Source organism: Pseudophryne corroboree, chromosome 9, assembly GCF_028390025.1.
Source record: "Pseudophryne corroboree isolate aPseCor3 chromosome 9, aPseCor3.hap2, whole genome shotgun sequence".
Classification (NCBI taxonomy): domain Eukaryota; kingdom Metazoa; phylum Chordata; class Amphibia; order Anura; family Myobatrachidae; genus Pseudophryne; species Pseudophryne corroboree.
Window position 1 is genome coordinate 186,484,296 of NC_086452.1, and position 144,179 is coordinate 186,628,474.

The 144,179-nt window shown below is 46.3% G+C and overlaps 1 protein-coding gene across 1 annotated transcript; it reads right to left on the minus strand.

The window, feature by feature from the left end:
- Positions 1 to 22,808: 22,808 nt before the first annotated feature.
- LOC134957832 (flavin-containing monooxygenase 5-like) lies at positions 22,809 to 112,136 on the minus strand. Its single transcript, XM_063940031.1, has 9 exons — positions 112,115 to 112,136; positions 75,197 to 75,348; positions 73,739 to 73,927; positions 59,517 to 59,679; positions 50,165 to 50,307; positions 33,430 to 33,626; positions 26,778 to 27,133; positions 26,600 to 26,672; positions 22,809 to 26,184 (listed from the first exon to the last, which is right to left on the minus strand). The coding sequence occupies exons 2-9, from the start codon at positions 75,326 to 75,328 to the stop codon at positions 25,839 to 25,841; spliced, it is 1,599 nt and encodes a 532-aa protein (XP_063796101.1). The 5' UTR covers positions 75,329 to 75,348; positions 112,115 to 112,136; the 3' UTR covers positions 22,809 to 25,838.
- Between the last annotated feature and the right edge of the window lie 32,043 nt (positions 112,137 to 144,179).

Sequence of the window (144,179 nt, forward strand, 5' to 3'; positions counted from 1 at the left end):
GGGGGGGGGGGGGCGCCCTGGGCAGCAATATAAACACCTCTTATGGCAAAAGACAATATACATGTACAGGTGGGCACTGTACATGTATATAAAAGAGCCCCCCGCCATATTTTTGTAAGTTTGAGCGGGACAGAAGCCCGCCGCCGAGGGGGCGGGGCTTCTCCCTCAGCACTCACCAGCGCCATTTTCTCTCCACAGCACCGCTGAGAGGAAGCTCCCCGGACTCTCCCCTGCTTACACACGGTGAAGGGGTGTTTAAAAGAGATGGGGGGGGCACATGATTGGCGGATAACATATTATACAGCGCTGCTGGGGAAAAACATTTTGTGTTGGTCTCCAGGATCATTGCGCTGGGGTGTGTGCTGGCATACTCTCTCTCTGTCTCTCCAAAGGGCCTTGACAGGGATACTGTCTTCAGAAAGGGGTTCCCTGTGTGTGTAAAGTGTGTCGGTACGCGCGTGTCGACATGTTTGACGAGGAAGGCTCGCTTAATGTGGAGGGGGAGTGCTTGAATGTCATGTCGCCGTCGGCAACGCCGACACCAGAATGGGTGGATATGCTGAATGTCTTGAATGCAAATGTTAATCTATTGCATAAAAGGTTAGACAAGGCAGAAGCTAGGGATCAGTCAGGTAGCCAGTCCATGCCTGTCCCTGTGGTGCCAGGCCCTTCGGGGTCTCTGAAGCGCACCATATCCCAGATCGATGACACAGATACCGACACAGATACTGACTCTAGTGTCGACTATGAAGATGCAAAATTACAGCCGAAGGTGGCAAAAGGTATTCGGTACATGATTATTGCCATTAAAGAGGTTTTGCATATTACTGAAGAACCCCCGGTCCCTGACACGAGGATACATATGTATAAGGGGAAAAAGCCTGAAGTCACCTTTCCATCCTCATTTGAACTAAGTGAATTGTGCGAAAAGGCTTGGGAATCTCCGGATAGGAGACCACAAGTTCCCAAAAGGATTGTTATGGCGTATCCTTTCCCACAAACTGATAGGATACGCTGGGAATCTTCGCCTAAAGTAGACAAGGCGCTGACACGCTTGTCCAAAAAGGTGGCACTGCCTTCTCAGGATACGGCTTCCCTCAAGGAACCTGCTGACCGCAGGCAGGAAATTACCTTGAAGCACATTTACACTCATTCAGGTACTATTGCTAGACCGGCTATGGCGTCGGTCTGGGTTTGTAGTGCGGTTGTGGCATGGGCAGATTCCTTATCTACGGAGATTGACACCTGAGATAGGGATGCCATTCAAATGACCATAGAGCATAACAGAGATGATGCCTTGTATATGAGAGATGCTCAGAGAGACATTTGTTTATTAAGCTCCAGAATAAATGCTGTGGCTACAGTAGCACACCCAGGGGGGGGGTTCCGAGCACCCAGAAACCCCCCTCCACAAAAAAATTATTTATTTATTTATTTATTTTTGCTGCATGAGTATTATTAATGGCTGTCTATCGTCCTCTGCAGCCTGCTGTCTTCCTGGTGGCACTTGTAAGTGCTTAATAAAAGTTTTACTTTATTTTAATTATAGTACATACAGTATATATCCATGCGCATGCATATATATATATATATATATACACATGTATATACATACATACATATAGACACACACACACACACACACACACACGATATATATATACGTGTGTGTGTGTGTGTGTGTGTGTGTGTGTGTGTGTGTGTGTGTATATATATATATATCCATCCAATGAATCCACACTCACTGCTGCAAATTACATCATGGGCGGTGCTCCATAAAGAGCTCTCAAATAGTCCAAAATATATCCAAGAAGAGTACAGGCACTCACCACTTCCTTGATGATAATGAATTTATTATACCTCACAGGTGTATCTCACATAGAGAGGAACGACAGCATGTCAGCAAAAATGTCGACGTTTCGGCTCCATCCGAGCCTTTGTCAAGACAGACAAAATCACATCAGGTTAACACCCAGCAGCCTGATGTGATTTTGTCTGTCTTGACAAAGGCTCGGATGGAGCCGAAACGTCGACATTTTTGCTGACATGCTGTCGTTCCTCTCTATGTGAGATACAACTGTGAGGTATAATAAATTCATTATCATCAAGGAAGTGGTGAGTGCCTGTACTCTTCTTGGATATATATATATATATATATACATATATATGTATATATGTGTGTGTGTGTGTATGCATGTTTAATATGCTATGTGTATGTATGTGTGTGTGTGTGTGTGTGTGTATATATATATATATATATATATATGTGTGTGTGTAGATATGTGTATATATATATATATATATATATATATATATATATATTACGCATACACAGACACACTAGTTTTACGGACGCAGCATATACTGGGTCACCTCAGTCCCCACCCCCGTGATTGGCTCCACCCAGTTCTGGAAACCCCCCCATGCAAATCCTGCGTTTGCCACGGGTCTATTTCTGCTAGGCGGCTCTTGTGGACCCGACAGTGGACGGGAGATGCTGATTCAAATCGGCATATGGAGTCCTTGCCTTACAAAGGGGAGGAGTTGTTTGGAGACGGCCTCTCGGACCTTGTCTCTACGGCTACGGCTGGTAAGTCGAATTTCTTACCTTATGTCCCCCCGCAGCATACAAAAAAGGCACCTCATTATCAAATGCAGTCCTTTCGTTCCAATAAAAACAAAAAGGTACGGGGATCGTCCTTTGTTGCCAGAGGGAAAGGTAGGGGAAAGAAGCTGCACACAGCTAGTTCCCAAGAGCAAAAGTCCTCCCCTGCCTCTGCAAAGTCCACCGAATGACGCTGGGGCTACCCGGGTGGAGGCAGATCTAGTGGGGGCTCGTCTTCGGTTTTTCAGCCATGTCTGGGTTCACTCGCAGGTGGATCCCTGGGCATTAGAGATTGTTTCTCAGGGATACAGGCTGGAATTCGAAGACTTGCCTCCTCGCCGGTTTTTCAAATCGGCTCTGCCGGCTTCCCCGTCAGAGAGGGAGCTAGTGTTGGCGGCAATCCAAAAATTGTATGTTCAACAGGTGATTTTCACAGTTCCTCATCTCCAGCAAGGAGAGTGATACTAGTCGACCCTGTTTGTGGTTCCGAAACCGAATGGTTCGGTCAGACCCATTTTAAACCTAAAATCTCTGAACCTGTACTTGAAGAGGTTCAAGTTCAAGATAGAATGACTCAGGGCGGTCATCGCCAGCCTGGAGGGGGGGGGGGGATTGGATGGTGTCCCTGGACATAAAGGATGCATACCTTCATGTTCCGATATTCCCCCCCCCCTCATCAGGCGTTCCTGAGATTTGCAGTGCAGGACTGTCACTACCAGTTTCAGACGTTGCCGTTTGGGCTTTCCACGGCCCCGAGGATTTTCACCAAGGTAATGGCGGAAATGATGGTGCTCCTGCGCAGGCAGGGGGTCACAATTATCCTATACTTGGACGATCTCCTCATAATGGCGAGATCTCAGGAGAAGTTGCTGGACAGCGTGTCTCTGTCCATGAAGACGTTGCAGATACATGGCTGTATTCTCAATATACTGAAGTCCCAGCTAGTCCCTACAACGTGTCTGACCTTTTTGGGCCTGATTCTAGACACAGACCAGAAAAAGGTTTTTCTTCCGATCGAAAAGGTTCAGGAGCTCATAGCCATGGTCAGGAACCTATTAAAACCAAAAAAGGTTTCAGTGCATCATTGCACGCGGGTCCTGGGGAAGATGGTGGCTTCATACGAGGCCATCCCTTTCGGCAGGTTCCATGCGAGGACCTTTCAATGGGACCTCTTGGACAAGTGGTCCGGGTCCCATTTACGAATGCATCAAAGGATCACCCTGTCTCCCAGGACCAGGGTATCTCTCCTGTGGTGGCTGAACAGTGCTCACCTGCTAGAGGGTCGCAGGTTCGGCATTCAGGACAGGGTCCTGGTGACCACGGACGCAAGCCTCCGAGGCTGGGGAGCAGTGACACTGGGAAGAAATTTCCAAGGTCTCTGGTCAAACCTAGAGACTTGTCTCCACATCAACGTCCTGGAGTTGAGGGCCATATACAACGCCCTGTGTCAAGCGGAGGAATTGCTTCGGAGAAAACCGGTTCTGATTCAGTCGGACAACATCACGGCAGTGGCTCATATAAACCGGCAAGGCGGAACAAGGAGCAGAGTGGCCATGGCAGAAGCGACCAGGATTCTACGCTGGCGGAAAGCCATGTAAGCGCACTATCAGCAGTGTTCATCCCGGGGGTGGACAACTGGGAAGCGGACTTCCTCAGCAGGCACGACCTGCATCCGGGAGAGTGGGGACTTCATCAAGAAGTCTTCGTACAGATCACGGATCGATGGGGACTGCCTCAAATCGACATGATGGCATCCCGTCTCAACAAAAAGCTAAAGCGGTATTGCGCCAGGTCAAGGGATCCTCAGGCGGTAGCGGTAGACGCTCTGGTGACACCTTGGGTGTTCAGATCGTTCTATATGTTTCCTCCTCTTCCTCCCATACCCAAAGTGTTGAGAATAATAAGAATGAGCAGGGTCAGAACAATCCTCATTGTTCCAGATTGGCCACGGAGGACTTGGTATCTGGAGCTGCAAGAGTTGCTCACAGAAGATCCGTGGCCTCTTCCTCTAAGGCAGGACCTGCTGCGGCAGGGGCCCTGTCTGTTCCAAGACTTACCGTGGCTGCGTTTGATGGCATGGCGGTTGAACGCCGGATCCTAGCGGAAAAAGGAATTCCGGAGGAAGTCATTCCTACCCTGATCAAGGCTAGGAAAGACGTGACGTTAAAACATTATCACCGTATATGCCGGAAATATGTTTCTTGGTGTGAGGCCAGAGCTGCTCCTACGGAGGAGTTCCATTTGGGCCGTCTGCTTCACTTCCTTCAAACAGGAGTGACTTTGGGCCTAAAATTAGGGTCCATAAAGGTCCAAATTTCGGCCCTATCCATTTTCTTTCAAAGAGAATTAGCCTCTCTTCCTGAAGTACAGACTTTTGTGAAGGGGGTGCTGCATATTCAGCCTCCCTTTGTGCCTCCGGTGGCGCCTTGGGATCTTAATGTGGTGTTACGTTTCCTCAAGTCACCTTGGTTTGAACCACTCAAAACTGTGGAGTTGAAATACCTCACGTGGAAAGTGGTCATGTTGTTGGCATTAGCTTCGGCTAGACGTGTTTCAGAATTGGCGCTTTTTCACATAAAAGCCCATACTTGGTTTTTCACGTGGATAGAGCAGAGTTGAGGACTCATCCTCAATTTCTGCCAAAGGTGGTCTCATCTTTTCATATGAACCAACCTATTGTCATGCCTGTGGCTACATGGGACTTGGAGGATTCCGAGTCCCTGGATGTGGTCAGGTCTTTGAAGATTTATGTGACCAGAACGGCTAGAATCAGGAAGACTGAAGCTCTGTTTGTTCTGGTTGGCGCTCCTGCTTCAAAGCAGACTATTGCTCGCTGGATCTGTAACACGATTCAGCAGGTGCATTCTACGGCAGGATTGCCGTTACCGAAATCGGTTAAGGTCCATTCCACTAGGAAAGTGGGCTCTTCTTGGGCGGCTGCCCGAGGGGTCTCGGCATTACAGCTTTGCCGAGCAGCTACTTGGTTGGGGTCGAGCACCTTTGCAAAGTTCTATAAGTTTGATACCATGGCTGAGGAGGACCACCTGTTTGCTCAATCGGTGCTGCAGAGTCATCCGCACTCTCCCGCCCGTTTGGGAGCTTTGGTATAATCCCCATGGTCCTTGCGGAGTCCCAGCATCCTCAAGGACGTTAGAGAAAATAAGATTTTACTTACCGGTAAATCTATTTCTCGTAGTCCGTAGAGGATGCTGGGCGCCCGTCCCAAGTGCGGACTTCTTCTGCAAGACTTCTATATAGTTATTGCTTACATAAGGGTTATGTTATAGTTTATCGGTTGAACCGTGGCTATGTTGTTGTTCATACTGTTAACTGGGTAGTTTATCACAAGTTATACGGTGTGATTGGTGTGGCTGGTATGGATCTCGCCCTTAGATTTACAAAAATCCTTCCTCGTACTGTCCATCTCCTCTGGGCACAGTTTCCCTAACTGAGGTCTGGAGGAGGGGCATAGAGGGAGGAGCCAGTGCACACCCAGAGTCCAAAGCTTTCTTAAAGTGCCCTATCTCCTGCGGAGCCCGTCTATTCCCCATAGTCCTTACGGAGTCCCAGCATCCTCTATGGACTACGAGAAATAGATTTACCGGTAAGTAAAATCTTATTTTTGTTGGGAGCCAATTAATCTGCCAGTATATTTTTGATTGTGGCAGGAAACCGGAGTACCCGGAGGAAACCCACGCAAGCATGGGGAGAACTCCCTATGACACTCATGCTGCTCTCTATTCATGCATTCCTACATTGTCATGACATGGCGCTCGGCCTCTATAAACCTGTTGAGCCTTGCATCCTCCTGTGTGGACATAGCAGTGTCCATCTCTCTGAGTTGTTCAACAAGGACATTTGTCATGGCTTTAGCTACTTGCTCCGCTTTGTTCAGTTTCTTCCTTCTAGGCGGAATGTTGAAAACTGTGAAGATTAAAAAAATGAGCGTGCATAAAAATAGCAGCGTTAGCAAACATGTGTTTGTGGCATTAACCCATCTATATATAAAGCAGTGAAAACTATATACCGTGGTTCTCAATGCAGTGTGGAAGCCCTGAACATAATTGATCATTATGGTACCCCCCCCTACCCTGTCACCAAGTACATACGTAAGTACATAACTCTAAGTCCCCCTGGGTGGTGGATAACCCCACAGCCTAACCCTAAGCTTCCCCCCTCCCTACCCTAATCCCCCTTCCCTGGCTGCATACTAAACTCCCGTGGTCAGATGTTCAGGATCCTGACTGCCAGTATCGTCACCACGGGTGGCATTCAGTATGCCACCTGTTGGGATCCCGGCGCTCAGTATACCGGCGCTGGAATCCTGACACCTGGCATACCGACAACATTTCTCCCTCTTGGGGTCCGCGGCCCCCCTGGAGGGAGAATAAATAGCATGGTGCGCGTAGCGCGCAACTGTGCCCGCGGCGTGGCAAGCACAGCGGGCCTGCAAGGGGTTCATTTGCACTCACCATGCTGCCGGCACGTCCGCCACTCATACTACCCCTGTCACCACATGTTGTGAAAAAATTGGGGAAGTGCAGCAGTGGAGAAAATGGCCACCCACCTTTAACACTGCCTCATATTTAACCCTATACTGTGCTAATTGTGTTTAAAATTGAAAAAATATACAGATGTAGCCACCTTTATCTTGACTGGCTGAGGCGTTTGTCCCGATCGAGCATACGCAGCGTACTGGGGCGTAGGGAGGCGCGCCTAGTCACAGAGAGGCGTACCTAATTGCATGGAGGCAGACAGAGCGTTTGGTGTTACCTTTATGTGTAATACCTGCGATCATCCACCAGATGTCGCCTTTTACAATCACCACTGCGCATGCGTGTGGTCTCCCGTAAAATACAATACTGAAATATATAATAAGGACTACTTTACTAAGCGTCTCATTACGCTGCATACAGTAAATACTCATTACGCTGCATTATTTAAAACAGTAAATACTCATTATGCTGCATTATTTAATACAGTATGTACGGTACAGACGCAAATAGTACAGCATACAGTATATGATCCATCTACAGTACTTTATGAATATGTGAGCGTCCAAGTCCCGCAGACAAAACAACATAAAACCAGTAGTGTACACTGTCGCAAATGGACATGTTAGAAGTTCACTATTGCCTCTTGAGATTAGGAATTTTGTACAGTAAATTAGCGTCCTAATCCCGTAGCCATTACAGCATAATCAAAACCAATGGATTTATTCATCTGTCTGCGGCGAAGTGGTGAAGTGTTCCACTTCCTATACTCAGAGTCCCGAGTTCGATTTCTAAAGTACGAATGCATGTTAGTTTTTTCCAGACAATTTATTATTTTTTTATTCACATAAACCAGGGCAAAGCTGCAGGAGCGGTCCTGCTGTTAAGGTTCTATGCACCGTACAGTACACATACAATTCTGTAGCAGGGCAGACTCAATAGAAATGGCTACCACCTATGACTCCTTGCCCCACGGAGGCCCTAGGCTACGGAGCAAGTAACAGTCCAGATTTTGTATGCTATGGGGCAATGCTGAAGGAGTGTCACAATCCCCTAGCTAAAATACACAGGGGCGATAGAAATAAGCGAGGTCTATGCACATTACGGTACACCGGAATCAATCGCACAGCACACTGGCAAAATGGCCGCCGCCCTTGAACCCCCACCACGTGGCAAGCAGCGCACGGATATGGAGTGAGAGAGGGCAAAAGTTTTGCAGGCTACGGGGCAATGCTGAAGGAGCGTCACAATCCCCTAGCCAAAATACACAGGGGTGATAGAGATAAGCGAGTTCTATGCACATTACGTTACACCGGGCTCGATCGCATAGCAAACTGACAAAACACAAGTTTTACATAAAGCAGGGCAAAGATGCAGGAGAGTTTCTACTGTCAAGGTTCTATGCACCGTACAGTACACATACAATTCTATAGCAGGGCAGACTCAATAGAAATGGCTACCGCCTGTGACTCCTAGCTCCATGGAGGCACTTGGCTATGGAGCAAGTAACAGCACAGATTTTGCAGGCTACGGGGCAATGCTGAAGGAGCGTTAGAATCCCCTAGCTAAAATACACTGGGGTGATAGGGATAAGCGAGGTCTATGCACATAACGATACACCGGACCCCATCGCATTGCAAAGTGACAAAATGTCCGAGGCACGTGAACTACTGCCTTGTGGCAGCACTCAGCTTTGGAGCAAGCAATGGCATAGGTTTTGCAGGCTACGGGGTAATGCTGAAGGAGCGTCAGAATCCCCAAGCTAAAATACACAGGGGTGATAGGGATAAGCAGGGTCTATGCACATAAAGATACACCGTAACGTTCCCCATGGTTTTGATTATGCCCTTTCTTTGAACACGGTATTTTCCACTGCCTCACCCTACCCCCATCCCACTTTCCCCTTCCCCCCTGGGAGCCTGCAAAGTACATGCAGTAGACAGGGAGGGAGTTCCGATCAGGTTACAAGACATGTGCAACAGTATACTACTGTATGTAGGAAAATCCCCCACCCACTCTGATTTATGTGAAACCTGTGTGCACCCTTCCATTGAATGTATAACAAAGAAAAAAATAATAATAAAGTGAATGTCACGGGAACATATATATTTTAAAAAAAAAAGGTTGGCACTTTGGGACTCAAACCTGGGACTCTCAGCGTGGGAGCTGGGAGCCTTCATCTCTCAGCGTGGGAGCTGGGAGCCTTCATCGCTAGGTTGGAATAGAAGGGGAGACAATTAGCTGCCGGAGGGTACCAACCCCAAGTTTCTGTGACCCCCACAAGGCTCATGGCAAGCGTCGGAACCCATGGTGGGTCTGAATTAACGGGCCTATTATAGTCTATGGGAAAATGGGTCCACTTTGCGTACTGATATCTCTGGTTCTGAGTGTCCCAGAGATTTAAGACTGGTACCATTTAAAAGAGGAGACTCTTGGCTTTCAGGGCAGACAAACCACTAGTTTATGTGACACTGGAAAGGGAAACGGTAAGCAACTGTGTATCGGGTCCCCTCCAGTTGTCCGCCTAGCTTGCACAGGATGCAGGGTTTCTGGCTAGATAGGAAATACTGTACAGAAATGCTAAGCATGGTAATTTGACATCCAGGAACATAGGGAGGAGTTTTTATCTCTTTCCATTATACTTAGAAAAATTACACTTGCCACTGTACGTTACAAGCTGTTCGTGCTAATTAGTACACTAGTAGAACATACTGTACAGAGATACTAAGTACAGTGATTTGGCATCCACGAACTTAGGGAGGAGCTTTAATCTCTATCCATTGTAATCTTTCTAAGTATAATGGAGAGAGATAAAAGCTCCTCCCTAAATTCCTGGGTGCCAAATTACCGTCCAGAGTATCGCTGTACTCTATGTTCTACTAGTGTACTAATTAGCACGAACAGCTTGTAACGTACAGTGGCAAGTTTAATCTTTCTATGTATAATGGAGAGATAAAAGCTCCTCCCTAAGTTCCTAGATGCCAAATCACCGTCCTTAGTATCTCTGTACAGTATGTTCTACTAGTGCACTAACTAGCACGAACAGCTTTTAACTGGATGCCAAATCACCGTAATTAGTATCTTTGTACAGTATTTTCTATTAGGGTACTAATTAGCACGAACAGCTTGTAACGTACAGTGGCAAGTTTAATCTTTCTATGTATAATGGAGAGAGATAAAAGCTCCTCAGTATGTTCCTGGATGCCAAATCACCGTACTTAGTATCTCTGCACAGTATTTTCTAGTAGGGTACTAATTAGCTGTTCGTGCTAATTAGTACCCTAATAGAAAATACTTTACAGAGATACTAAGGATGGTGATTTGGCAACCAGGACCTTAGGGAGGAGCTTTTATCTCTCTACATTATACATAGAAAGATCAAACCTGCCACTGTATGTTACAAGCTGCTCGTGCTAATTAGTACACTAGTAGAACATACTGTACAGATATACTACGGACAGTGATTTGGCATCCAGGAATTTAGGGAGGAGCTTTTATCTCTCTCCATTATACTTAGAAAGATTACAATGGAGAGAGATTAAATCTACTCCCTAAATTCGTGAATGCCAAATCACTGTACTTAGTATCTCTGTACAGTATGTTCTACTAGTGTACTAATTAGCATGAACAGCTTGTAACATACAGTGGCAAGTTTAATCTTTCTATGTACAATATAGAGAGATAAAAGCTCCTCCCTAAGTTCCTGGTTGCCAAATCACCGTCCTTAGTATCTCTGTTTAGTATTTTCTATTAGGGTACTAATTAGCACGAACAGCTAATTAGTACCCTAATAGAACATACTGTACAGAGATACTAAGTACGGTGATTTGGCATCCGGGGACTTACTGAGGAGCTTTTATCTCTCTACATTATACATAGAAAGATCAAACCTGCCACTGTACGTTACAAGCTGTTTGTGCTAATTAATACACTAGTAGAACACAGTGTACAGAGATACTAAGGACGGCAATTTGGCACCCAGGAATTTAGGGAGGAGCTTTTATCTCTCTCCATTATACTTAGAAAGATTACAATGGAGAGAGATTAAATCTACTCCCTAAATTCGTTGATGCCAAATCACTGTACTTAGTATCTCTGTACAGTATGTTCTACTAGTGTACTAATTAGCACGAACAGCTTGTAACATACAGTGGCAAGTTTAATCTTTCTATGTACAATATAGAGAGATAAAAGCTCCTCCCTAAGTTCCTGGTTGCCAAATCACCGTCCTTAGTATCTCTGTATAGTATTTTCTATTAGGGTACTAATTAGCACGAACAGCTAATTAGTACCCTAATAGAACATACTGTACAGAGGTACTAAGTACGGTAATTTGGCATCCAGGGACTTACTGAGGAGCTTTTATCTCTCTCCATTATACATAGAAAGATTAAACTTGCCACTGTACGTTACAAGCTGTTCGTGCTAATTAGTACACTAGAAGAACATACTGGGGACTCGGACTCATACAGTACTTGCATTTCAAAAGCATGGTATTTTCCACCGACTGCCGCTAGCCCATCGCCCTTCCCCCATGGGAGCCTGCACAGGTCATGCAGTAGACAGGGAGGGAGTTATTCACATAAACCAGGGCAAAGCTGCAGGAGCGGTTGTACTGTTAAGGTTCTATGCACCATACGGTACACATACAATTCTGTAGCAGGGCAGACTCAATTGATATGGCTACCGCCTGTGACTCCTTGCCCCATGGAAGCCCTCGGCTATGGAGCAAGTAACAGCACAGATTTTGTAGGTCACGGGGCAATGCGGAAGGAGCATCAGAATCCCCTAGCTAAAATACACAGGGTCGATAGGGATAAGCGAGGTCTATGCACTTAATGATACACCGCAAAGTTCCCCATGGTTTTGATTATGCCTTTTCTTTGAACACGGTATTTTCCACTGCCTCGCCCTACCCCAATCCCACTTTCCCCTTCCCTCCTGGGAGCCTGCAAAGTACATGCAGTAGACAGGGAGGGAGTTCCGATCAGGTTACAAGACATGTGCAACAGTATACTACTGTATGTAGGAAAATCCCCCGCCCACTCTGATTTATGTGAAACCTGTGTGCACCCTTCCATTGAATGTATAACAAAGAAAAAAATAATAATAAAGTGAATGTTACAGGAACACATTAGAGATAAAAGCTCCTCCCTAAATTCCTGGGTGCCAAATTGCCGTCCTTAGTATCTCTGTACACTATGTTCTACTAGTGTACTAATTAGCACGAACAGCTTGTAACGTACAGTGGCAAGTTTAATCTATGTATAATGGAGAGATAAAAGCTCCTCCCTAAGTTCCTAGATGCCAAATCACCGTCCTTAGTATCTCTGTATAGTATTTTCTATTAGGGTACTAATTAGCACAAACAGCTAATTAGTACCCTAATAGAACATACTGTACAGAGATACGAAGTACGGTGATTTGGTATCCAGGAACTTACTGAGGAGCTTTTATCTCTCTCCATTATACATAGAAAGATTAAACTTGTCGCTGTATGTTACAAGCTGTTCGTGCTAATTAGTACCCTAATAGAACATACTGTACAGAGATACTAAGTACGGTGATTTGGCATACAGTTAAAAGCTGTTCATGCTAATTAGCACACTAGTAGTACATACTGTACAGAGATACTAAGGATGGTGATTTGGCATCTAGGAACTTAGGGAGGTGCTTTTATCTCTCCATTATACATAGAAAGATTAAACTTGCCACTGTACATTACAAGCTGTTCGTGCTAATTAGTACACTAGAAGAACATACTGGGGACTCGGACTCATACAGTACTTGCATTTCAAAAGCACGGTATTTTCCACCGCCTGCCGCTAGCCCATCGCCCTTCCCCCCTGGGAGCCTGCACAGGTCATGCAGTAGACAGGGAGGGAGTTATTCACATAAACCAGGGCAAAGCTGCAGGAGCGGTTGTAATGTTAAGGTTCTATGCACCATACGGTATACATACAATTCTGTAGCAGGGCAGACTCAATTGAAATGGCTACCGCCTGTGACTCCTTGCCCCATGGAGGCCCTCGGCTATGGAGCAAGTAACAGCACAGATTTTGCATGAACTGTGCTGGCTCCCAGGGGGGAAGGGGAAAGTGGGATGGGGAAGGCCAGGCAGTGGAAAATACTGTGTTCAAAGAACGGGACAATGCTGAAGGAGCGTCAGAATCCCCTAGCTAACATACACAGGGTCGATAGGGATAAGCGAGGTCTATGCACTTAATGATACCCCAGACCCCATCGCATCACAAAGTGACAAAATGTCCAAGGCACATGAACATCCACCTTGTGTCAGCACTCAGCTATGGAGCGAGTGACGGCATAGGTTTTGCAGGCTTCGGGGCAGTGCTGAAGGAGCGTCAGAATCCCCTAGCTAAAATACACAGGGGCGATAGGGTTAAGCGAGGTCTATGCACATAATTCTACAAAATGGGGGTTCATGTGCCTCGGACATTTTGTCACTTTGTGATGCGATGGGGTCTGGTGTATCGTTATGTGCATAGACCTCGCTTATCCCTATCGACCCTGTGTATTTTAGCTAGGGGATTCTGACGCTCCTTCAGCATTGTCCCGTTCTTTGAACACAGTATTTTCCACTGCCTGGCCTTCCCCATCCCACTTTCCCCTTCCCCCCTGGGAGCCAGCACAGTTCATGCAGTAGACAGGTAGGGAGTTTCGATCAGGTTACAAGACAAGATTTATGTGAAACCTGTGTGCACCCTTCCATTGAATATATAACAAAGAAAAAAAATTATAATAAAGTGAATGTCACGGGAACTCGGACGCTCATACTGTTCATGTATTTCAAAAGCACGGTGTTTATGCATTGTACATACTTCCTTTTACACAATTACTTGCGTCTCCATACACAATCTTGCATCTGCATACACAAGTGTTTTAACATGTTCGTTTGTGTCTGTATAAACTATTTATGTATATTGAGAACTCTCACCGTCTGACCATTGGTCACCATCTATTAATATTACAGTCGTCACTGACCATTTGCCAGAGCTGTAGATCAATCCGCCGCTATATGATCGAAAGTACTGGATTAGTGGAGCATTAGCCACCCAGTGGTGGAGATGTGTATCTAGAATCGCCTCAACGCGCTTGCCTGTGATTAAACTCAGCAAGCTAAGCTATCACCTTAGCGTGACTAAACGTCCGTCTAGGCGGAGAATCGGTCAAGATAAAGGTGGCTACATCTGTACTTACTGTTTTTCTGCAAAGTTGGTGTGATGGCGACGGCACTTTGCACATTCCCACTGTCACTGGACTGAGCTTCCACAACCTCATCAATGGTGTCAGTAATGCTGTCATCATGGCTACATGTATGCGTGGACAGGTGGGTAGATGTGTCATGTTCAGGTTCGCTGTTCTCAGGTGTGTCCTCAATTAACAGGGGTGATGGCGGACAGACGTCACTGGTTGTCTGTGTATCTTCAGGATCTTGACTGCCTTCTGTAGCAGTGTACTGTGAACTGGAAGACAGACTCACAGGATTGCAGATAGCAGTGTGTCCAAAGACATTTGGGCAGATATCATAGTATTGCCACTCGATCCGGCCAGCCCCACACTTTTTACGGTTGTTGTCATGCACCTTCAAGAACTGCTTTTTCAGTCTTCATTTTATTAACAACTTGCTGTTGTGTACGGATAATTCCTCTGGCTTCAAGCAGCTTTGCAATGTTTTTATAAATAATAGCATCCTTCACTGTGCCTATCATCTGTCTCTTTATTTCCTCCTCCCCTCTTATGCAGAGCAGTTCTCTGACCTCCTGATCTGTCCAGGTCGCCATATTGTCTGTCTCCTCCGCTTCCAGGATGCTTCCCCAGGCTCTGGATGATGACATCATCTTTTCCAAGAAAGCTCCAATGAAAGGCCTTTTAACATTCCCGTGTACTTGAAACCGGGTATGGCCCATTCCCACTACACTGCATCCCAGGACGATCCTGGATTCAAACCTGGTTGAGAACTGGGATGAAATAACGGGACGCTCGTCCCAGGATATTCTTTCAGTACCCTTTCACACTGAGCAAATTCCCGGGTTGATGGGCGTTCATGTGCAATAACCCGGAAAATTGTTGTCAGTCTTAAAGGGGTATTAGTAGCTGAGCTCCCTAAGAGGTAACACTTTTACTTTGGTTCCTGTAAAACACTGCTCTTTTGCTACCCGGTCTGGTTTACAGTTGTGTTACCAGTTATATCCAGTATCAGTCTAGTCTTAAAGCCACAGCCGCAGTATTCATCAGTCTCGTCTTAAAGACACAGTTGCAGTATTCATCAGTCTCATCTTAAAGCCGCAGCCGCAGTATTCTTCAGTCTTGTTCTTAAAGCCACAGCCGCAATATTCATCAGTCTCATCTTAAAGACACAGCCGTAGTATTCTTCAGCCTCATCTTAAAGACACAACCGTAGTATTCTTCAGTCTTGTTTAATGGTGCAAGTAGAAAAATGTCTTATAGGTACTGTGTGTGTGTGTGCCGACAGTGCCAGATACACCCCCACCATGCCAGATATGCCCCACGGTGCCAGATGCACAAATGCCCAACAGTGCCAGATGCACAAATGTCCCACAGTACCAGATGCACAAATGCCCCCCCAGTGCCAGATGCACAAATGCCAGATATGCCCCCACGGTGCCAGATACAAATATGCCACCGCATTGCCAAATATGCCCCCACAGTGCCAGATATGCCCCCACAGTGCCATATTCCCACTAGAGTGCCAGATATGCACCCAGTGCCAGACATTCCCACCAGAGTGCCAGACATTCCCACCAGAGTGCCAGACATTCCCACCAGAGTGCCAGATATGCCCCCAGATTGCCAGATATGCCCCTACTTTGCCAGATACACATGCCCCCAGAGTGCCAGATATGCCCCCACAGTGCCAGATATGCTCCTACTTTGCCAGATGCACATGCCTCCAGAGTGCCAGATATGCTCCTACAGTGCCAAATACGCTCCCACTTTGCCAGATATACATGCCCATAGAGTGCCAGATAGGCCCCTACTTTGCCAGAAACACATGCCCCCAGAGTGCCAGATATGCCCCCACAGTGCCAGATATGCTCCCACTTTGCCAGATACATATGCCCCCAGAGTGCCAGATATGCCCCAGCAGTGCAACTCACCGCACTGTCTTCTGCTGCTGCTGGGGAGAGGAGAGCACAGCACGTGCCCTCCTGCCCTCAGTCCGGTCTCCGCATCCTCCTACGGTGTCGTCCTGTATTTTAGATCTGGCGCCGGTCCACGAGCCAAACAGGGCTTGTGGTCCGGCAGCTCCTGATTGGCTGCCAGTCCGTGAGCTCTGATTTGCTCACGAACCAGCGTTTCAGTGCAAGCCGTGGCCGCCAGACTGTCATTGTGTCAGGCAGGAGAGGAGAGGTGCATGCTGTGCTCTCCCCTCTCCCTAAAGTGGAGTGCTGAAATGTGTGCGGGTGGCGGTACAGCGTACCTGCTGCCAAATTCTTTAGGGTATGCCGTAACTGATCAAACCCGCACACTTGCACCACTGGTCTTGTTTTAAAGACACAGCCACAGTCTTCAGTTCATCTTCAGCATCGTCGTAAAGTCACAGCCACAGTCATTGTTTTACATACAGTTGCTTTTCCAGTTATATCCGGTACCAGCCCAGATTACAGTTGCATTCCAGTTAGACTGGTACCCAGCCCCAGTTCATAGTGCAGTTCTCAGTTTTACCGGAACCAGCCCGGTTCAGCATCTTTAGTTCTCCTCCCACTTCAGTGCAACACCAGAGAACCTATTTCATTGTAACCTTGAGTACACAAACACCTACTCCTGTGACAGTATATCCAGTTTGTTCTCAGGAATACATTCACCATCCTGCTATTAACACCAAGTCCCTGGTAATCCAGTGGTCAGAATATGGCTCCCTCTGCCGAGGCCCGGGTTCGACCCTCGGTCAGGGTTTGCTCCTTACTACTTCATGTCGCTGATTCCCACAGACCAGCCAAATATACAAATAGACCTCCTGTTACCCCCAGGGACTTCACATACACACGAGTTCACAAAAACCACAGTCATGACAGTAGGAACTGGCCACATGGACCCAGCCGAAAGTGTCTGATGCAGGACCTCCTAAGCAATATTGCAGTATGCTTGTAGGGTTTGGAGTCAACTCAGCATCGACTGGCACAGTATCTGCAGTGGAACTCGTTCACCAGAAATTCTCAGACTCCCTGTGCTCGGACTTCTGACCAACTGTTAAAACAGTTACCAGATGTTAAAACAGTTACAAGAACTTTTGACTCAGATTCTTTCTGTAATGCCTGAACTCCTCAGGAATACCACGACGTTGTTGATACTGTTTTGTCCCATCCAATTACTAAAGTCTCTTCCTCTGTGCAGGGAAAAGTTGTTCATCCGAGCTAGCCACGGCCCAAGCTCTCTGAAGCGGAATGTCAGCAGCGTAGGGAGCTACACCTCTGTCTTTACTGTGGAAATTGTGGTCATTTTGTTAAGGATTGTATTCTTCCCAAGCCAGGAAATGGTGACAAATCTCAGTATCATAGCGCTCATGTCTACAGGTTATCTTTAGTGGCTGATCCTGCTACTGCTGATGGGGGTGTCAAGAAGGCTCCTCAAAAAGAGACTCAAATTTATGACTGGGGTCCTGTGATTATAAGACCCTATCCTAAGTTGAGTGTCCATAAAAGAATGTTCAAGCCATTTAAAATCACAGAGGCGTCTGTCCCTTAAGCCCTAGGAGGAGCATCTGTTTCTGCAGCCCAAGGAGGGGCATCCGTCTTTGCAGCCCAAGGAGGGGTGTCTGTCTCTGCAGACCAAGGAGGGGCATCTGTCTCTGCAGCCCAAGGAGGAGCGTCTGTCCCTGCAGCCCAAGGAGGGGCATCTGTGTCCTCAGCCCAAGGAGCTGCATCCAAACTTTCAGCGCCAGAAAGGGCATTAGACTCTGCAGCCTCTGAGGAGGCATTTGCTTTGTTGACTCCAGGAGGGGTATCCAATATTAAATCTCTAGTAGGGGCATATGAGTCTTCTTCTCAAAAAGGAATTTCTGATCTGTCAACCCCAGGAGGGTGCTGGAAATAACAACCCTGAGAGAGGTGTCTGATTTGTCAACCCCAGGAGGGGTCACCAGAGTTTCAGCCCCAAGGGAAGTTTCCAGAGCCAAGTTCCCAGATGGAAATCTTTGTGCTACAGATGCAGTCATGAACCCCTGTTTTCCATCTTCCCTGTTGGCATCGAGCATGGTTCAGGTCCAGGATGGGCCATCTGAACACTTGGATTCTACTCACTCCGGTTCCAGACGAAATCTGCCTCCTTCAGTCCCAACTGATTCTAATTTCTCTGTACTCAATCCGGTTCCGTCCATGGGTCCAGGGATTCCTCCGGTCCCAGCCAGTTCAATTTCGGCCGGACTCCATCTGGTCTCGTCCATATGTCCGGTTCAGTCTCCTCCGGTTCCAGCCGGTCCAGCAATACTCCAGGTCCAGCCTGGTCAATCTGTCCCGGTTCCAGCCAGTCCAGCAATACTCCAGGTCCTGCCTGGTCAGTCTCCTTCGGTTCCAGCAGAATCCAAAACCTCAGGACCTAATCCGGTTCCATCTGTAGGTCTAAAACCTTCTCCAGTTCCAGCCATTTCAAGTTCATCCGGAGATGATCCAGTCACATACATTTTTTTCAATGGATCCACTAGTTTCAGCCACTCCAAGTAAAATTATTCATTCAGTAACTGTTAAGCATTCTAGTGCTACAGAGCTGGACACCAATTTGAGTACAGCTTTCTCAGCTCTGTCCTTAAGCTTTTCTGAGCAACCTATTGTTCCATCTGCTGATTTGGAAAAAGGACTTCAGGCTAATGTTAATGAGAAGGATACTGATGTTGCTTCCTCAATCCACTCACCGGAGTTGTTTGCCTCAGTCGCAGACACGAGTGTCGCAGCTTCAGGGAGAATTACTAGAGTCTCCATCCAGAAGGACATTTCAAGTGATTTCTCAGTTGAGGATTTCAGCCAGACAACTTCAGAAAGGGTATTTTTTCATCAGTCTGATGTCCCTCAAACTAACTCCAATCCAGCTTCTGAGAGTGTCATCAGTTTCAGCCTGTAAACTTTTGTTCAATGCTTTAGCACCTATTTACTTTGATAGAGATTTATTGCAATATGCCGCTCTAGTTGATAGATTTCTCTCTCTGATGGAGTCAGATCCTTCAGGTGCAGTCACTCCTTCCAACGTTACTCGATATCTGTTCCTGGCATTTAGAGGAAGAGTTTTAGAGTGGGCTAACACGCTTTTTGAGAGTATTGATCCTGTGCTCCTTGATTTTAGTAATGTAGTGTTTAAAGAATTTAGTCCTAAACCCTCGGAATCTGACTCAGTTAAAAAATCATGATCCAAAAAGAATTCCAGTTCGTCTTCATTCAAACTACAACAGTCTGATACAAAAGGAAGTTTGTGCTGTCCTTCCAAGTATCTCCTCCCGTAAGAATCTGGTCATTAAAACTGGTCATCTAGCAGTCACTCCTAGCCCGATACCAAGTTCTCTGCTAAAGAATTTAAAACTCCAGTGCACTTCTCTGTCATCTCCAAACTGTGTATCTAAGGGAGATTCATATCTTCCATTAGATTTGGACTCAGACTCTGAATTTAATCCAGTTTATCATGCTACTCCTTTCCTGGGAGGTTCTGTGTTTTCTGAGGAAGTTTTTTCTTTACAGGGAATTCCACTCTCCCTGGTTTAAATCCAGATGTTCCCGTAAGAAGACGAGGCATCGACGAAGGTCTTAAGTGCTTCTGTATGAAATTATCAAGTTTATCTAAGTTTCAAGATGGGTGTTCGGAGTCCACCCTTGAAGAGGGGGGTACAGTCATGATCCTGACTGTAGTTTTCATATTTTGTGGCTTGCCTCTGCCATCTGTCCTGGATCCTGTGTCTTTTCTGCTCACTGGGATAAACAGCTTGCCAGTACCATGAGTTTCCTGAGTGCTGAGTTCTCTGCCTGGAAGGTGAGAGTTAAGGAGCTGTTGATTAACCTTCTGTGTGAATACTGAATTCAGCAAGTCTCTCTATGCTGTGCCTACACAGCAATCATTGTTGTCATTATATTATATGCCTCTCTGACTCCAGTGGTCTCCAGATATATTCTCCACTGTGCTCAGCTCTCTAGTGTTTGGGCCTAAAAGCCAGCATCCTCTGCTCATTTTAGGAGTTTAGACGTCAGTGTTTTTCCAGCCTACTAGGCCTCACATCAGAGCCTAACCCGGAGTATTGACATGAGAGGGTCTGATCACCTGACCTATCTAATCCTGTGCCAGCCTGAGACTCTTTGAATCACCTGACTCTGTTCGCCAATCACCAAGGACCAGGAAGTATAAGTAAAGAGACTTGTGTTACAGAAGCTGCCAGTTCCTTGTGTCACACAGCTCTGTGTGAGCTTAGTAGCTGAGCTCCCTAAGAGGTAACACTTTTACCTCTTCCTGTAAAACTCTGCTCTTTTGCTACCCAGTCTGGTTTACAGTTGTGTTACCAGTTATATCCAGTATCAGTCTAGTCTTAAAGACACAGCCGCAGTATTCTTCAAACTCGTCTTAAAGACACAGACTCAGTATTCTTCAGTCTCATTTTAAAGACACAGCCACAGTCTTCAGTTCATCTTCAGCCTCGTCGTAAAGTCACAGCTAGTCATTGTTCTACATTCAGTTGCGTTTCCAGTTTTATCCAGTACCAGCCTAGATTACAGTTGCATTCCAGTTTTACCAGTACTCAGCTGGTTCACAGTGCGGTTCTCAGTTTCACCGGTAACCAGCCCGGTTCAACGTCTTCAGCTCTCCTCCCAGTTCTGTGCAACGCCAGAGAACCTATTTCATTGTAACCTTGAATACACAAACACCTACTCCTGTGACAGTATATCCAGTGTGTTCTCACCAATACATTCACCATCCTACTATCAACACCAAGTCCCTGGTGATCCAGTGGTCAGGATACAGCTCCCTCTGCTGAGGCCCGGGTTCAACCCATGGTCAGGGATTGCGCCTTACTACTTCATGTCGCTGATTCCTACAGACCAGCCAAATATACACATCTGGCCTAATTCAGACCTGGTCGTTTTTTGCACTGCTGAGACCAGGTAGTCACCACCTACAGGGGGAGGGGGTAATCGCTGTGCAGGGGTGTGAATGCATCTGCAGAGAGCTGCACAAACAAAAGTTTGTGCAGTCCCTGCACAGCTCATGACTTACTCTTCCAGTGTGATGATCCAGCCCAGAGCTGACGTCAGAAAGCCTCCCTTCAAACGGCTGGACACACCTGTGTTTCTCCGGACACTCCTAGGAAACGGTCAGTTGACACCCACAAACGGCCTCTTCCTGTCAATCTTCTTGCGATCGCCATTGCGATCACTTTCTTCGGCCATCCTTCCGCTGTCCTGTACTCCCCGTCGCTGGGGGGACCTCGTGTCTGTGCAATGTGGTGCATACGCATGCGCAGTTCATACCTGATCACTGCTGAGTGAAAATGCACAGCAGCGATCGGGTCTGAATGACCCCCTCAGTCCTTCAGTTACCTGCATGAACTTCACAAAAACCACAGTCATGACAGCCAATACATTTACAAAGCTTAGACACTGTCTTGCTGTGCTGCCTCATGTATCTCTAATATGCATGATACAGAAATTATTTGGATATGATAAAACATGTAGACCTAAGGGTTTCGAAATATGAAATAGGAGGCCCTCCTTGAGAGGCTTGCCAAGGGCCTCAAACATCTAGTAACACCACTGCTAATACCCAGGGGTCCCACACCTGACCAAACATAGTGCATCCTGAGCATCCTCCAATATGTTCCTGCAGAGGAATGTGCACGCCTGCCAGCAGCAGTGGCCAGAGTCTAATAAACTCTTAGTCCCAACTTCTGCTGTCGCTATGACAGGTCCCTGAGCACACTTTGTCCTCTATAGGGTGGCGTCCCTATTCGGTCAATCTGGTCGAACGGCCCTCGAGTCAGCCCTAGCCTAACCCTAAACCCCCCTCACAGCCTAACCCTAACCTTCCTCCTAGTGCCTAATCCTAACCCCATCCCCAGTACTTATCTCTAGGATTTGTCAGGATTTTGGCCGCCGGGATCCCACTATCGGTTTTCTGACTTTCAGGGTCCCAGCTGCTGGTATTTTGACCACATCACCTGTATATTAGATTGACATTTATATGTCAACATTGTCATAATGTCGCTAGTGACCATGTCGGCAATCAGCATGTCAACACTTATGAAATGCCAACATGGACAGAATATAGAAATACAGACAATGTGGTTTTAAGGTATGTCTTTCCCTAATGCTAACCCTAATCCCTAAACATAACCCTAACCACTAACCCCTAATTCTAACCCCAATGTTGATATTTCACATTTTGCCCACGTTTACATTATCCAGGTGCCGACAAATGAGAGGATGCCTTAAATATGACAGAGACATGTCTAGTGTACGCTCTTGTTTTCACCTGTAATAATAACAGCAGAGGGTCGGGACATCTTAGACATTTTTTATCCCCATTCCAAATGTATTTTTCTCCTATGCACAAGATTTCGATTTCTGCTTTACTAAGGCAAATGCAAGTGCCAACAGTGGGGTACTGGGGGCACACTGTCCTGGGTCCCTATTTTGTCAGTCCCAGGTCCCACAATTTCTGATGGCACCCATGAGTGCCACCATTAAAACAAAGAAACCTGCTACTTTGCAACAAAATGTTTTATTCAGGTAAAGAGCATTTATAATCTCAGGTAAAGCAGTAGTACAGTATACTTTATGAACATTGTAGTTACCTTTTAAACAAAGCACACACGTTGTACACTTTGTTTTAAGCATCTGTTAGCACTACAGTATATACCTTATTATATAACCTGCAACCACTACATACAACAAATGAATCAGTCATCAGCAACCTCGAAGCAGAACAATGCAGAATTTAGTTTAACACGACTGTGAAATGATTAAAAGTGGATAATTGTGCAACACTCAGGGGAAGAAATGTGCTTCCAAAAATATAATGTGATGGAATGTGACAGCCAGGCACAAAATGTGACTGCAGTAATGTGAGGTCTCACAAATGTTCAGGTGTCCTTATAAAGTTGAGAGAAAGCTGTGTGCTGTCTGGTGTTCTAGAATTGTCCAGGCAGAGTGGAGTGTAACTACTACTGTAGACAATTACCATATAAAGAGCCAAATTTAAAGCTGGAATTACATCCAGACTGTTGGCGGCATTTCAGAACTTGACTAAACCATGTTGTGCTGCTGGGAAAGAAAAATGTAAAATGTGGGAAGAGATTTACATTAACACACCGGTATCTGTTACTGTGAAACCCGTGTGTTTCATGTCCAAGCTCACCTCTACAATTCAGTGATAAACTGTTCAGCAGCGGCGGCTGCTGCTCATGGGGTACAGTGGTGTCCAAAGTGTGCAGGCGAGGAGCTGGACAAGACATATAAACATACATGTGAAGTTATATGTAACATATGTCCTGGCTCCTTCCCTGGGAATCGGCAGCCACCGCAGCATGGAAAACACTGCTCAGCCTGTCAATCGTCATCTAGCCCGCCCTCAGACGCCTGTGAAATAAGCCAATTGGAGTCCGGAGGCGGGCTAAATGATTGACAGCCTGAGCAATATGTTCCATGCTGTGGTGGCTGCTTCTTCCCAGGGAAAGAAGACTGGACATATGTTACTTACAACTTCACATGTATGTTCATATGTCCTGGCCAGCTCCCCCTGCAGCCCAGGGGCAACAGCTGACGCTGCTAAGTATTTGTGTGCCACACACACCGTATCTACACCACCTGCCCAGAAGTCGACTCTTGCAAGATCTGTCATACCACGTAGGTAGGCCAATCCCGGGCCTTTTTTTCAATCCCGGGTATCGGGATTGAAATATTATCAACCCTGGGGTTCCCGAGATAACCGGGATTTGGTTGAAAATTTTAAAATTTAAATCTTCAGTGACCCCCCCCCCTTCCTTCTTCCCAGACCCGCCCAGCCCACATACTACTCACCATCCTCAGAGTGCGGGCGGGTTCACTTGCTGCAGACTGTGGGTGGCAAGGTGTGGTTCCGGGCAGCTCAGGCAGCTGGCGTCAGACTGCGCAGCGTGACTTCTGACTTCACATCACGCTGCACAATACAAACAGCCAGGGGTAAGGGGAGCTGGGAGAAGGGAGCTGGGCAGTGTCTGAGCCTACTGAGGACACTTAACGCCTCCCGGCATTGAAAAAGCAAGGGGCTTTCTAATCCCGAAATCCCCGGGATTGGAAGCTCCAATCCCGGGACTCAATCCCGGCCAATTTTAGGCCTAAATCTCGGGATCCTGCTGATCCTGATCCCGGGATTGGTCACCCTAATACCATGTCCACCTTCTCTTCTATTTTTACTGCCACAGAAGACAGGGTCATCACACCAACTCTTCCTCTTACCACTCAACTTGCCCCATCAATCTATTGTATGTACATATTTGCACTGTTTAGCTTGCTCATAACTTCCAAGAGGGTCAAATTCCATATTTGCCAAAATAATTTTAATATTAAATGTACAACTCAAGATGCAGCTGTATGCAGTGAACATACAAACTAAACATTGCCAAATAGGTGCATCTTTCATTTTTCTCACATAAACACACATAAAAAATTGTAGATCAGCCTGTACCACCAAACCATACAAATAAATAGAATATTGCCTAATAGAATATATGCCTATTACTGTCCTAATTAAACATATTTTGTGCTTTGAAAATGCTGCTTAGGGCTGATTTGTAAATTTTTTTGAAAATATGAAAAAAAAAATTATAAAAATTAAACCTTTTCCATTGACATACAAACACAAAAAAAACTGAAGAGTTCATAAAAAGTGATTTTTAGGTAATTTGAGAAAATTTTCTAACCACAGTAATGTCATGTAATTATTGGCCCAATTATGCTCATTGAAACTTCCATTTTCCTAGTTACTCATTATGAAGGGGGGGGGGGGGGGGGGTTTCCAAGGAATTCTGATCCTAGTCCCGACATTTTTAACTTTAGAATAAGGATTTTCCCTGACTTTGCATCTGTTCTAGGGCTGAGAGAATTTTTCTCAGGCATTTAGCAATTGAGTACTCCCCTTAGCACTATTATATACTGTATAATGTATGATATGTTTAGAATACAGGAAGCCTCCTTGGGCTTCTTTACGACATAGTTTAGTACAATGTATAAAAACACACTGTGGGGTATATTTACTAATGTGTGGGATTTTAGAAGTGGAGATGTTGCCCATAGCAACCAACCAGATTCTATTTATCATTTATCTAGCACCTTCTAGAAGATAATAGCTAGAATATGATTGGTTGCTATGGCCAACATCTCCACTTCTAAAAACCTGCACCTTAGTAAATATACCCCTGTGAGTCAGTGACCTATAACAGCTAATCAATCAGAATCTAGCTATATTTCCGGACTGAAAAATGAAAGATAACATCTAACTAGTTGCAATAGGTTGCAACCTATTTGTATTATGATCAAACAAGGACACTGTGGATTCCTTCTATAAACTTCTATTTCATAGTTAATTGCTAGTACTTAAAGTTTGTTTACAACTCACTTTAAGTACAATGACTTGCATTAGCATTTATCCAATTTCAAGTAAATAATGGGGAACACATATCACTGATTAATGAAAGCATTTCTCTATATCTATGCTGCTCTAAAAGTTTCATCTCTCTGTATTTGTTAGCCAATTTACACAGAGAAATATATGGCAGCAAAAAGAATCAGTATGCCAATGAGCTTCAGAGCAAAAGGGAAGAAACTGTGAGCAGAGTCATTATTCAGGACACGGGTCTTTGTGGGCTTGACGATACGATCGTGATGAGTTAAAATTGCTTTCCTGGCACCCCTCCACTGCCCTGGTCCACACAGGCGGTACTGGAAAGGTGAGCATGGGCCAAATAACATATCCCAGGCCAGCTTAGGATCTGACAGGAATATCTTCATTAAATTAGGTTTGCAGCCTATCTCCTCTGCGAGTTCATCCATGTATGGCACATAATCCACTTGTATGGTATGACGATCACTTTTGACATACCTGGAGATAGATTAATAATTATGAATAGAGTGTTTAAAATATAAAATTGTCCTTCAAATGGTTAGGTAAACATCAAAGAACAAGGGGGAGATTTATCAAATCTTGGAGGTAGGTAAAGTGGACAGAGATAAAGCACCAACCAATCAGCTCCCAATTTAAATTTTACAGGATGTGTTTGAAAAATAACAGCAACTGAATGGTTGGTACCTTATCTCTCACAACTTTAACTCTCTCTAACCTTACATAAATACCCCCAAAGTCTACTATATTCAAACTGTCAAAACTAAGAATAATACTTAAGGAAGAAGCACTTGCTTTGACCAATTAATTATTACTACTTACTTACTTACTCCTAGGCCCAACGTTACTGCTATTTTAAATAAGGGACCTGATATTCATTTTCTTAAAGACCCACCTTTTCTGATTCTCTTCTTTTGTCTTGTTTATTTCCATCTTCATGTCATGCATGGATGGTAACTGACTCAGACCTGGAATCAAGAAATGCAAAAAATATATTATATCAATAATGATGTGTGTTATGAAGTTAAAATCACACCTCAAAAAATATTAAAATGAAACAAATAAATCTATACCTTTAAAGACTCTTGTTGCCCAGCGCGTTTGCATCTCAGAAATTGGCATTATAGCACCAAGAGGTTGGACATAGCCAATGCAAGCTAGCGTATGTTTTTCCAGATGTGGAGGAAATACCCTTTTATATAAGGGCACTTCATTATTTTCCACCTTTAGAATAGAATCATCAAAGTAGGGAAATGATACACGATATCCTGTGGCAAAAATGACAACGTCAATGTCTTTCTCAACTGTGCCATCTTCAAATATGGCATCGGTCTCTGTAAACTGTTTTATATTAGTCTTCATAAGAACTTTGCCAGAGATAATGCGATTGGGGAGATCATCACTAATTGTAGGATGTTGGCTGAGGATCCTGTATGATTGTATAAGCAGAGACATAATGTATAAGTATTGATAAGGAAAATAAACAATAACCAATTAAAAATGGTAGACTACTATCATTAGTTGGAATCTGTTGCTGTGTGGAGGGGTTTGGTTGGGATATTGGCCCTCATTCCGAGTTGATCGCTCGCTGCCATTTTTCGCAGCGCAGCGATCAAGTGAAAAAGCGGCAATTCTGCGCATGCGCATGGTATGCAGCGCACATGCGCTAAGTACTTTCACACAAAACTTTGTCGTTTTCCCCAAGCTCGAGCGACGTTTTTCCATCGCTCGAGTGTTCGTAGTTTGATTGACAGGAAGTGGGTGTTTCTAGGCGACAACTCGCTGTTTTCAGGGAGTGTACTAAAACGCAGGCGAGCCAGGCAAAAACGCAGGAGTGGCTGGAGAAACGGGGGAGTGGCTGGCCGAATGCAGGGCGTGTTTGTGACGTCAAACCAGGAACTAAACAGACTGCAGTCATCACAAGATAGGAGTAGGTTTGGAGCTACTCAGAAACGGCATGACATTTTTCCTGTGCAGTTCGGCTAATCTTTCGTTCGCACTTCTGCTAAGCTAAGATACACTCCCAGAGGGCGGTGGCTTAGCGTTTGCACTGCTGCTAAAAGCAGCTAGCGAGCGATCAACTCGGAATGAGGGCCTTAGTCCTCTTAAATATTGCTCAATGGACTTATAATTTAGTGTTTTTGTCAGTGCCAGATTAAGCTCCACATTGGCCTGGAGCTGCAATTTTCGAAGGGCCTATAGTTTGTGCCGCAGGAGGTGTGATTAGCATGGCGGAGGTGTGAGTACTGATGGGGGGTGTGTGACCAATGTTTTTGTGTGTGGGGGGGGGGGTGTTCTGTGCCATGTAGGGCATAGCTACCATCTGTCTTCAACCATCTCAAACTCCCTTCCCTCTAGCTTATATGAAGCATACAGCACCCGTAATACTGTATAACTGATAATTGCATAAATACCCTTATCCCTCGAATCCAAGTTGCATCCTAACAATGCTGGAGCTAATTACCTTCACAGGTTGCAGTTATGTGACCGACAGTCACAACACCTCCCCCTACATCCCGAAGCCTCACTATCCCAACAGTTGGCATGCCGACCAACAGGGACTAATCCACGACGCCCATAGAGTGGAAATAAAACCCGTGGCGCAGGTCACCACTGAGCCCGCAGCATGACGAGTGCATCGTGGCTAGCACAACGAGCCCGCAAGTGTCTTGCTGCACTCGACCCCCTTTCCCCCCACACCGGCTTTCTGCGGCTGGGATGCCGACTGCCAGGATCCCGGCTGCTGATAACAGGTAACACACCCACCTCCCTAGACCTACTGTACATTCCCTGCTCAATCTCTTTTGCTGCAGCGGCCCAGAGCCTGTTCAGTGCCTCCACCAGTCACATGTGTGTATGTATGTATGTATGTATGTATGTATGTATGTATGCATGCACACACACACATAACTCACACCACACCAATATACACAAACCCATACCTCCCAACTTTCATATGCAGCAAAGTGGGACACATGCGCGGCGAAGCCGCGCGCGCTCCCGGAAAGGGGTGTGGACTATGAAAAGGGGGCGTGGCTTCACAGGAGGACCCACAATCACGAGCCACGCCCCTGTTTTCATCACTGAGGGGGCATGCCCAGCGCTCCATGAGCTGCTGGCATGCCCTCTCTCCCACTGTCTCCACTGAATAGACGCTTAGCTGAGACGCTGAATTGACGCTGAATAGACGCTGAATAGACGCTGAATAGATGCTGAGCAGCGATGACAGGAGCCTCCCATCTGCCCCCTCCCACCTGCGGGTGGGACAGCGGGACAGTCCCCAAAAAACGTGACTGTCCCGCGAAAATCGGGACAGTTGGGAGGTATGCAAACCCCCCTGTATATACATATACCTCTCCATATGACTATATACACCCCTCCTGTATATACACATAACCCCTGATATACTGTATATATACTCCTGTACATTCATATATTCACCCCATATGCATAAATCCCTCTATGTATACACACACCCCTTATGTATATACACATACCCCTCCCCAATATAAATATATACACCCTCCTGTACATGTATATACCCTCTTTGTACAGTTCATATACACACACCCTGTATATACACACAATCCCCAATAAACATATACGTCTTCCTGTATATTTACATAAACCCAATATAGAGTGATAATATACACCCCTCCTATACATATACATTCCATATGGTATACTGAACTGCTCCAGCACACACAGGGTTATACCACACTGCACCAGCATACACAGGGTTATACCATACAGTGGCAGTACACACACACAGTTACACTGCACTGCGCACACCACACAGCGGCAGCACACAGGGCTACACCGCACTGCTCCAGCACACAGTTTTACACCGCACTGCGCCAACACACACAGGATTACACCTTAGATTGCCTGCATACACTAGTTAAGTACATACAGTGCCAGCACACAGAGTTACACTGCACTGCACCAGCACACGCAGGGTAAATATGTACAGTGGCAGCACACAGGGTTACACTGCACTGCACCATCACACGCAGGGTAACTCCATACAATGACAGCAGCACACAGGGTTACACTGCCCTGCACCAGCACACACAGCCTTACACTGCACCAGCACACACGCACAGGGTTACACCACACTACAAACACAGGGTACACCGCACAGCACACACAGGTTTACACCGCACTGCACAGACACATACAGGGTTACACTGCACTGCACACACACGCACGCACAGGGTAACAACGCACTGCACACACACATGCATGCATGCACGGGGTTACCCCGTACCACACACACATGCACAGGGTTGCACCGTACTGCAGAGGGATACACCATACTGCACACGCATACACACGCACAGGGTTACACCGCACTGCACACATACAGGGTTACACCGTACTGCAGAGGGATACACCATACTGCACACGCACAGGGTTACACCGCACTGCACACACACCCACAGGGTTACACCGTACTGCACACTCCCCCTCAGGGTTACACTGTACTTCACACACACGCACAAACATGGTCACACTGCACTGCACCCCCCCCCCCCCTTCCCCCCCCCCCCCCCCCCACACACACACACAGGGTTACATTGTACTGGACACACACATACAAACATGGTTACACCGCAACACACACACCCACCCACAGGGTTACACTGTACTGCATACACACCCACAAACATGGTTACACCACACTGCGCACACACGTACAGGATAACATTTCACTGCATACAGTATATTGAAATCTTGTCAAGATACAGTATCAGTGCATTATTCTAGCAGCCAGCAGGAAACAGAAAAGCAACTCACTCACTCCAATGAGCAGCAGGCAGCACTATAGCAGGACATGACTGAGAGGAGGAATAGGATCATCTTCCACCCGCCGGGCCGCCTTCACGGAGCTTTATTCGATGGTGGGACTGGGACAGTGACATCGCGTGGAGGAGGAGGCATCAGGTTATTATGCATAGGAAGGGCCTGCGCCTGCACAAGTTCCGGCGTTTGATCCACAGGGTGAGGGAGGGGGGTCGCGGTAAGGGGAGAACGCGCCGTTGCCGTTGGCGGCCGGCGGAACCTCCGAAGGCTGCTGGCGCCTGGCAGTGGCAGGTTGCTGTAGCAGGATACACAATTCCTGTCTACAGCAGCCACCAGATGCTGTGTTGGGCCTATTTTGATTGGGGGCCTGGAGCTGCAGCTCCATCCGCCCCATTGTTAATCCGGCCCTGGTTTTTGTGGAGAGTCAGACAATTGAGGTTGAATTTAGAATTACTACAATATTTGCATCCGTGTGAGAGCACAATGGATGAAATCATGGATAGCATTACATAACTGCCTTACAGCACTAAAGTCTTGGGTTTGTTTCCCACCATGGACCCAACTGTGTGGAGTTTGTATAGTCTCTCCATGCTTATGTGGCTTTCCTCTGGGGAACCCTATATTAGGCTGCTGCTACCCTCTCTCATACTCCTACAGAGCCCTGGCAACACACAGCTCAGCAGCAGTAGGTGATATCACCAGAAAAGCTACTCACATAAGGTTAGTGACAGGACAAAGATAAGGGCAGCTTAGTGCAATGTGGCATTGTTACACATATCCTTCATTATCCAACTTAAAATACTGGCAGGGTTTAACTAAAAAAATCCTCCCCTTTCGAGGCAAGGGCCATATATTTATATCTTATATATAAAATGCATTGCTCTGTTTGTCTGGTTATAAATTCGGACACCCCTGCACCGATTGGGATGAAACTAATTTGAGGTGATCCAGTTGGATCCTGGCCAGGTTTTAGGGGGGTCAGGGTCCCGGTCGGACCTCACAGCAGAATGCGCTGGGGAGAACTTTGACCCAGGAAACCTGTTCTGCACCCTCCACTGGATGAATTTGGAAGAAACCTTCAGAGTGGAAACATTGCATCTCGAAAGGCAAACTAGGGGTTTGGGGTCCTGGTCGGACCTTTCATTGGTGTACGCTGGCCAGAACTTTGACCCGGGTAGCCTGTTCAGGGCCTGCAACTGAATTGATTTTGAGGAAAACTTCACAGAGTGGAAGCATTGCATCCCAAAGACATACTAGGGGATTGGAGTCCTGGCTGGACCTCCTGTTGGTGTATGCTGCCAAGAACTGTGACCCGGGTAGCCTGTTCTGGGCCTGCAACTGGATGGATTTTGAGGAAAACTTCACAGAGTAGAGACATTACATTCCCGAAGACATACTATGTGATTGAGGTCCCGGCTGGACCTCCCACTGGTGTACACTGGCCAGAACTTTGATACAAGGAGCCTGTTCTGGGCTTTACACTAGATGGATTTGGAAGAAACTCCGCAATCGTACTCACTAATAACTGGAAAATTTAAACCTGGGCACATATACTGTATATATATATACACTGCTCAAAAAAATAAAGGAAACACTAAAATAACACATCCTAGATCTGAATGAATGAAATATTCTTATTAAATACTTTGTTCTTTACATAGTTGAATGTGCTGACAACGAAATCACACAAAAATTATCAATGGAAATCAAATTTATTAACCCATGGAGGTCTGGGTTTGGAGTCACACTCAAAATTAAAGTGGAAAAACACACTACAGGCTGATCCAACTTTGATGTAATGTCCTTAAAACAAGTCAAAATGAGGCTCAGTAGTGTGTGTGGCCTAGTTAAGAATGATATCTCAGAGAGAAAAGCCAGCGGACCCATTACCTTTTTGTCGAGAAAAGCCGATGTACTGGTTGCACTACGTGCAGCTACTTGGTGTATGGCGATTCATTCTCCCATCTGCATTCGGGGGAGCGGATAGCCATTCGACAGGTGCTGACATGTAGTAGCACCTTTGTGGTGTACATCATTCGCTGTCCTTGTGGTCTTCCACTTCCTGCTGTATTTAGTAGAGACGCTTGTGCGGTTTATTCTACTAAATATATATATGAGGTGCTATACAATACCATACAGGAATTTAAATCATCTAGCACCTCATATATATATTTAGTAGAATAAACCGCACAAGCGTCTCTACTAAATGCAGCAGGATTATACTTCTTTTTTCTATCTTATATGTTTGTCCAATGTCATTTATGTATGTATACCGGTATTAGGAACACATCCACACTGTTTATGACAAATAAACCTTTTTTTCCCTTAACTTATTAGACATTATATGTGTAATTACCCTTTATGGGGGAAAAAGTATTTATACTTCATTAATTATACACCACATACAGAATTGTCATTTGTGAATTCTTCTTTTTTTTTCTCATTGGATATTAAAATGAGATACTTATAGATTCTCTTTTTACTCTACTAAGAAAAATAAAATACGAATACATTTTTACCACCATTTGTAATATTGTTCTTTGTTTAACAGCGCTGGGAGTAACCAATTTTTCAAGGGCCAAATTGTGTGATGGCTAGATTACATTTTTATTTTAAATATAGATAGAGCTTAGAATTACATGTAACCGTGGACACATCCAGACAGGTTTTGAAACAATTGATTGGCTAAGTTAATGGAGAAGACTTTAGGGCACCCCTGTATTAAGTGGCCCAGGCCCCTCAAAGCCTTAATCCAGCTCTATGGGCAGGGACTGATGTGAATGGGCAAATATAAAGCGCTGAAGAATATGTATGCACTACATAAATAACTGGTAATAAATAAATAAATAAATAAATAATATGAACTTTTGCAGCATTAGAAATTCCAAATTCAGAAGAAAGAATAAGAAACATCTGCACCTGTGCTGTGGTTTTAGACCAAAATTGGCATGGTCAACCCTGGAATTGACTTTATGCTCCAAATAGTTGTTTGCCAGAGTCGGAAATGCAAGTTGAATTATGCTGTAGAAACGAGTGAAGAGGACTATATCCAATGGATAGCCCTGATCGCATACACGGTTTAGTAGCCATGCTCCTCTCCTGGTGCTTAGAAAAACCTGGAAAATAATAGCAGACAAGACCAGTGGGCATTATAATCAGGATATTGGTTTGTTGATTCTGTTATTGATTTTCTGACACAGACTTGCTTTATGTAAATTCTGTAATTCATGAACGATTTATTAAACCTAAAGAGGACATCAGAGATGTGTGGTGGGTCAATGGCTGGTGAAGCAATGGCTAGTATCAGCCAGATTTACTGTACATATAACCCCCATATATAGCCCATCCCATCTGCAAGCAGCACAACAATGGACAGCAATCATAGACTTATAAGGGGACAGTCCTGAGATGACATTACATGATTCCTCACAGATCACACTGCCTCCACACATACCTCCTTCTCACAAATCACACTGCCTCCACACAGACCCCTCCTCACAGATCATACGGTCTCCACACAATCCCCATCCTCACAGATCACACGGTCTTCACACAGCTCCCTCCTCACACATCACACTGCCTCCACAAAGTTCCTTTCTCACAGATCACACTGCCTCCACACAGCACCCCTCCTCACAGATCACACTGCCTTCACACAGTCCCCCTCTTCACACATCACACTGCCTCCACACTGCTCCCTCATCACAGATCAAACTACCTCCACACAGCCCCACTCCTCACACATCACACTGCCTCCACACAGTTCCATTCTCACAGATCACACTGCCTCCACAGAGCGCCCCTCACAGATCACACTGCCATCACACAGCTCCCTCCTCACACATCACACTGCCTCCACACCGCTCCCTCCTCACAGATCACACTGCCTCTGCACAACCCCCCCTCCTCACACATTACACTGCCTCCACACAGCCCCCCTCCTCACAGATCACACTGCCTCCACACAGCCCCCTCCTCACAGATCACACTGCCTCTACACATCCCCCATCCTCACAGATCAAACTGCCATCACACAGTCCCCCTCCAATCACATCACAATGCCTCCACATAGCCCCCTCCTCACAGATCACACTGACTCCACACAGACCCACTCCTCACAGATCACACTGCCTACACACAGCCACCTCCTCACAGATCACACTGCCTCCACACAGCTCCTTTCCTCACATCACACTGCCTCCACACAGCCCCCTTCTCACAGATCTCACTGCCTCCACACAGCCCCACTTTTCACACATCACACTGCCTCCACACAGACCCCTTCTCATAGATCACACTGCTCCCACACAGCTCCCCTCCTCACAGATCACACTGCCTCCACACAGCACCCCTCCTCACAGATCACACTGCCTTCACACAGACCCTTCTTCACACATCACACTGCCTCCACACTGCTCCCTCATCACAGATCAAACTACCTCCACACAGCCCCACTCCTCACACATCACACTACCTCCACACAGTTCCATTCTCACAGATCACACTGCCTCCACAGAGCGCCCCTCACAGATCACACTGCCATCACACAGCTCCCTCCTCACACATCACACTGCCTCCACAGAGCGCCCCTCCTCACAGATCACACTGCCATCACATAGTCCCCTCCTCACAGATCACACTTCCTCCACATAGCCCTCCTCCTCACAGATAACACTGCCTCCACACAGCCCCCCTCCTATCACATCACACTGCCTCCACATAGCCCCCTTCTCACAGATCACACTGCCTCCACAAAGCTCCCCTCCTCACAGATCACACTGCCTCCACACAGCCCCCCTTCTCACAGATCACAATGCCTCCACACAGCTCCCCTCCTCACAGATCACACTGCCTCCACACAGCCCCACTCCTCACAGATCACACTGCCTCCAAACAACTCTCCTCCTCACAGATAACACTGCCTCCACACAGCCCCCTTCCTATCACATCACACTGCCTCCACATAGCCCCCTTCTCACAGATCACACTGCCTCCACACAGACCCCTCCTCACAGATCACACTACCTCCACGCAACCCCCCTCCTCACAGATCACACTGCATCCACACAGCTCCCTCCTCACAGATCACACTGCCTCTGCACAACCCCCCTCCTCGCAGATCACACTGCCCCCACACAACACCCCTCCTCACAGATCACTCTGCTTCCACACAGCCCCCTCCTCACAGATCACCCTGCCTCCACACATCTCCCATCCTCACAGATCAAACTGCCATCACACAGTCCCCCTCCAATCACATCACAATGCCTCCACATAGCCCCCTCCTCTCAGATCACACTGACTCCACACAGTCCCACTCCTCACAGATCACACTGCCTACACACAGCCCCCTCCTCGCAGATCACACTGCCTCGACACAGCTCCTTTCCTCACATCACACTGCCTCCACACAGCCCCCCTTCTCACAGATCTCACTGCCTCCACACAGCCCCACTTTTCACACATCACACTGCCTCCACACAGACCCCTTCTCATAGATCACACTGCTCCCACACAGCCCCCCTCCTCACAGATCACACTGCCTACACTCAGCCTTCCCCTCTTACAGATCATACTGCTTCAACACAGCTCCCCTCCCCACAGATCACGCTGCCTCCACACAGCCCCCCTCCCCACAGTTCACACTGCCTCCACACAGCCCCCCTCCCCACAGATCACACTGCCACCACATAGCCCCCTTCTCACAGATCACACTGCCTCCACACAGCCCCCTTCTCATAGATCACACTGCTCCCACACAGCTCCCCTCCTCACAGATCGCAATGCCTCCACACAGCCTTCCCTTCTCACAGATCATACTGCCTCCACACAGCCCCCCTCCTCACAGATCATGCTGCCTCCACACAGCTCCCCTCCTCTCAGATCACACTGCCTCCACACAGCCCTCCTTCTCACAGATCTCACTGCCTCCACGCAGCCTTCCCTTCTTACAGATCATACTGCTTCAACACAGCTCCCCTCCCCACAGATCACGCTGCCTCCACACAGCCCCCCTCCCCACAGATCACACTGCCTCCACACAGCCCCCCTCCTCACAGATCACACTGCCTCCACACAGCCCCCCTCCCCACAGATCACATTGCCTCCACACAGCCCCCCTCCTCCAGTGGCGGATCTAGACTTAACTTTTAGGGGGGGCGGTTTAAGAATTATGACTCCTCCCCCTAATCATAGCCCCTCCCACTTAGTAATGCCCTTCCCGTTCGCTTCTAAAATTTCCTATTGTTGCCATTACTAATAAAATGTTGCCAGTTAGTGGAGAGAACCCTGCGCACTGGTGATACAGACTGCCAAATCGCCATTCCTTCCATCAGGGGTGGTAGAGGATAAGACAGTAGGGCAATTTAAACATGCATGGGATAGACATTAGGATATTCTTACAAAGAAATTCAACATTGAAGCACACTGTATGAGCTGAAATTCACATTATAGCACACTGTATGAGCCAACGTTATAGCACACTGTATGAGCCAAAATTCACTTTATAGCACACTGTATGAGCCAACGTTATAGCACACTGTATGAGCCAAAATTCACTTTATAGCACACTGTATGAGCCAAAATTCACTTTATAGCACACTGTATGAGCCAAAATTCACTTTATAGCACACTGTATGAGCCAAAATTCACTTTATAGCACACTGTATGAGCCAAAATTCACTTTATAGCACACTGTATGAGCCAAAATTCACTTTATAGCACACTGTATGAGCCAAAATTCACTTTATAGCACACTGTATGAGCCAACGTTATAGCACACTGTATGAGACGAAGTGCACATTATAGCACACTGTATGAGCCAAAATTCACTTTATAGCACACTGTATGAGCCAACGTTATAGCACACTGTATGAGACGAAGTGCACATTATAGCACACTGTATGAGCCAAAATTCACTTTATAGCACACTGTATGAGCCAAAATTCACTTTATAGCACACTGTATGAGCCAATGTTACAGCACACTGTATGAGACGAAGTGCACATTATAGCACACTGTATGAGCCAAAATTCACTTTATAGCACACTGTATGAGCCAACGTTATAGCACACTGTATGAGCCAAAATTCACTTTATAGCACACTGTATGAGCCAAAATTCACTTTATAGCACACTGTATGAGCCAAAATTCACTTTATAGCACACTGTATGAGCCAACGTTATAGCACACTGTATGAGCCAATGTTATAGCAAACTGTATGAGCCAAAATTCACTTTATAGCACACTGTATGAGCCAAAATTCACTTTATAGCACACTGTATGAGCCAACGTTATAGCACACTGTATGAGCCAATGTTATAGCACACTGTATGAGCCAAAATTCACTTTATAGCACACTGTATGAGCCAAAATTCACTTTATAGCACACTGTATGAGCCAACGTTATAGCACACTGTATGAGCCAAAATTCACTTTATAGCACACTGTATGAGCCAAAATTCACTTTATAGCACACTGTATGAGCCAACGTTATAGCACACTGTATGAGCCAATGTTATAGCACACTGTATGAGCCAAAATTCACTTTATAGCACACTGTATGAGCCAATGTTATAGCACACTGTATGAGCCAAAATTCACTTTATAGCACACTGTATGAGCCAAAATTCACTTTATAGCACACTGTATGAGCCAAAATTCACTTTATAGCACACTGTATGAGCCAACGTTATAGCACACTGTAAGAGCCAATGTTATAGCACACTGTATGAGCCGAAGTGCACATTATAGCACACTGTATGAGCCAAAATTCACTTTATAGCACACTGTATGAGCCAAAATTCACTTTATAGCACACTGTATGAGCCAACGTTATAGCACACTGTATGAGCCAATGTTATAGCACACTGTATGAGCCAAAATTCACTTTATAGCACACTGTATGAGCCAAAATTCACTTTATAGCACACTGTATGAGCCAAAATTCACTTTATAGCACACTGTATGAGCCAACGTTATAGCACACTGTATGAGCCAATGTTATAGCACACTGTATGAGCCGAAGTGCACATTATAGCACACTGTATGAGCCAAAATTCACTTTATAGCACACTGTATGAGCCGAAGTGCACATTATAGCACACTGAATGAGGCAACAGAATGCAGGGACACAATGCTGGGAGAAGAGAGGAGGGGGGAGAAATGGGACACACACACACAACACACACACACACACACACACACCTAATCATTGATGGAGGCCGGGTCCCGCCGCGATATTGGGAACGGGTTCCGAGCGGTGCAGCGAGGCAGAGGACGAAGACAGAGAGAGAGCGCCCTGACGCGCGTACAGGAAGGAGGGGGCGTGCTCAGATCAGAGGTCACTGTACGCGCGTCAGGACGCTCCTCTCTCTCCTCGTCCCCCGCCGTGCTGCACCGCTCTCCAACCCGTTCCCAATACCGCAGCGGGACCCGGCCTCCATCCCGCTGCCGGTATATGTAGGGGGGGCGTTCGCCCTGATCGCCCCCCGCTAAATCCGCCACTGCCCTCCTCAGAGATCACACTGCCTCCACGCAACCCCCCTCCTCACAGATCACACCTCACAATGCCCCCACACAGCCCCCCTCCTCACACACACCACAATGCCTCCAAACAGCCCCCTCCTCACAGATCACACTGCCTCCACACAGCCCCCCTCCCCACACATCACACTGTCTCCACACAACCCCCCTCCCCACACATCACACTGTCTCCACACAGCCCCCCACCTCCTCATAGATCACACTGCCTCCACACAGCCCCCCACCTCCTCACAGATCACACTGCCTCCACACAGCTGCCCTCCTCACAGATCACACTGCCTCCACACAGCTGCCCTCCTCACAGATCACACTGCCTCCACAGTGTACCATAGGGTAATCAATAGCACAGAGGGGGCACAGAGTAACACATGGCACAGTGGGCAACACATGGCAAAGTTGGGTACAGGGTAACACATGGCAAAGAGTAATACACAGAACGGGGCACAGGGTAACACACTGCACAGCGGGCACAATGTAACAGGGGCACAGGAGGTAACACATGGCTTAAGGCAATACATAGCACATGGGGGGACAAGGTAACAGATGGCACAGGGGTCACAGGGTAATGCAAGGCACAGGGGGACTCAGGACAACACATGACAGTTGGGCACAGGGTAATACATAGAATGGGGGTACAAGGGGGGCACAATGTAACAAATGACACAGGTCAACCCATGACAAAGTTCGGCACAGGGTATACATATAATGGGGGGGCACAAGGTAACAGATGGCACAGAGGTCACAGGGTAATGCACGGCACAGGGTAATACATAGAATGGGGGGCACAATGTAACAGTTGCCCCCACCCCCACTTGACAACAGCACTGGGCTGTCCACAGGGCTGGCTCTTTCATCTGCAGCATGGGAAGGGGGTGGGGAACACTGGGGAGGCAGACCTAATACAGCCTCACTTTGTTTCTTTTTCTGTTGATCATTAATGCACCTGCACCTTGACCCGGCCCCAGCTCCAGGCACTGTCTGGTGCAGGGAAGGCAGAGCTGGTCACTGCCTGTCTTTGGTTTCTTACCCTGCAGCACAGAAGTTTTGGTGACATTTGACTTTGAATATTAGTAGAATATTTATAATATTATATATTCTAATAATTTTATAGTCAAAACTGTGGAGTCTGACAGGAAGCATGACAGGTGAGGCTCTACCTTCCCTGACTGCATGTCCTGGGAGGACATGTAGGGGTGTTGTCCATAGACACCAATCAGATGCTAGCTATCTTTAATGGGCCCTACACACTTTGCGATCCGCCGCCGAGCTGCCCGACGGCGGATACTGCTGACAGGCGACCCAGCAGTGGGGGGGCAGTGACAGGGGAGTGAAGTTTCTTTACTCCCCCCGCCACCCGGCTCCATAGCAGTGCAGGCAAATATGGCCGAGATCGTCCATATTGGCCTCCATGCACAAGCGACGGGGCACCAGCGATGAACGAGCGCGGGGCCGCGCATCGTTCATCGCTGGTGCCTCCACACTGAAAGATATGAACAGTATCTCGTTCATTAATGAACGAGATCGTTCATATCTTTCAGTATTATTGCCCAGTGTGTAGGGCCCATAACTCGTACATTCCATAAAATGATACAGTAGCTATATTCAGATTGGTTGCTATGGGAAACACCTCTGCTTGTCCTTTTTATAAGGTGTTATAAATCTCCCCTTCAGTTACCAGACACAATAGATCACAAATGGTTTTACAAGTACACAGAAAAGGCCACACTACAAATCTGCAGACAAAATAGTTCTCTTTGAAGTCATAGAACAATTGATAGCATGGTTAATGTTAACGCTGCAGGCTGGTACACAATTCACATAAATGAAACTATTCTTATGTGAAACAGGTGATACCAGGATAAGCTGCAAACACTGTGCAGGGTGGCTGAATATATGGCTTTAGTACTTGTATATCTTTTACCCTGTTGACCACTCTTTTCTTATAAATACACTACATTCAATAAACCTTCAGGAAGCTATCAAATTCTAGCTCTCATCCATACTTGCCTACCTGACCCTCTCCATGAGGGAGAAAATGCTCTGTTCCTGGACTTTCCTGGTAATGTATGATTGCCATCACCTGTGGTGAAACACCTTTCTTATCAATTAACTAGCTCACCACAGGTGATGGCAATCATACATTACCAGGAAAGTCCAGGAACAGAGCATTTTCTACCTCATGGAGAGGGTCAGGTAGGCAAGTATGCCCTATACCCATACCTCCCAACATGACCCTCTCCAGGAGGGACACAATGCTCTGCTTCAGGACTTTTCTCCTAATTTATGATTGCCAGCACCTGTGTTGAACAGGTTAATGTATAAGAAAGGTGTTTCAGCACAGGTGATGGCAATCATACATTAAGAGGGAAGTCCAGGAGCAGAGCATCCTGTCCCTCCTGGAGAGGGTCATGTTGGGAGGTATGTATACCAGAGTTTCCCAAACTCTTCCATTACAGTCCAGGTTTAAGAATACCCATCACTCTCACATACAGTCCTTTCGGCCCAACAAAATAAAAAAAGGCCAAAGGTTCCCCGCTCGGGTGGGAGCAAGTCTGAAACTTTTTAGCCAAATCTGGATTCAATCTGGCCTGGACCAATGGGTCTTTCAAATAGTGTCCCATGAGTACAAACTAGAGTTTCAAGACGTCCCCCCATGACGATTTTTCAAATTGACCTTGCCAGCTTCTCTTCCGGGAAGAGAGGCAGTAACAACGGCAATTCAAAAATTATGTCAGGATCAGGTCATTGTCCTGGTACCCTTGGCACGGTAAGGAGAAGGTTTTTTATTCAAGCCTCTTCGTAGTTTCGAAGCCGGATGGCTCGGTCAGACCGATTTTAAACCTGAAAAATCTGAATCTCTACCTGAAAAGGTTCAAGTTCAAAATGGAATCCCTGAGGTTAGTGATTTCCAGTTTGGAAGAGGGGAATTCATGGTGTCAGTAGACATAAATCATGCTTACTTGCATGTTCCCATTTATCCTCCTCACCAAGCTTTTCTGAGATTCGCAGTACAGGATTGCCATTACCCGTTTCAGACGTTGCCGTTCAGACTCTCCACGGCACCGAGGGTATTCACCAAGGTGATGGCGGAGATGATGGTCCTCCTTTGTTAAAAAGGAGTCAATATAATTTCTTATCTGGACGATCTCCTGATAAAAGCAAGGTCCAGGGAACAGTTGGTGGATAACATCGCACTCTCCTTGTCAATACTCCAACAACACGGTTGGATCATGAATTTTCCAAAGTCGCAGTTGGAACCAACGACAAGATTGTCCTTTTTAGGGATGATTCTGGACACAGAAGTACGGAGAGTATTTCTTCCAGTTGAAAAGGCTCTGGAAATCCAGAAAATGGTCAAACAAATATTGAAACCAACAAGCGTGTCGATCCAGAGTATTCCAGTGGGACCTGTTGGACAAGTGGTCCAGATCCCACCTACACATGCACCGGAAAATAATCCTGGCCCCCAAAGCCAGGATTTCGCTCCTGTGGTGGCTACACAGTTCTCACCTACTAGAGGGACGCAGGTTTGGGATTCACGACTGGGTCCTAGTAACCACGGATGCAAGTCTCTGAGGCTGGGGAGTTGTCACACAGGGGTAAAGCTTCCAAGGAAAATGGTCAAGTCAGGAAGCCTGCCTTCACATAAACATTCTGGAATTGAGAGCCATTTACAATGGCCTTCTACAAGCGGTACATCATCTTCAAGATCCCGTGCTGATCCAGTCGGACAATGTAACAGCAGTCGTGTACATAAACAGGCAAAGCGGAACGAAAAGCAGAGCGGCAATGGCAGAGGTGACAAGGATTCTCCTCTGGGCAGAAAGACATGTTAGAGCTCTGTCAGCAATTTTCATTCCGGGAGTAGACAACTGGGAAGCAGACTTCCTCAGCAGACACGATCTCCATTGTCAAAGTCGAAAAATATTGTAATACATATCCCTTGTACTAACCCCTCATGCACATGCACGCTGCTCGTGCACCCGGTCCCCTGTGCGTACACATATCCGCAAGTTGCGTGAGAGACGCTCCGGCGACTCGTGCGCATGATATGTGTATTTACGGTGGAGTTTGTGAGCGTGTAGCGTGCGACTCGAACATAGCATATTTAACCCGAATAGTGCATTTTGTAGATATAGTTCCCTTAGATCATGTCAGCGAGTAATGTTAGTTTAAACAGTTCCTGGACAGAGAGATTCGTCTTTGCATGATAGGAAGGGTCAGATAAAGGTTGGTAGGTGATGTCTAGTATCCAGCTGTAGGGTATTTTAAGAGTAACATTCCGGTGTTAGTTAGGAAAAGATCGCTTGCTCCTGCGTATAGTTATGTACAGAAGTAGATTATGAACATTAACTGTATTTGCTGTAAATTACACATGCGGCGGGAATCCCGAGGATACCACCCACAAGAGCAGTTGGGAAAAGGCATCGCCTACCTATTCAAATCCACCTATGACCTTTGCTGTAATGTAAGGACACATCCCTGTGTCCAATGAACAATGAGATTACAGTGACCATTGTATTTTGTATGCATGTTGTGTATAAAAAGACCACTGTTGCCTGGCCGGACACAAGACTCTGAAGGCTTTCTCCCTGATAGCTGAGGACTGGTCCAGGACGCGCTTGCGAACGATTCCCCACGTATGTATATTCTCTGTAGCCATTATTCTCTATTATTCTGTTTAGATTTCCTTGTTAGCCTGTAGTGTATAACTTGTATCTGTTTACCCCTTTTCTCTGAATAATCCACTGCGGTGTTAGAGCCCAGTGGTTTACCACGAACCGGTGTTGTGTTTTCACTTTCCTGCAAAGGGCTTTCATAGCGTATTAATCGTTACAAGGTGTATAAGCATTGTTAAGGTGTAAGCACTGCGGGTACTTCATACCGCCAGCGCTACTTTAGGTTTTAAGGTATTACATCGTTGCAGTAATAGGCTGCTAAGGTTTAAAGTATAAGCATATCCTTACATTGTTTTATTACTTAAGGTTTACTGTATATCAATCTGTGTGCGTCCGCACCGCGTGTACGTTGTACCCACGGCACGGCGTCTGATACGCTAAGGGCGTATCAATACGTTACTCAGTACGCCAATAGCGTACTTAGTACGTAGCGTGAATCCGTGTGCGTACGTGCCACGTGTGCGTCGTGCCCACGGCACAGCGTCTGATACGCTAAGAGCATATCAATACGGTACTCTGTACGCCAATAGCGTACTTAGTACGTAGTGTGTGTAATAAGTCTAGCGGCCATAGCGGCTTCACGGTAATAGTGAGTTTAGCGGTATAGCTTTATGATTTAAGGTAATATTTGACATTATCACCATCCAGGAGAGTGGGGCCTCCACCAAGAAGTCTTCGCAGAGGTGACAAGTCTTTGGGGAGTTCCTCAAGTAGACATGATGGCATCTCGTCTAAACAAGAAGCTTCAGAGATATTGTTCCAGGTCGAGAGACCCTCAAGCAATAGCAGTGGATGCACTGGTGACCCAGTGGGTGTTTCGGTCGGTATATGTTTTCCCTCCACTTCCACGGATTCCAAAAGTTCTCAATAATAATAAGAACAAGAGTTTGAGCAATCTTCATTGCCCCAGACTGGCCAAGGCGGGCTTGGTATCCAGATCTTCAGGAGTTGCTCATAGAAGATCCTTGGCCTCTTCCTCCTTGAGAGGACCTACTACAGCAGGGGCCGTGTGTGTATCAAGACTTACCGCGGCTACGTTTGACGGCATGGCTGTTGAGCGTCGGATCCTAGCCCAAAAGGGTATTCCCAAGGAAGTCATCCCCACTCTTATTCAGGCCAGGAAAGGAGTAACGTCTAAAATTACCATCGTATTTGGAGAAAATATGTGTCTTGGTGTGAATCCAAGAAGGCTCCTACAAAAGAGTTTGAGTTGAGACGTTTTCTCCATTTTCTGCAGGCTGGTGTGGATGCGGGCCTTAGATTGGGATCAATCAAGGTCCAGATTTCAGCCTTATCAGTTTTCTTTCAAAAACAATTGGCCTCCTTTCCAGAAGTTCAGACGTTCGTGAAAGGGGTTCTGCACATCCAGCCTCCATTTGTGCCTCCAGTGGCACCATGGGACCTTAATGTGGTGTTGCAGTTCCTTCAATCAGATTGGTTTAAACCTCTGCAGGAGATAGAATTGAAGTTTCTCACTTGGAAAGTGGTGATGCTTTTGGCCTTGGCATCCGCAAGACGGGTGTCTGAGTTGGGGGCCTTGTCTTCCATGAAGATAGGGCAGAGTTAAGAACTCGTCAACAATTTCATCCAAAGGTGGTTTCGTCCTTCCACATAAACCAACCTATTGTGGTGCCAGTAGCTACTGACACTTTCACTGAGTCACAGTCTCTAGATGTGGTTAGAGCTTTGAAGATTTATGTCGCAAGAACAGCTCAATTACAAAAAACAAAGGCCCTGTTTGTCCTGTATGCTCCCAGCAAGATAGGGTGTCCTGCTTCTAAGCAGACTATTGCGTGCTGGACCAGAGGGACAATTCAGCATGCTCATTCTACGGCAGGCTTGCCGGTACCGAAGTCGGTGAAGGCCCATTCTACTAGGAAAGTGGGCTCATCCTGGGCGGCTGCCCGGGGCGTCTCGGCTTTACAACTTTGCCGAGCAGCTACTTGGTCAGGGTCAAACAGATTTTCTAAATTTTATAAGTTTGACACTTTGGCCGATGAGGACCTCAAGTTTGGTCAATCGGTGCTGCAGGGTCATCCGCACTCTCCCGCCTGTACTGGAGCTTTTGTATAACCCCATGGTACTGAAGTGGACCCCAGCATCCTCTAGGACGTATGACAAAATAGGATTTTAATACCTACCGGTAAATCCTTTTCTTCTAGTCCGTAGAGGATGCTGGACACCCGACCCAGTGCGTACTTTACCTGCAGTTTGTTCTTTATAGTTACACAAGTTGTGTTTCATTTGTTTTCAGCATGTTGCTGTAAATGGTTCATGCCTGTGTGCGTGTGTCATGTTGAATGCCATGTTGTGCGGCATGGTTGAGGTGTGAGCTGGTATGAATCTCACCATTAGTATAAAACTAAATCCTTTCCTCGAAATGTCCGTCTCCCTGGGCACAGTTCCTATAACTGAGGTCTGGAGGAGGGGCATAGAGGGAGGAGCCAGTTCACACCCTTGAAAAGTCTTAAAGTGCCCATGGCTCCTGCAGGACCGTCTATTCCCCATGGTACTGAAGTGGACCCCGGCATCCTCTACGGACTAGGAGAAAAGGATTTACCGGTAGATATTAAAATCCTATTTTATTGCCAGCTGAGAGCCAATGGGAGCTCGTGGACTGGCAGCCAATCAGGAGCTGCCACTATGGGGCAGTGTGTGTGTGTCTACGGGGCAGTGTGTGTGTGTGTGTGTGTGTGTGTGTGTGTGTGTGTGTGTGTGTGTGTGTGTGTGTGTGTGTGTGGCTATAGGGCAGTGTATGCGTGTGGCTATGGGGCAGTGTATAGTGGCTATTGGGCAGTGTTTGTCAGTACAGGCTCCATCATTTCTGATAGCAGCCCTGTGTGGCTCAGAATAGTGATTTGTTCCCCACCCCAAGTCTGTACAGTATCAAAATCATGCTACTTACATGTGAGAGTAATTTCCAGAATATGTACATACTGACACAAGACACTGCAAAAACTTTAATTCATGCACTCAATATCTCCCGCATTGATAATTGCAATAGTATCATTGCTGCTTTTCCCCTAAACTGACTAACACCCCTACAATCTAATTGAATTCAGCAGCTAGACGACTTTTTCTTGCAAAATGTTCTTCTATTGCCAATCTGCTATGTCAGTCCCTATATTAGTTGTCTATATTTTACCAAATCAAATATAAAATTATTAACATACAAAGCCAGTAACAGAACTGCAGCAACATATGTCTCTTTCAATACTCTGTCCAAAATTCTTTGACTATCATCCACAATAGTTACTTGCTTCCATTTTTCTGGGGTGCACTCAGAGGCACCAATAGGTGAAGAGTACCTGGGCCTAGAGTGGCTTGGGCTTTCCAGGGAGGTGTAACCACGCTCACAAAATAGCTTGGCCATGTCCGGTTATGCAAGCAGTTTTTTCAAAGGTCCCCAGTTTCACATTGGGGCATGACCATGTGACACTTCCCACCCCTCCCCTTTTAGAACAACCCCTCTAGTGGCAATGCCCAGCCGATCTATTTGCAGCACTTGTTACACCCACTCTCTGGAATTCCCTTTGTCAAACAACAAGCATTTTGTCCTGGCTTCCACGTGTTCCTTGAAATGTCACCCCTTTAGATAAACTTATCAAAATAAAATTCCAAGCCATCTTTTTAACCTCCTTATGCTTTTCTGACCAGTTACTACCAATCTACACAGTTCATACAAAACTACATATTATATATTTATTTTATAGGGGTCTATTAACAATGTGCCTGCATTATGTCCCATGGTGTATTGCTGCATGTTACAGCTACACTTAATGGGGCAGATGCATTAAGCCTGGAGAAGGGATAAAGAAGTGATAAAGGAGTGATAAGTCCAAGGTGATAACTCACCAGCCAGTCAGCTCCTAACTGTCATTTTTCAAATCCATAATGACTGGCTGGTGCGTTATCACCTTCCACTTATCACTGCTTTATCACATCTTCATCCCTTCCCCAGGCTTAATACATCTGCCCCACTGTTCATATGGCGCATTTTTCATTTTGGGCATGTTGTGAAGCACAGGCAAAAACACTGCTACCCCTTCAGTTGCGCGGGGCTGTTTCTATACAATTCGGCTCCCAGTGCGAGATTTAAATATGCGCCCCCCTACCCCCACACTGACATAAAAAAATGTGTTGTCTTACCCCCCCCCCCCCCCCCAACTTCCTAGATATAAAAAAAACACAAATTTGTGCGCGATCCTGGTGAGGGAGCGTGGCCTTGCTAAATGGGTGTGGTCTTCCTAAAATGGGCATGGCCTTGCAGGAAAAGACTACCTTACAGCCCAGTTTTTGACCCTACACCAACAGACCTCGGCCACCACACGGAAAAAAAATAAAATTCCACCATATTAAGCCCCACACAGTAATGCCCCTTGCACCATATTATGCAGCCAAAACCTAACTGCATACATGTTTTTTTTTGCTCTCTCCCTCCCCATCTCTTCCTACACATATTTTAGGATTTTGTGTTCCAAGACCCCCTCCAACAATATACACCCAATAACTTTTTTTTTTAACTATATGAATGTCCTCCTCTTCTGATCGCGACTGGGGTTCGGCCCAGGCTGGCCAGGGCGGTGCATTTTCCCTAGACTTGCAGGCATGTTGTCTCACTCCCCTGCTTGTGCCCCGCTCACCCAGCATAGTCAGCAGGAGGAGGGGACTCGGGGGAGTCAGAGACAGCCGGGAGCACCACTTGCAAGTAAACAACACTGCAGGTGCCTGGCAGGCAGCAGCACTTCTCTGAGGTCTTCTCCCATGCCGCTCTCCAGGCAGACCTGACCACTGTGTTTAGACACACAGGACCACTGGGGAGAGATTCAGCACTCTCTGCTGACCATCGCGCCTGCGATCCTCCTCCCGCCCATAGCACTCCACTCAGAGGCTGGATTTTCATGAAATGACGCCACAATGTAATCACATAATTTTTGCAAAACTCCGCCCCTGAGCGGAGTCCTATGGATGGGAGGACAGGGAACGGTATTAGGAGCCAGCAGATGTACCGGCGGGCGCCCAATGGGAATGCATGGCTTGCCGGCTGGTAGAAAACGCTCCGAATGTATGCATGTGTGGCAAGCAGCTGTGCATACAATTACACACCAAGTCAGAACCTGAAGGAACTCTGCAATGCCTCACTGACATCGCTGAAGTGTAAAGGGTAACTTCATCTCAAAATGCGCACAGCACTGAGCACTGAGAAGTGTATAGGGCAGAGTTTACCAAACTCTGCTATTACAGTTCAGGTTTTAAGAATATCTATGCTTGAATCCAGATGGTTAAATCAAATTGACTAAGGTATTAAGGGGGACATGTACTAAGCAGTGATAAAATTGGAGACGTGAGCCTCTGGAGAAGTTGCCCATGGCAACCAATCAGCTGCTCTGTATACTTTTATAGTATGTAAACTATAAATGTTATGTCAATGTTGATTGGTTGCCATGGGCAACCTCTCCACTGGCTCACTTCTCCACTTTTATCACTGCTTAGTACATGTCCCCGTTAGTTATCTGTGCTCAAGCATGGGTATTCTTAAACCTGGACTGTAATGGAAGAGTTTGGGAAACTCTGGTATACATACCTCCCAACATGACCCTCTCCAGGAGGGACAGGATGCTCTGCTCCTGGACTTCCCTCTTAATGTATGATTGCCATCACCTGTGCTGAAACACCTTTCTTATACATTAACCTGTTCAACACAGGTGCTGGCAATCATAAATTAGGAGAAAAGTCCTGAAGCAGAGCATTGTGTCCCTCCTGGAGAGGGTCATGTTGGGAGGTATGGGTATAGGGCATACTTGCCTACCTGACCCTCTCCATGAGGTAGAAAATGCTCTGTTCCTGGACTTTCCTGGTAATGTATGATTGCCATCACCTGTGGTGAGCTAGTTAATTGATAAGAAAGGTGTTTCACCACAGGTGATGGCAATCATACATTACCAGGAAAGTCCAGGAACAGAGCATTTTCTCCCTCATGGAGAGGGTCAGGTAGGCAAGTATGGTATAGGGTAATGTCATCTTAATAGAGCAGGCATGGCAGGCCCCACAGCAGACTACAGGGTCACGGTAACGGCCGAAAAAGGAGGGACTGCAGGAGAAATCAGTGATTTACCTTTTTTTAAATAGGAGGAAACAGAGACGGAAAGTGGCAGCACAAATACTGGGGACACAAGCACTTACAGAGCTGGCTCCTATGACCTGACCTACTACATATGTGACTGGCAAACAACATCAGGCGCATGCATGTGCTGTAAGTCCTATCGGAGGCCTTTGCTTCAAACCACAAACAGCAATGATGAGATAACGGACTGTGGTTATAGCCAATCACAGAGGACATTTTTTGCTTAATTTAGCTCAACCAGTGCAGCATTATGCTCTATAGGGAGAGCAGCACCTGCAGTAATCATATTAGTTCCTCTAATACGCACCTGTTTAGCCACAGCACTAAGCTCCACCACCAGGTCCACTGCTGTGTTTCCAATACCAACCACTATTACTCTTTTGTTCCTGAAAGGTTCTGCTGATTTGTAGTCACGACTGTGGAAATACGTGCCTTTGAACTTGTCAATGCCTGTGAACACCGACAGATGACAGTGAGAAAACAGAAGGAATAAAACATTATTTTCTTTAATCTTCATTTGCGACCGGACCCCTGGGATACACTGATTGTAAGACGTGTTATTTATTGAACTGGGAATCTAAGCTCCTTTGGGTCTTCAATGTCACACTGACAAGTCAATTAGGGGCATCATTACAAAAGGACAGTTTGTCAATTTCCACTGACTTACAGCAAATATGCAGTGGAACAGGGGCTTAGTTTGCAGTAGTTTGAAAAATTCTGTCAAAACCAATGGTTCAGTAAATACTGTATTTTTGACACTACCCCCCAAACAGCCAGTGAAGCCAATCAGTTTTCAGATTATTGCAAACCTGCTGCTTATTACATTTGGCCATTGGGATCACAGCTGAAAGAGATTGAGCAGAGCTGATCTAATCAGCTTCAGTAAGGTCATTTTTGCTTTCCTGTTATCTATTATTGGGGGTAATTCTGAGTTGATCGCAGCAGGATTTTTGTTAGCAGTTGGGCAAAACCAGGGCCCTCATTCCGAGTTGTTCGCTCGCAAGGCGAATGTAGCAGAGTTACACACGCTAAGCCGCCGCCTACTGGGAGTGAATCTTAGCTTCTTAAAATTGCGACCGACGTACGCGCAATATTGCGATTACAAACGAGTTAGCAGTTTCAGAGTAGCTCCAGACTTACTCTGCCTGTGCGATCATTTCAGTGCTTGTCGTTCCTGGTTGACGTCACAAACACACCCAGCGTTCGCCCAGGCACTCCCACCGTTTCCCCGGCCACTCCTGCGTTTTTCCCGGAAACGGTAGCGTTTTCAGCCACACGCCCCTGAAACGCCGTGTATCCGCCCAGTAACACCCATTTCCTGTCAATCACATTACGATCGCCGGAGCGAAGAAAAAGCCGTGAGTAAAAATACTTTCTTCATAGTAAAGTTACTTGGCGCAGTCGCAGTGCGAACATTGCGCATGCGTACTAAGCGGATTTTCACTGCGATGCGATGAAAAATACCGAGCGAACAACTCGGAATGAGGGCCCATGTGCACTGCAGGGGAGGCAGATATAACATTTGCAGAGAGAGTTAGATTTGGGTGGGTTAGTTTGTTTCTGTGCAGGGTAAATACTGGCTGCTTTATTTTTACACTTTGCAATTACAATTTAGATTGCAGATTGAACACACTACACCCAAATCTAACTCTCTCTGCACATGTTATATCTGCATCCCCTGCAGTGCACATGGTTTTGCCCAACTGCTAACAAGGTTCCTGCTGCGATCAACTCAGAATTACCCCCATAGAGTGCTCTCTGGGTGTGGTATGGCAGACTGATGGTCAGAATACCGACATCGGGATCCCAGCAGCATACCGATGCCTGGATCCCCGTGGGGGGGGGGGGGCGAGTGCAGCTCGCCACGCTGCAGGCTCGATGGCAACCTGCGGTCGCCACGGGTTCTGTTCCCACTCTATGGGTGTCGTGGACACCCACCAGCGGAAATTGTCCCTGTTGGTCGGCATGCCGACCGTTGGGATAGTGAGGGGGCGGAATGTTGGTGGAGGTCATGTGATCGTCGGTCTCCCGACCGCCGGTCACATGAATACCACCCGTGCTGTCTAACAGCTCTATTTCCTCATAGCTCTACCTGGCAGCTGCCTGCTAGACACAGCCACAGCCTTACACGCCCCCCTCCTCCCAATCTTTAGCCCCTGCCCCTCTCCAAGATCTGTACCATGAACAGGACAGTACATTGGGCTAGCGAACACCCCCACTCCCCCACACAGATGAGAGAGGTGCGTGGTGGGGGAGGGGCTAGTGTGAGGTAAACAAGATATCTGGGGTGAGAAAGAAAGGAGGAGGGTGATGGGGTGGCAGTGTGTGGTTGGGGACAACAAGGGAAGGTGGAGGAAGACACTTGAGAGTGATTGGAGCTGGTGTCCGCCATGCACAACCCCACAGATAATAGGAGGCGGGCAGCAGTCCAGGTAGGTGACAGTGATAGCAAAGTATTGTGCTGGGTAGTACACTGGGGTCCATAACCTATTTCCTTAAGGCTTGTCGACTGCATTGTCGTTCATAGCCTATTAGCAGAATGCAGTGGAATGGGCCTATAAAGGACACTGTGTCAAATATAGTTATCAAGGAGGAAGATAAAACACTTGGCCAGTGTGAGTACAATAGCCCTCAGTCAGCAGTGATTGCATTTGCAAATGCGATCACCACAAATGCAAATGCAGTAGGAGGTGTTAAACACCTCCTTGCTGCATTTGCAATCCCAGCACTGCGACCGGCGTTGCAGCCTGGGATTAATATTGCGACCAATGAGCAGCTGAGTAAGCATCAATTTATGCAGACTGGCCGTCACAGGGGGTTTTGCGAGGCCAAGAAATCTGCGTCGTTAAACATAGACCTTGGCATCGCCACTCAACAACACTGGCTGTCCCTGCCCACCCCCTAAACACCTTTTTTTTTATTATGTGTAAAGGTGTAACCCTTTTCAATAGATTTTAATTCCAATGTGCTTTTGCGCCTGATTGATATATCCAGAAAATCTTCTCTTTGGTAATACCTATACACCCTAAACACCTCTGCTGTCAATTAGGCAGAGGCTTACGGAGGGCTGCCTGCTATCATCCAGGAACCGTTCTGCACATGCGACGAATGGGTCCGGCATTTGTGCAGTTTCACGATAATCGGGAAACTGTGCAGGTGATCGCACAAGCGCTCACTATTAAATGAGGTACAATGTTGCACAGATGAATAGTGCTGGTGGCAGTTAGTCCACACATAATACAGCTTAATCAGGTTTTATGGTTATTTAACAAGGTGGTACAACACGTACCATAGAGCCACGGGGGTGAACAGGTATAATAACTATATGAAGCAGCCTGGAGCGCAAGGATATTGGTGGGAATTATAATGTGCCGAGTAAGATGACATACACCCCGGTGCTCAGTGGCGCTATAACCAGGAAGCAGTGTAGACAGGTGGCATCATCCTCAGGGAGAGCAGGTGAAGTAACAGTGTGGAAAAGAAGAATTACATTTCACGACAGTGTCACACTGATTGCCCATCCAGAATTTCTGAAAATGCAGATTCTGGATAGATTTCCTGAATTCCAGACTGTCCACAGTAATCCCAGATGGGTGGGTAACCTATAGGAAGAGTTACAGATGGGCTTCGTCACTGCCTACTGGTTGGAATGTGTCAGACTTTCCAAAAATCTGGATTAGTATTTTTTTTTTCTAATTTGTCTCATGCATAGAACTACGCCTGATACTGTACATTTATTAAAGGCTGTCTGTCATTTCATAAGCATATACAACTCCTATACAGGTGTTCACACGACCACTGCACACAAGTCAATTGTACTCACACTGCATACATGGAAATACATGCTGCCATGTACGCATCAATGTGACCGTACAACCTGATCCCTACACTTGTGGAAGTCACTATTATCACTGTCACTATTATCAGCATGCATTTGCCTATTTCTGGTGCAAGAGATCCATTTGAAATCTCTGTGTATGCACATCTCTACACTTCCCGGAATTTATGCTACACGCCGTCACTGAACTTAACCTATGAACTTAACTCCAGGAAAGGCGTGGAGGGCCTACCTTACACAGGGGAGGCCTTATTTGGAGATGAACTAGACAAATGGATCTCCAAAGCTACGGCGGGTAAGTCCACATATCTTCCTTCTGCAGGTCCCCCAACCAGGAAGCAGTGGCGGATCCAGCAGGGGGCGATGAGGGCGATCGCCCCCGTAACTCAGCGACCTAGACCCACCCACTTGTTCCCGCGGGCAGCAGAGATGGGGGAAGTTGAGTGTGATGGCCGGGAATCGGGATCTGGCCGCATTGACAGGGCAACTGAGACGGCGCCGGGCTGGACCACCCAGTGTGCCCCAGCTACCAGTGGCAGCAGCAGCACAACTCCCCGCACCGCAGCCTAGTTCGCTCCTTCAGTGCGGAGGAGCTGCCGCCGCCATGTCTGGCAGATCGGGAACTGCAAGGACGTACAACAGGTGAGGGGCGGGGAGAGGAGGGGGAGGCGATAGGCTGGTGTGGAGAGAGCGGCCGGAGTTCTGTCCTGCGGAGAGACAGGGCAGCAGAGACTGGCGGCCTTTCCCGGCAGATGGAGGAGCACTGGGTGGATGGGACTCTACTGTATCCTATTGTGTCTGTGTATGTACTGTATGGTACATCACTAGTGTCTATGTGCATGGAGTGTTACTAGGGGTTGTGTATGCCGTGTATCACTAGTGTGTGTGTGTGTGTGTGTGTGTGTGTGTGTGTGTGTGTGTGTGTTAGTAGTGTATGTATGGTGTATCACTAGTGTCTATGTGTCAGTAGTGTATGTATGGTGTATCACTAGTGTCTGTGTGTTAGTGTATGTATGGTGTATCACTAGTGTCTGTGTGTTAGTAGTGTATGTATGGTGTATCAATAGTGTGTGTGTGTGTGTGTGTGTGTGTGTGTGTTATAGTAGTGTATGTAGTGTATCACTAGTGTGTGTGTGTGTTAGTAGTGTATGTATGGTGTATCACTAGTGTCTGTGTGTCAGTAGTGTATGTATGGTGTATCAATAGTGTGTGTGTGTGTGTGTGTGTGTGTGTTATAGTAGTGTATGTAGTGTATCACTAGTGTGTGTGTGTGTGTGTGTGTGTGTGTGTGTGTGTTAGTAGTGTATGTATGGTGTATCAATAGTGTGTGTGTGTGTGTGTGTGTGTTATAGTAGTGTATCATTAGTGTGTGTGTGTGTGTGTGTGTGTGTGTGGTGTATCACGTGTGTGTTAGTAGTGTATGTATGGTGAATCACTAGTGTCTGTGTGGGTGCGTGTGTGTGTTAGTAGTGTATGTATTGTGTATCACGACGGCCTAGCGGACTGGAAGGGGGAGGAGTCCAGATTAATTTTAAAACCGCCCCCCCTATAGGAGAAGTCTAGATCCGCCCCTGCCAGGAAGGCCTACTCAGTACCCAATTTGCAGTCCTTTCAGACTGCCAAGTTTAGGGGCAAGGCCAGAGATTTTTCTACTGCCATCCGAGGCACTAGAGGTAAACCACGCAAACCATCAACTGCCGGTTCAGAGGAACAGAGCTCCGGATCTGCTTACTCAAAGCCTTCTCCATGACGGTGGACAGCGACGCCTGGAAGTCTGTCAGGTGGGAGCCCGGCTAAAATTCTTCAGTCACGTCTGGAAGGGATCATGCCAAGATCCCTCGGTCATAGCTCTTATATCCCAGGGCTATAGACTGGAGTTCCAGGAGCTTCCACCTCATAGATTCTTCAAATCAGGCTTACCAATTTTACAAGAGGCAAGTATAACTTTACAGGATGCCATTCAATAACTGGTACAGACTCAGTTCACTGTTCCAGTTCCACCCCACCTGTGAAACAAAGGGTACTTTTCCAACTTATTAGTAGTACCAAAACCGGGCGGTGCGGTAAGACCGATTCTGAACCTCAAGTCGTTGAACCCGTACTTAAGAGTGTTCACATTCAAGATGGAGTCTCTGAGAGCGGTGATCTCAGGTCTGGAGGAGGGGGAATTTTTAGTGTCTGTGGATATCAAGGATGCGTACCTTCACATTCCGATCTGGCCGCCTCATCAGGCTTACCTACGGTTTGCACTGCAAGACTGTCACTAACAGTTCCAGGCCCTGCCATTTGGTCTCTCCACGGCCCCGAGGGTGTTCACCAAGGTGATGGCAGAGATGACGTTTCTACTCCGCAAACAGGGATTGAACATAATTCCGTACCTGGACGATCTTCTGATAAAGGCACCGTCCAGGGAGTGGTTGTTGGACAGCATTGGCCTCTCAACCAGACTACTCCTGGATCACGGGTGGATTCTGAACCTGCCGAAATCTCACCTAGAGCCAACACGGAGGCTCCCATTCCTGGGAATGGTACTGGACACAGAGTTTCAGAAGGTGTTCCTTCCCTTGGAAAAGGCAATGGTAATCCAGTTGATAGTTCAGTGCATCTGTGCATTCACCTTCAGGGGAAAATGGTGGCCTCTTACGAGGCGCTTCAGTACGGAAAATTTCATGCAAGGCCCTTCCAGCTCTATCTGTTAAACAAATGGTCCTGATCGCATCTTCACATGCACCAGAGGATTCATCTGTCGCCAAAAGCCAGGATCTCCCTTCTGCTTCTGTGGTGGCTACAGACTTCTCACCTAGTCGAGGGTCGATGGTTCAAGATTCAGAATTGGATTCTGCTAACCACAGACGCAAGTCTCAGAGGTTGGGGAGCAGTCACTCAGGGGGTGCAGTTTCAGGGAAGATGGTCAAGTCAGGAAGTTGTCCTTTCAATCAACATCCTGGTACTCAGGGCTATATACAACGCAGGCCTCATCTCTTTTCAAAATCAGGCCATTCAGGTCCAGTCGGACAATGTGATGGCAGTGACTTACATAAACCGACAGGGCGGAACGAAAAGCAGAGCCGCAATGTCAGAGGTGTCAAGAATTCTCCTCTGGGCGTAAAAACACGCCGTGGTGTTGTCGGCGGTCTTTATTCCGGGAGTAGACAACTGGGAAGCAAACTTCCTCAGCAGACACGAACTGCACCTGGGGGAGTGTGGCCTTCATCCAGAGGTGTTCAGGTGGTTGACTTATTGGCAGGGACATCACAAATTGACATGATGGCCTCTCGTCTCAACAGGAAGTTTAAGCTGTATTGTTCCAGGTCGAGAGACCCACAGGCAGTGGCGGTAGACGCTCTGACGACTCCATGGGTCTACCAGATGGTGTTCATGTTTCCTCCACTTCCTCTGATCTCAAGAATTCTAAAATTAATAAAAAGGGAAAAGGTTCAAGCAATACTCATTGTTCCGGGCTGGCCACAAAGGGCGTGGTATGCAGATCTTCTGGAGATGCTCCTCGAAAATCCGTGGCCTCTTCCTCTTCACGAAGATCTTCTGCAACAGGGCCCGTTAGTCTATCAAGACTTACCGCAGCAATGTTTAACCGCATGGAAGTTGAACGGCTGATTCTAGCCAGGAGTGGGATTCCTGACAAGGTCATCCCGACTATGATCCAACGCACGAAGGGGGTAACGTCTAAACATTACCACCATATTTGGAAGAAATACGTCTCTTGGTGTGAGAGCAGACAATATTCTGCAGTGGAATTTCATTTGGGGCATTTCCTGCTTTTTCTGCAGTCGGGTGTGGATGTGGGCCTACCTCTAGGCTCCATAAAAGTCCAGATTTCGGACTTTTCTATTTTCTTTCAGAAACAATTGGCTTCTCTCCCTGAGGTCCAGACGTTTTTGAAAGGTGTTCTTCACATCCAACCTCCCTTTGTGCCTCCCATGGCACCTTGGGATCTCAATTTGGTGTTGCAGTTCCTCCAATCAGACTGGTTTGAACCGTTACAGGAGGTGGATGTAAAATACCTTATGTAGAAGATCATCATACTGTTGGCCTTGGCTTCAGCAAGACGTGTGTCGGAGTTAGGGGCATTGTCTCATAAGAGTCCCTACCTAATTTTCCATGAGGACAGAGCTGTACTCAGAACTCGTCAGCAGAACTTTGAAGGTTTATGTAATGCGAATAGCTCCTCACAGAAAACCGGACTCGCTGTTTGTTCTTTATGATCCCAATAAGATTGGGTGTCCTGCTTCAAAGCAGTCAATTGCATGCTGGATCAGGCTCACTATCCAGCATGCTTACTCCATGGCAGTTTTGGCAGTTCAAAAATCTGTACAGGCCCACTCTACTAGGTTGATGGGTTCTTCTTGGGCGGCTGCCCGGGGTGTCTCAGCTTTACAGCTCTGCCGAGCAGCTACTTGGTCAGGTTCGAACATGTTTGATAAGTTTTACAAGTTCGATACCTTGGCCTCTGAGGACCTTCAGTTTGGCCAATCAGTTCTACAGGAACCTCAGCACTTTCCCACCCGGTGTGGGAGCTTTAGTACTTCCCCATGGTACTAAATGGATTCCCAGTATCCCCTAGGACGTAAGAGAAAACAGGATTTTAATTACCTACCGGTAAATCCTTTTCTCGTAGTCAGTAGAGGATACTGGGCGCCCGCCCTGTGCTTCGTTCTTCCTGCACGGTTACTTCGTTAAGTTTTCTGGTTTGTTCAACTGTTGCTGTTCATGTTTCAAGTTTGGTTAGCATGGCTTTCCTCTTGTTTTGTGTGTGCTGGTTCGGAATCTCACCACTTTCCTTTTATATCCTTCTCTCAAAGTATGTCCATCTCCTCGGGCACAGTTTCCTAGACTGAGTCTGGTAGGAGGGGCATAGAGGGAGGAGCCAGCGCACACTATCAATATCTTAAAGTGCCCATGGCTCCTAGGGGACCCGTCTATACCCCATGGTACTAACTGGATTCCCAGTATCGCCAATGGACTACGAGAAAAGGTATGTAATTAAAATCCTATTTTTTACTGTTTGCAGACTCCTATCTTCAGTAAGTTTTTTGGTTACTTACTGTATTTGTATTCTCAGCAAAAAAAATAAAAAAATATAGGTTCTGTATGTATTTTCCTTAGCATTAAATGACTAAGTAAGAGGAAGCACTCTATACAGATAATTAGAACTGAAACTGAAAATGTACACATTGGGTTCAGGGGTGTATGGTTAAAAAAGTAGACATTCAGAATATCGACACCAGAATGTTAGCATGATCTGAATGTCAAAATTTAGAATGGTGATAAGGATGGCATGTCAACTTGTCAAATATCAACATTTACAATCATAGACGTGTGCAGTAGCCGACACGGGTGTGCCACTTTGGGACTTCTCCCCTCCGCAAGGTCACAGACTACTTCCTCCATGCCTTGCTTTATGTCTTGGAGGAGGGGGTAGAGTAGTCCATAATGCAGCAGAGGGTGGGTGTCCTACAGCGGCACATCCCTGTTGGCTTTTGCTCACACGTCCATGCTTACAATGTCGACACTGCAAATGTAGGCATTGCCAGAATATCAACATTGTGAATTTTAACAGTAGGCAGGCCAGCAATGCGTTATTACATTGACTTTAACAAACCCTATCTGCAGCCTAACTCTAAAATACACTGTCAATATTCTATCTGCGTTGACATTAGAGAATAGTTGTTAATCTCACACTCATTCACGTGTGTCCCTAATGTAGTGACCTTAGGTAGGTTAGGAGCAGAATGCATGTGAGGACTGCACTTTAATCTAATATTACTCATGCATATGTAACTTTAACAGTGTATAGCAATACCTGGAAAAGTGTGAAGTGGTAGACTTGCAGTTGAGTGATGGCCAGTACAGACGAGTATAGCATCAAAGACATGAGTCTGCTGCTTTCCTTCAGTCTCTGTGACAACATCCCACTGACCAGTGGTGAGAAAATCTGGATGTTTCTTAATGCTGCAAACAGCAGTCTTCATGTAAAGAAATCAGGAAGAGAGTTATTTCAGATCAGATATTTTATTGGTTTTGATGAACTATCCCTATAGTTTAATCTGATAAAACAAAACTTCAGAGACACATACCAGTAAGTTATTGGGTAGGGTAACAATCAACAAACCAATCTAGCTCCAATTTACATACTTAGGGCCTGATTTATCAATGAGTTTTATCACCCACATTTAGTTTTAAAAAGTCGTTGCATATGATAAATGGTGCTCCAGCCAATCAGCTCCCAACAATAATTTTTCAAAAACATGGCAGTTAGGAGCTGATTGGCTGGAGCACCATGGAGCAACCAGCTTGTTGCATATGATAAAACTAATTGATAAATCAGCCCTAGATCTAGAGTAAATTTCCAACTAAACAGAGTTTGTAGGTGCATGAAAGGAATACACTGTAAGTTTTGCAGAAACTTAAAAAAGCCCAGTGCCCATCCTGCGCATGCGCCTACATTTTCTGGCTGTCAATCAGAAAGATGGCGGTGGGCATCTTGCGGGTGCAGCCATGCTGCGCCAGCAGGAGGCATCCCTAATCTCTACGTTCAAGCAGAAATTGCAATGGGATCACAATTTCTGCTTGATCGAGGGGGGGAGCAGCGGGGGTCAGCATGCTGGGCGGCCTTGACCTGCACATGGCGGCCCCCAGCATGTGATCACATGGATTACAAATTCTGCTACTTAACAGAATTTGCAATCCAACCTGAATCAGGCCCCATGTCTGGAGGAGAAATGGCAATGCACATCACCCCAAAAACACCATACCAACAGTGAAGTTTGGAGGCAGGAACATCATGGTGTGGGGCTGTTCTTCAGCATACAGTAATGGCATATTTTGGTTGATTGAAGGAAGGATGAATGGAAAAATGTACAGAGACATTCTTGATAAAAATCTGCTGCCATCTACCAGGATGCTGAAGATGAAATGAGGGTGATCAATTCAGCAAGACAGTCATCCCAAACACACAGCCAATGACACTCTGAGTTGGTTTCAGAGAAAGAAAATAAAGCTGTGAGAATGGCCCAACCAATCACCTGACTTGAATCCAACTGAAAATATATAGAAAGAACTAAAGATCAGAGTTCATAGAAGAGGCCCACGGAACCTTCAAGATTTGAAGACTGTTTGGAGGAATGGGCCAAAACCACACCTGAGCAATGCAAGCGACTAGTTTCTGCATACAGGAGGTGTCGTGAAGCAGTCAGTGTCAAAGACTTTTGTACAAAGCATTATATACATTTCAGTAAGTGTGTTCAATACTTTTTCCATGTATCATGTCACATTATTACACATAACTTAATTTATGGACATCTATGGTTTGATTTCTTCTCATGTTTGGATTGCATGTATGGACGCTGGTGAAAATGGAATTACAATAGCCCATTACAAATATATTTACTGAGAAAAATGTTGATGTGGTCAATACTTATTTTAGACGGGTTCCACAGGAGACATGGGCACTAAAAAGTACTTTAGGCATGGGTGTGCACTGGCTCCTCCCTCTATGCCCCTCCTCCAGACCTCAGTTTAATACTGTGCCCAGAGGAGACTGGGTGCACTACAGGGAACATGTCCGTGGTTAAGTGGACATTGGGTACAACTGCATTTTTTAGGACACTGGTGAGTCTTTTTCTGAGGTCTGTGTACATTTTCGGTATCGCCTGCCTAGAGAAATGGAACCTAGATGGTATTTGGTACCGGGGACACAGTACCTCAAACAAGTCTATAGTTGGCTCTGCAGTAATGATGGATACCGGAACCACGTTTCTCACCGCCCAGGATGCCAAGGCCTCAGTTATCCGCTTTGCAGCAGGATGACTGCTGTGATATTTCATCTTCCTCGCAAAGGACTGTTGGACAGTCAATTGCTTGGTGGAAGTAGTAAAAGTGGTCTTAAGACTTCCCCTCTGGGATGACCATCGACTCCCAGCAGCAACAACAGCAGCGCCAGCAGCAGTAGGCGTTACACGCAAGGATGCATCGGAGGAATCCCAGGCAGGAGAGGACTCGTCAGAATTGCCAGTGACATGGCCTGCAGGACTATTGGCTTTCCTGGGGAAGGAGGAAATTGACACTGAGGGAGTTGGTGGGGTGGTTTGCGTGAGCTTGGTTACAAGAGGAAGGGATTTACTGGTCAGTGGACTGCTTCCGCTGTCGCCCAAAGTTTTTGAACTTGTCACTGACTTATGATGAATGCGCTGCAGGTGACGTATAAGGGAGGATGTTCCGAGGTGGTTAACGTCCTTACCCCTACTTAAGAAGTCGGCAATGCCGATTTGAAAAACCCGCGAAGGGGCACCTCTTCGAATTCCAGCTGGTACCGCCGGGAAACAATGTCTATTGCCCAGGGGTCCACTTGAGAATGAATCCAGACCTGGCTGAAAAGACGAAGACGTGCCCCCACCGGAGCGGACTCCCACCACCTGTGGTGGGTTTTTTTTTTTTCTATCTTCTTCATACTAGTAGTTTAGGAGTCTGCTGACAGTGTCCAGCAGGTCCGTCATTATATAATATATACCTGTCCTGCAGTAGTGATATATATATATATTTTTTATATCATTATCATCCAGTCTATACTAGCAGACGCAGTACGGTAGTCCACGGCTGTAGCTACCTCTGTGTCGGCAGTGCTCGTCCATAATTGTATACCTACCTGTGGTGGGCTTTTTTTTTTCTATCTTCTTCATACTAGTAGTTTAGGAGTCTGCTGACAGTGTCCAGCAGGTCCGTCATTATATAATATATACCTGTCCTGCAGTAGTGATATATATATATTTTTTTTATATCATTATCATCCAGTCTATACTAGCAGACGCAGTACGGTAGTCCACGGCTGTAGCTACCTCTGTGTCGGCAGTGCTCGTCCATAATTGTATACCTACCTGTGGTGGGTTTTTTTTTCTATCTTCTTCATACTGTACTAGTAGTTTAGGAGTCTGCTGACAGTGTCCAGCAGATCCGTCATTATGTAATATATACCTGTCCTGCAGTAGTGATATATATATATTTTTTATATCATTATCATCCAGTCTATACTAGCAGATGCAGTACGGTAGTCCACGGCTGTAGCTACCTCTGTGTCGGCAGTCACTCGTCATCCATAAGTATACTAGTATCCATCCATCTCCATTGTTTACCTGAGGTGCCTTTTAGTTGTGCGCAATACAATATGGAGAACAAAAATGTTGAGGTTAAAAAAATAGGGAAAGATCAAGATCCACTTCCACCTCGTGCTGAAGCTGCTGCCACTAGTCATGGCCGAGACGATGAAATGCCATCAACGTCGTCTGCCAAGGCCGATGCCCAATGTCATAGTACAGAGCATGTAAAATCCAAAACACAAAAGATCAGTAAAATGACCCAAAAATCAAAATTAAAAGCATCTGAGGAGAAGCGTAAACTTGCCAATATGCCATTTACCACACGGAGTGGCAAGGAACGGCTGAGGCCCTGGCCTATGTTCATGGCTAGTGGTTCAGTTTCACATGAGGATGGAAGCACTCATCCTCTCGCTAGAAAAAAGAAGACTTAAGCTGGCAAAAGCACAGCAAAGAACTGTGCGTTCTTCGAAATCACAAATCCCCAAGGAGAGTCCAATTGTGTCGGTTGCGATGCCTGACCTTCCCAACACAGGACGGGAAGAGCTTGCGCCTTCCACCATTTGCACGCCCCCTGCAAGTGCTGGAAGGAGCAGCCGCAGTCCAGTTCCTTATAGTCAAATTGAAGATGTCAGTGTTGAAGTAAACCAGGATGAGGATATGGGTGTTGCTGGCGCTGGGGAGGAAATTGACAAGGAGGATTCTGATGATGAGGTGGTTTGTTTAAGTCAGGCACCCGGGGAGACACCTGTTGTCCGTGGGACGAATATGGCCATTGACATGCCTGGTCAAAATACAAAAAAAAAAATCAGCTCTTCGGTGTGGAATTATTTCAACACAAATGCGGACAACAGGTGTCAAGCCGTGTGTTGCCTTTGTCAAGCTGTAATAAGTAGGGGTAAGGACGTTAACCACCTCGGAACATCCTCACTTATACGTCACCTGCAGCGCATTCATCATAAGTCAGTGACAAGTTCAAAAACTTTGGGCGACAGCGGAAGCAGTCCACTGACCACTAAATCCCTTCCTCTTGTAACCAAGCTCCCGCAAACCACACCACCAACTCCCTCAGTGTCAATTTCCTCCTTACCCAGGAAAGCCAATAGTCCTGCAGGCCATGTCACTGGCAAGTCTGACGAGTCCTCTCCTGCCTGGGATTCCTCTGATGCATCCTTGAGTGTAACGCCTACTGCTGCTGGCGCTGCTGTTGTTGCTGCTGGGAGTCGATCGGCATCCCAGAGGGGAAGTCGGAAGACCACTTGTACTACTTCCAGTAAGCAACTTGACTGTCCAACAGTCCTTTGCGAGGAAGATTAAATATCACAGCAGTCATCCTGCTGCAAAGCGGATAACTGAGCCCTTGGCAGCCTGGGCGGTGAGAAACGTGGTTCCGGTATCCATCGTTACTTCAGAGCCAACTATAGACTTGATTGAGGTACTGTGTCCCCGGTACCAAATACCATCTAGGTTCTATTTCTCTAGGCAGGCGATACCGAAAATGTACACAGACCTCAGACACCTGAACCTGCCCTGCCATCATCTGAAGCAGGAGGTGGTAACGAGGTGGAATTCAACCCTCTATATGCTTCAGAGGATGGAGGAGCAGCAAAAGGCCATTCAAGCCTATACATCTGGCCACGATATAGGCAAAGGAGGTGGAATGCACCTGTCTCAAGCGCAGTGGAGAATGATTTCAACGTTGTGCAAGGTTCTGCAACCCTTTGAACTTGCCACACGTGAAGTCAGTTCAGACACTGCCAGCCTGAGTCAGGTCATTCCCCTCATCAGGCTTTTGCAGAAGAAGCTGGAGACATTGAAGGAGGAGCTAAAATAGAGCGATTCCGCTAGGCATGTGGGACTTGTGGATGGAGCCCTTAATTCGCTTAACCAGGATTCACGGGTGGTCAATCTGTTGAAATCAGAGCACTACATTTTGGCCACCGTGCTCGATCCTAGATTTAAAACCTACGTTGTATCTCTCTTTCCGGCAGACACAAGTCTGCAGGGGTTCAAAGACCTGCTGGTGAGAAAATTGTCAAGTCAAGCGGAACGTGACCCGTCAACAGCTCCTCCTTCACATTCTCCCGCAACTGGGGGTGCGAGGAAAAGGCTAAGAATTCCGAGCCCACCCGCTGGCGGTGATGCAGGGCCGTCTGGAGCGAGTGCTGACATCTGGTCCAGACTGAAGGACCTGCCAACGATTACTGACATGTCGTCTACTGTCACTGCATATGATTCTCTCCCCATTGAAAGAATGGTGGAGGATTATATGAGTGACCGCATCCAAGTAGGCATGTCAGACAGTCCGTACGTATACTGGCAGGAAAAAGAGGCAATTTGGAGGCCCTTGCAGAAACTGGCTTTATTCTACCTAAGTTGCCCTCCCTCCAGTGTGTACTCCGAAAGAGTGTTTAGTGCCGCCGCTCACCTTGTCAGCAATCGGCGTACGAGGTTACTTCCAGAAAATGTGGAGAAGATGATGTTCATTAAAATGAATTATAATCAATTCCTCCGTGGAGACATTCACCAGCAGCAATTGCCTCCAGAAAGTGCACGGGGATCTGAGATGGTGGATTTCAGTGGGGATGAATTAATAATCTGTGAGGAGGGGGATGTACACAGTGAAAGGGGTGATGAATCGGACGATGATGATGAGGTGGACATCTTGCCTCTGTAGAGCCAGTTTGTGCAAGGAGAGATTGATTGCTTCTTTTTTGGTGGGGGCCCAAACCAACCAGTAATTTCAGTCACAGTCGTGTGGCAGACCCTGTCGCTGAAATGATGGGTTTGTTAAAGTGTGCATGTCCTGTTTATACAACATAAGGGTGGGTGGGAGGGCCCAAGCACAATTCCATCCCTCACCTCTTTTTTCTTTCATTTTTCTTTGCATCATGTGCTGTTTGGGGACAATTTTTTTGAAGTGCCATCCTGTCTTCACACTGCAGTGCCACTCCTAGATGGGCCAGGTGTTTGTGTCGGCCACTTGGGTCGCTTATCTTAGTCACACAGCTACCTCATTGCGCCTCTTTATTTCTTTGCGTCATGTGCTGTTTGGGGAGTATTTTTTTGAAGGGCCATCCTGCCTGACACTGCAGTGCCACTCCTAGATGGGCCAGGTGTTTGTGTCGGCCACTAGGGTCGCTTAGCTTAGTCACACAGCTACCTGATTGCGCCTCTTTTTTTCTTTGCATCATGTGCTGTTTGGGGAGTATTTTTTTGAAGGCCCATCCTGCGTGACACTGCAGTGCCACTCCTAGATGGGCCAGGTGTTTGTGTCGGCCACTTGTGTCACTTAGCTTAGTCACACAGCGACCTTGGTGCGCCTCTTTTTTTCTTTGCATCATGTGCTGTTTGGGGAGTATTTTTTTCAAGTGCCATCCTGTCTGACACTACAGTGCCACTCCTAGATGGGCCAGGTGTTTGTGTCGGCCACTTGGGTCGCTTAGCTTAGCCATCCAGCGACCTCGGTGCAAATTTTAGGACTAAAAATAATATTGTGAGGTGTGAGGTATTCAGAATAGACTGGAAATGAGTGGAAATTATGGTTATTGAGGTTAATAAAACTACGGGATCAAAATGACCCCCAAATTCTATGATTTAAGCTGTTTTTTAGGGTTTTTTGAAAAAAACACCCGAATCCAAAACACACCCGAATCCAACAAAAAATTTTCGGTGAGGTTTTGCCAAAACGCGTCCGAATCCAAAACACGGCCGCGGAACCGAACCCAAAACCAAAACCCGAAAAATTTCCGGTGCACATCACTTATATATATATATATATAAGTTGTAACACTGTAGGGGTGCAAGGTGCCTTTTCCTGGGGAATATGGCAGCCCGCAGCAGCTGAGGAACAACACAAGTCCAGTTTCTGGTACAACTGACCCCGGCCAGTTTTATTGAAACAGAAAATAAAACAAACCCCAAAATAAAAATACCTTGCCTGTCCGGCACTAACTAAACATAAGATGTTCCTAACTGTCACTAAACAAAACACAGAGTTCTTCAGTACATACTGTATAGCTTACTTGCATCAGAAAGCGTGTCTCTCACACACAGATCCTGCAGCCTTCCCAGGCAGTCTGCCCCTACTAATCAGGTTAGAAGCACTATATCACTCTTACACAGCTGAAACCCTGATTAGCCCTCTGTGAGGCCAAAGACCCGAACTGGGCCCAATGTCTAGAACTCGCCTTATCTCTCTCTCAGAGCCTTTTCCCAGCTTTTACAGCAAACTGAAAAGGTTCAGACAAAACAAAAAGCATTTTTCCTAGAAGTTAACATTTTCTAAAACATGTAAGACAAGAACCTGGGACAAATATACCTGCCCTCAAACACTATCCCAGTGTTCTTGTCACATATCCCCCTCCCCTGTTTCGACCTAGGGGCCGGAACACTTGTAGCCCCCAAACAGAAGATGCGAGACAATGCATCTGCGTTGGCCAATTGTGTTCCCGGTCTATGTTCGACAGTAAACTTAAAGTCCTGCAACGCTAGAAACCATCTAGTTACACGAGCATTCTTGCCTCTATTTACATACATCCATTTTAAAGGGGCATGGTCTGTCACTAGTCTGAATTGTCTACCCAAGAGGTAATATCTCAAGGTATCTAGTGCCCACTTAATGGCCAAAGCCTCCTTTTCCACAATGGCATACCTTTTTTCATGCTCATTGAGTTTCCTACTCAAATAAATGATAGGGTGTTCGTCCCCATCTCTGGTTTGGGACAGCACAGCACCTATCCCTACCTCTGAGGCATCTGTCTGTACCACAAATTCTTTTGAAAAATCTGGTGTTATCAACACCGGTTGTGAACACAAAGCCACTTTTAATGCTTGGAACGCCTTTTCTGCATCAGGGTTCCATTTCACCACATTTGACTGCTTCCCTTTGGTAAGGTCTGACAACGGCACCGCTGTGGTCGCAAAATTAGGAATAAACCGTCTATAGTACCCAGTAATTCCCAAAAAAGCCCTTACCTGTTTTTTATTCACTGGACGAGGCCAGTTTTGAATAGCATCAACTTTATTCAATTGGGGCCTAATCAGACCTCTGCCTATGGTGAAGCCCAAGTATTTGACCTCCTCCATTGCGAGGCAGCACTTCTTTGGGTTAGCAGTTAACCCTGCCTCTCTGATTGAGTCCAGTACTGCTTGTACTTTAACCAAATGGGACCCCCAGTCTGTACTGTGAATTACCACATCATCCAAATAGGCAGCTGCATATTTTCTATGGGGCCTCAAAATTTTATCCATCGCCCGTTGAAAGGTTGCTGGAGCCCCATGCAACCCAAAGGGTAACATCTTATACTGGTACAGCCCCTCCGGAACCGAAAAGGCTGTTTTTTCTTTGGCGCTATCAGATAAAGGTATTTGCCAGTAACCTTTGGACAGGTCCAATGTGGTGAGAAACCTGGCTGTTCCCAGCCTTTCTACAAGATCATCCACACGGGGCATGGGGTATGCGTCAAACTTGGACACCTCATTTAACTTACGAAAGTCATTACAGAAGCGTATGCTACCGTCGGGCTTCGGGATGAGCACTATGGGACTGGACCACTCACTGTTAGACTCCTCTATGACTCCAAGTTCTAACATGGTTTTAACTTCCTTAGAAATAGCTTCTCGCTGAGCTTCAGGAATCCTATATGGCTTTAAATGAACCCTGACCCCTGGTTCTGTGACAATGTCATGTTTTATTATGGTCGTTCGGCCAGGCAGCTCTGAAAATACCTCCCTATTTTGGATGAGAAATTCTTTAACCTGATTGTTCTGATCAGCTGATAATGTCTCTGACACCTTCACTGCGGGAAGCAACCGGGGTGAAGACACCGAAGGGCAAGGCTCCGCTGACAGAGACAACCTATCTTTCCAGGGTTTGATTAAGTTAACATGGTAGATCTGTTCGGGTTTTCTCTTTCCCGGCTGGTATACTTTGTAATTAACCTCATTCACTTTTTCCCTAATCTCAAATGGACCCTGCCATTTAGCTAGGAATTTGCTTTCCACAGTGGGTACCAAAACAAGAACTCTATCTCCAGGAGCAAATTCCCGTATCTTGGCACTCCGGTTATAGACCCTCTGTTGAGCACTTTGGGCCTGTTCCATGTGCTCTCTGACAACAGGTACCACGGCTGCAATCCTATCCTGCATTTGTGTTACATGCTCAATAACGCTTCTATAAGGAGTGGGCTGTCCTTCCCACGTCTCTTTGGCAATATCCAACAGCCCTCTGGGGTGTCTACCATACAACAAATCAAATGGAGAAAACCCCGTAGAGGACTGAGGGACTTCTCTGATGGCCATTAACAAGTAGGGCAACAAACAATCCCAGTTTTTCCCATCTCTCTCAACAACCTTTTTTAACATACTTTTTAATGTTTTATTAAACCTTTCCACCAACCCGTCAGTTTGGGGATGGTAGATGGACGTCCTGAGGTGAGTGACCTTAAATAACTTGCACAATTCTTTCATGATCCTTGACATAAATGGAGTACCTTGGTCAGTCAAAATTTCTTTTGGTATTCCCACTCTACTAAATACCTGCACCAGCTCCCTAGCTATCGCCTTGGTTGTGATAGTGCGTAAAGGGACAGCCTCAGGATATCGAGTGGCATAGTCCATAATTACCAGGATATACTGATGGCCCCGAGCAGACTTTAACAAGGGCCCCACGAGATCCATGGCTATTCTGTCAAACGGGACCTCTATAATAGGCATGGGAACTAGTGGGCTCCTGAAATGGGGTCTAGGGGCATGATACTGGCATTCAGGACAGGAAGAACAATATTCAGACACTTCTTTATAAACCCCTGGCCAAAAGAACCTTTGTAAAACTCTTTCAGTGGTTTTTTCTGCCCCTAAATGTCCTGCGGTAACGTGACTATGAGCTAAATCTAGTACCGTTCTCCGATAAGGCTGGGGAACTACCAGCTGTTCCACCACATCCTCACCCCTTTTGACAATGTGGTACAAGAGCTCATTACAGATGGCCATGTGGGGATACGTAACCCTGTCACCTGGTACCACAGGTTCCCCATTAACAATCTTAACATTCTCTCTAGCCTTTATTAAGGTAGGATCCTTTAACTGTTCAGACGCAAACAGATCCTTCTTTACCTCCAGGTCAGGCACGCTTTCAGTTCTAACTACTATGTCTCTGTTCCCGGCAAGAGGGTCCTCACTGGACTCCCCATCTGTCACTTCCCCAGCCAAACTAGCAAAAGGCAAAGGGACAGAAAGTTCCGAAGACCCACGTACATCCATAAAATCACCGGTATTATCAACTGGTTTTTTACTTCCCACATCTGTTGATAACCGTGATTCCCACAGTTTCCAAAAATGAGGAAAATCCCTCCCTATTATGGCCTCATGCACCAAGGTAGGGACCAGTCCCACTTTAACCCTTGCTGACCCACAACAAGTTTCTATATTCACCTCAGCAGTGGCATAATATTGGGTATCCCCATGTATGCAAGTTACCCCAATAGGTATTTGCTGGACCTTTAAGGGGTTCACTAACCCAGCTTTCACGAGGGTAACTAAACTTCCTGAATCTAGCAAGGCCTCTACCCGGTTACCTTCTAAGAACACATCACACATTTGTTTTTCCAGCTCAGGTGAAGGTACCACAGTACAGGCTAACCTAGCAAAGAAAGACATTCTGCGACATTCAAAGGCAGCATCACATTGCATGGGTTCTTGCGTGACTGGGCAATTGGCAATAACATGACCTGGCATACCACACCTAAAACATTTAACCACACGATTATCAACCCATTTGGGCAGCATAGACCGTTCTAGCCCCATTGGCCTGTTTCCAGGGCCAGTGTTTACAGTCTCTCCAGCCTTGCGTTCTCTTAACCGCCCAGCAACGTTTTCCCACGGAACAGTCTTACCAGTCTTTACTGAAGGGCGCTGTCGAGGACCTATGGGTTGCTGGGTGGTCATCAGTAGTTCCTCTGCTGCCAAATACCTCTCTACCATGTCCACTAATTGGTCAGCAGTACCCGGGTTTCCATGGCTCACCCACTTGCGCAGGACCATGGGCAAAGATCTCAAGTAGCGGTCCATGACGACTCTTTCCACCATCTGGGGACCAGTTAATGTCTCTGGCTGCAGCCATTTTTTTGTTAGCTGAATAAGGTCGTGCATCTGGGAGCGCGGAGGCTTCTCCATGGCGTACAGCCAACGGTGCACCCGTTGTGCTCGTACTGACAGCGTGACTCCCAGGCGGGTCAGGATCTCAGTCTTTAGTTTATCATAGTCCCGAGCCTCAGCAGGGCTTAAATCAAAGTAAGCTTTTTGGGGCTCACCTGACAGGAAAGGTGCCAGCAGACTGGCCCACTGTGCTTTCGGCCAGTTCTCACGCTCGGCAGTCCTTTCAAACGTGGTCAGATAGGCCTCCACATCATCAGCCTCTGTCATTTTCTGCAGGAAGTGACTGGCTCGTATAGAACTAGAGCTGGTTGGAGCACTGACGGCCACATCTCCAACCCGAGCTGCAAGTCTCTGCACCACTTCTGTTAAGGCCTCTCTATCCTGACGCTGTTGCCTGTAAAGTTCATCAACAACTGCCTGCTGTTGTCTCTTATTTTCCTCCATTGCCACCTGCTGTAGTCTCCAATTTTCCTCCATTGCCACCTGCTGCTGTCGGTTGGCCTCCTGCTGAGCCGCTGTAGCTTGCAGCAAGGCTTTAAGCAGATCCTCCATGTCAACAGATTTTCCAGGCGGCTTTGCAGCTGCTTTCACTCAGGACATATATCAAACCCTCAGGGGTGAGTCTCAGTAACTTCACACTGGGCTGTATCTGCATAAACCACCGTTTTCTGCAGGCCTCACAAAGCTGCTGCTTTCACTTATGCGCAGAACGGCCTGCTCGCATTCTCCACCAAGTTGTAACACTTTAGGGGTGCAAGGTGCCTTTTCCTGGGGAATATGGCAGCCCGCAGCAGCTGAGGAACAACACAAGTCCAGTTTCTGGTACAACTGACCCCGGCCAGTTTTATTGAAACAGAAAATAAAACAAACCCCAAAATAAAAATACCTTGCCTGTCCGGCACTAACTAAACATAAGATGTTCCTAACTGTCACTAAACAAAACACAGAGTTCTTCAGTACATACTGTATAGCTTACTTGCATCAGAAAGCGTGTCTCTCACACACAGATCCTGCAGCCTTCCCAGGCAGTCTGCCCCTACTAATCAGGTTAGAAGCACTATATCACTCTTACACAGCTGAAACCCTGATTAGCCCTCTGTGAGGCAAAAGACCCGAACTGGGCCCAATGTCTAGAACTCGCCTTATCTCTCTCTCAGAGCCTTTTCCCAGCTTTTACAGCAAACTGAAAAGGTTCAGACAAAACAAAAAGCATTTTTCCTAGAAGTTAACATTTTCTAAAACATGTAAGACAAGAACCTGGGACAAATATACCTGCCCTCAAACACTATCCCAGTGTTCTTGTCACAATATATATATATATATTTATGAAAGAACAGAAAAAAGTAAGGCGCAATTGTGAGTAAAATAGGAAATCTTTACTGATTAAAAAGTATAGGCTCACGTACATCAAGGTAAAATAATACCGCTCCCATCTCCAAGACCCCGCAAGAATGCCTCCGGATCGCACCTAGCAACGCTTCAGACAGGGAAACCACAGCAGCTCTCGTTCAGCTGCATTTACGTCCAAACACCAGATCACAGTGCATGCGGCTGTTCGTTTAGCAGTAGGTGTGACGCTCACTGTGATCTGGTGTTTGGACGTAAATGCAGCTGAACGAGAGCCGCTGTGGTTTTCCTATCTGAAGCGCTGCTAGGTGCGATCCGGAGGCATTCTTGCGGGGTCTTGGAAATGGGAACCGGTATTATTTTACCTTGATGTACGTGAGCCTATACTTTTTAATCAGTAAAGATTTCCTATTTTACTCACAATTGCGCCTTCCTTTTTTCTGTTCTTTCACATGTATCCAGCCGGTGGATCGGCCTTTTAGGAATTGGCAGCAATCACATCAATTTAAAAGGACTGATTGTGCTACATTTGAATTGAACTGAGAGAAATATCCTATGCGTAGTTAAAAAATTCTGGTGAATATATATATATATATATATATATATATATATATTATACTAGCTGTTCTATCCGTTCTTCGCATAGGAGTTTCTGATTTTCACAGTTGTACATATATATGAGTGTTAATACATTGGTAAATCTATAGAGATGTAAATTTGAGACGTCTTAATGTAAGTAAATATTAATCCATGGTTCTTGGCGTCACACGAGGAGCACCTGTAGCATATACGGTAAACAGTGACAGGATCATTCTTGTAGTTTATTCAATTCTACACGCTGGAGGTGCAATCCAAGTATTGATCCGGTTGTCTATTTGGGTGTTATTGTTCTCGCAAACGCAAGCCACACATCGGCATTGACATCATTATGTCAACACCTTTTTCATCCACTTATGGGCGGTTTATTTCAAATCTAATTACGTAGTTTTCCTGTTTCTCACCTTAAGAACACCTACTGTATGTTAAATTTCAGCTTCCTAATATATCAGGAAGTAAGAGAATTAGTGATGAGTCAGTCAGTCTGTGAGTGAGTGAGTGAGTGAGTGAGTGAGTGAGTGAGTGAGTGAGGGCTTTTGCACCTAAACTATAAATATAGACTGAGATTTCTTGGCCTCTAGGATGGACATCTTGCACGTCCTCATGGGTGCTGCAAGCCATCCAGTGGTGAGTCAGTGATCTGATGCTGCGCCCTAGGACACACTGCAGCAGGAGGCATCTGCTTGTAATAGGAAGCAGCAGCATACTTGCATACCCTCCCGGAATGGCCGGGAGGCTCCCAAAAATCGGGTGAGGAGGGGGCAGCAAAGTAGGTAAGTATGAGCAGCAGCAGTAGCCACTCTGTCCACATCTGGATCAGCCCCATGGTTATTACCTTTAGCTGGATATATTTCAGGAGGTGAAATTGTTCAGCATATTGACGGAAATACTGTAGCAATTTGGAATTATGCATATAATTCGGGAGGTCATCAGGAATAGGGTAATCACTGTAACACATCATCTCCTTAGATGTATTGATGATGACAGATTGGTAAATACTGGCTCTGCCCTCTTCTGGGACATCCTGCAATAAACAAGATTTAAGTGTCATTTCAGCCTTGGAAGTGATGAGGAAATGTTTTACTTTTATATAATACATAATACCGAAATCTAACTGTATGTGTATCTGATAGGAAGCAAGTTATCAAAATATAACTTGCTGCCAGAACACGTACAGTACATACAAGTAGTATTATTTACTGCCTTGGTCACACAGGCCATGCTTTTCACACCCTGGTTGTTTCTTGCACCTGGGTAGTGTAAGAACACTTCTCTGTACTATATGTTATTTATTGCATTCTCTTAGATGCAAAGGTATTTTCATGTAATGACCCATGATTCACCAGCTTTACCTTTGCCTACCATGTGATGCAACAAATATATATTTTTTTTAATTTAGCCTAACCTACATTCAATATTACCATAGGTACATACATTGATGTATGTATCATACATGCAAAACTGACATAGGGGTAATTATGCCTTGGGGAGACCCTCTGTGCAGCGAGACCCACCCTCTGTCCACCAGGTCCCACCCATACCAGCTCTTTCTTGTGATATTTAAAAAGAGCACATGTGCAGAAGGTCACCTGTGCCATCTCTCCGAATATATCACCCAAAATATGCCATAGACAGGGTTGGACTGGACCAGAGGGGTACAGGGGAACCACCGGTGGGCCCCACTGCCTGGGGGCCCACCTACTTCTCTACGGATCAGGTTTCAGACTGTGCCCTTGAATTATACATTAAACATGTTACCTTATGCTGCACAGGTCTACGCTGCATATTCTACAGTGCATTGCTGTTTTTAATCTGGTACATTATCATGCATGCACTAGCAGTATTTACAAAATATATTTATAAAGGGGAATAGCCAATGCACTCTCTCATGGTTCTTATTCTCTCTTTGGGCCCTTCATGCCCCAGTCTGACACTGGCCATAGGTATGAGGGGGGGAAGCCTAGTGCACGTCACACTTTGGGGTCTATTCTGGGTGCAGGTTGTGCAGCATGTGGCCCCCCTTTGACCCAGGGGCCATGTACACATATACTGTACCCATTATAGATGTGTCACTGTCACTAGGGTCATTACTATTCAGGAGGCAGCATGGAAATGGTTTATGTAGATTTAAATTATGTTTTCAATAGTAGTTTTATTGGTATTAGTAGACCACCAATTCATCATAAAAATAATGGAGAAGGAGGTTAAGGTAGAGAGGCATACTGTATGTAATATGTATGTAATATGTATGTAATACATATTACATTAACCCCCAACTGCTAAACATGTATACCTTATATCTCCAGAGTCCTCCAATATCTTCAGACCTTTCAAAGCAAGTGGGCTCCAGACCTTCATCTAGGCAGCATTTAATGGCAGTTAATCCACTGCAGCCAGCACCAATCACTGCAACTTTCTTAACCATGGTTTCAGAATGGAAAACTGCTAAAAGTAAGCACATCATTTATTTTGGTCAGTCATAGGATATATATAAAACCAACAATACTTATCTTAGTAGTAGTAGTCCAATGTCCAATAATAATAATAACAACAACTTAACATTGTCAGAATTAGGAAATAAATGGAATAATAAGGGAAAAAAATAGTAACATGATGAAATGAATGGAATGACAGAAGAGTAGCCAGGGACTTGGAGTGTAGGTCAGAGGTTCTCAAATGTGGTCCTCAAGGCACCCCAACAGTCCAGATTTTTTTGGTATATCCATGGCTCAGCATAGATGATTAAATCAAATTGCCTGAGCTGTTAATTAAGTCAACCTAGTTTAAGAACATCTGGTATAGGCAATCTGAGCTACATGGGGACAGAGATAGAATAAGTGACAGAGGGAGCAAACTAGTACTTTGTCCAAACACAAGAGTGTGGCTAAAGACAGACATAACGGGTAATAGCATTGTAACTTTGGTCCAATGAAATAACGCTGTGTCCGCCATGCATAAACCCCACAGAAAAAGGGGGGTTAGGGTACTGCGCTCGGTGAGAAAAAACGAGTTTTATGGTAAGAACTTACCTTTGTTAAAACTTTCTGCGAGGTACACTGGGCTCCACAAGGATAGACATGGGGGTGTAGAGTAGGATCTTGATCCGAAGCACCAACAGGCTCAAAAGCTTTGACCTTCTTCCCAAGATGCATAGCGCCGCCTCCTATATCACCCCGCCTCCATGCACAGGAGCTCAGTTTTGTTAACCAGCCCAATGCAGTAGCAAGTAAAAGAGACGACAACTGCCAGTTGCCACAAACACCACACTCTCCCGACAGGAGAAGTGTCAGCGGCTAATGCCATACCAACCCAAAGAAGCTAAGTGCGTCAGGGTGGGCACCTTGTGGAGCCCAGTGTACCTCGCATAAAGAGTTTCAACAAAGGTAAGTTCTTACTATAAAACTCGTTTTCTGCTGCGGGGTACACTGGGCTCCACAAGGGGATGTCCTAAAGCAGTTCCTTATGGGAGGGGACGCACTGTAGCGGGCACAAGAACCCTGCGTCCAAAGGAAGCATCCTGGGACACGGCAGTATCGAAGGCATAGAACCTTATGAATGTGTCCACAGAGGACAGAGGACCACAGAGGACCACGTAGCCGTCTTGCACAATTGTTCAAGGGTCGCACCATGTTGTGCCGCCCAAGAAGGTCCAACAGACCGAGTAGAATGGGCCTTAATGTGATCAGAAGCAGAGAGACCAGCCTTCAAATAAGCATGTGCAACACCATTCTAATCCATCTGGCCAGAGTTTGCTTGTGAGCAGGCCAGCCCTGTTTGTGAAATCCAAACAGCACAAAGAGAGAATCAGATTTCCTAATCGAAGCAGTTCTCTTCACATAGATACGGAGAGCCCATACCACATCCAAAGACTGCTCTTTGGGAGACAGATCAGGAGAAACAAGTGTCGGAACTACAATCTCCTGATTAAGGTGGAACGAAGAAACCACCTTAGGTAGATAGCCGGGATGAGTCCTAAGAACTGCCCGGTCACGGTGAAATATCAGATATGGGGAAATACAGGACAAGGCACCCAAATCCGACACTCTTCTAGCTGAAGCAATAGCCAGCAGAAACACCACCTTAAGGGAAAGCCACATAAGATCAGCTGAACCAAAAGGTTCAAACGGAGACTCTTGTAACGCCTCCAAAACCACCGACAAGTCCCAAGGAGCCACAGGCGGGACATAGGGAGGTTGGATACGCAACATGCCCTGAGTAAAGGTATGCACATCAGGTAAGGTCGCAATTTTTCTCTGAAACCACACCGACAATGCAGATATTTGAACCTTGAGGGAGGCCAGACGCAGGCCTAAATCCAGGCCCTGCTTAAGAAAAGCCAACTACTTGGCTATACTAAACTTGGAAGCGTCATAATCGTTAGATGCGCACCAAACAAAGTAAGAATGCCAGACCTTATAGTAAATCCGAGCAGAAGCCGGTTTCCGGGCCCGCAACATAGTTTGAATGACCGCCTCAGAAAACCCTTTAGCCCTTAAGACGTAAGCTTCAAGAGCCACGCCATCAAAGACAGCCGGGCTAGGTCCTGGTAGACACAGGGGCCCTGAACGAGGAGGTCTGGGCGTTGTGGAAGTAGAATTGGATGCTCTGACGATAGGCCTTGCAGGTCTGAGAACCAGTGCCGTCTGGGCCACGCTGGAGCTATGAGAAGCAGAATTCCTTTTTCTTGCTTGAACTTCCGAATTACCCTGGGCAGGAGTGACACCGGAGGGAACACGTACGGCAGCGAAACCTCCACGGTACCACCAGCGCATCCACAAATGCTGCTTGAGGATCCCTTGTCCTTGCTCCGAAGACCGGAACCTTGTGATTGTGTTGAGACGCCATCAGATCTACGTCTGGAAGGCCCCACCTTTCCACTAAGAGTTGAAACACTTCTGGATGGAGGCCCCACTCGCCGGCATGCACGTCCTGAAGACTGAGAAAGTCCGCTTCCCAATTCAGGACTCCCTGAATGAATATTGCCGATATGGCCGGTAGATGGCGTTCTGCCCACTGTAGAATCCGTGAGACTTCCTTCATTGCTAGGCAGCTACGACTGCCGCCTTGATGATTTATGTAAGCCACTGTGATGGCGTTGTCCGACTGTACTTGAACAGGACGGTTCTGAATTAAATGCTGGGCTAGGTTCAAGGCATTGAAGACCGCCCGCAACTCCAGAATATTTATCGAGAGGAGGGACTCCTCCTTGGTCCACCACCCCTGAAGGGAGCGTTGCTCCAGCACCGCACCCCAACCTCTTAACCTGGCATCTGTCATCAACAGGACCCAGTCGGATATGCAGAACGGACGGCCACTGCACAGTTGTTGGTCCCGGAGCCACCAGAGCAGTGACAGACATACCTCCGGAGTCAATTAGATCATTTGAGACCTGATCCGGTGAGACAGGCCGTCCCATTTGGCTAGAATCAGCCTCTGGAGAGGGCGAGAGTGAAATTGAGCGTACTTCACCATGTAGAATGCTGACACCATGAGGCCCAGCACCTGCATCGCCGAATGTTTTGACACTTGCGGACGAGATAGGAAGCAACAAATCCTGTCCTGAAGTTTCAGGACTTTCTCCTGAGACAGGAACAACCGCTGGTTGTGAGTGTCCAGTAGTGTTCCCAGATGCACCATGCTCTGAGCAGGGATCAGGGATGACTTCTTCCAGTTGATGAGCCACCCGTGGGCTTTCAGAAACTGGACCATCACATCTAGATGACGCAGGAGAAGTTCTGGGGAATTTGCGAGGATTCGTCCAAATACGGCAGTATCCTAACCCCTTGACGGCGGAGTACCACCGTCATCACCGCCTTGACTTTTGTAAAGACTCACTGAGCCGTTGTTAAACCAAAAGGTAATGCCCGAAACTGGTAATGGCAGTTGCCAATCACAAATCTCAGGTATTGCTGATGAGACACTGCTATAGGAATATGCAGGTAAGCATCCTGTATATCCAGGGAGACCATGAAGTCCCCAGGTTCCAAGGCCAGAACTATAGAGCGAAGGGTTTCAATTCGGAACTTGGAAACCTTCACAAACCTGTTCAATGCCTTGAGGTTGAGAATGGGCTGGGAGGACCCATTCGGTTTCGGGACTAGAAACAGCGGAGAATAGTACCCCCGGCCCCTCTGCACAAGAGGCACCTGTACTACGACTCCTGTATCCAGGAGGGTCTGTACCACCGAATGTAGAGTGTTTGCCCTTGTCTTGTCCAACGGGACATCTGTCTGGCAAAATCGATGAGGGGGTCGGTGTTTGAAGGCTATGGCGTAACCACGAGTGATGACTTCCCGTACCCAGGCATCTGAAGTGGTCTTCAACCATTCCTGGGTATACCCTAGAAGCCGGCCCCCCACCCTGGGATCCCCCAGAGGGAGGCCCGCCCCGTCATGCGGCAGGCTTATCTGTCTTGGAATCTGGCTGATGGGCCGCCCAGGCTCTTTTGGGCTTAGGCTTACCAGGTTTGGAAGTACGGGCCTGCTTGTTGTACGCCTGACCTTTTGCTTTACCTGAAGGACGAAAGGGGCGAAAGGTAGTACCTTTCGCCATTGACACAGAAGGAGCAGTACTTGGCAGACAGGCAGTTTTAGCAGTAGCAAAGTCAGCCACAATCTTATTTAAATCCTCCCCAAACATAATATCTCCCTTAAAAGGGAGTACCTCCAGGGTTTTTCTAGAGTCCAGATCCACAGACCAGGATCTCAGCCACAATATCCGGCGAGCCAGGACTGACGTAGTAGAGGCCTTGGCTGCCAGGATACCGGCATCAGAGAAGCCGCCTCTTTAATATAACAAGAAGCTGTGACAATATAAGACAAGCATTGTCTAGCATGGTCAGAGGAGATTTCAGCATCTAACTCCAAGGCCCATGCTTCAATGGCCTCTGCAGCCCAAGTAGCTGCAATAGTGGGACTTTGTGCAGCACCCATGAGGGTTTAAATCGCTTTCAGACCACCCTCCACACGTTTATCCGTAGGCTCTTTTAGAGATGTGACAGTAGTGACAGGTAGAGCTGAGGAAACCACCATCCTAGCCACATGTGAGTCCCGGAGGAGGCGTTTCCCAATTCTTAGACAGCTCCCGCGCGAGGGGATAGCGAGCCAGCATCTTCTTTTGAGGCACAAACTTCGTACCCGGGTTTACCCAGGGTTCCTGACGTATATCCACTAGGTGGTCAGAGTGAGGTAAAACTTGTTTTACGCTTGAACCTATCTGGTTTCTTAGGAGGAACGGATGGCTCGGGATCATCCGTAATCTGTAAAATTAACTTAATAGCCTCCAAAAGATCAGGAACATCCACATGTGAACCACCCTCCCCATCAGCCGTATCTGAGTCAGAACCTGTGGGGTCAGTGTAAGTGCCGTCTTCATCCGACGAGGTTTCAATGACAGCAGTGGATTGTGAGGAGACAAGTGCTCGCTTAGAGGACCTCTTGGACTTAGGCGAGCGACAGTCAGACTTTTTAGTAGTCAGGGACTGGTTCAACTTCTTTATTTGAGCAGATAAATCGTCCGCCCATGGCGGGTTAGCTGCAGGGACCACAAACGGTTGCACCGGCATTGGGGGTCCCATGGGGGGTGTTAGTTTATGAACTTGCGTATGCAGAAGCATTGAAAAAAGCAGCCAACGGCGGGTCATTATTTGCCCCCGTTGCCACCGCGCCACTTGGGGGCAAGGAGCCCCCAGAACCAGAGCCAAAAGCTGCTATATTCTCCTCATAGGTATCTGCGGCTTCAGCATCACCGGCAGTGTGTTCAGCCCCAGAACCGTTACCATCAGAAGCAGACATGATATAACTTGCAGTATCAGGTAACACAGTACAATTTGTCAGCAGCACAATACCTCTAGCCCAAACCCCTGCGCAGTGTAGTCAGCACCAGCAGAGATAAAGGAAAGATATGGTGACTAAATCACATAGAAAAATACGTAATACAGTATATCTTTGTTAAAATCCTATATTAGATAAAACCTGACGCACCAAGCCCCCTCAGGTTATAGAATATAGGGATAGCAGGTTGAGTGAAAGACACGAAATGGACACCACTCAGCTATCAAATGCACACACAAATAGTCACAGTCTGTACAATGCAGAGGTTATTACTAACAATAATACTGCACTGGACTAGTTTACACAGCTATATAACTATAGATATAACAGTACACAGTAAGAACTGGATGTATATCACAGGGTAATTGTACTAGGAAACCCTGACTAAGTGCACTCTTTCTTACTAACACTGACTAAAAAAAAAGGCAGGTAGAATACTTAAGTGTCTTGTAAAGTCACAGCAATGACAACCAGGCAGCTTTACATAGGAGGATTTGCCCAAGCAATCCCAGGAACAGTGAGATGAGGGATAATGGTGCCGCAGACACTGCCAGGGAGTGAGGGATAGATAGATATGCAGCTCCAGGGCGGAAACATTTGCGGGAAATGGCGCCCTGGATCTGGGGGAGGGGCTCCAGGTCTAAGCCTTATGCCCTCTGCTGGCAAAACCACCGGGTACTGCGGGCTACTTGTAAAAAAGGTTTAGAGAGAAAACCTGACCTGCACCCATGCCCTGGTGATCTAGTGGGATCGCCTGTACTGCCACAGTGTCCACAGCCAGCGCGCGCGGCCTGCCTCCCACCGGCCTCACCGGATCGCGATAAAGTGCGGGTGCCGCGAGGGAGACCCACTTACCTCCTCCCGAAGTGCGGCCACGCGATCCCGTAGAGCCCCAGCCGTGTGTGACTAACTTGGAAGAAAACCGGAGCTTCCTGCTGTAGGTACCCGGCAACCAGGGCACGGGAGTGTACAGCACCGCTGGGGGAGAGATGGAGCTGCAAGCAGGCAATGTCTACTGACATCCAGCACAATCTGTGCCTCTGCTGCAGCTCTTGTAGTCTTCTTTTTTCCTCAGAAAAAAGCTTTTTCTAGAGCTGCTGTGAGCAGCTCTTCCTGTTACATGCTTGCACTGCAAGCACCAACTACAAACTGAGCTCCTGTGCACGGAGGCGGGGTGATATAGGAGGCAGCGCTATGCATCTTGGGAAGAAGCTCAAAGCTTTTGAGCCTGTTGGTGCTTCGGATCAAGATCCTACTCTACACCCCTATGTCTATCCTTGTGGAGCCCAGTGTACCCCGCAGCAGAAATAAGGATTTTTAACCTAGGTTGCTGCTTGGAGTGGTGGAATCACTACCTATTCCACTGTTAGTCAGGATACATAAAAGGGGGGTGTACTCCTAGCACTACTGTGGATAAACACACAATACTTGTTTTAAAAGAGGGTGTATTTATTGTACACAATCACAAAACAGTTTAAAATGACGTGGCATTGTGGAATTTCTAAGTTCTACTCTAAGGCAAGTAAATGATGTGAGCCTAGACCAGACTGTTATTATTACTGGTCTTAAAAAATGAATTTCTTGGGTACAATTGCTATTTGGGGGAAGTGTTCCTAGTACCGGTAGACAAACTAATCCACAAATAAAAACAAATAACACACATATATAGAAAGGTAAAGTAAATTGCAATAAAAAAATATACTTTGGAGGTCTGGATGGCTGTTATTTATTATTTTTTATTATTTATTAGCAGTTTCTTATATAGCGCAGCATATTCCGTTGCGCTTTACAATTAGAACAACAATTATAGACAAAACTGGGCAAAGACAGACAGACAGACAGACAGAGGTAGGAAGGCCCTGCTCGCAAGCTTACAATCTATAGGGAAATAGGCATTGATACATAAGGATAGATGCTACCTGTCACATAATGGTTCCCCAGGTTGCTAGGTTCTTAATGGGTTGTATATGATATGATCACCCAGCAATGTTGGAAGACAAAATGTGAGTTTATGTGGACTGTACAGAGGGGATGTAACTTGATAGGGAAGCTGTGAAGGTTATGTGTGTGGGTCTGAAATTTGGTAGGCTTGTCTGAAGAGATGAGTTTTCAGAGAACGTTTAAAGGTTTGGAGACTAGAGGAGAGTCTTATTGTGCGTGGGAGTGCATTCCACAGAGTGGGTGAAGCCCGGGTAAAGTCCTGTAATTTTGAGTGGGAACAGGTAATACATGTGGATGAGAGACGCAGATCTTGTGCAGAGCGGAGAGGTCTGGTAGGGAGATATTTTGAGATGAGTGAGGAGATGTATGATGGTGCAGTTTGGTTAATAGCCTTGTATGTAAGTAAAAGTATTTTATATTTGACACGGTAGAATACCGGTAACCAATGGAGGGACTGACAGAGCGGATCAGCAGATGAAGAACGTCTGGCGAGGAAGATTAGCCTCGCAGCTGCATTTAAAATGGATTGAAGTGGTGATAGCCTATGTTTGGGAAGACCAGTAAGGAGACTATTACAATAATCAATGCGGGAGATGATGAGTGCATGGATTAGAGTTTTTGCAATGTCTTGTGTAAGATAAGGGCGTATTTTGGATATGTTTTTAAGGTGCATGTAACATGATTTAGAGACAGATTGAATGTGTGGAACAAAGGACAGTTCAGAGTCAAGGGTGACACCTAGGCAACGAGCTTGTGGGGTGGGGTGGATAGTTGCATTGTCAACAGTTATAGAGATATCAGGTTGGTAACTACTCTTAGCTGGTGGGAAAATAATTAATTCGGTTTTGGAAATGTTGAGTTTGAGGTGGCGAGATGACATCCAAGATGAAATGGCAGACAGGCATCCAGTGACACGAGCCAATACTGGTGGTGACAAATCTGGGGAGGAAAGGTAGATTTGAGTATCATCAGCATACAAATGATACTGAAATCCAAAGGAGCTGATACCAAGAGAGGAGGTATAGATTGAGAAAAACAGCGGACCTAAGACTGAGCCTTGCAGGACTCCAACTGATAGAGGTAGAGAAGAGGAGGTAGAATCAGAGAAGTGAACACTGAAAGAGCGATTAGATAGGTAGGATGACAACCAAGAAAGGGCTGTGTCCTGAAGACCTAGGGATTTTAGTGTTTGTATGAGAAGAGAGTGGTCAACAGTGTCAAAAGCAGCAGAGAGATCTAGAAGAATAAGTAGTGTGTAATGGCCTTTTGATCTAGCAGTGACTAGATCATTCACTTTGGTCAGTGCCGTCTCTGTGGAGTGTTGGGCACGAAAGCCTGACTGAAGTGGATCCAATAAGTTGTGCGAGTTAAGAAAGTGTGTAAGGCGAGTGTAGGCAAGCCTCTCAAGTAGCTTGGAGGGACTGGGTAGCTGAGAAATGGGACGGTAGTTAGAGAGTGTGTTTGGGTCAGAGTTGTGTTTTTTTAGAATGGTAGTAATGACTGCATGTTTAAACAGAGAGGGAAAGATACCAGTAGAGAGAGAGAGATTACAGATTTTAGTTAAGGTTGGGATAAGCACAGGAGACAAAGTTTTACTGACCTGTGAGGGTATAGGATCAAGAGGAGAGGTAGTGGAGTAGGAGGATGAAAAGAGTGTTGATACTTTATCTTCACTTGTGGGATCAAACGAAGAGAAAGTGCCAGAGCGTTCAGGTAGGGAATTGAGCAGGTCACTGGCTGAGTTAGAGCATACCATTTCATCTCGGATTTTATCAATCTTATCCTTGAAGTAGGAAGCAAGTTCTTGTGCACGGATAGTAGCTAGTGGGGGGGGGTGAGGGAGGGTAAAGAAGTGATTTAAATGTATTAAAAAGTCGCTTGGGGTTGTTGGCATGATAAGAGATGAGAGATTGGAAATATGTTTGTTTGGCAGTGTCCAGGGCCTGACGATAGGAGTGGTAGGTAGTCTTATATGTGAGAAAGTCACTTGGATTCTGAGATTTCCGCCACTGACGTTCTACTTTACGTGACAGTTTTTGTAGGTGTCTTGTTGATTTAGAGTGCCATGGTTGGCATCTAAGCCTACGTGGAGTGTGATGGGTAGCTGGAGCCACTTCATCAAGGGCACTCTCTAGGGTCTGGTGCAGGTGTGATACAGCAGTGTCAGGTGTAGTAAATATAGAGATTGGTGAGAGCAGTTGTTGCAGAGAAGTGTAAAGTTGTTGAAAATGTATATTGTTAGTATTTCTGCGGGTTAGAGGAGGCTTGCTTGGTTTTAGTGTCCTAGAATTTAAAGTAATAAAAGAGATTGTGAAGGTGATCAGGTTGTGATCAGAGAGAGGGAAAGGAGTGTTAGTGAATTCGGAAACTGAGCAGAGCCTGGTGAACACAAGATCAAGGCAGTGGCCCTCATGGTGAGTAGAGGAGTCGGACCATTGGGTTAGGCCAAGAGAGGAGGTTAGAGAGAGGAGTTTGGATGCATGAACAGATTGTGGACTGTCAAGAGCTATATTGAAATCGCCCATAATGATGGTGAAGATGTCAGAGGATAAGAAGTGTGGGAGCCAGGCAGAGAAATCTTCTAGAAATTGTTGTTTAGGTTGCCCAGGAGGGCGATAGATAGCTGCAACACGCAGAGAGAAGGGGGTGAAAATCCTGATAGAGTGAACTTCTGTTATAGAAATCACAAAGTTTTTTATATTATTTAGTGTGGCATACCTTTACATTCTATTAACACTTTTCACTTATTAATTTTTTAACACTATTTCTCTATTTTAATTACATTTAATTTTTGTATCACCATCTCTATAGCTTCGGCTTCCTAAATACTAATCTATATTTTTTTCTCTGGTATGCTACCCTGGGCTTTCTGGCTTATGCTGGTGTTTTGGGGTGCCACACCCTGCACCTAGATATAGCGCTAGGGACCCCAAATATACAGAGACGCCTTGATGCGGCTTTGTGGCTTATTCACACATGTGCGCAAATATGTGTAACAAAGATCTCTATTATTATGTGGGATTTATATCTGGTTACTGTTATCATTCAGGGTGCTGGGGGAAACAATGTCTCTTTTTTTTCTTGCTTAGAATTACCCCTCCCTTTCGAGCACCTGAATGATATCATTAAGCTGATTGAGCATCTACCATTATATATATCTCTTCAGACCATTCAGTTCCGGATTTGACGTCACAAACACGCCCTGCGTTCGGCCAGGCACGCCTGTGTTTTTCCTGGCACGCCTGCGTTTTTCGAGCACTCCCTGAAAACGGTCAGTTGACACCCAGAAATGCCCACCTCATGTCAATCACTCTGCGGCAGCCATTGCTACTGAAAAGCTTAGCTAGACCTTGTGTAAAAATACATTGTCCGTTGTGAAAGTACGTCGCGCGTGCGCACTGCGATGCATACGCATGCGCAGAAGTGCCGTTTTTTTACTTAATAGCTGCGCAGTGAACATTTTCAGCTAGCGATCAACTCGGAATTACCCCCATAGTGCACACATATTTTGCAGCGCTATACAGAGTTTGGCCATTCACATCAGGACCTACCCTAATGGAGCTCACAATGGGGTATATTTACTAACATTCGTAATTTTCGGAAAAAGGTCAAAGTTCAATCACGAATGACATCGAAAGTGTAAAACTGCAACTTTTTGAATTTATTACGACTAATTTACTAAGCTGTCGTATTCGGATTTTTCATTTGTTCCGATGTCGATGTCATTCGTGTTTTTTTTACCTTTTTTACGGCAGTGATTAGCAAAACACTGCCGACTTTTTCAAAATGAATCTCGGCCGGATCTGTGTGATCCGTGCTGGGGTTCATTTTTTTTTTTTTTTTTTAAATAAACACTGTAAAACGGAGAAAAAAAATGTGTGGGGTCCCCCCTCCTAAGCATAACCAGCCTCGGGCTCTTTGTGCCGACCCTGGTTGCAGAAATATGGGGGGAAAAATGACAGGGGTTACCCCATATTTAAGCAACCAGCATCGGGCTCTGCGCCTGGTCCTGGTTCCAAAAATACGGGGGACAAAAAGAGTAGGGGTCCCCCGTATTTCTAAAACCAGCACCGGGCTCCACTAGCTGGACAGATAATGCCACAGCCGGGGGTCACTTTTATATAGTGCCCTGCGGCCGTGGCATCAAAAATCCAACTAGTCACCCCTGGCCGGGGTACCCTGGGGGAGTGGGGACCCCTTCAATCAAGGGGTCCCCCCCCCAGCCACCCAAGGGCCAGGGGTGAAGCCCGAGGCTGTCCCCCCCATCCAGTTGGCTGCAGATGGGGGGCTGATAGCCTTTTGTGAAAATGAAAAGATATTATTTTTAGTAGCAGTACTACAAGGCCCAGCAAGCCTCCCCCGCATGCTGGTACTTGGAGAACCACAAGTACCAGCATGCGGCGGAAAAACGGGCCCGCTGGTACCTGTAGTAGTACTACTACTAAAAAAATACCCAAAAAAAGACAAGACACACACACCTTGAAAGTAAAGATTTATTACATACATCCACACAAACATACAAACATACTTACCTATGGCCCCACGCAGGTCGGTCCTCTTCTCCAGTAGAATCCAAGGGGTACCTGTTGAATAAATTATACTCACCAGCTCCAGGGTCCCAGGCTCCTCGTAGCATCCATTTGTAATCCACGTACTTGAATAAAATAAAAAAACGGACACCCGAGCCACGCACTGAAAGGGGACCCATGTTTGCACATGGGTCCCCTTTCCCCGACTGCCAGAAACCCACTCTGACTTCTGTCTAAGTGGGTTTCTTCAGCCAATCAGGGAGCGCCACGTTGTAGCACCCTCCTGATCGGCTGTGTGCTCCTGTACTGACTGACAGGCAGCACGCGGCAGTGTTACAATGTAGCGCCTATGCGCTCCATTGTAACCAATGGTGGGAACTTTCTGCCCTGCGGTTGACCGAAAGTGACCTCACCGCTGAGCAGAAAGTTCCCACCATTGGTTACAATGGAGCGCATAGGCGCTACATTGTAACACTGCCGTGTGCCGCCTGTCAGTCAGTACAGGAGCACACAGCCGATCAGGAGGGTGCTACAACGTGGCGCTCCCTGATTGGCTGAAGAAACCCACTTAGACAGAAGTCAGAGTGGGTTTCTGGCAGTCGGGGAAAGGGGACCCATGTGCAAACATGGGTCCCCTTTCAGTGCGTGGCTCGGGTGTCCGTTTTTTTATTTTATTCAAGTACGTGGATTACAAATGGATGCTACGAGGAGCCTGGGACCCTGGAGCTGGTGAGTATAATTTATTCAACAGGTACCCCTTGGATTCTACTGGAGAAGAGGACCGACCTGCGTGGGGCCATAGGTAAGTATGTTTGTATGTTTGTGTGGATGTATGTAATAAATCTTTACTTTCAAGGTGTGTGTGTCTTGTCTTTTTTTGGGTATTTTTTTAGTAGTAGTACTACAGGTACCAGCGGGCCCGTTTTTCCGCCGCATGCTGGTACTTGTGGTTCTCCAAGTACCAGCATGCGGGGGAGGCTTGCTGGGCATTGTAGTACTGCTACTAAAAACAATATCTTTTCATTTTCACAAAAGGCTATCAGCCCCCCATCCGCAGCCAATTGGATGGGGGGGACAGCCTCTGGCTTCACCCCTGGCCCTTGGGTGGCTGGGGGGGGGACCCCTTGATTGAAGGGGTCCCCACTCCCCCAGGGTACCCCGGCCAGGGGTGACTAGTTGGATTTTTGATGCCACGGCCGCAGGGCACTATATAAAAGTGACCCCCGGCTGTGGCATTATCTGTCCAGCTAGTGGAGCCCGGTGCTGGTTTTAGAAATACGGGGGACCCCTACTCTTTTTGTCCCCCGTATTTTTGGAACCAGGACCAGGCGCAGAGCCCGATGCTGGTTGCTTAAATATGGGGGAACCCCTGTCATTTTTTTCCCCATATTTCTGCAACCAGGGTCGGCTCAAAGAGCCCGAGGCTGGTTATGCTTAGGAGGGGGGACCCCACGCATTTTTTTTCCCGAAAATAACCACTTTCCCACCTCTTCCCACTGATATACATGCACTGATCTCATGGATCCGTGCATGCCTATCCAATCACGGGGAAAAAAAGCAGGTCTGTTTTTTTTTTAGCACTTTTTTACGAGTTGTAATTTTTCACGGCAGTGTTTTTTTTTTTTTTGCTTTGCACTTCTTAGTAAATTACCGAGATTCATACTTAAACAGCCGCGTTTTGACCGATGGTGTATTCATTCGTAATTTTTTTCTTGGACTTCCAAAAAATGACGAATGCCGTGATTTGAGTTTAGTAAATTACCGAGATGACACTTTGAAGAAAAAACGGCATCTCGGTCAAAATCGGGACCTTAGTAAATATACCCCAATATGTACACTCTACCACATCTACTCACACATGCATGCAAACACTAGGGTTATTTTGTCTGAATCCAGTATGTTTTTGACTAGTAGGAGAAAATTAGAGTCCCCAGAGGAAAACCACGAAACACAAGGAGAACATACAAAATCAACACAGAACCTTGGTTGGAACTGAACCCTACAGCAAAACTAGCTGTTTGGAGTGCAGAAAATAATTTACTTTTAAATAGTGGGAAGACTAAAAAGTTACTTTTAGAAGAGGTGTACCACACAAAATACCAGTGTCTTTAGGTGATCAAGCCATTGAAATGGTTGAATTGTTAAGTTTTTTGGGTATTCAGGTTTCATCTAGTCTGACATGTTCTGCTCATTTGGAATTGATAATTAAAAAAGCACAGCAATTATACGATGCTAATTACCCTAAGATCCTCTCCTCTATTAAGACAGACCTATTCAGGTGGGAATCTTATTATATTTTCTGGTTTGGTAGGATACTTGCTATCAAAATGAATATTCTACCAAAATGAATATGCTTTTCTTTTTATTTCAGACACTACTGGTTAGTATACCGAATAATATTCTCGCCCAGCTCCACAAATGGTTTGTATCATTTGTCTGGAGGAAACAGATCCCCAGAACTAGCATTTGGAATCTACTAAGAGAGACTTCCAATGGCGGTAGAGGGTTCCCGGATATTAAATTATATTATTTGGCTGCACACATCAGTCAAGCCATGGCTTGGTTTGCGCCCACTACAACTCTGATTTGTGTGGACTTAGAAACCGCTGCTTGCAAGCTCATCTCTCTTCCCTCGATGTTAGGGATTCCTTCAACACTCCGGCCATTGGCTGTCTCTTCTCACCCAATTGTCTCCTTCACCTGCACTATATGGGACCAATGTGTATATAGGTTTAAGCTTCTCTCTATCCCTTCACCTCTCATCCCTCTCTGGGGCAACACACTGTTCACTCATTGGGTGGAATTCAAATGTTTGAAAAGTCGGTTGGGTGTCTGTTTTTCCTGTCTATTAGATAGGAAAAACAGTCTCCCAACTGACTTTTCAAACATTTGAATCTCCCCCATTGTCTCTCCAGGTCTCTTGTTGCACCCTGGATTGTTAGAAGTAGCAGGTTTGTGGCGGATATTGTGGAGGGTGACGCCTGTATAAATCTTGGTGAATTACAGGATAAGTTTTCTTTCCCAGATATGAATGTTTTTACATATCTCCGGCTGAGACACTTTGTCGCCTCCCTAAGCTGCTCGGTACATCCCCATCTCATGTCCACAGTGGAATGGCTATGTCTGAATAATTCTCTCTTGAAGGTGTTTGTTTAGTCACTGTATATTTTATTATTGCACTCTACAGAACCCGCCACTCCAAAATATGAGATGCAATAGGAAATTGACCTTGGGGTTCCCCTGGAGGAGGACTCCCTGGCCAGTATTTACTAAAAATCCGAGTTTGGCCGATTTGTGTTTTTTTTTCTAAGTCCCAATCCAGGAATTCACTGAGCACAAATCTCGGCAGTGTTTGGACTATTCGTAATGGTTTGAATGACAACGTTCAGAAATACGAATGAATAGACCATCGGTCAAACGCGGCTGTTATTTCATAGAACACTATTCATTCGTATTTGGGTGTTAGTCTCTGAGTGCTCAAGTGCGGGTCTTTTTTTTTTCGAATCGTTAAAAAAAGCAGGAAAAAAATAGACCTGCTTTTTCCAGTCGAGTTTGGATAACCATGCATGGATCAGTGAGATCTGTGCATGGTTATCTATGGGAAAGGGTGTGTTTAGTGTAAAAAGTGAAAAAAAATTGCGTGGGGTCCCCCCTCCTAAGCACAACCAGCCTCGGGCTCTTTGAGCCGGTCCTGGTTGACAAAATATGGGGAAAAAATGACAGGGGTTCCCCGATATTTTATCAACCAGCACCGGGCTCTGCGCCTGGTCCTGGTTCCAAAAATACGGGGGACAAAAAGCGTAGGGGTCCCCCGTATTTTTAAAACCAGCACCGGGCTCCACTAGCCAGGTACATGATGCCACAGCCGGGGGACACTTTTATAGTGGTCCCGGCGGCCCTGGCATTACATACCCAACTAGTCAGCCCTGGCCGGGGTACCCTGGAGGAGTGGGAACCCCTTAAATCAAGGGGTCCCCCCGCTCCAGCCACCCAAGGGCCAGGGGTGAAGCCCGAGGCTGTCCCCCCCATCCAAGGGCGGCGGATGGGGGGCTGATAGCCAAGTGTAAAAAATGTGAATATTGTTTTTAGTAGCAGTACTACAAGTCCCAGCAAGCCTCCCCCGCAAGCTGGTACTTGGAGAACCACAGGTACCAGCATGCGGTGGAAAACCTGGGCCGCTGGTACCTGTAGTACTACTACTAAAAAAATACCCCCCAAAAAAACAGGACACACACACCGTGAAAGTATACGTTTATTACATACATGCACACCTCAAAACATACATACTTACCTATGTTCCCACGAGGCTCGGTCCTCTTCTCCCTGTAGAATCCTTGGGGGACCTGTGAAAAAAATTATACTCACATAATCCAGTGTAGATTCTGTCCTTTGTATAATCCACGTACTTGGCAAAACAAAAAAACGGAAACCCGACCACGCACTGAAAGGGGTCCCATGTTTACACATGGGACCCCTTTCCCCGACTGCCAGGACCCCCCCCTGACTCCTGTCAAAGAGGGTCCCTTCAGCCAATCAGGGAGCGCCACGTCGTGGCACTCTCCTGATTGGCTGTGTGCTCCTGTAGTGTCTGTGAGGCAGCACACGGCAGAGATATAATGTAGCGCCTATGCGCTCCATTGTATCCAATGGTGGGAACTTTTCGGTCAGCGGTGAGGTTACTTTCGGTCAACCGCTGACCGCAAAGTTCCCACCATTGGAGACTGTTTTGGTTATATATTTTTATGTATGACTTGAGCTCTGCCAATCCTCATGCCTCTTCGTTCTGTTTGTTTACTGCTCTTTCTTTCTATTTCTGACCCCGGGCAAGATTTCAGTCTATCCCCTCTACCCCTTTTTATTGTTTATTCTAATGTATACATAGTTATGTATGCTAGTTACCTTTATTCGCATATTCAAGTGAAATATGTTTCTGCTGATTATATTTTTGTGTATTACTAAATTGGAAATTGAAAATAACAATATATCTTAAAAAAAAAGCACAGCAATGCTCTGTCTGCCTACGATGTTTAAGAGCTGCAGTCGTTAGTGTTAAGATAACTGTTTGTTAAACTTTTGTATGTGCTCGATTGACAGTATTTTGACTTACGGAATATTGTATGGTACAGCAACTGCACTGCCAATGAACAGAGTGCCTTAGATCATATTGGAAGGACCGCCATCAAAATCATAGGCATGCTATTGCCGACCTTCCAAGAGCTTTATAGTCTTAGTGTTATGAACTGAGTACCTGGAACTCTGGAGATTGGGTGGCAACTGGGGAGCTCCTGGTACTGACATATCAAACTGCAGCTGGGAATTGAAAATAGCATCAACACCAAGTCACCAACACTACTCACTGACTCCGTTATTTCTCCCAGTAGTCAATCAGCGCCTGCAGAGCTAGTCTTCTCTTTTAGCAGCCGCGTTTGAATGGGCGAATTAGGTCTGCCCAGACTCCGATGCTCCCAGGTCTTACGAGGTAACAAGTCAAAAGATAATAAAGATGTGGCTTCTGTTGCAAGGTGAGGCAGAACCACAGACTCACGGTGCCACGAGGGATGAATACAGGAGCAACCGGGATACTGAAGAGTTCCAAATTCAGGCTATTCCACTGGACGCAGATCGGGTTACAAGCAGGACATGGTCAGAACTGATGCAGGGAACTGGAACACCAGTAACTGCAGGTAGGAATCAGGAACTACCAGAGGCTGGCTGACTGGTTTGCATGAAGCTATCACCGGCAGGGCTGCACTGTTCTGGCTCCCATAAAAAGGCCCAGAGAACCAATCATAGGAGAACAGGCAGCCCAACCCCCCGGTCCCTAATTGTGCCAGCTATTATCAGGCACGCTGATCAGCGCATCTTGGCTGTTTGGTAAGAGCCGGGACTGCAAGCGGCCACCTGGTGTCTCTGGTTGCAGGGCAACCGGCTGGACCAGGACACTCGATGGTGGAAGTGATGCACCGGTCCCGTTGCCTAGCAATGGCCAGGAACCGGCGGGCCCCACCACCGCCGCGGCGGCTAACAGTTCTTCCCCTTGAGGAGGGGTTAGGCAACCCCTAAATCCGGGTTTATGGGGAAACTCCTGAAAAGAAAACTTTTTGGAGCTTAGAGGAATGCAGATACTTATCCAGGACCCAAGATCTCTCTTCTGGCCCAAAACCTGTCCAATGAACCTAAAAATAGAGCTGACCACGGGAAAACTTTGAGTCCAAGACTTTCTCTACCAAGAACTCCTGTTGACCCTGAACAGTCAAAGGAGATCTACACCTGATGACTTTCAGAGGTAACTTCCTGGAAATGACAAACAGCTTGAGCAAAGAACAATGAAAGGTGTTGGATATCTTTAGAGATCTGGGCAACTTTAGCTGAAAGGCAACTGGGTTGATCTGCTTGATAATCAAGAATGGTCCGATGAATCTGGGTCCTAACTTGGCCGATGGTTGCCAGAGTTTGATGTTACAGGTTGACAACCACACCCTGTCTTCTACCTTAAAGGTGCATGGATGACGGAACTTGTCCAAAAAAAAATTCTCCCGGAAAGCAGCTCTCTTAAAGGCAAGGTGCACCTTTCTCCAAACAGAGGCGGGAAGTCAAAGGCAAGGTTGAAGATGGATTATTGGGAGTAAATGAATTGGCTCTCGGATGATAGCCAATGACTGAAAAGAAAGGAGACACCTTAGTGGATGAATGACAGGTGTTGTTGTAGGCAAACTCAGCCAGGAAAAGATATTCCGACCAATTGTTCTGAAGTTTAGAGGCATAACAATGCAGGTAGTGCTTCAGGGACTGGTTCACATGCTCCGTCTGTCCGTTAGACTGCGGATGGTATCCAGAGGTCAAACTGAGATTCATGTTTAGAGAGGTACAAAAGGCATTCCAGAAATGGGCAATAAACTGTGGTCCTCAATCAGAAACAATATCTGTGGACAGCCCATGGAGCTTGAAAACATGGCGTAGAAATAGGACCTCCAGAGCCTGGGAGGACGGCAACCGAGGCAGAGCAACAAAATGGGCCATCTTGCTAAAGCGATCTACCACCACCCAGATAACATGAAACCCAGAGGAGAGTGGGAGATCCACCACAAGCCTGACCAGAATGACTAGAGGCAGGAGTTGCCCAACGGGAAGAGATCCTAGCACAATCTTGGCTAGATAGATCGAACTCCCTAAAGTCCCTAGTGTTATTAGGCCACCAAACTGAGCAAGAGAGCAGCTCTAAGGTCTTAGCAATACCCGGATGACCAGCAGTCTTGTTATTATGAAACTCAGCAAGAAGACTGCCTCTCAGGAAAACCGGAACAAAAAGATGGCCAGCAGGGCTGTTACTGGGTGCCTGATCCTGGACTAGAAGTAGTTGTGTGTGCAAATCCTGAGTGAGACCGGTCCGTATAGAGGTTGTTGGAATGATAGAGGACCGGTCTCATCAGGACTTCATGAACAGGAAGAAAACAATGTGACAAGGCATCTGCTTTAGTGTTCTTAGAACCGGGTCTATAGGGGATGATAAAATTGAACCGAGTAAAGAACAGCAACCAAAGAGCCTGACAGGAATTTAGACACTTAGCTGACTCAATATACTGTAGGTTTTTATGATCTGTGAACGCAGTTATTGTATGCTTTGCCCCTCTAACCACTGCCTCCGTTCCTCAAAAGCCCACTTGACTGCTAACAGTTTCCTATTTCCTAGACATGAAGGCACAGGGATGCAGTACTAAAGACTTGAGGTCTTCCTGGGATAGTGCTACACCCACCCGAACCTCTGAGGCGTCTACCTCAACAATAAATTAGAGATGAGCGCCTGAAATTTTTCGGGTTTTGTGTTTTGGTTTTGGGTTCGGTTCCGCGGCCGTGTTTTGGGTTCGAACGCGTTTTGGCAAAACCTCACCGAATTTTTTTTGTCGGATTCGGGTGTGTTTTGGATTCGGGTGTTTTTTTCAAAAAACACTAAAAAACAGCTTAAATCATAGAATCTGGGGGTCATTTTGATCCCAAAGTATTATTAACCTCAAAAACCATAATTTACACTCATTTTCAGTCTATTCTGAATACCTCACACCTCACAATATTATTTTTAGTCCTAAAATTTGCACCGAGGTCGCTGTGTGAGTAAGATAAGCGACCCTAGTGGCCGACACAAACACCGGGCCCATCTAGGAGTGGCACTGCAGTGTCACGCAGGATGTCCCTTCCAAAAAACCCTCCCCAAACAGCACATGACGCAAAGAAAAAAAGAGGCGCAATGAGGTAGCTGTGTGAGTAAGATTAGCGACCCTAGTGGCCGACACAAACACCGGGCCCATCTAGGAGTGGCACTGCAGTGTCACGCAGGATGTCCCTTCCAAAAAACCCTCCCCAAACAGCACATGACGCAAAGAAAAAAAGAGGCGCAATGAGGTAGCTGACTGTGTGAGTAAGATTAGCGACCCTAGTGGCCGACACAAACACCGGGCCCATCTAGGAGTGGCACTGCAGTGTCACGCAGGATGTCCCTTCCAAAAAACCCTCCCCAATCAGCACATGATGCAAAGAAAAAGAAAAGAAAAAAGAGGTGCAAGATGGAATTGTCCTTGGGCCCTCCCACCCACCCTTATGTTGTATAAACAAAACAGGACATGCACACTTTAACCAACCCATCATTTCAGTGACAGGGTCTGCCACACGACTGTGACTGATATGACGGGTTGGTTTGGACCCCCCCCAAAAAAGAAGCAATTAATCTCTCCTTGCACAAACTGGCTCTACAGAGGCAAGATGTCCACCTCATCTTCACCCTCCGATATATCACCGTGTACATCCCCCTCCTCACAGATTATCAATTCGTCCCCACTGGAATCCACCATCTCAGCTCCCTGTGTACTTTGTGGAGGCAATTGCTGCTGGTCAATGTCTCCGCGGAGGAATTGATTATAATTCATTTTAATGAACATCATCTTCTCCACATTTTCTGGATGTAACCTCGTACGCCGATTGCTGACAAGGTGAGCGGCGGCACTAAACACTCTTTCGGAGTACACACTTGTGGGAGGGCAACTTAGGTAGAATAAAGCCAGTTTGTGCAAGGGCCTCCAAATTGCCTCTTTTTCCTGCCAGTATAAGTACGGACTGTGTGACGTGCCTACTTGGATGCGGTCACTCATATAATCCTCCACCATTCTATCAATGTTGAGAGAATCATATGCAGTGACAGTAGACGACATGTCCGTAATCGTTGTCAGGTCCTTCAGTCCGGACCAGATGTCAGCATCAGCAGTCGCTCCAGACTGCCCTGCATCACCGCCAGCGGGTGGGCTCGGAATTCTGAGCCTTTTCCTCGCACCCCCAGTTGCGGGAGAATGTGAAGGAGGAGATGTTGACAGGTCGCGTTCCGCTTGACTTGACAATTTTGTCACCAGCAGGTCTTTCAACCCCAGCAGACCTGTGTCTGCCGGAAAGAGAGATCCAAGGTAGGCTTTAAATCTAGGATCGAGCACGGTGGCCAAAATGTAGTGCTCTGATTTCAACAGATTGACCACCCGTGAATCCTTGTTAAGCGAATTAAGGGCTGCATCCACAAGTCCCACATGCCTAGCGGAATCGCTCCCTTTTAGCTCCTTCTTCAATGCCTCCAGCTTCTTCTGCAAAAGCCTGATGAGGGGAATGACCTGACTCAGGCTGGCAGTGTCTGAACTGACTTCACGTGTGGCAAGTTCAAAGGGCATCAGAACCTTGCACAACGTTGAAATCATTCTCCACTGCACTTGAGACAGGTGCATTCCACCTACTATATCGTGCTCAATTGTATAGGCTTGAATGGCCTTTTGCTGCTCCTCCAACCTCTGAAGCATATAGAGGGTTGAATTCCACCTCGTTACCACTTCTTGCTTCAGATGATGGCAGGGCAGGTTCAGTAGTTTTTGGTGGTGCTCCAGTCTTCTGTACGTGGTGCCTGTACGCCGAAAGTGTCCCGCAATTTTTCTGGCCACCGACAGCATCTCTTGCACGCCCCTGTCGTTTTTTAAAAAATTCTGCACCACCAAATTCAAGGTATGTGCAAAACATGGGACGTGCTGGAATTTGCCCATATTTAATGCACACACAATATTGCTGGCGTTGTCCGATGCCACAAATCCACAGGAGAGTCCAATTGGGGTAAGCCATTCCGTGATGATCTTCCTCAGTTGCCGTAAGAGGTTTTCAGCTGTGTGCGTATTCTGGAAAGCGGTGATACAAAGCGTAGCCTGCCTAGGAAAGAGTTGGCGTTTGCGAGATGCTGCTACTGGTGCCGCCGCTGCTGTTCTTGCGGCGGGAGTCCATACATCTACCCAGTGGGCTGTCACAGTCATATAGTCCTGACCCTGCCCTGCTCCACTTGTCCACATGTCCGTGGTTAAGTGGACATTGGGTACAACTGCATTTTTTAGGACACTGGTGAGTCTTTTTCTGACGTCCGTGTACATTCTCGGTATCGCCTGCCTAGAGAAGTGGAACCTAGATGGTATTTGGTAACGGGGGCACACTGCCTCAATAAATTGTCTAGTTCCCTGTGAACTAACGGCGGATACCGGACGCACGTCTAACACCAACATAGTTGTCAAGGACTCAGTTATCCGCTTTGCAGTAGGATGACTGCTGTGATATTTCATCTTCCTCGCAAAGGACTGTTGAACAGTCAATTGCTTACTGGAAGTAGTACAAGTGGGCTTACGACTTCCCCTCTGGGATGACCATCGACTCCCAGCGGCAACAACAGCAGCGCCAGCAGCAGTAGGCGTTACACGCAAGGATGCATCGGAGGAATCCCAGGCAGGAGAGGACTCGTCAGAATTGCCAGTGACATGGCCTGCAGGACTATTGGCATTCCTGGGGAAGGAGGAAATTGACACTGAGGGAGTTGGTGGGGTGGTTTGCGTGAGCTTGGTTACAAGAGGAAGGGATTTACTGGTCAGTGGACTGCTTCCGCTGTCACCCAAAGTTTTTGAACTTGTCACTGACTTATTATGAATGCGCTGCAGGTGACGTATAAGGGAGGATGTTCCGAGGTGGTTAACGTCCTTACCCCTACTTATTACAGCTTGACAAAGGGAACACACGGCTTGACACCTGTTGTCCGCATTTCTGGTGAAATACCTCCACACCGAAGAGCTGATTTTTTTGGTATTTTCACCAGGCATGTCAACGGCCATATTCCTCCCACGGACAACAGGTGTCTCCCCGGGTGCCTGACTTAAACAAACCACCTCACCATCAGAATCCTCCTGGTCAATTTCCTCCCCAGCGCCAGCAACACCCATATCCTCCTCATCCTGGTGTACTTCAACACTGACATCTTCAATCTGACTATCAGGAACTGGACTGCGGGTGCTCCTTCCAGCACTTGCAGGGGGCGTGCAAATGGTGGAAGGCGCATGCTCTTCACGTCCAGTGTTGGGAAGGTCAGGCATCGCAACCGACACAATTGGACTCTCCTTGTGGATTTGGGATTTCGAAGAATGCACAGTTCTTTGCTGTGCTGCTTTTGCCAGCTTGAGTCTTTTCATTTTTCTAGCGAGAGGCTGAGTGCTTCCATCCTCATGTGAAGCTGAACCACTAGCCATGAACATAGGCCAGGGCCTCAGCCGTTCCTTGCCACTCCGTGTGGTAAATGGCATATTGGCAAGTTTACGCTTCTCCTCCGACAATTTTATTTTAGGTTTTGGAGTCCTTTTTTTACTGATATTTGGTGTTTTGGATTTGACATGCTCTGTACTATGACATTGGGCATCGGCCTTGGCAGACGACGTTGCTGGCATTTCATCGTCTCGGCCATGACTAGTGGCAGCAGCTTCAGCACGAGGTGGAAGTGGATCTTGATCTTTCCCTAATTTTGGAACCTCAACATTTTTGTTCTCCATATTTTAATAGGCACAACTAAAAGGCACCTCAGGTAAACAATGGAGATGGATGGATTGGATACTAGTATACAATTATGGACGGGCTGCCGAGTGCCGACACAGAGGTAGCCACAGCTGTGAACTACCGCACTGTACTGTGTCTGCTGCTAATATATAGACTGGTTGATAAAGAGATAGTATACTCGTAACTAGTATGTATGTATAAAGAAAGAAAAAAAAACCACGGTTAGGTGGTATATACAATTATGGACGGGCTGCCGAGTGCCGACACAGAGGTAGCCACAGCCGTGAACTACCGCACTGTACTGTGTCTGCTGCTAATATATAGACTGGTTGATAAAGAGATAGTATACTCGTAACTAGTATGTATGTATAAAGAAAGAAAAAAAAACCACGGTTAGGTGGTATATACAATTATGGACGGGCTGCCGAGTGCCGACACAGAGGTAGCCACAGCCGTGAACTACCGCACTGTACTGTGTCTGCTGCTAATATATAGACTGGTTGATAAAGAGATAGTATACTCGTAACTAGTATGTATGTATAAAGAAAGAAAAAAAAAACACGGTTAGGTGGTATATACAATTATGGACGGGCTGCCGAGTGCCGACACAGAGGTAGCCACAGCCGTGAACTACCGCACTGTACTGTGTCTGCTGCTAATATATAGACTGGTTGATAAAGAGATAGTATACTCGTAACTAGTATGTATGTATAAAGAAAGAAAAAAAAACCACGGTTAGGTGGTATATACAATTATGGACGGGCTGCCGAGTGCCGACACAGAGGTAGCCACAGCCGTGAACTACCGCACTGTACTGTGTCTGCTGCTAATATATAGACTGGTTGATAAAGAGATAGTATACTCGTAACTAGTATGTATGTATAAAGAAAGAAAAAAAAACCACGGTTAGGTGGTATATACAATTATGGACGGGCTGCCGAGTGCCGACACAGAGGTAGCCACAGCCGTGAACTACCGCACTGTACTGTGTCTGCTGCTAATATAGACTGGTTGATAAAGAGATAGTATACTCGTAACTAGTATGTATGTATAAAGAAAGAAAAAAAAAACACGGTTAGGTGGTATATACAATTATGGACGGGCTGCCGAGTGCCGACACAGAGGTAGCCACAGCCGTGAACTACCGCACTGTACTGTGTCTGCTGCTAATATATAGACTGGTTGATAAAGAGATAGTATACTCGTAACTAGTATGTATGTATAAAGAAAGAAAAAAAAACCACGGTTAGGTGGTATATACAATTATGGACGGGCTGCCGAGTGCCGACACAGAGGTAGCCACAGCCGTGAACTACCGCACTGTACTGTGTCTGCTGCTAATATAGACTGGTTGATAAAGAGATAGTATACTCGTAACTAGTATGTATGTATAAAGAAAGAAAAAAAAACCACGGTTAGGTGGTATATACAATTATGGACGGGCTGCCGAGTGCCGACACAGAGGTAGCCACAGCCGTGAACTACCGCACTGTACTGTGTCTGCTGCTAATATAGACTGGTTGATAAAGAGATAGTATACTACTAATATTATATATACTGGTGGTCAGGTCACTGGTCACTAGTCACACTGGCAGTGGCACTCCTGCAGCAAAAGTGTGCACTGTTTAATTTTAATATAATATTATGTACTCCTGGCTCCTGCTATAACCTATAACTGGCACTGCAGTAGTGCTCCCCAGTCTCCCCCACAATTATAAGCTGTGTGAGCTGAGCAGTCAGACAGATATATAATATATATAGATGATGCAGCACACTGGCCTGAGCCTGAGCAGTGCACACAGATATGGTATGTGACTGACTGAGTCACTGTGTGTATCGCTTTTTTCAGGCAGAGAACGGATATATTAAATAAACTGCACTGTGTGTCTGGTGGTCACTCACTATATAATATATTATGTACTCCTGGCTCCTGCTATAACCTATAACTGGCACTGCAGTAGTGCTCCCCAGTCTCCCCCACAATTATAAGCTGTGTGAGCTGAGCAGTCAGACAGATATATATAATATTATATATAGATAATAGATGATGCAGCACACTGGCCTGAGCCTGAGCAGTGCACACAGATATGGTATGTGACTGAGTCACTGTGTGCTGTGTATCGCTTTTTTCAGGCAGAGAACGGATTATAAATAAAACTGGTGTGGTCACTATCAGCAAAACTCTGCACTGTACTGAGTACTCCTAATGCTCCCCAAAATTAGTAAATCAAGTGTCTCTCTAATCTATTCTAAACGGAGAGGACGCCAGCCACGTCCTCTCCCTATCAATCTCAATGCACGTGTGAAAATGGCGGCGACGCGCGGCTCCTTATATAGAATCCGAGTCTCGCGATAGAATCCGAGCCTCGCGAGAATCCGACAGCGTCATGATGACATTCGGGCGCGCTCGGGTTAACCGAGCAAGGTGGGAAGATCCGAGTCGCTCGGACCCGTGAAAAAAAACATGAAGTTCTGGCGGGTTCGGATTCAGAGAAACCGAACCCGCTCATCTCTACAATAAATGGTAGCTAAGGTTTGGGATGTCTCAGGACGGGAGCGGTAACAAAGGCCTGTTTCAATGCCTGGATGGAACACTCCACCTGTGGCGACCACTTTGATGGATCAACACCCTTTCTAGTCAATGCCACAATGGGAGCAACCAATTCCGAAAAGGCATGAATGAAGCATCTATAATAGTTGTCAAAACCCAAAAACCTGAATAGCCTTCAGGTTAATGGGTTGAGCCCAATCCAGGACTGACTGGAGTTTTTTAGGTTCCTTATAAAACCCCTGAGACGAAATAATATATCCTAAGAAGGATACTTCCGTGACATCAAATTCCCATTTCTGCAGCTTAGCATATAAATAATTCTCCCGCAATTTTTGGAGTACCTGCCGAACATGGAGATGATGCTGTTCTGGGGACTCAGAATAGATTAAAATATCATATACAGGTAAGTACACTACGACAAATTTCCCCAGGAAGTCGCGGAGGACATCGTTAATCAGATCCTGGAACACCACGGGGGTATTGGAAAGGCCAAACGGCATCACAAGGTATTCATAATGACCAGATTGCATACTAAAAGCCATTTTCCACTCTTTCCCAGATCTTATTTGGATGAGGTTGTATGCTCCCCTGCGGTCAATTTTAGAAAAAATTACTGCGGTGCGGAGTTGGTCAAACAACACGGGGATGAGGGGTAAAGGGTAAGTGTTTTTGACCGTAATCTTATTCAGGGCCCGATAGTCAATGCAGGGTCTCAGGGATCTGTCCTTCTTTTCTACAAAAAAAACCCCTGCACTCAAAGGAGACTTTGATGGCCTAATAAACCCCTTCTTCAGACTATCTTGCACATAATTGTCCATGGCCTTAGTTTCAGGGCCCGACAGTACATAAAGTCTCCCCTTAGGTAAACAAGCATCAGGAATCAGATCTATAGCACAATCATGGGGATGATGGGGTGGAAGGACATCTGTGTACCTTTGGAAAGTACATCCACAAAGTCCTGATAAGCGGCAGGAATACCCTCCAGAGCAACTAAAGCGACTTGCACCGGGCGAGTGAAATTTCCCCTAACCTCCAATCAATGATCGGATTATGGTTAGTGAGCCAGGGGTGACTAAAGACTAATGGCACAGCTGGACAATGGGTGAGAGGGAGCTCAATTTTCTCAGAATGCAACGCACCCACAGTCAACTGTAAAGGTGGGGTCTGGTGGGTAATTAACCCGTTGGAAAGAGGGCTTTCATCCAGACCCCGCATAGTAATAGGTCTACTAAGCTGGAGCTGCGGAATTCCTAGTGCCCAGGCCTAAGTGACATCCAAAAAGTTTCCAACAGCTCCGCTATCTATAAACACAAAAACAGGAGAATCCCGACCCTCAAAAAATATCCCAGCAGGAACTAGCTAAGAGTCATGTGAGGAGACTAGCTTAAGGCCTAAGTGCAACCCCTCGAAATTCACTTGGCCTGTGCGTTTCCCTGCTTATTAGGGCAGAAACGCGCTACATATCCCTTGCCGCTACTGTATAAACAGAGCCCTAAATTAAGTCTCTGAGTTCTCTCTTCAGAGGAAATTCTGGACACACCAACTTGCAAAACTCCGTACTATAGACTTCAGTGGGATTTTTGCCCTGTCTTAATGCATGTAAATGCTTTCTGCAGACGCTTTTCTGTCTGGGTCATCATACAAAAGACCTAAAGACTTAAAAAAGGCATCTACAGTGAGTAAGGCTGGGTCATCTGAACTAAGACAAAAGGCCCATGTTTATGGATCCCCCTGTAGTAAAGACATCACTATGCCCACCCGCTGAGACTCTGAACCTGAGGATCGAGGCCTTAACCAAAAGTAAAGCTTACAACTCTCCCGGAAGTTAAAAAAGTATTTTTGGTTGCCCGAAAAGCGGTCGGAGAGGTTCTTCTTAGGTTCAGGAGAAGCACTTGGGGAAGTTCGTAAGAGATCCTCCTGAGACCTAACCCGTAAGGTAAGATCCTGCACTATTTGAGTAAGGTTCTGGATTTGATTAGCCAGAATTTGGCTGGGATTCTGACCTTGCGCAGAGGGATTAATGGAAAAAAACTCAAGGCCACCCTGTTTATTTGGGCCGGTGATAATGTTATGAACTGAGTACCTGGAACTCTGGAGATCGGGTGGCAACTGGGGAGCTCCTGGTACTGATGTGTCAAACTGCAGCTGGGAATGGAAAATAGCAGCAACACTAACACTACCCACTGACTCTGTTACTTCTCCCTGTAATCAATTGGTGCCTGCAGAGCTTGTCTTCTCCTTTAGCAGCCGCGTTTGAATGTGCAAATTAGGTCCACCTAAACTCAGATGCCCCCAGGTCTTACAAGGTAACAAGGCACCAACTGAGACAGAGAGAATTAGGGGAAAACTAGCTAAGGCTAACGAGACTACAAATGAGAGAACGTACTGAGAAAACAACAAACAAATTATGTGCGGCGCTGCCACCAGTACCCAAACACAAGAACTAAGTCAAGCGGTCGACCCGCAGAATACGACACTGTCGCTACCTAGGAAGAACAACCAAAGTGTTGCAGCCTAGCCGCAAAATGCGACACAGTCACGAAGAAAGCAAAAGAGCTGAGAGGAACCCCCGCAGAAATAACACAAGCAAAAGATAATAAAGATGCGGCTTCTGTCGCAAGGTGCAGCAGAGTCGCTAACTCACGGTGCCACGAGGGATGAATATAGGAGCAACCAGGATGCTGAACAGTTCCAAATTCAGGCTATTCCACTGGACGCAGATTGGGACACAAACAGGACATGATCCGAACTGATGCAGGGAACTGGAACACCAGTAACTGCAGGCAGGAACCAGGAACTACCAGAGGCTGGCTGACTGGCTTGCATGAATCTATCACCAGTGGGGCTGCACTGTCCTGGCTCCCATAAAAAGGCCCAGAGGACCAATCATGGGAGACTAGACAGCCCAACCCCCTGGTCCCTAATTGCTGATCAGTGCGTCCTGGCTGCTTAATTAGAGCCTGGACTGTGAGCGGCCTCCTGGCGTCTCTGGTTACCAGGCAACCGGATGGACCAGGACACTCGGCGGCGGAAGTGACGCGCTGGTCCCGTTGCCTAGCAACGGCCAGGAACCAGCACGTCCCACCATTGCAGCAGCGGCGGCTAACACTTAGGGCTTCAAAGAAAGCCACAGATGGAGCTGCACTCATCTAGTGCGGCTCCATCGCAGACGTGCACTCCAGGCGGGACTAGGTGATCTGGCGCCCAGCCCCGCTACGGGAGGGCACAGAGATGCTCCTATTATAGTGAATAGGGCGCATGCATGTCACAGACGCACATGCGACCCAGACGCTGCGATGGGCACACCTAGGCAGGTGTGCCCGGGCACAGACCGAGCCACGATTAGTGTGGCTCCATCTGTAGGAGAATTATATCAGAAAGGGGTCACCCATTTAACAAGTTTTTTGTTAAAAGTTTCATCCCAAAAGAGGTTTCGAACTTTGTTAGCATGCATAAGTCGTCTTAAGAATAGCTTTGCAGTTCATATGCTAAATATTTGAGTGTAATTTTTTATGTGTTCTATGAATGTTATGACCTGTTTTGTCTAAATAATAAATAAACTAAACTTTTAAACAACACTTCAGGTGCTGTGAGGTGGTAAGGCTAACCATTACACCAACCCTGCTGTCCCTATACATAAAGAAATATACTAAAAAAATACAATATTCTTGTGTTACTGTACAATGTTGATTACTGTTGCATCAATATATTTTTACATTTGATAGATAACAGGTCAAAGCCTGCATATCACTTTGCCAAATATTGCTAAAACAATGGAGGTATTTGTGATAACTAAGGTCCTAATTCATGTTTGTATGCCAATGCAATTGCCATTGCGATTTTCTAAGCTATGGAACTGCTGTTAACAAGTGAAACTGCCTCCCAGCAGTGATAAGAGATGCCCACTGGAGCCCAGTGTCGGACTGGAGCATGAAGGGCCAACCGGGGGTATGCGGTGGAAGGGGCCCATGATTAGAGGTGTGGCCAGCCTCCAAACGGGGTGTGGCCAGCCACCACAGAGGTTTGGCTAACCATTATAGAGTACTTGGTCTGGACTTCTTGATAATTTATATAGTAATTAATGCTAGTGCATGCATGAAAATGTTCCAGATTAATGACAATAATATACTGTAGAGAATGCATCATAATCCTGTGCGGTATAAGGTAACATATATATAGTATATAATACAAGTGCAGTCTAGAACCTGAACCCTAGAGGAGGAGGGCCCCCCAGGCAGTGGGGCCTACCGGTGGTTTCCCCTGTACCCCTGTGGGCCAGTCCGAGCCAGCTGGAGCCATCGCAAACTCAATCACAATTATGTACACATTTGCAGCCCACACACAAAAATGCACACTGGACACAGCAGAAGCGACTCAGACGCCATGTTTTTTTACATACAAGCTCGCAGCTGAGGCCAGATACACCCCCCGAAAACGGCCATGACACGCCTGTGTTTTCCCAACCACTTCCCGTAAACTCCTAGTTAACACCTCCAAATAGTCACTTCCTGTCAATCACTTTGCAATGGAATCCTCAGTGCTAGCAATCTAGTGCTAGCAGTGCTGCCAAGCAGATTGTGACTCTTTTTCTAGCCAATACTGGTCATGTACAGTAGCTACCGTACCACTCACATAGCAGCGCTGTCATTAGGGACTGGTATGCCAACCAATGTCTGCTGCAAAGGAAGCCATTTTCAGGCACCATCCAAGAACTTGCATTCATGGTGACCTTCTCCATCACGATAAAGCAACTGCTCACAAGTCCAGGAAAGTGGTGGATATTCTTGCCCATGAATACATTCAAGAGCTTGGTCATCCACTGTACAGTCCAGGCCAGGTCCCCTGTGACTTCTCCGTGTTCCCACAAATCAAGCACAAGATGCGTGGAATTAATTTTGAGCCAGCAGAAAGTGCAGTGGAGACCTTCATCCAGCATATAGAAAACATACCCTCTTCCAGGGGCATGGGAATTAAAATTTTCATGGGGGTAAGGACAGGAACTGGAGCCCCTTTTTCTGGTGTTTCATATCTCATTTTACAGCAGTTGAAACAGTGACTATAGGTATATAAAGACTCCCAATACAATGTTAATTTTTGTCAGTGTTTCGGGGATTGGCCAACTTCAGTTTCATTGTTTATTTTACTATAACATTTTTATTTCTACCTTATTAAATACATATTATTATTATTATTATTATCATTATTATTATTATTATTATTATTAAAATCAGTATTAAAATTTACTACCAATTACTATCCTGCCTGCTTCAGACTGGTCCAGCTGCTTCATCAAGTGGTTTGAGCCATGTAACTTTGCATAGACTCCTCTGGTGCAGTGATGTGCGGTAAGGTGAGGCAGAGCCTTTCCTATCATACTAATGTATACACAAGAGTTTTGACTATATAAAGTATATGAAAAATACAAAGAATATATTATAAATATCTTCTTTGTATTATTCTAATTATTTTTATTTATTTTTCAAAACTCTGGAGCAAAAAGTCTATGGCAGTTGAGCCTATCTTTTCTGCATATTTCTGATCAAAACTCACTAAATTTCCAGCAGTATATACTGCTGCACCTGTGTATAATGCCCACGTGAACCCTTGGGCTCATACTGTATATTAAGTGTAAATTAGAGATGAGCGCCTGAAATTTTTCGGGTTTTGTGTTTTGGTTTTGGGTTCGGTTCCGCGGCCGTGTTTTGGGTTCGAACGCGTTTTGGCAAAACCTCACCGAATTTTTTTTGTCGGATTCGGGTGTGTTTTGGATTCGGGTGTTTTTTTCCAAAAACACTAAAAAACAGCTTAAATCATAGAATTTGGGGGTCATTTTGATCCCAAAGTATTATTAACCTCAAAAACCATAATTTACACTCATTTTCAGTCTATTCTGAATACCTCACACCTCACAATATTATTTTTAGTCCTAAAATTTGCACCGAGGTCGCTGTGTGAGTAAGATAAGCGACCCTAGTGGCCGACACAAACACCGGGCCCATCTAGGAGTGGCACTGCAGTGTCACGCAGGATGTCCCTTCCAAAAAACCCTCCCCAAACAGCACATGACGCAAAGAAAAAAAGAGGCGCAATGAGGTAGCTGTGTGAGTAAGATTAGCGACCCTAGTGGCCGACACAAACACCGGGCCCATCTAGGAGTGGCATTTTTGTTCTCCATATTTTAATAGGCACAACTAAAAGGCACCTCAGGTAAACAATGGAGATGGATGGATTGGATACTAGTATACAATTATGGACGGGCTGCCGAGTGCCGACACAGAGGTAGCCACAGCCGTGAACTACCGCACTGTACTGTGTCTGCTGCTAATATATAGACTGGTTGATAAAGAGATAGTATACTCGTAACTAGTATGTATGTATAAAGAAAGAAAAAAAAACCACGGTTAGGTGGTATATACAATTATGGACGGGCTGCCGAGTGCCGACACAGAGGTAGCCACAGCCGTGAACTACCGCACTGTACTGTGTCTGCTGCTAATATATAGACTGGTTGATAAAGAGATAGTATACTCGTAACTAGTATGTATGTATAAAGAAAGAAAAAAAAACCACGGTCAGGTGGTATATACAATTATGGACGGGCTGCCGAGTGCCGACACAGAGGTAGCCACAGCCGTGAACTACCGCACTGTACTGTGTCTGCTGCTAATATATAGACTGGTTGATAAAGAGATAGTATACTCGTAACTAGTATGTATGTATAAAGAAAGAAAAAAAAACCACGGTTAGGTGGTATATACAATTATGGACGGGCTGCCGAGTGCCGACACAGAGGTAGCCACAGCCGTGAACTACCGCACTGTACTGTGTCTGCTGCTAATATATAGACTGGTTGATAAAGAGATAGTATACTCGTAACTAGTATGTATGTATAAAGAAAGAAAAAAAAACCACGGTTAGGTGGTATATACAATTATGGACGGGCTGCCGAGTGCCGACACAGAGGTAGCCACAGCCGTGAACTACCGCACTGTACTGTGTCTGCTGCTAATATATAGACTGGTTGATAAAGAGATAGTATACTCGTAACTAGTATGTATGTATAAAGAAAGAAAAAAAAACCACGGTTAGGTCACTGGTATATACAATTATGGACGGGCTGCCGAGTGCCGACACAGAGGTAGCCACAGCCGTGAACTACCGCACTGTACTGTGTCTGCTGCTAATATAGACTGGTTGATAAAGAGATAGTATACTACTAATATTATATACTGGTGGTCAGGTCACTGGTCACTAGTCACACTGGCAGTGGCACTCCTGCAGCAAAAGTGTGCACTGTTTAATTTTAATATAATATTATGTACTCCTGGCTCCTGCTATAACCTATAACTGGCACTGCAGTAGTGCTCCCCAGTCTCCCCCACAATTATAAGCTGTGTGAGCTGAGCAGTCAGACAGATATATAATATATATAGATGATGCAGCACACTGGCCTGAGCCTGAGCAGTGCACACAGATATGGTATGTGACTGAGTCACTGTGTGCTGTGTATCGCTTTTTTCAGGCAGAGAACGGATTATAAATAAAAGTGGTGGTCACTGGTCACTATCAGCAAAACTCTGCACTGTACACTACTGAGTACTCCTAATGCTCCCCAAAATTAGTAAATCAAGTGTCTCTCTAATCTATTCTAATTCTAAACGGAGAGGACGCCAGCCACGTCCTCTCCCTATCAATCTCAATGCACGTGTGAAAATGGCGGCGACGCGCGGCTCCTTATATAGAATCCGAGTCTCGCGATAGAATCCGAGCCTCGCGAGAATCCGACAGCGTCATGATGACGTTCGGGCGCGCTCGGGTTAACCGAGCAAGGCGGGAAGATCCGAGTCGCTCGGACCCGTGAAAAAAAACATGAAGTTCTGGCGGGTTCGGATTCAGAGAAACCGAACCCGCTCATCTCTAGTGTAAATATGGCTCTGTTACCAGGCAGTGCCTCCTGAGCCATTTATACCTCACCGCACATCCCTGCTCCGGTGATTACTTTAAAAAAAATGTAATGTTCACTTTGTTTGTAAATACTTGTACAATACTTTTTGTGCAACCAGAAACTTATTGCACACCCCTTGTGTATTGAATAAAACTAAAATCCACTGCCCTGGTGCCATCTCTGTTTATAGAATGCTAAAGATAATGCTGCAGAATTTATCTATCTGCGGTTATATATTTTTTTTAACATAGTAACCCCCCCCATACTGTTTATACTGAATAAAATAGTCTGTCAAATATAGTTTCCATCACATTCATGCTTCTTGTCCACTCACCATGTTATTCTCATTTTACCAAGAACTTAAAGAGCCATTAACTTTCCACCTGGACAATCCATGTTGCAATGCAATGAGCCCAAATATATAATTTTTTTGCATGCAGGGTTAATACTGGATGCTTTTACATGTGCCCACAAACGCTGAGGAGTTTTATTTTTACAGTGCAAATTACAGTAGATTTGAGATTGGACATGCCCCTCTGAAATCTAAATCTCTCTGCACGTGTTAAATCTGCCCCACCTGTAGTGCAGCATGGTTTTGCCAAGGGGCAAAGTTACTTGCTCGTTCTTACTTTATTCCAAAACTCCGGATTAGTCCCTCAGTGATACTGAGTTAGGAGCAAAGCAAACAAAAGTAACTGTGCACCTGCTAAAACAATGCTGCACTGCATGTGGGTCAGATGTAACATGTGCAGAGAAATTTAGGGCTCAATCCAATTGCTTGTGAAGGGTGCGATGCGCCGCTGCCAAAGCAGTACTCAGTGATACACTATTCAAACGTGCTCAAGGACGAATGCAAACTCTAAAGATCTTTAAAAATAAGTCACAAATATTGTAGCATTATACAAAATAAGTATAATCACCTGCCTGAGTCGTTCAGTTATGACTTTTTACTTCTTCAGTGCCGTTGCCATGGCTTTTCAACACCAGCAACGGCACCTGGACTCACACTCTTCATGGGCTGATTTCAGCCCGAATGCACACAGTATTTCTCAGAGCCCTATGGGGCAGCGAGCACTTTTGTTCGAATTCAGGCAGCTGCAGAGTGCGGCGGCTGCCACGCATCTAAATGGATTGAACCCTTACATTTGGGAGGGCGTGTGTATAAAGTTAAATCTATATTGCTTTGTAAAAATAAAGCTGGCCAGCATTTGTGGGCTACATGCAACAGCAGCCAGTATTCTGCATGCAACAACAAAAAATATAAATTTCCACCCCCTGCAGTGCAACATGTTTTACTCCAGAAACAACGTTACTCGCTACTTAAATTTTCTTTCCCAATACAAATTTCAGGTATTTTATAGAAGTTATTGCCTTTTAAAAATATTTTGGTTAAAGTGGATGGATTCTTTGCGCTCCAACACTGGATTCAGCTGGAAATCTTATAGTGATCACACAACTATGGCACAATGCATGAAAAATAAAGAAAGGAACCCGTTATTCCTAATTGGGGTAGAATCTTACAATAGAAACACAGAAAGTCTTCAAACTATTAGATGTCTAATGTCGAGCAAGACTGTAGATAGATACTGTACAAAATCTTAAAATCCTTTTCCACCAGAAGATGTTTTATAGCAGATACCTCAAAGAAAACAGGAAACACTTCGCATAGTGCAGATTACTTCATAAAGGGTGATAAAGACAACATGTATTTAAAGCACATATCCTTACAGGGCCTCTAATGGGCCAACTTTACAGCACAATCGTAGAATTCCTCCTCAGTGTCACTTTTATGCCCTTATTTATCAATGAGTGATACATTTTAATGTGAGTGATAAATTGTACCAGCCAATCAGCTCCTAACTTCCATGTCACCGGCTGGGTTTGAAAAATGACAGTTAGGAGCGGATTGGCTGGTGCAATTTATCACTCACAGTGAAATTTATCACTCATTGATAAATAAGAGCATTAGTGTCTCCTTCTGAGATAGAGATGAGTTTTCAATGAAGATACCTCAAAGAAATAAGTGTCTATCACCCTTTATGAAGTAATCTGCACTATGAGAAGTGTTTAGTTGTTGTTTTATATCTTTGAGGTAGGTGCTATGAAAACATCTTCTGGTGGAAGAGGATTTTAAGATTTTAAGATTTTGGACTGTATCTACAATCTTGCTTGACATTAGATATCCAAAAGTTTGAAGACTTTCTGTGTTTCTATTGTTAGATTCTACCCCAAATAGGAATCGCGGTTTCCTTTCTTTACCTTTTAAAAATAAGTCTGCTATTCTGTTGTAGGCATAACAAGAAAATGAAGACGAAATATATTCTCAAAGTAGGCACATAAACTGCATCACAAATAATAAGAAAGAAAATTTTAGTCAACACCATATACAGTAGTCTTTTGTCTGAATAAACGAAATCTGCCAAAGGAGCACACAGTGATACACTATTCAAACATGCTCAAGGACGAATGCAAACTCTAAAGATCGTTAAAAATAAGTCACAAATATTGTAGCATTATACGAAATAAGTATACTCACCTTCCTAAGTCGTTCAGTTATGACTTTTTACTTCCTGGGTGCTGTTCTTTAAAAAGAAAAAAAAAAAAAAAGAAAAACTTGAAATTGGAGAGTTGCCTTCTATCAAGTTAATGTTCACTGAAACAAAGATCTGAATCCTTGGCAGGAAGAATAGGAAAAATATGAGGAAAACTGGCAGTGGCTATGTTGACACGTGATAATCCACTTGGCCATGTCAGTGAAATAGTTCGGTAATAATGGTGACTAATCGCAAAAACAAAAGTGCACTGTTAATGGTCAGAACTAACTGCAGCTAATCCCATTTTGCAAATGCAAATGTTAGTCTTGTGATAAATTTCTATGTTCAATTTTGTTTGCATGCCCTTACAATTGTTTCACAGTTAATTTGATCCTCCAGCCCATTAGTCTTGTATGTAAATGTAATTAGTGTTAAGCGTGCTCACTTAGAAACCAAAAACCCCTTTCCCTCCTCCAGGCTTCCCTGGCAGCTCATCCATGCATCCACGTCCTTTTTCCCGCCCTCCTTTGATCTAACTAGCACCTCGACAATTTCACTGGCTCCTGTCCATTTCTCTTTTTTTCCTTCTTCACTCCTGTACCCCCCCCCCACCCCCCACCCACCACTATATATTTTATTGAGGTTCACAAAATACAAGAAATGATAGCAGGAGATAACATAAGACCCCGCCATTATACAAAACAAATTGAGTCATATAGTAACTAATCATAAGGGTGGTGGGGCCTAGAGGAGGACCTCACATTTTCCATGTTCTAACATAAAACATCAAAATTATTATAAACAACAGATTCACATTGGTTAAATAAGAGCTCTTCTTACAAAAGTATCAAACGTAGATCCGGTATAAAAGCGGAACAAAAACATAAACAGTGTAACATACTAATGTGTTCGTCCCGTTGGGGAACACAGAAACCAAAAACAATAAACTAATATATAAAAATAAAAATAAATAGAAAAAATAAAATAGTATAGTACCTGCCTAGACTAGGGGACCACCGACCCATCCATGGAGACATCATCAGAGCTGAAGGAAGTATATAGTAGACGGAGAGCCATAGAAAAGAAATAGAAATAGAGGAGGGAGGCACAGTAAGCTAAGGCGGGCTTCAGAGATTAGTGCGATAAGGAGAAGAGGGAAGGAGGAGAAGAAAAGAAACGAGGAGGGGAGAAGGATCAGGCGGTAGTAGGAGAGAGAGGAATTGGAGGATTGTCAGCTAGGAGCTGCTGGACGTACCATGTGGTGCAATAAAAACTCTGTTGAATGGCAAGTTTTGTTACATTGGGCAATCTGTGGATAAATCTTCCCCAGCATTGAAACAACGCAGGGGTAAGTATTTCCTTATTGAGAGATGTTTCCAGCCAATCCATTGTAAATAGAAAGAGTAGCCTGGAGGTCACCAGTGGCAATGTGTGTGGGGGGGGGGGGGGGATCAGAGATCCACTGCTGGAGTATGGCTTTCCTGCCTACCGCTAATAGAATCATCACTATTTTCGTGTCCTGAGAGGGAATATCGGGTTGATCAAGGGCATGGCCGAAGAGAGCCCAAGAGGCAGTACATTGAAAGTGCAAACCCAACTCGGAGATACCATAGTCCCTCACCTCGGCCCAGAAAGCTTGAACGGAGGGGCAATGCCAAAAGCAATGCATAAGATCAGCTAATGGTGCAGAGCACTTTTTGCAATCAGCCGAGTCAGATAAGCCCATCAAGGAGCTCCTCTTTGGAGAGATATAGGCTCTATGTAGAATTTTATAAGACATTTCCTGATATAGGCTAGCCGGGATAAGTTTCAATGAAACATGGAAACTGTCCATTATGGCATCAGGGGATATTGAGAGAATTTGAGAGGACCATGTCTGAACTTGAGCGAGATCAGTAGTGGGTATATGTTCTGTGCGTATGCGGGCATAAATGGTCGAAATGGAATACGTCCCAGAACGCAGGAGCGTATCTAGAGAATTAATAAAATCTGATGGATGAAGATGAGAGAGGACCGATTGTACATAGTGTGAGGCCTGAAAGAATTGAAATGTGTGGTGGGGATTGATATTATATTTGGTTAGCACTTCAGCAAAGGAGAGTATCTTTTTCCTAGCATCAATAAGATCACCAACCTTTGTAATCCCAGCCGTATGCCAATCAGTGAAAGGAAAGGAGGCCTGACCTCTCTGGAATTGTAGGTTACCAACCAGATGGAGAAATAAAGAGTAGGTGTATTGTAGCTTTAGAGACTTTCTAGATAGTCGCCATGCCGCAATGGTAGAGGTTAAGAGTAAATTGTCAAAATGAGGGGGCAACAATTCGGATCTATTTGCGTGGAGAAGAAAGCTAAGGGATAGGGGGGCACAAAGTTGGGAATCAATCAACGAGTCGGTAAAGATTGACGTACCTCTAAGCCAGTCCATAGCAAAGCGAAGAAGGCATGCTCTATTATATTGCTCTATGTCTGGCAGATTCATTCCCCCATTCTGTACCGTCTGAGATAACTTAAAGAAGCTTATTCTGGGTTGTTTATCGGCCCAGATAAATTTAGAAATAGATGAATTAAGGGAGGATAAATCAGATTTTGAGAGCAGAACTGGAACCATCTGGAGGACATAGAGAAATCTAGGGAAACTAGCCATCTTAACAAGGTTGCAGCGTCCCATTAGATTAAGGGGTAGTTTTTGCCAAAGCGCTAGTTCAGTCTGAATTTTAGCGAGGATGGGGCGAATGTTATCAGAGTAAATACGATATGATAATTGATATGAGTGGGAGCCCAGTGAAACGGAAAAGGAGTATCCCAACCTGTGGTGACCTGAGCAGATAAGGCTAAGGCTTCCGATTTGTCATAATTAATGGAAAAACCGGCAAAGGAGGAGAAATTTTCAATAATGTTTTGTAGTGCCGAAATAGATTGTCTCGGGTTAGAGGTAAAAAGGAGAATATCAGCAAATGCCATCAGTTTCACCTCCCTATTGCCTATCCTAATAACCCGGAAGGTGGAGGCACTGAGAATATATTGTAAGAAGGGTTCCAGAGCCAAATTGCAGAGAAGGGGGGAGAGAGGGCAGCCCGGCCTAGTGCAACTTTCGAGAATAAAAGGGGACGAGGGAATATTATTGACTACCACCTGTGCAGAGGGATCGTTATAAAGGGAATTGACAAGGCCGCGGAAGTTCTCACCAATTGCTGATGAATCAAAACCCTTGTTAAGTGAGGCCAAGCGATCTTGTCAAAGGCCTTTTCCGCATCAAGGTTTATCAGGACGTTATCTGTGACATTGTGAGAGCGTGAGTGAATGATGGCCGCTAAGGCGGTTCTAATACCCTGTACAGATTGTCGGTTTTTATTAAAGCCCCTCTGCATGGGCGATATAATGCGGGAGAGGCAGGGCTGTAATCTGTTGGCCATCAATTTCGTGAGAATTTTGAAATCCTGATTGAGCAAGGAAATCGGCCTGTAAGAGCTGGGCAGGGAAGGGTCTTTGCCAGGTTTTGCCAGAACTATTATAGTTGCTTCATTGAATCTAAGTGGCGTGGTCTTGGAGGTGAGAATGTGGTTATAAAGAGATGTGAGCGTGGGAGCTAGTTCGTCTCGGAGCATCTTATAAAATTCTGCGCCAAAGCCATCAGGACCCGGGCTTTTATTATTAGGTAAAGTTTTGATGATTTCAACAACCTCCTCAACCGTGACCGGACATTCTAGAGAGTCTCTCTCCTCTTGGGTTAGGACTGGGAGGGCAGCCGCTTCCAGAAAGGAGCAATTGGCTTCCGGGTCATCAGGGCCTCTGGCGTACAGAGATTGATAAAAGCTCCTGAATTCAGTACATATAGTTTCGGGGTCAGTGGTCAATGTGCCCGAGCTATTGATGGCGTTAACCAATGTGCGGGATTTAGGGCCCTTGATGAGATTGGCCAGCAGTTTACCTGACTTATTACCCCACCTGTGAAATCTGTTACGTTGGTAGTCGTAGGACAATTGGGCTCGTTCCGTGAGGAATGTGTCATATATAAGTTTAGCAGAGAGATAAGCTTCTTTATGTGCGGGGGTGTCATGTTGGGTGTATCGCCTGTATGCGGAAATGAGAGTGGTGCTTAAAGTTTGTAATTGGACTCGAAGGACGGCCTTGGCCGCACCCCAAAATATTGGCGAATCTAGGGTCTGATCACTATTATCCAGAACGTAATTGAACCAGGACTCTTTAAGGTGGAGAAGAAAGTCCGCAGATTGGCGTATATATGCAGGGAAGCGCCACCTAGGGACACTATGGGGGGGTAGAGTTAGACGGATGTGGAGAGAAACCGGGGCATGATCGGATATAATAATATTCTCAATGGAGGTGTGAGAAACCTTGGGGAGGAGGTCAGTGACAGTAAAAATGTAGTCTATTCGAGAGTGAGAGGAGTGAGGGTGGGAAAAGAAAGAGAAATCTTTCTGTGTGGGATGAAGGATACGCCAGGGATCCAAAAGGTCTAATTGAGTGCAGAAGGAGGAAAGCAGCTGAGCAGAGGATGTATGAGTGGTGGAACTTACCCCGAATCTGTCCATGGATGGGTCGATTACCAAATTGAAATCCCCACCGACAATCAGGTTTTGACAATCCCAGTTAAAGAGAGTCGTTAAAAGATCTGCAAAAAAGGAGTCAGGTGAAACATTAGGTGCATAAACATTGAGAAGGGTATAGACACTATTGTTAATATTTACATCCAGGAGCAGGAATATACCCTCAGGGTCACAAGGTTTCCTGATTACAGAATATTGGAGATTGGCGTGAAATAGTACTGCTACCCCCCTAGATTTAGAATGATATGGAGATGAGATACATTCTCCAATCCAAGGGGCACGCAAGGTGTGTTTAGGGTCATCTAGCCTATGCGTCTCTTAGAGAAAGACAATATGTGGAGACATACGTTTCAGGTGAGATATCACCTTTTTCCTTTTGACCGGGTGATTAAGACCCTCCACATTCCAGGAGATAACGTGGAGTGACGTAATATTCGGGTCACCGTCTACATGAGATAAAGGGTGGGTGTCAGAGGACATATCAACCCACCCCTACTGGGAAAAACATAAGCGACAAAATGTAGAGAGTAAGATAGGGTCCCATCCCGTCCCAGCGAGCGCGGGGGGGGGGGAGACTCCCCCAAAGAGTGAAGGGGTCCCGGTCCGGGCAGATATAACTAAAAAATATGAAAACTGCAACAAGAACATTAAGAAAACACACAAAGAAAAAGGAAAAAAAGAAAAGGGAGACACAAATCGAGAGTGCGCGATAGACACACTCAGGGCAATTTGCATGTGAGACCCAAGTGTAGGCTTGGGTGGCAAAGAGTCACCAGCAGTCAAAGTCAAATCTCGCTCAAGTGTTGGTTAAAGAGAAATGCCGTCGGGCCTCCTCGGGATCATCAAAGAACCGCGGTCTGCCATCTTCAAAGACTCTAAGACGAGCTGGGTAGAGTAAGGAGAATCTGATCTTTGCCTCAAAGAGATGTGTGCAGACGGGGGCAAACTCCCTGCGCTTCGCGGCCACCAATGCAGAGAAGTCCTGAAAAATGAGGAGACGGTCACCATTGACTGAGAAGTTAGCAGACTTGCGGTAATGATCAAGGAGTCTTGACTTGTCAGCATAGTTCAGGATTCTCATTATAACTGGGCGAGGGCGCCCAGAGGAGGTTTTGCGTTCAGGCCCTAGCCTATGGGCTCTTTCGATGACAAGAGGGACTACTTTAAGATCCATGGATAGTTGTTCCGGAATGCCTGTCGACAGGAGATCTAGGAGCTCGTGGCCTTTTATCGACTCTGGGATGCCTATGACCCTCAGATTATTACGCTTACTGCGATTTTCGAGGTCATCTAGCTTCTCCGAGAGGTCAGAGACCTCTTGTTGCTTGGCTTGCAAGGAACGTTGCGCTTCCTCTAAGTTGTCTTCCAGAGTCGATATCCTTTGCTCCAATTCATCAAGGTGGGTGGAATGTTGGTTGAGCAGGGTTGAGGAGGACTCTATGGCTTATTTGATGCCCGCCAACTTCTCATCAAGGAGTGGTCCCAAGACCGCTAGCAAGTCCTTATGTTTCATTTTAGGTTGCTTCACAAGTGGTCGTGATTTGCGGGAGCGCTGAGATAGTGAGCGCATAGTCGAGTGCTCAGAATCAGAGGAGTCGCCACAGGGAGTGTCCTCTCGAGATTGCTGAGTAGTGCCTGTGGACATTACGGGCAGGGGTATCAGGAACTTTTCCATGCAGGGGTATCTTACGGAAAGGGGCATCCCCAAAGCGCAGATAGCCCGAGTAGTAAAGGGTGTAGCGGATCTCACATACTAAATACGTAGATTCAGAATAACCACATTTCGGTTACGACACTCAGAGAGTGGGAGAGGTATAGAAATCCCTCAGCCAGGGCCAGAGATGGTATCTGAGATAGAGATGCGATCCAAGGCAGTGACGCGTGCTGAGCCACCGTAGTACCTGGCAGAAATCTCCAAGGCGGATAGCCGTGCAGAAGAGGGCGCAGAGGATGACAATCAGAATGTGTAGTAGAGGGCCAACAGGAGCCGGGGCCCGCCCCCAGGCCAGACCGGCGCGGAGGAGACGGAGCACAATCCGGAGGCCAGTAATATAGATGCGATGGTATCCCACCGTTTAACAAGTAGGCCCAGTCATGTAATACAGCGGCTTCTCCACTTTCCCCTATATCACAGTGGAGAACAGTGATGGAGTGGCTGCCAGACTGGGCAGCATGTGAGGCAAAGGGGCTTTGTTAGGCTGCATCAGCAAGGCCCCTACATCAAACGGGGCTTAAACAGGCTGGATGGAGCAGTCCCTCTGTGAGGGTAAGAGGAGCACTGACCCCTTCGTCCAGATCCGCCCAGCGGCTTTGCGTCCCGGCACCTGCGACCCGGCTCCGGCAGCAGGGCACGTGATCTGGCCGTCTCCGCGCCACTCCCCGGCCAGGCTGCGGCACGGCTCCAGGCGGCTCGGTAAGAGGAGGCGGCGTGGGGTCACTCAGGGACGTCTGGAGGAGGGAAGATGATCATCTATGCAAAGTCGCGGCACATCCGGAAGTCCGGCGGGGCCGCGTCCAAATCGAGGCCTCGGCTTCAGAGGGAGGACCAGGCTGCAATCCGTGGGAGCCTCCACGGCGCTCCCCGATTCCGCTGACCTGGTCAGGCAGCAGCACGGGTGTGTAGAGGGGACTTGGGGGGATTATATGTGGCGGAGGAGTGGGCCGAAGGAGGCCAGGAGAGCAGGAATGGTGTTAATTAAGCAGGAGCACAGGATGGTTGCAACTGCTCTCCTCCAGTGCCAGGCCACGCCCCTCTTCTTCACTCCTTCTAATTCTCTAGTCTTTACTGCTATGTAAAATCAAGTCATATTTACTGTCCTGCATAAAACAGGGAGCCATGAGCAAAAACCGGGAAGCTTAGGGCATCTTCAGTAAACTGGCCTCATCCTGCTGGTGTCTGGCATATTTTATGGTATCCTCTAAGCTAGGCACAAGTTCTACTGAGACAGCAATCATGGTGCCCCTTTGGCTTTAAACTGGGTGAACACTACTTGTCACAGCACCCATGGTACAGCCCAGCCGCTGGCACCAGATAGATGTGTAAACATAAGCTAAATATTTCTGAACATCACAAGTATTTTCTTACTCTCTATGACGCTAGGTGGCACAGGTATAAATTCCTAGAGTTAATAGTCTAAATATGGACACAGAAATTATACATGCTGCATATCTGCACTGCAATTAGTTTGCATGTACTGTATGTGAAGGCATCTATAATAGGCCTACTGAGACAATTTCCATACCCTGCTGTCAGAGAGGGGTGTGACCAAGCACAGGGGAGTGGCCACACAATCGCCAGAAAACACTCACATTGTGTTTCTCTGTGATGTGGGTAGAGGGGGGGATTGCTTTGCCTCCATAGCTATGATGGGCATGCACTGGGGTTCTCAGACAAGAAAAGGCTGAGGTAATTAGTACTAACCCCACCCTCCTCTTAGTGCATATAATTAACTTATGTCTGGCTTTACAACGCTGATCTATTAACTCTGAAAAGTCACAGATTTACTTGTTGCAGGTTGCTCACATTGCAAAAGTGCAAATAAATCAACCACAGTTTGCTCCAAAGAAGTGGTAAAAAAGCATATATGTGCCTGTATGTGCGCTACTTGTTATGGGACTACCTCTAGCTTTGCACCTGTTTTGATACTAGTCATCATCATCATCATTACACCTTGTGCCTATTCTATATTTGGTGCCAAAGATACACCTATGAACAGGCAAACTTTCATTTACTGTGCATAGACAGTAGTTATATTGGAATCCCCTCAAAGATCTTTGCCTATATTAGCATGCCATGTTCCAACCCAGTTCCGCCTCAAGATGCAAGTGTAGATGCATATAAAATGTAAGATATAAGTGTAGAATAGATGTGTATGAAATGTAAGAGTGTAGATGCGTATGAAATGTAAGATGTAAGTGTAAATGCATGGGAAATGTGCCGCACAAATATATGCAAGATATGTTCCTCAAATGGGCAACATACAGTGGCCCTCATTCCGAGTCGTTCGCTCTGTATTTTTCATCGCATCGCAGTGAAATACCGCTTAGTACGCATGCGCAATATTCGCACTGCGACTGCGCCAAGTAATTTTACAATGGAGATAGTATTTTTACTCACGGCTTTTTCATCGCTCCGGCGATCGTAATGTGATTGACAGGAAATGGGTGTTTCTGGGCGGAAACAGGCCGTTTTATGGGCGTGCGGGAAAAAACGCTACCGTTTCCGGAAAAAACGCAGGAGTGGCCGGGGAAACGGGGGAGTGTCTGGGCGAACGCTGGGTGTGTTTGTGACGTCAAACCAGGAACGACAAGCACTGAACTGATCGCAGATGCCGAGTAAGTCTGAAGCTACTCTGAAACTGCTAAGTAGTTTGTAATCGCAATATTGCGAATACATCGGTCGCAATTTTAAGAAGCTAAGATACACTCCCAGTAGGCGTAGGCATAGCGTGAGCAACTCTGCTAAATTCGCCTTGCGAGCGATCAACTCGGAATGAGGGCCAGTATGTTTAACTCTGCGTCAGCCCCATCATTTGAAATTACATACTGTAGAGTATATAGCAATGCACATCATTTGTCTGTGTATTGCAAGTACGGATGAGCGGGTTCAGTTCTCAGAGAACCGAACCCCCCAAACTTGAGATCTGAGCCCGGATCCGGGTCAGGCTCGGATCTCCCGGCCTGACTCGGATCTGAAAACGAGGCAAAATCTCTGGATCCTGCTGTCAGATCCTGAGGTTTTGTCTCAGACGCCGGTCTCCATACTCCATAGTAACCTATGGAAGATCGCTGAGATCAGTGTGTCCCCATAGGCTACAATGGGCAAGATGGAGGCCTCTACAGCGTTAATAGCACCGCCCCCCTGTACTGCTGACACCACCGCACTGTACACGCCGCTGGCACCCCTGCACTGCTGACACTGCCAGCACCACCACACTGAGGACACCGTTGGCACCAATGCACTGCCAGCACTCCCGCACTGAGGACACCACTGGCACCCCTGCATTGCCGACCCTACTGGAACCACCTCACTAAAGACACCACAGACAACCCCGCACTGAGGACCCTCAGTGCACTATTGATGCATCTAATCTGCACTGTATTCGACCTGCACTGTAACCCATGCTGTATCTGACCCACACTGTATCTGACCCACATTGTATTTGACCTGCACTGAAACCTGCACTGTATCCGACCCCCACTGTATCCGACCCACATTGTATTTGACCCACACTGTATTTGACCTGCACAATTCAGTCCACACTGTATCCGACCTGCGCTGTATCCAACCTACACTGTATTTGACCCAGACTGTAACCTGCACTTTATCCGGCCCACGTGGTATCTGACCCACAATATATACAATTCACAGTGTATGCGACCCGTACTGTATCTGACGCGCAGTGTATCTGACCTTGCACTGTAGCCAACCCTCACTGTATGCTACACGCACTGTATTAAACCTGCACTGTAGCCTACACTGTATCAAACCCACACTGTATCCAACCCGCACTCTGACCTGCACTGTATCTGACCTTGCACTGTAGCCAACATGCACTATATCCAACCCGCACATTGACCTGCACTGTATTCAACCTGCACTGTAACCTGCACTGTATGCGCCCCAGACTGTATCCAACCCACACTGTATCCAACCCGCACTGTGGGCCTATTTCAGATCTGATTGCAGCAGCAAATTTAGTTAGCTAATGGGCAAAGGGGATCATTCCGACCCGTTTGCACGCAGCATTTTGTCGCTGCGGTGCGAACGGGTCCAAAATGCACATGCACGGCGGCCGCACTGCACGTGTGCGACATTACGTTGCGTCCTACGAAGAAAGCGGTTGCAGAGCCGACCGCAAGAAGATTGACAGTAAGAAGGCGTACCTAGGCGGATCCGGACCGTTGGAGACCGTTTTTGGGGAGTGGAGAAGAAAACACAGGCGTGTCCAGCAGAACAGAGGGCGGATGTCTGACGTCAAAGCCGGCCCCAGCATCGCAGAGATCGTCGCACAGGGTAAGTAAGTCCAGGCCTAGTCCAGGCCTAGTCTTCTTTTACTTGATTTTTTTTTTTTTTTTTGCAGGGCTGCACAAGCGATCGCAGCCCTGCTAAGCTAAAATACACTCCCCCATAGGCGTGGACTAGTTGATTGCAACAGCAGGGATGGGGGGTGGGGAGTGAGGCAGATATAACATATGCAAAGAGAGTTAGATTTGGGTGTACTTTGTTCAAACTGAAATCTAAATTGCAGTATAAAAATAAAGCAGCCAGTATTTACCCTGCACAGAAACAATATAACCCATCCAAATCTAACTCTCTCTGCACATGTTATATCTGCCCCACCTGCAGTGCACATGGTTTTGCCCATTAGCTACCAAACTTGCTGCTGGGATCAGGTTTAAATTAGGCCCAGTATGCGATCTGCACTATATACAACCCGCAATGAATTCTACCTACACTGCATCCGACCTGCACTGTATCTGACCCACACTGTAACCTGCATTGTATCCAACCTGCTTTGTATCCAACCTGCATTGTAACCCACACTGTGGGGGTAATTCAGAGTTGATCGCAGCAGCAAATTTGTTAGCAGTTGGGTAAAACCACATGCACTGCAAGGGGGGGTGGGGGGGGGGGCAGATATAACATGTGCAGAGAGAGTTAGATTTGGGTGGGTTATTTTGTTTCTGTGCAGATTAAATACTGGCTGCTTTATTTTTACACTGCAATTTAGATTTCAGTTGAACACACCACACCCAAATCTAATTCTCTCTGCACATGTACTATCTGCCCCCCCCCCTGCCGTGCACATGGTTTTGTCCCACTGCTAACAAATTTGCTGCTGCAATCAACTCTGAATTAGGCCCTGTATCCGACCAGCACTGTAACCTGGTCAATATTTAACTGTGTGTCCCAAAGTATTCCGCACTGTGCTACGCAGGTATGAAATGCTGTTTTTTGTGATTGGGGAGATTCTGGGGAGCTGTTTGACAAAAAGGTTGGGTGATCGGGGCTTTACATGGGCACAGAGTGCCAGTCATCAGTGACCCAGGGCCCACAGGAGGAAGGTACAGACTGGGCACTGAGAATAGGCATGTGCTGGGGGCAAGTGCACTTGTGTAGAGGGCATCAATGTCTGCTGCTGCTATTTTACACATGGTTTCGTTTTTTTTTTTGCTGTTTGGTAACTACTTTAGAGCATTGATATTGTACACATGATTCTCAGGAAATTTCTGTGTTGGATTGTTTTCTATTTATATTACTGGTGAGTTGGTTTGATTGGTTATTGCTAATACAGTGCTAATTTGTAAAATATTTTTAAACAGAAATAACTACCGTGTGTTTGTGCCGCTGCTCTGTTGCTTTGTTTAGCCAGCCTATGTTGGTGAATAATATTGTGAGCAGTGAGGTGGTCAAAATTGACTGGAAATGAGTGGAAATGAATGTTATTGAGGTGAATAATACTGTAGGAACAAAAACACCCCCAACTTCTGTTATTTTAGCTGTTTTGATGATTTTTTTCGGAAAAATGCAGATCCAATACCCACAAGGGCGGTTTTGCCAAAACCAATCCAGATCCATAACACGAAGGAGTTCCAGATCCAAAACCAAAACACAAAACCTTAAAAATGGCCTGGTGTACACCCCTAATTGCAACACACTGTAATATCAGAACAACTGTTGGGCAGAACTGTGGACGAGGAGACTTACCTGTTTCTCTGCAGCACTTAAAGAAAACTGGTTTGCAAACAGCTCCTATTCACAAATAGAGATTACAAACATCATTAATATGGTATTATTTTCACACAAGCCATTAAGTTTCACCATGTGGATACCAACGAAGATATGCAGTTTTAATCCTATTTTTTTTTTTTTCAAAAAGGAATTTGTGAAAAGGGCGAACCTAAGAGCAGCTTAATTGGATCAGGGTTGGATTAAGGGCTACATGAGCCCGTGGATGAAAATGATCAAAGGCCTAAATATGACAAATTGCAACATTCTGTGGGGAAAATCGTATATTTCAGTGTTCTGCCGGTCGACTATGTGCAGGGCCGTCTTTTCGTATGGGCTCAATGGGCTCTTGCCCAAGGGCCCTAGGCTGATAGCTGAGGGTCCCCTCTTTCCAGGGGTACCAGATTTTTTAAAATCGGACCTGGGGAACCAGAGATATCAGACTTGAAAGCAGTGGTCCCCATCCAAGCCTGTTAATTGCTCTTCCCAGCCAGATATCTCTTGTTCTGTCTGATTTAGATATTTTCTGAGGGTATAATCCAAAAGCTGTGACTCACCCCTTTTGTTGGAAACTGGCAGCTTGTCTCTACTATGGCCAGAACCAGAGATATCAGCCTTCCAGCAGCTGGTCCCTGCTCTAGCTCCACACGCCTAATATGCAGTTTTATAATTTTGTTGGTGAATTGCTCTTGCTCCTGAACTCTGATCCCCAAGTCCCCAGTATCTCATGAAAGGTGGGACTCTCTAGTTTTTTTATCCCATTCAAAGCTAAGAAATATATTTTAAGGAACTTGAAATATCTGCAGTCAAGCAAGCTGCTCTCCCACTGGAAAATGATAAATATTAAGACCACTCCACTATCCACCCCTCCTCTACGTATTAAACACCCCCTACCACCCAGGAAGTCATGTACCAGGGCTCCTTCATTCAACCCAATGCCCCCTCTACAGTTTAGCCCCATCTGTGCCGTAAAGGAGTAATTAGCAGAAATTACTGCTAGAGATGAGCGGGTTCGGTTTCTCTGAATCCGAACCCGCCAGAACTTCATGTTTTTTTTCACGGGTCCGAGCGACTCGGATCTTCCCGCCTTGCTCGGTTAACCCGAGCGCGCCCGAACGTCATCATGACGCTGTCGGATTCTCGCGAGGCTCGGATTCTATCGCGAGACTCGGATTCTATATAAGGAGCCGCGCGTCGCCGCCATTTTCACACGTGCATTGAGATTGATAGGGAGAGGACGTGGCTGGCGTCCTCTCCGTTTAGAATTAGAATAGATTAGAGAGACACTTGATTTACTAATTTTGGGGAGCATTAGGAGTACTCAGTAGTGTACAGTGCAGAGTTTTGCTGATAGTGACCAGTGACCACCACTTTTATTTATAATCCGTTCTCTGCCTGAAAAAAGCGATACACAGCACACAGTGACTCAGTCACATACCATATCTGTGTGCACTGCTCAGGCTCAGGCCAGTGTGCTGCATCATCTATTATCTATATATAATATTATATATATCTGTCTGACTGCTCAGCTCACACAGCTTATAATTGTGGGGGAGACTGGGGAGCACTACTGCAGTGCCAGTTATAGGTTATAGCAGGAGCCAGGAGTACATAATATAATCCGTTCTCTGCCTGAAAAAAGCGATACACAGCACACAGTGACTCAGTCACATACCATATCTGTGTGCACTGCTCAGGCTCAGGCCAGTGTGCTGCATCATCTATTATCTATATATAATATTATATATATCTGTCTGACTGCTCAGCTCACACAGCTTATAATTGTGGGGGAGACTGGGGAGCACTACTGCAGTGCCAGTTATAGGTTATAGCAGGAGCCAGGAGTACATAATATATTATATAGTGAGTGACCACCAGACACACAGTGCAGTTTATTTAATATATCCGTTCTCTGCCTGAAAAAAGCGATACACACAGTGACTCAGTCAGTCACATACCATATCTGTGTGCACTGCTCAGGCTCAGGCCAGTGTGCTGCATCATCTATATATATTATATATCTGTCTGACTGCTCAGCTCACACAGCTTATAATTGTGGGGGAGACTGGGGAGCACTACTGCAGTGCCAGTTATAGGTTATAGCAGGAGCCAGGAGTACATAATATTATATTAAAATTAAACAGTGCACACTTTTGCTGCAGGAGTGCCACTGCCAGTGTGACTAGTGACCAGTGACCTGACCACCAGTATATAATATTAGTAGTATACTATCTCTTTATCAACCAGTCTATATTAGCAGCAGACACAGTACAGTGCGGTAGTTCACGGCTGTGGCTACCTCTGTGTCGGCACTCGGCAGCCCGTCCATAATTGTATATACCAGTGACCTAACCGTGGTTTTTTTTTCTTTCTTTATACATACATACTAGTTACGAGTATACTATCTCTTTATCAACCAGTCTATATATTAGCAGCAGACACAGTACAGTGCGGTAGTTCACGGCTGTGGCTACCTCTGTGTCGGCACTCGGCAGCCCGTCCATAATTGTATATACCACCTAACCGTGTTTTTTTTTTCTTTCTTTATACATACATACTAGTTACGAGTATACTATCTCTTTATCAACCAGTCTATATATTAGCAGCAGACACAGTACAGTGCGGTAGTTCACGGCTGTGGCTACCTCTGTGTCGGCACTCGGCAGCCCGTCCATAATTGTATATACCACCTAACCGTGGTTTTTTTTTCTTTCTTTATACATACATACTAGTTACGAGTATACTATCTCTTTATCAACCAGTCTATATATTAGCAGCAGACACAGTACAGTGCGGTAGTTCACGGCTGTGGCTACCTCTGTGTCGGCACTCGGCAGCCCGTCCATAATTGTATATACCACCTAACCGTGGTTTTTTTTTCTTTCTTTATACATACATACTAGTTACGAGTATACTATCTCTTTATCAACCAGTCTATATATTAGCAGCAGACACAGTACAGTGCGGTAGTTCACGGCTGTGGCTACCTCTGTGTCGGCACTCGGCAGCCCGTCCATAATTGTATATACCACCTAACCGTGTTTTTTTTTTCTTTCTTTATACATACATACTAGTTACGAGTATACTATCTCTTTATCAACCAGTCTATATATTAGCAGCAGACACAGTACAGTGCGGTAGTTCACGGCTGTGGCTACCTCTGTGTCGGCACTCGGCAGCCCGTCCATAATTGTATATACCACCTAACCGTGGTTTTTTTTTCTTTCTTTATACATACATACTAGTTACGAGTATACTATCTCTTTATCAACCAGTCTATATATTAGCAGCAGACACAGTACAGTGCGGTAGTTCACGGCTGTGGCTACCTCTGTGTCGGCACTCGGCAGCCCGTCCATAATTGTATATACCACCTAACCGTGGTTTTTTTTTCTTTCTTTATACATACATACTAGTTACGAGTATACTATCTCTTTATCAACCAGTCTATATATTAGCAGCAGACACAGTACAGTAGTTCACGGCTGTGGCTACCTCTGTGTCGGCACTCGGCAGCCCGTCCATAATTGTATATACCACCTAACCGTGGTTTTTTTTTCTTTCTTTATACATACATACTAGTTACGAGTATACTATCTCTTTATCAACCAGTCTATATATTAGCAGCAGACACAGTACAGTGCGGTAGTTCACGGCTGTGGCTACCTCTGTGTCGGCACTCGGCAGCCCGTCCATAATTGTATATACCACCTAACCGTGGTTTTTTTTCTTTCTTTATACATACATACTAGTTACGAGTATACTATCTCTTTATCAACCAGTCTATATATTAGCAGCAGACACAGTACAGTGCGGTAGTTCACGGCTGTGGCTACCTCTGTGTCGGCACTCGGCAGCCCGTCCATAATTGTATACTAGTATCCAATCCATCCATCTCCATTGTTTACCTGAGGTGCCTTTTAGTTGTGCCTATTAAAATATGGAGAACAAAAATGTTGAGGTTCCAAAATTAGGGAAAGATCAAGATCCACTTCCACCTCGTGCTGAAGCTGCTGCCACTAGTCATGGCCGAGACGATGAAATGCCAGCAACGTCGTCTGCCAAGGCCGATGCCCAATGGCATAGTACAGAGCATGTCAAAACCAAAACACCAAATATCAGTAAAAAAAGGACTCCAAAACCTAAAATAAAATTGTCGGAGGAGAAGCGTAAACTTGCCAATATGCCATTTACCACACGGAGTGGCAAGGAACGGCTGAGGCCCTGGCCTATGTTCATGGCTAGTGGTTCAGCTTCACATGAGGATGGAAGCACTCAGCCTCTCGCTAGAAAACTGAAAAGACTCAAGCTGGCAAAAGCACCGCAAAGAACTGTGCGTTCTTTGAAATCCCAAATCCACAAGGAGAGTCCAATTGTGTCGGTTGCGATGCCTGACCTTCCCAACACTGGACGTGAAGAGCATGCGCCTTCCACCATTTGCACGCCCCCTGCAAGTGCTGGAAGGAGCACCCGCAGTCCAGTTCCTGATAGTCAGATTGAAGATGTCAGTGTTGAAGTACACCAGGATGAGGAGGATATGGGTGTTGCTGGCGCTGGGGAGGAAATTGACCAGGAGGATTCTGATGGTGAGGTGGTTTGTTTAAGTCAGGCACCCGGGGAGACACCTGTTGTCCGTGGGAGGAATATGGCCGTTGACATGCCAGGTGAAAATACCAAAAAATCAGCTCTTCGGTGTGGAGGTATTTCACCAGAAATGCGGACAACAGGTGTCAAGCCGTGTGTTCCCTTTGTCAAGCTGTAATAAGTAGGGGTAAGGACGTTAACCACCTCGGAACATCCTCCCTTATACGTCACCTGCAGCGCATTCATAATAAGTCAGTGACAAGTTCAAAAACTTTGGGTGACAGCGGAAGCAGTCCACTGACCAGTAAATCCCTTCCTCTTGTAACCAAGCTCACGCAAACCACCCCACCAACTCCCTCAGTGTCAATTTCCTCCTTCCCCAGGAATGCCAATAGTCCTGCAGGCCATGTCACTGGCAATTCTGACGAGTCCTCTCCTGCCTGGGATTCCTCCGATGCATCCTTGCGTGTAACGCCTACTGCTGCTGGCGCTGCTGTTGTTGCCGCTGGGAGTCGATGGTCATCCCAGAGGGGAAGTCGTAAGCCCACTTGTACTACTTCCAGTAAGCAATTGACTGTTCAACAGTCCTTTGCGAGGAAGATGAAATATCACAGCAGTCATCCTACTGCAAAGCGGATAACTGAGTCCTTGACAACTATGTTGGTGTTAGACGTGCGTCCGGTAACCGCCGTTAGTTCACAGGGAACTAGACAATTTATTGAGGCAGTGTGCCCCCGTTACCAAATACCATCTAGGTTCCACTTCTCTAGGCAGGCGATACCGAGAATGTACACGGACGTCAGAAAAAGACTCACCAGTGTCCTAAAAAATGCAGTTGTACCCAATGTCCACTTAACCACGGACATGTGGACAAGTGGAGCAGGGCAGGGTCAGGACTATATGACTGTGACAGCCCACTGGGTAGATGTATGGACTCCCGCCGCAAGAACAGCAGCGGCGGCACCAGTAGCAGCATCTCGCAAACGCCAACTCTTTCCTAGGCAGGCTACGCTTTGTATCACCGCTTTCCAGAATACGCACACAGCTGAAAACCTCTTACGGCAACTGAGGAAGATCATCGCGGAATGGCTTACCCCAATTGGACTCTCCTGTGGATTTGTGGCATCGGACAACGCCAGCAATATTGTGTGTGCATTAAATATGGGCAAATTCCAGCACGTCCCATGTTTTGCACATACCTTGAATTTGGTGGTGCAGAATTTTTTAAAAAACGACAGGGGCGTGCAAGAGATGCTGTCGGTGGCCAGAAAAATTGCGAGACACTTTCGGCGTACAGGCACCACGTACAGAAGACTGGAGCACCACCAAAAACTACTGAACCTGCCCTGCCATCATCTGAAGCAAGAAGTGGTAACGAGGTGGAATTCAACCCTCTATATGCTTCAGAGGTTGGAGGAGCAGCAGAAGGCCATTCAAGCCTATACAATTGAGCACGATATAGTAGGTGGAATGCACCTGTCTCAAGTGCAGTGGAGAATGATTTCAACGTTGTGCAAGGTTCTGATGCCCTTTGAACTTGCCACACGTGAAGTCAGTTCAGACACTGCCAGCCTGAGTCAGGTCATTCCCCTCATCAGGCTTTTGCAGAAGAAGCTGGAGGCATTGAAGAAGGAGCTAAAAGGGAGCGATTCCGCTAGGCATGTGGGACTTGTGGATGCAGCCCTTAATTCGCTTAACAAGGATTCACGGGTGGTCAATCTGTTGAAATCAGAGCACTACATTTTGGCCACCGTGCTCGATCCTAGATTTAAAGCCTACCTTGGATCTCTCTTTCCGGCAGACACAGGTCTGCTGGGGTTGAAAGACCTGCTGGTGACAAAATTGTCAAGTCAAGCGGAACGCGACCTGTCAACATCTCCTCCTTCACATTCTCCCGCAACTGGGGGTGCGAGGAAAAGGCTCAGAATTCCGAGCCCACCCGCTGGCGGTGATGCAGGGCAGTCTGGAGCGACTGCTGATGCTGACATCTGGTCCGGACTGAAGGACCTGACAACGATTACGGACATGTCGTCTACTGTCACTGCATATGATTCTCTCAACATTGATAGAATGGTGGAGGATTATATGAGTGACCGCATCCAAGTAGGCACGTCACACAGTCCGTACTTATACTGGCAGGAAAAAGAGGCAATTTGGAGGCCCTTGCACAAACTGGCTTTATTCTACCTAAGTTGCCCTCCCACAAGTGTGTACTCCGAAAGAGTGTTTAGTGCCGCCGCTCACCTTGTCAGCAATCGGCGTACGAGGTTACATCCAGAAAATGTGGAGAAGATGATGTTCATTAAAATGAATTATAATCAATTCCTCCGCGGAGACATTGACCAGCAGCAATTGCCTCCACAAAGTACACAGGGAGCTGAGATGGTGGATTCCAGTGGGGACGAATTGATAATCTGTGAGGAGGGGGATGTACACGGTGATATATCGGAGGGTGAAGATGAGGTGGACATCTTGCCTCTGTAGAGCCAGTTTGTGCAAGGAGAGATTAATTGCTTCTTTTTTGGGGGGGGTCCAAACCAACCCGTCATATCAGTCACAGTCGTGTGGCAGACCCTGTCACTGAAATGATGGGTTGGTTAAAGTGTGCATGTCCTGTTTTGTTTATACAACATAAGGGTGGGTGGGAGGGCCCAAGGACAATTCCATCTTGCACCTCTTTTTTCTTTTCTTTTTCTTTGCATCATGTGCTGATTGGGGAGGGTTTTTTGGAAGGGACATCCTGCGTGACACTGCAGTGCCACTCCTAGATGGGCCCGGTGTTTGTGTCGGCCACTAGGGTCGCTAATCTTACTCACACAGTCAGCTACCTCATTGCGCCTCTTTTTTTCTTTGCGTCATGTGCTGTTTGGGGAGGGTTTTTTGGAAGGGACATCCTGCGTGACACTGCAGTGCCACTCCTAGATGGGCCCGGTGTTTGTGTCGGCCACTAGGGTCGCTAATCTTACTCACACAGTCAGCTACCTCATTGCGCCTCTTTTTTTCTTTGCGTCATGTGCTGTTTGGGGAGGGTTTTTTGGAAGGGACATCCTGCGTGACACTGCAGTGCCACTCCTAGATGGGCCCGGTGTTTGTGTCGGCCACTAGGGTCGCTAATCTTACTCACACAGTCAGCTACCTCATTGCGCCTCTTTTTTTCTTTGCGTCATGTGCTGTTTGGGGAGGGTTTTTTGGAAGGGACATCCTGCGTGACACTGCAGTGCCACTCCTAGATGTGCCCGGTGTTTGTGTCGGCCACTAGGGTCGCTAATCTTACTCACACAGCTACCTCATTGCGCCTCTTTTTTTCTTTGCGTCATGTGCTGTTTGGGGAGGGTTTTTTGGAAGGGCCATCCTGCGTGACACTGCAGTGCCACTCCTAGATGGGCCCGGTGTTTGTGTCGGCCACTAGGGTCGCTAATCTTACTCACACAGCTACCTCATTGCGCCTCTTTTTTTCTTTGCGTCATGTGCTGTTTGGGGAGGGTTTTTTGGAAGGGACATCCTGCGTGACACTGCAGTGACACTCCTAGATGGGCCCGGTGTTTGTGTCGGCCACTAGGGTCGCTAATCTTACTCACACAGTCAGCTACCTCATTGCGCCTCTTTTTTTCTTTGCGTCATGTGCTGTTTGGGGAGGGTTTTTTGGAAGGGCCATCCTGCGTGACACTGCAGTGCCACTCCTAGATGGGCCCGGTGTTTGTGTCGGCCACTAGGGTCGCTAATCTTACTCACACAGCTACCTCATTGCGCCTCTTTTTTTCTTTGCGTCATGTGCTGTTTGGGGAGGGTTTTTTGGAAGGGCCATCCTGCGTGACACTGCAGTGCCACTCCTAGATGGGCCCGGTGTTTGTGTCGGCCACTAGGGTCGCTAATCTTACTCACACAGCTACCTCATTGCGCCTCTTTTTTTCTTTGCGTCATGTGCTGTTTGGGGAGGGTTTTTTGGAAGGGACATCCTGCGTGACACTGCAGTGCCACTCCTAGATGGGCCCGGTGTTTGTGTCGGCCACTAGGGTCGCTTATCTTACTCACACAGCGACCTCGGTGCAAATTTTAGGACTAAAAATAATATTGTGAGGTGTGAGGTATTCAGAATAGACTGAAAATGAGTGTAAATTATGGTTTTTGAGGTTAATAATACTTTGGGATCAAAATGACCCCCAAATTCTATGATTTAAGCTGTTTTTTAGTGTTTTTGGAAAAAAACACCCGAATCCAAAACACACCCGAATCCGACAAAAAAAATTCGGTGAGGTTTTGCCAAAACGCGTTCGAACCCAAAACACGGCCGCGGAACCGAACCCAAAACCAAAACACAAAACCCGAAAAATTTCAGGCGCTCATCTCTAATTACTGCTCCAGGTCCTACATGCTGAGCAGAAGATAGAACACCCCCTACCGCTCACGGGACATCAAAGCTACCCCCCCCCCACCTCTACCACTGGAGTATGGGTAGGGGGCCCAGTACACTGCTGTGCCCCGGGCCTACACTGCTGTTAAGACGGCCTTGACTATGTGTAATATCCAACTATGGGGTCGATTCTATTCGGCAACTTAAGAATAGCGCCGGGAATTAGCTCCCGACGCTATTCAATTCAGCTCCAGTTAAGTCGGCGATGTCCCGTTCTCGCCGACTTAACAGGTAGTTTTGTCGGGAGAACGGGCATTCTCCGACTTAACTACCCGCGGCGATGCTGATTCCCGACAGAATCAGCCTCGCGCCGGCCGCGAGGCAGCACTTTTGTCGGGTTTCTTCTCTCATCCCCCGGGGATGAGAGAAGAATTCCCGACAATTGCGGGTCACTAGCAGCTGAATTGAATAGCGTCGGGAGCTAATTCCCGGCGCTATTCTTAAGTTGCCGAATAGAATCGACCCCTATGTGAGTTATCATGGTGGCACTGTTCATCACGCTACACAAAAAGCTCACATATACATATATATATATATATATATATATATATGTGTGTTTTAGATCTTAGGGCCCCCCTGTCTTAAGTACCCCGGGCCCCCTGAAGCCTTAATCCAGCTCTGACGCTACAGCATATATACACAGTATGTAAATATTACACAGGCAAACCAAAATTCCCAGCAGCCTCTGCAGCTGCTCAGGAGGTCAGGTGTACATCACATGACAAGTGCCACGTGGTACAGCAAGTTACAGTTGAAAGTGAGCAGTTGGAGCAGCCTTCTTGGTGAAAGGATGGAGTGGGGAGTGGTGAGGCAGCTCCTTCCTTAGAGATCGGCAGTGAGGAGTCCACAGAGCAGCCTCTCCAGGGGATAGCGGGGAGCAGTGCTTTCATAAGCAACTATCCCAAGTCCCAACAGGACAGCTATGTAAGTCACTGTGGAGGTCTGTACTATGTGCAGGGACGGACTGGGATGGAAAACTAGCCCAGGAAATTTAGGGATGCAGCCCTAGTGGGGGCGGGGTCTTTTGAGGGGGTGGGGTTTGTCAAGGGGAGCTGTAGTCTAATTTGCAGGGCAGTGGGGGCCATATAACGGAAGCCTCTCTGTAGGCAAGCATGACACACACAGAATCCCACATGCAAGTCTCACAAACACACACAAATAGAAGCTAACATGCAATTCACACACACACACACACACACACACACACACACACACACACACACACGTACATACAGAAGGACACATGCAAGTCTGACAAACACACACAAAGAGAAGCCCATATGCAAGTCACACACACACGCACACATGTAAGACGCACACAGAAATTCACATGCAAGTTACACACACAGTCATACATGTTTCCCTTCACTCCCTCTTACAGCACTGTACCATAAAACCAGCAGAGTGCACTCTCACTGGTTGGGCTGGCCATGGATCAGCATCAGCTTCGCCTCTTTCTCTTCTTGACATCAGCACTCAGCAGCAATGCTGGGCCTGACTCCTGAGTCCCGTGTAGCTCCGCCCCCTGCTGAGTCCCATATGGCCATGCCCCCTGCTGAGTCCCGTGTAGCCACGCCCCCTGATGAGTCCCCAAGTGCCGGAGTTGCTTCTCCTGTCTAGCGGCTTCCGGGTAGAAGCTTCCTTCCAGCCAGCAGTGTGAAAGCCGGCCTGGGTGGCAGCGTGAATCGGACGGCTGAGTGCACTAAAAGACCAGCCTACTGGTATTTTGTCCCGCTGTCCAGGCATGCCAATCTACCCCTGACTATGTGACATCACATAACTCGATATTACAGCACACACCAAAGCTGCAGCATCAATTAACCCCTTGCTCTCCAACAGGGGCGTAAGTTCATGCCAGGCGCCTGGGGGCGAAATAGATGGTGGTGCCCCCACCCATGGCTCCGGCTTGCACATGCCACTTGCCAATGGTACATCTGGGAGAAAAAAGATTCCTTATTGAAGCTGGTTGTGGTGATAAGTAATCTTTATTTCCGACTGTTTTCTGCAAATGATAATAAACAGAGCCATGAGGATGGATTTTATCAAAGCTCAGAGAGAGATAAAATTGTTAGAGATAAAGTACCAGCCAATCAGCTTTTGCCTTACATTTTACAGGCTGTGTTTGAAAAATGACAGGATTGGATGGTTCTTTATGTCATAATTTTATCTCTCTCCAAGCTTTGATAAACACCCCCTTAAAAGTTTTATTTTAATAGTCAGTGCATTTTCTATTATCAGACACTTTCCAGACTCTTCAGCTGAAAGGGTCTCCAAGGGGGTTTTCAGAGCTTGGACAGCAGTGAGCAGCCAGTGACTGCAGAAAATTACTATGAAATGAGTGGAGAGAGATCTTTTCTAGTTCAGAATCCCCCTCGGTCTTTCTTTCTTTGAGCCCTTCTGACAGCTGGAGTCCAGCAGCAAGTGCCTCTATTGTCTCTGGGAGTTATGCCACTGCTCACCAAGAAAATGGCATAATATAGCTAATTATTAAAAAAACTACTGCTTGTATTAGCAATTGGATGCTGCAGACAGGAGCAACTTAACACTAGAGCTGGCCATACACTTGTCCGATATGGCCTCTTTTCACCCAATTCCGACGGATCCTGCCGAGAAATCGGGTGAAAACTGGCCAAATTGCACGTGCCTGACATCTGATCCAATCCGATATGCGGTCCCGTGCGTATCGGATTGGTGGTCTGTGGTCGGACATGCTGCACATAGGATAACATGACCTCCTAATCTTGGAAGAGATTGATAAGGAAATTGATGCCTTAGGTAAAAACTTGGAAGCATGGGAAAAAGACACACATTTTCAATAGTGTTTTGAGAAAAATAAGAAAGATCTGGAGAGCTATGAACTAATGATAGTAGATCGGAAAAATAATACATTTATTAGGGATAAGAGGGATTACGCTACAGGTAACATCTTCAAATGGAAAAAACCATACCCAAAGGAACATCAAAGGACAGGCAGTTACCAATACTCCTCATCTGAAGCTGATTCCTCTGGTACAGAAGATTATCCAGAGCAATATCAGAAAGCAGGAACCTCTTTCTCCCAGATGAATGCACCAGAAGCGCATTTTTTAGAATTTCCAAGGACGGAAAGGGGACGTTACAAAAAACAAGGAGGAGGACGAGGAGAAGTAAAAAGAAGAGGAAGAAATCAAGACAACTGGGGAACACCACTCCCACAGAGGCAATCCCAGAGATTCAGGAAATAACTCCCCATAGTGTTTGTGACCCTCTCCAAATTATAAATTTGACTGATAGAACTTTGACTGAAGACCATAAGTCAGTCCTAAGTAAAGGACTCTCCTTCTCCCCTGTTTCCAGAATGAATAGATTCAAATGGGAAAAGGACCTTAATCTGTTCTGTAGGAAACTCCTACTTATTAAATTTCATGAACAGAGGAAAAACTCTGCTCAGGGGATCCCACTTCCAATAACAATGGAAGAAGACATCTATGAATGGACTGATTTGGAGGTACGGGCACTCTCAGAACTTGAAGAATTGTCTGATCCTGTGGAGCAGATGCAGACGGATATTGTTCAGAAAGGTAATATGAGTCGTCCGACCTGTACAAAAAGACCACAGCAACAAATAGTGTTCTTCATAGAAGCAGTAGTCATTTCCCACCAACGATTAAGAATCTACCTAAAGGCGAATTCTTGAGGTTACGCAGGAACTGCTCCAGCATGGAAATCTTCAAAATTAGGAGCAAGGAGTTGGGTATACGCCTCAGAGAAAGGGGATATAGCAATAGAAGCATAAAAAAGGCAATCTATCTAACATCTAAAGTCCCAAGAGAGGAGTTAATCTTCTCCAAGAACAGAGTTAAATCCAGTACAACAAATCAGATCAGATTTGTAGGTGACTTCTGCCATGAGTGGCAAGAGATAGTGAATATTACACAACATCACTGGCCAGTCCTACATACTGATAGAGACCTGAGCAAAAAACTTGATATCAAGCCAGCCATGAGCTGGAGGAGGTCTCAAAATTTGAGAGATATTCTGGTAGACAGCCATTTTGAGAGAACAATTAGAAGAACACCTGCAATTAATGGGTCTTTTCTATGCGGAAATTGTAAGGCATGCCAGTACATGGTCAAGACAAAATACACCTCTGACAGGCGAGGAAACAAGGTGGAAATTAGATCCTTTATCAAGTGTAATGCCATAGGAGTAATATACTGCATACAATGTGACTGCGGAATGAAATATGTAGGAATGACATCAAGAGCACTCAAGCAGAGGGTCTTGGAACATGTTGGCAGTATAAGAAACATCACCTCAGACTTAAACAAGATGAAAAAACTCTCCCCTGTAGCGAGACATATGTACAGCAAACATGGAGGCAATAGTAAGAATCTGACGGTGTTTGGACTTGAAAAAATCCATCTGGGAATTAGGGGAGGAAATCTCAACAGGACTCTTCTTCAACAGGAGAGTAAATGGATATTTAGATTGGGAACTTTGAGTCCGGATGGGCTTAACGAGAATCAAAATTTTGGAGCATTCCTTTGAATTCCCATTGTTTCTACCTTTTCTCCCCTTTTATTATACCGTAACATAACCCCCCTCCCTCTCTGTTTCCTCTCTCTTCTTCCTCCCCCTTTTTTTGACAAAGGATTATACTACGTCATACTTTTTTATAATGATAATCAGAGCTCATTTTTTGCACCTGATTTCTTTATATAATACTTATCAACTAACCAGTAGTTATAACATTACTCAGGTTATTCCTGATTAGGTTTATTAGCATAATATATATAAATGATACTGCTATGATAATCAAAATACGCATTTTGATGTAGCCTGGTTTATATTAGGTTCATATTTATATTTATAGATTTTGCTAATCATCTAATTAATATAATTTTTGCTTAATTAATGTACATTTCTCTGACGTCCTAAGTGGATGCTGGGACTCCGTAAGGACCATGGGGAATAGCGGCTCCGCAGGAGACTGGGCACAACTAAAGAAAGCTTTAGGACTACCTGGTGTGCACTGGCTCCTCCCACTATGACCCTCCTCCAGACCTCAGTTAGATTCTTGTGCCCGGCTGAGCTGGATGCACACTAGGGGCTCTCCTGAGCTCCTAGAAAGAAAGTATATTTTAGGTTTTTTATTTTACAGTGAGATCTGCTGGCAACAGACTCACTGCAGCGAGGGACTAAGGGGAGAAGAAGCGAACCTACTTAACTGGTGGTAGCTTGGGCTTCTTAGGCTACTGGACACCATTAGCTCCAGAGGGATCGACCGCATGGAACCGGCCATTGATGTTCGGTCCCGGAGCCGCGCCGCCGGCCCCCTTACAGAGCCAGAAGCAAGAGGAGTCCGGAAAATCGGCGGCAGAAGACATCAGTCTTCACCAAGGTAGCGCACAGCACTGCAGCTGTGCGCCATTGCTCCTCATACACACTTCACACTCCGGTCACTGATGGTGCAGGGCGCTGGGGGGGGGCGCCCTGAGCAGCAATAAAAACACCTTGGCTGGCAAATATATCACAATATATAGCCCCAGAGGCTATATATGTGATAAATACCCCTGCCAGAATTCATTAAAAAGCGGGAGAAAAGTCACCGAAAAAGGGGCGGAGCTATCTCCCTCAGCACACTGGCGCCATTTTCTCTTCACAGTGCAGCTGGAAGACAGCTCCCCAGGCTCTCCCCTGTAGTTTTCAGGCTCAAAGGGTTAAAAAGAGAGGGGGGGCACTAACCCTAAGCAAAGGGTTTATTCATCCCTCAAAATCACCAGTAGGAGCAGGATTCTTATTCGTGGCAAAGAAGGACGGCTCCTTACGTCCATGCATTGATTATAGAGGACTCAACAAGATCACTGTTAATAACTCTTATCCTTTGCCTTTAATTTCCGTGTTGTTTGATCAACTCCGGATGGCAGAAATATTCTCTAAAATTGATCTTTGGGGGGCATATAACTTCATACGAATCATGGCCGATGACGAGTGGAAGACGGCCTTCAACACTCATTATGGGCATTATGAATACCTTGTTATGCTATTTGGATTGTCAAATGCTCCTGCTGTCTTCCAAGATTTTATCAATGATGTGTTCCGAGAATTCCTGGGAAAATTTGTTGTGGTCTATTTGGATGACATCCTGATATATTCACGGTCACTTGAGCAGCATTGAGTCCATGTCCAGATGGTATTGAAAAAGCTCTGGGAGTACCATCTATACGCCAAGTTAGACAAATGTGAATTCGAAGTGAAGGAAGTCACTTTCTTAGGCTACATCATCTCTCCTAAGGGGTTCTCCATGGATCCCAGTAAGCTTCAAGCAATTCAAGATTGGGTACAACCTACTAACCTTAAAGCTATACAATGCTTTCTTGGATTCGCTATTTATTACAGGATATTTAAGCGTTCATTTTCAGACATTGTTGCACCTATTGTTGCTTTGACCAAGAAAGGTGCAGAACCATCACATTGGTCACCTTCAGCTCTACAAGCTTTTCTCAAGATAAAAAAAAGCCTTTATATCCTCACCTGTTCTTAGTCATCCAAATCCTGACCTGCTGTTATGCACACCAGTGCCTGCAGGAATGTACTGGTGTCTGAACGGATAGGTATGCAAAACAAATGGACTCACAGACAGACTGGGGAATATGACATTACGTACACAGAAGGTGATAGGGTAACAAAATACACACAAAGTAAACAGAGAAGCCCAGAGGCTAAGGAACTGGGTGTCTCCCTAGTATTAGTAATGCTCAGATGGGAAAAGCAAGATGTTGTGTTTTAATACGTAGAGAACCCGAAATGCTGTTGCTAAGGGCAACAGCAAAACCCTAAAGGGTTACCAACGGGTGTGGCAGTAAACTCCTTGGTCAGAGATGGAATGATAGACACAAGGAGAGTCTCCACAATCCTAATTCTCACTTGCAGTGCACAGGTTCAGCTTACTGCCACTAAACTGACCCCTGACACCTTGCACAGTGAGACAGGATTTAAGCAGACAAGTCTTAGAATACAGCCGCAAACTTGCTAAGTTCACAGAGTAGTAACAGAACCCCAGCAAGCTAAACGACTGACTCCAGTCTTACTGCTAGGTCTGGATTGGCAGAGTGTAATACCAAATCCCCAGGCCTATTTGCAGTAAGCAACAAACAAATACAAAGCTACACAGTACTGGCTAACTTTCAGGAACTGACTAACCAACAAAGATTCAGCAGCATCTGCTTAACCTGAGAAGAGGCCTTATAAAGCAGGTGCTGTCCACGCCCCACTCAGACCTCACAGACTGTGAGCACAAAAACCAGCACCGGATCCCCTGCCGTGCACAGAGCCTGTAACCACTGCACAGCAAAAGACCCGAACCGGAGTATCAGCTGCGCTCAGGTTACTCCGCTAGCACTTGTCTCCCGGTTGCCATGACGACATGGCAGCACAGGGCAGGAGACCCTAACAGTACCCCCCCTCTGACGAGGGGTCAAAGAACCCCTACCACCGGGTTTATCGGGGAACTGCGAGAAGAAAGAGCGTATCAGTCTGGGGGCATGAAGATCACAACTGCGCACCCACGACCGCTCCTCCGGGCCATACCCCTTCCAGTGCACCAAAAATGACAGCCGACCCCGAACCATCTTGGAGTCAAGAATCCTTTCAACAACAAACTCCCTCTGGCCACGTATCAGAAGAGGGGAGGGTCTTCCACTGGAAGAAGGATTACTAATCGCCTGTTTTAAAAGGGAACAATGAAATGTTTTATTGATACCCAAAGAACGGGGCAGATCTAACTGAAATGCCACCGGATTGATAACCCTGGTGATCTTATAAGGGCCGATGAACCGGGGGCCTAACTTATGAGATGGCTGTCTCAACTTCAAATTCTTGGTAGACAACCAGACGAAGTCTCCTAATTTGAAGCTGCAGGGTCTTTTCCGCTTATCAAAAACCCTTTTGGTCACTAATGACACAGACACAAGGGCTTTCTTCACTTTCTGCCAAATACCTCTAAGGACCGAAACCACAGAGGAACCACCAGGCGTGGAGTCCAGGGGGTCAAAAGAATTGGCCTTAGGATGATGCCCATACACACAAAGGAAGGGAGAGATCCCTGTAGCAGAGTGAGCCGCGTTGTTATAGGCAAACTCCGCCATGGACAGATGAGCAACCCAGTCAGTCTGACACTTGGAGACATAACACCTGAGGAACTGCTCCAAGGACTGGTTCACCCTTTCAGTCTGCCCATTAGACTGCGGATGGTAGCCGGACGACAAGCTGACAGAAATCTGGAGATTGGAACAAAATGCCCTCCAGAATTTGGCCACAAACTGGGATCCGCGGTCAGAGACCACATCAAGTGGCAACCCGTGGAGACGCACAACATGCAGCATAAATAATTCAGACAGGCGTCTGGCCGATGGCAGCCCAACCAGTGGAACGAAGTGCGCCATCTTCGAAAACCTGTCAACGACAACCCAGATGGCTGTCATCCCCGAGGATTTGGGCAAGTCCACCACAAAATCCATTGAAATGTGGGTCCATGGCTTAGATGGGATAGAGAGTGGATGTAATGGGCCAACAGGAACCCCTCTAGGAGTCTTATTTCGGGCACAGATGTCACATGCCCGAACCCACTGATCCACATCCTTAGCCACCGAGGGCCACCACACCGCCCTAGATAGCAACTCCCGAGTTCTGGCAATACCCGGGTGACCTGCCGACTTCTTGGCATGGAATTCCAGGAACACTCGCTGTCTTAACCTAGGAGGCACAAACAAAAGACCTACCGGAAGGTCTGGAGGAGCCTGCTCCTGTGCTCTAAGGACTAATGATAAGAGGTCCTGGGTAATGCCCACTTTAATACATGATGGGGACACAATGGGCAACGGCTCCTCGGTGGTCTCCTGGATTGGAGCAAAACTCCGCGAGAGCGCATCAGCCTTGATGTTTTTTGACCCAGGGCGATATGTTATCAAAAAATTAAAGCGAGCAAAAAACAAAGCCCATCGTGCCTGCCTGGCATTGAGACGCTTCGCTGACTCTAAATATGCCAGATTCTTATGGTCGGTGAGAATTGAGACCACAAACTTAGCCCCCTCAAGCCAGTGTCTCCACTCCTCGAGTGCATCCTTAATAGCCAACAATTCCCGGTTACCCACGTCATAATTCATCTCGGCAGGCGAAAATTTACGGGAAAAGTAAGCACAGGGATGAAGGCGATTATCAGACACTCCCATCTGAGAAAGCACTGCCCCAATACCCATCTCAGAGGCATCCACCTCCACCACAAAAGGACGCTCTGGATCTGGGTGTCGCAGCACCTTGGCCGAAACAAATGCCCTTTTGAGACGGGCAAAAGCCGCTTTAGCCTCACAAGACCAGTGAGCAACATCTGCCCCTTTCTTAGTGAGTGCCACCAAGGGCGCCACTATAGACGAAAATCCAGCGATAAATCGTCTATAAAAATTCGCAAAGCCCAGGAAACGGTGAAGCGCCTTCAAACTAGTGGGCTGCACCCAATCCAGGACTGCCTGTACCTTGGAACCCTCCATTTGGAAACCTTCTGGGGAGATAATATATCCTAGAAATGCGATTTGCTGAACTTCAAATTCGCACTTCTCCAGCTTCGCCCCAAGCCGGTTGTCTCTGAGTTTCTTGAGGACTAAGCGTACATGCTTCCGATGTTCCTCCAGGGAATGGGAGAAGATTAGGATGTCATCTAAGTATACAACTAAGAATCTATCCAAATATTCCCTGAGCACATCATTCATGAAATCCTGGAAGACTGCCGGGGCATTACAGAGCCCAAAAGGCATCACCAAATATTCATAATGCCCTGAGTGGGTATTAAAGGCAGTCTTCCATTCATCCCCCTCTCTTATTCGGATTAGATTGTACGCACCGCGTAGGTCAATCTTAGAAAAAATGGTGGCAGTACGAAGCTGGTCAAACAAGACCGAAATGAGAGGCAGTGGGTATGAGTTTTTAATCGTGATACGGTTCAATTCCCTGAAGTCGATGCAGGGTCGCAACGAACCGTCCTTTTTATCCACGAAGAAGAACCCCGACCCAACTGGAGACTGTGAAGGTCTGATAAATCCCTTAGCCAAGTTCTCCTGAATGTACTCTGCCATAGCCTGAGTCTCAGGACGTGACAGGGAGTACAACCTGCTCTTGGGAAGCTTAGCATTTGGCAACAAATCAATGGCACAGTCATAGGGGCGATGGGGAGGTAGTACCTCTGCAACTTTTTTGGAGAACACGTCCGCAAAATCTGCATAACACCCTGGCAATCCTGGCAAACTTAGCTGCGAGAGCCTGACTGGAAGGCTCAAGCAACTCCTGAAACAATCAGTACCCCAACTAAGAATCTCCCCAGAGACCCAGTCAAATTGAGGATTGTGGACCCTTAACCAGGGTAACCCCAACACCAATGGGGCAAAAGTACAGACAGTCACATAAAAGGACAATTTTTCAGAGTGTGTGGCTCCAATAAACAAAGAAATCTGGCTAGTGCAAGAGGTAATTTTACCTTGGGATAATGGTTCCCCGTTTAACCCACAAATCTCAATTTCCGATGCCAAGGGTACTAAGGGAACAGAGTGTTTCAGGGCGAATTGGCGGTCCATAAAAACCCCGTCGGCCCCACTGTCCACAAAGGCCTCAGTCTTGACAGTTTGACCGAGGATCTTCAAGGTCACCGGAATGATAAAAGTCTTCTTGGGAAATTCTGACTTCTGGCCTGACAGGATATTTCCCATCACCCTCAGGCCCTGAAGTTTTCCGGCTTTTCTGGGCAT

Excerpts from the sequence above, each read along its gene's own strand:
- LOC134957832 (XM_063940031.1), bottom strand. The coding sequence starts at position 75,328 with ATGGTTAAGAAAGTTGCAGTGATTGGTGCTGGCTGCAGTGGATTAACT. Across the intron at positions 27,134-33,429 it reads GGTCTAAAACCACAGCACAG|GATCCTCAGCCAACATCCTA; the intron begins GTGCAGATGTTT and ends ACAATCATACAG. Across the intron at positions 26,673-26,777 it reads GGCAACAAGAGTCTTTAAAG|GTCTGAGTCAGTTACCATCC; the intron begins GTATAGATTTAT and ends TCTTGATTCCAG.